Source organism: Hypanus sabinus (genome assembly GCF_030144855.1).
Source record: "Hypanus sabinus isolate sHypSab1 chromosome X1 unlocalized genomic scaffold, sHypSab1.hap1 SUPER_X1_unloc_3, whole genome shotgun sequence".
NCBI classification, from domain to species: domain Eukaryota; kingdom Metazoa; phylum Chordata; class Chondrichthyes; order Myliobatiformes; family Dasyatidae; genus Hypanus; species Hypanus sabinus.
Window position 1 is genome coordinate 546,857 of NW_026778972.1, and position 136,642 is coordinate 683,498.

The window sequence follows — 136,642 nt, forward strand, 5'->3', positions numbered from 1 at the left end:
GATGGCAGAGGGGAAGAAGCTGTTCCTGAATCGTTGAGTGTGTGCCTTCAGGCTCCTGTACCTCCTCCCTGATGGCAGAGGGGAAGAAGCTGTTCCTGAATCGTTGAGTGTGTGTCTTCAGGCTCCTGTACGCCCTCCCTGATGGCAGAGGGGATGTTGCTGTTCCTCAATCGCAGAGTGTGTGTCTTCAGGCTCCTGTACCTCCTCCCTGATGGCAGAGGGGAAGAAACTGTTCCCAAACCACTGAGTGTGTGTCTTCAGGCTCCTGTACTTCCTCCCTGATGGCAGAGGGGAAGAAGCTGTTCCTGAATCGTTGGGTGTGTGTCTTCAGGCTCCTGTACCTCCTCCCTGATGGCAGAGGGGAAGAAGCCGTTCCTGAATCGTTGGGTGTGTGTCTTCAGGCTCCTGTACCTCCTCCCTGATGGCAGAGGGGAAGAAGCTGTTCCTGAATCGCTGAGTGTGTGTCTTCAGGCTCCTGTACCTCCTCCCTGATGGCAGAGGGGAAGAAACTGTTCCCAAATCACTGAGTGTGTGTCTTCAGGCTCCTGTACCTCCTCCTGTACCACCTCGCTGATGGCAGAGGGGAAGAAGCTGTTCCTGGATCAGTGAGTGTGTACCTTCAGGCTCCTGTACCTCCTCCCTGATGGCAGAGGGGAAGGAGCTGTTCCTGAATCTTTGAGTGAGTGTCTTCAGTCTCCTATACCTCTTCCCTGATGGTAGAAGGGAAGAAGCTGTTCCTGAATAGTTGAGTGTGTGTCTTCAGGCTCCTGTGCCTCCTCCCTGATGGCAGAGGGGAAGAAGCTGTTCCTGAATCGCTGAGGGTGTGTCTTCAGGCTGCTGTACCTCCTCCCTGATGGCAGAGGGGAAGAAGCTGTTCCTGAATCATTGAGTGTGTGTCTTCAGGCTCCTGTACCTCCTCCCTGATGGCAGAGGGGAAGAAGCTGTTCCTGAATCGCTGTGTGTGTGTTTTCAGGCTCCTGTGCCTCCTCCCTGATGGCAGAGGGGAAGAAGCTGTTCCCAAATCACTGAGTGTGTGTCTTCAGACTCCTGTACCTCCTCCCTAATGGCAGAGGGGAAGAAGCTGTTCCTGGATCACTGAGTGTGTGTCTTCAGGCTCCTGTACCTCCTCCCTGATGGCAGAGGGGAAGAAACTGTTCCTGGATGACTTAGTGTGTGTTTTCAGGCTCCTGTACCTCCTCCCTGATGGCAGAGGGGAAGAAGGTGTTCCTGAATTATTGAGTGTGTGTCTTCAGGCTCCTGTACCTCCTCCCTGATGGCAGAGGGGAAGAAGCTGTTCCTGAATCTTTGAGTGTGTGTCTTCAGGCTCCTGTACCTCCTCCCTGATGGCAGAGGGGAAGAAGCTGTTCCTGAATCCTTGAGTGTGTGCCTTCAGGCTCCTGTACCTCCTCCTGTACCACCTCCCTAATGACAGAGGGGAAGAATCTGTTTCTGAATCACTGAGTGTGTGTCTTCATGCTCCTGTACCTCCTCCCTGATGGTAGAAGGGAAGAAGCTGTTCCTGAATTGTTGAGAGTGTGTCTTCAGGCTCCTGTACCTCCTCCCTGATGGCAGAGGGGAAGAAGCTGATCCTGAATCGTTGAGAGTGTGTCTTCAGGCTCCTGTACCTCCTCTTGTAGCACCTCGCTGATGGCAGAGGAGAAGAATCTGTTTCTGAATCACTGAGTGTGTGTCTTTAGGCTCCTGTACCTCCTCCCTGATGGCAGAGGGGAAGAAGCTGTTCCTGAATTGCTGAGTGTGTGTCTTCAGGCTCCTGTACCCCCTCCCTGATGGCAGAGGGGAAGAAGCTGTTCCTGAATCGTTGGGTGTGTGTCTTCAGGCTCCTGTACCTCCTCCCTGATGGCAGAGGGGAAGAAGCTGTTCCTGAATCGTTGAGTGTGTGCCTTCAGGCTCCTGTACCTCCTCCCTGATGGCAGAGGGGATGAAGCTGTTCCTGAATCGTTGAGTGTGTGTCTTCAGGCTCCTGTACGCCCTCCCTGATGGCAGAGGGGATGTTGCTGTTCCTCAATCGCAGAGTGTGTGTCTTCAGGCTCCTGTACCTCCTCCCTGATGGCAGAGGGGAAGAAACTGTTCCCAAACCACTGAGTGTGTGTCTTCAGGCTCCTGTACTTCCTCCCTGATGGCAGAGGGGAAGAAGCTGTTCCTGAATCTTTGAGTGTGTGTCCTCAGGCTCCTATACCTCCTCCCTGATAGTAGAAGGGAAGAAGCTGTTCCTGAATCATTGAGTGTGTGTCTTCAGGCTCCTGTACCTCCTCCTGTACCACCTCGCTGATGGCAGAGGGGAAGAAGCTGTTCCTGAATCGTTGGGTTTGTGTCTTCAGGCTCCTGTACCTCCTCCCTGATGGCAGAGGGGAAGAAGCTGTTCCTGAATCGTTGAGTGTGTGTCTTCAGGCTCCTGTACCTCCTCCCTGATGGCAGAGGGGAAGAAGCTGTTCCTGAATCGCTGAGTGTGTGTCTTCAGGCTCCTGTACCTCCTCCCTGATGGCAGAGGGGAAGAAGCTGTTTCTGAATCACTGAGTGTGTGTCTTCAGGCTCCTATACCTCCTCCCTGATAGTAGAAGGGAAGAAGCTGTTCCTGAATCATTGAGTGTGTGTCTTCAGGCTCCTGTACCTCCTCCTATACCTCCTCCCTGATAGTAGAAGGGAAGAAGCTGTTCCTGAATCATTGAGTGTGTGTCTTCAGGCTCCTGTACCTCCTCCTGTACCACCTCGCTGATGGCAGAGGGGAAGAAGCTGTTCCTGAATCGTTGGGTTTGTGTTTTCAGGCTCCTGCACCCCCTCCCTGATGGCAGAGGGGATGAAGCTGTCTCTGAATCGTTGAGTTTGTGTCTTCTGGCTCCTGTAACTCCTCCCTGATGGCAGAGGGTAAGAAGCTGTTCCTGAGTCGTTGAGTGTGTGTCTTCAGGCTCCTGTACCTCCTCCCTGATGGCAGAGGGGAAGAAGCTGTTCCTGAATCGCTGAGTGTGTGTTTTCAGGCTCCTGTGCCTCCTCCCTGATGGCAGAGGGGAAGAAGCTGTTCCTGAATCGCTGAGGGTGTGTCTTCAGGCTGCTGTACCTCCTCCCTGATGGCAGAGGGGAAGAAGCTGTTCCTGAATCGTTGGGTGTGTGTCTTCAGGCTCCTGTACGTCCTCCCTGATGGCAGAGGTGAAGAATCTGTTCCTGAATCATTGAGTGTGTGTCTTCAGGCTCCTGTACCTCCTCCCTGATGGCAGAGGGGAAGAAGCTGTTCCTGAATCTTTGAGTGTGTGTCTTCAGGCTCCTATACCTCTTCCCTGATGGTAGAAGGGAAGATGCTGTTTCTGAATCGTTGAGTGTGTGTCTTGAGGCTCCTGTACCCCCTCCCTGATGGTAGAGGGGATGAAGCTGTTCCTGAATCGCTGAGTGTGTGTTCCTGAATCATTGAGTGTGTGTCTTCAGTCTCCTGTACCTCCTCTCTGATGGCAGAGGGGAAGAAGCTGTTCCCGAATCGCTGAGTGTGTGTCTTCAGGCTCCTGTACCTCCTCCCTGATGGAAGAGGGGAAGAAGCTGTTCCTGAATCGTTGGGTGTGTGTTTTCAGGCTCCTGTACCTCCTCCCTGATGGCAGAGGGGAAGAAGCTGTTTCTGAATCGTTGAGTTTGTGTCTTCAGGCTCCTGTACCTCCTCCCTGATGGCAGAGGGGAAGAAGCTGTTCCTGAATCGCTGAGTGTGTGTCTTCAGGCTCCTGTACCACCTCGCTGATGGCAGAGGGGAAGAAGCTGTTCCTGGATCACTGAGTGTGTACCTTCAGGCTCCTGTACCTCCTCCCTGATGGCAGAGGGGAAGGAGCTGATCCTGAATCTTTGAGTGAGTGTCTTCAGTCTCCTATACCTCTTCCCTGATGGTAGAAGGGAAGAAGCTGTTTCTGAATCGTTGAGTGTGTGTCTTCAGGCTCCTGTAGCTCCTCCTGTACCACCTCCCTGATGGCAGAGGGGTAGAAGCTGTTTCTGAATCATTGATTTTGTGTCTTCAGGCTCCTGTACCCCCTCCCTGATGGCAGAGGGGAAGAAGCTGTTCCTGAATCGCTGAGTGTGTGTCTTCAGGCTCCTGTACCGCCTCCCTGATGGCAGAGGGGAAGAAGCTGTTCCTGAATCGCTGAGTGTGTGTCTTCAGGCTCCTGTACCTCCTTCCTGATGGCAGAGGGGAAGAAGCTGTTCCTGAATCATTGGGTGTGTGTCTTCAGGCACCTGTACCTCCTCCGTGATGGTAGAGGGGAAGAAGCTGTTCCTGAGTCGCTGAGTGTGTGTTCCTGAATCATTGAGTGTGTGTATTCAGTCTCCTGTACCTCCTCCCTGATGGAAGAGGGGAAGAAGCTGTTCCTGAATCGTTGGGTGTGTGTCTTCAGGCTCCTGTACCTCCTCCCTGATGGCAGAGGGGAAGAAGCTGTTTCTGAATCATTGAGTGTGTGTATTCAGTCTCCTGTACCTCCTCCCTGATGGTAGAGGGGAAGAAGCTGTTCCTGAATCGCTGAGTGTGTGTTTTCAGGCTCCTGCACCCCCTCCCTGATGGCAGAGTGTAAGAAGCTGTTCCTGAGTCGTTGAGTGTGTGTCTTCAGGCTCCTGTACCTCCTCCCTGATGGCAGAGGGGAAGAAGCTGTTCCTGAATCGCTGAGTGTGTGTTTTCAGGCTCCTGTGCCTCCTCCCTGATGGCAGAGGGGAAGAAGCTGTCTGTGAATCGTTGAGTTTGTGTCTTCAGGCTCCTGTAACTCCTCCCTGATGGCAGAGGGTAAGAAGCTGTTCCTGAGTCGTTGAGTGTGTGTCTTCAGGCTCCTGTACCTCCTCCCTGATGGCAGAGGGGAAGAAGCTGAGTGTGTGTTTTCAGGCTCCTGTGCCTCCACCCTGATGGCAGAGGGGAAGAATCTGTTCCTGAATCACTGAGTGTGTGTCTTCAGGCTCCTGTACCTCCTCCCTGATGGCAGAGGGGAAGAATCTGTTCCTGAATCATTGAGGGTGTGTCTTCAGGCTCCTGTACCTCCTCCCTGATGGCAGAGGGGAAGAAGCTGTTCCTGAATCTTTGAGTGTGTGTCTTCAGGCTCCTATACCTCTTCCCTGATGGTAGAAGGGAAGATGCTGTTTCTGAATCGTTGAGTGTGTGTCTTGAGGCTCCTGTACCCCCTCCCTGATGGTAGAGGGGATGAAGCTGTTCCTGAATCGCTGAGTGTGTGTTCCTGAATCATTGAGTGTGTGTATTCAGTCTCCTGTACCTCCTCTCTGATGGCAGAGGGGAAGAAGCTGTTCCTGAATCGCTGAGTGTGTGTCTTCAGGCTCCTGTACCTCCTCCCTGATGGAAGAGGGGAAGAAGCTGTTCCTGAATCGTTGGGTGTGTGTTTTCAGGCTCCTGTACCTCCTCCCTGATGGCGGAGGGGAAGAAGCTGTTTCTGAATCGTTGAGTTTGTGTCTTCAGGCTCCTGTACCTCCTCCCTGATGGCATAGGGGAAGAAGCTGTTCCTGAATCGTTGAGTGTGTGTCTTCAGGCTCCTGTACCTCCTCCCTGATGGCAGAGGGGAAGAAGCTGTTCCTGAATCGCTGAGTGTGTGTTTTCTGGCTCCTGTACCTCCTCCCTGATGGCAGAGGGGAAGAAACTGTTCCCAAATCACTGAGTGTGTGTCTTCAGGCTCCTGTACCTCCTCCCAGATGGCAGAGGGGAAGAAGCTGTTCCTGAATCTTTGAGTGTGTGTCTTCAGGCTCCTATACCTCCTCCCTGATAGTAGAAGGGAAGAAGCTGTTCCTGAATCGTTGAGTGTGTGTCTTCAGACTCCTGTACCTCCTCCTGTACCACCTCGCTGATGGCAGAGGGGAAGAAGCTGTTCCTGGATCACTGAGTGTGTACCTTCAGGCTCCGGTACCTCCTCCCTGATGGCAGAGGGGAAGGAGCTGATCCTGAATCTTTGAGTGAGTGTCTTCAGTCTCCTATACCTCTTCCCTGATGGTAGAAGGGAAGAAGCTGTTTCTGAATCGTTGAGTGTGTGTCTTCAGACTCCTGTACCTCCTCCTGTACCACCTCGCTGATGGCAGAGGGGAAGAAGCTGTTCATGAATCGCTGAGTGTGTGTCTTCAGGCTCCTGTACCTCCTCCCTGATGGCAGAGGGGAAGAAACTGTTCCCAAATCACTCAGTGTGTGTCTTCAGGCTCCTGTACCTCCTCCCAGATGGCAGAGGGGAAGAAGCTGTTCCTGAATATTTGAGTGTGTGTCTTCAGGCTCCTATACCTCCTCCCTGATGGCAGAGGGGAAGAAACTGTTCCCAAATCACTGAGTGTGTGTCTTCAGGCTCCTGTACCTCCTCCCTGATGGCAGAGGGGAAGAATCTGTTCCTGAATCGTTGAGTGTGTGTCTTCAGGCTCCTGTACCTCCTCCCTGATGGCAGAGGGGAAGAAGCTGTTCCTGAATCGCTGTGTGTGTGTCTTCAGGCTCCTGTACCTCCTCCCTGATGGCAGAGGGGAAGAAACTGTTCCCAAATCACTGAGTGTGTGTCTTCAGGCTCCTGTACCTCCTCCCTGATGGCAGAGGGGAAGAAGCTGTTCCTGAATCTTTGAGTGTGTGTCTTCAGGCTCCTGTACCTCCTCCCTGATAGTAGAAGGGAAGAAGCTGTTCCTGAATCGTTGAGTGTGTGTCTTCAGGCTCCTGTACCACCTCCCGTACCACCTCGCTGATGGCAGAGGGGAAGAAGCTGTTCCTGGATCACTGAGTGTGTACCTTCAGGCTCCTGTACCTCCTCCCTGATGGCAGAGGGGAAGAAGCTGTTCCTGAATCGTTGGGTGTGTGTCTTCAGGCTCCTGTACCTCCTCCCTGATGGCAGAGGGGAAGAAGCTGTTTCTGAATCACTGAGTGTGTGTCTTTAGGCTCCTGTACCCCCTCCCTGATGGTAGAGGGGAAGAAGCTGTTCCTGAATCGCTGAGTGTATGTCTTCAGGCTCCTGTACCTCCTCCCTCATGGAAGAGGGGAAGAAGCTGTTCCTGAATCATTGAGTGTGTGTATTCAGTCTCCTGTACCTCCTCCCTGATGGTAGAGGGGAAGAAGCTGTTCCTGAATCGCTGAGTGTGTGTTTTCAGGCTCCTGCACCCCCTCCCTGATGGCAGAGGGGAAGAAGCTGTTCCTGAATCGTTGGGTTTGTGTCTTCAGGCTCCTGTACCTCCTCCCTGATGGCAGAGGGGAAGAAGCTGTTCCTGAATCGTTGAGTGTGTGTCTTCAGGCTCCTGTACCTCCTCCCTGATGGCAGAGGGGAAGAAGCTGTTCCTGAATCGCTGAGTGTGTGTCTTCAGGCTCCTGTACCTCCTCCCTGATGGCAGAGGGGAAGAAGCTGTTTCTGAATCACTGAGTGTGTGTCTTCAGGCTCCTATACCTCCTCCCTGATAGTAGAAGGGAAGAAGCTGTTCCTGAATCATTGAGTGTGTGTCTTCAGGCTCCTGTACCTCCTCCTATACCTCCTCCCTGATAGTAGAAGGGAAGAAGCTGTTCCTGAATCATTGAGTGTGTGTCTTCAGGCTCCTGTACCTCCTCCTGTACCACCTCGCTGATGGCAGAGGGGAAGAAGCTGTTCCTGAATCGTTGGGTTTGTGTTTTCAGGCTCCTGCACCCCCTCCCTGATGGCAGAGGGGATGAAGCTGTCTCTGAATCGTTGAGTTTGTGTCTTCTGGCTCCTGTAACTCCTCCCTGATGGCAGAGGGTAAGAAGCTGTTCCTGAGTCGTTGAGTGTGTGTCTTCAGGCTCCTGTACCTCCTCCCTGATGGCAGAGGGGAAGAAGCTGTTCCTGAATCGCTGAGTGTGTGTTTTCAGGCTCCTGTGCCTCCTCCCTGATGGCAGAGGGGAAGAAGCTGTTCCTGAATCGCTGAGGGTGTGTCTTCAGGCTGCTGTACCTCCTCCCTGATGGCAGAGGGGAAGAAGCTGTTCCTGAATCGTTGGGTGTGTGTCTTCAGGCTCCTGTACCTCCTCCCTGATGGCAGAGGTGAAGAATCTGTTCCTGAATCATTGAGTGTGTGTCTTCAGGCTCCTGTACCTCCTCCCTGATGGCAGAGGGGAAGAAGCTGTTCCTGAATCTTTGAGTGTGTGTCTTCAGGCTCCTATACCTCTTCCCTGATGGTAGAAGGGAAGATGCTGTTTCTGAATCGTTGAGTGTGTGTCTTGAGGCTCCTGTACCCCCTCCCTGATGGTAGAGGGGATGAAGCTGTTCCTGAATCGCTGAGTGTGTGTTCCTGAATCATTGAGTGTGTGTCTTCAGTCTCCTGTACCTCCTCTCTGATGGCAGAGGGGAAGAAGCTGTTCCCGAATCGCTGAGTGTGTGTCTTCAGGCTCCTGTACCTCCTCCCTGATGGAAGAGGGGAAGAAGCTGTTCCTGAATCGTTGGGTGTGTGTTTTCAGGCTCCTGTACCTCCTCCCTGATGGCAGAGGGGAAGAAGCTGTTTCTGAATCGTTGAGTTTGTGTCTTCAGGCTCCTGTACCTCCTCCCTGATGGCAGAGGGGAAGAAGCTGTTCCTGAATCGCTGAGTGTGTGTCTTCAGGCTCCTGTACCACCTCGCTGATGGCAGAGGGGAAGAAGCTGTTCCTGGATCACTGAGTGTGTACCTTCAGGCTCCTGTACCTCCTCCCTGATGGCAGAGGGGAAGGAGCTGATCCTGAATCTTTGAGTGAGTGTCTTCAGTCTCCTATACCTCTTCCCTGATGGTAGAAGGGAAGAAGCTGTTTCTGAATCGTTGAGTGTGTGTCTTCAGGCTCCTGTACCTCCTCCTGTACCACCTCCCTGATGGCAGAGGGGTAGAAGCTGTTTCTGAATCATTGATTTTGTCTCTTCAGGCTCCTGTACCCCCTCCCTGATGGCAGAGGGGAAGAAGCTGTTCCTGAATCGCTGAGTGTGTGTCTTCAGGCTCCTGTACCGCCTCCCTGATGGCAGAGGGGAAGAAGCTGTTCCTGAATCGCTGAGTGTGTGTCTTCAGGCTCCTGTACCTCCTTCCTGATGGCAGAGGGGAAGAAGCTGTTCCTGAATCATTGGGTGTGTGTCTTCAGGCACCTGTACCTCCTCCGTGATGGTAGAGGGGAAGAAGCTGTTCCTGAGTCGCTGAGTGTGTGTTCCTGAATCATTGAGTGTGTGTATTCAGTCTCCTGTACCTCCTCCCTGATGGAAGAGGGGAAGAAGCTGTTCCTGAATCGTTGGGTGTGTGTTTTCAGGCTCCTGTACCTCCTCCCTGATGGCAGAGGGGAAGAAGCTGTTCCTGAATCGTTGGGTGTGTGTCTTCAGGCTCCTGTACCTCCTCCCTGATGGCAGAGGGGAAGAAGCTGTTTCTGAATCACTGAGTGTGTGTCTTTAGGCTCCTGTACCTCATCCCTGATGGCAGAGGGGAAGAAGCTGTTCCTGAATCATTGAGTGTGTGTATTCAGTCTCCTGTACCTCCTCCCTGATGGTAGAGGGGAAGAAGCTGTTCCTGAATCGCTGAGTGTGTGTTTTCAGGCTCCTGCACCCCCTCCCTGATGGCAGAGTGTAAGAAGCTGTTCCTGAGTCGTTGAGTGTGTGTCTTCAGGCTCCTGTACCTCCTCCCTGATGGCAGAGGGGAAGAAGCTGTTCCTGAATCGCTGAGTGTGTGTTTTCAGGCTCCTGTGCCTCCTCCCTGATGGCAGAGGGGAAGAAGCTGTCTGTGAATCGTTGAGTTTGTGTCTTCAGGCTCCTGTAACTCCTCCCTGATGGCAGAGGGTAAGAAGCTGTTCCTGAGTCGTTGAGTGTGTGTCTTCAGGCTCCTGTACCTCCTCCCTGATGGCAGAGGGGAAGAAGCTGAGTGTGTGTTTTCAGGCTCCTGTGCCTCCACCCTGATGGCAGAGGGGAAGAATCTGTTCCTGAATCACTGAGTGTGTGTCTTCAGGCTACTGTACCTCCTCCCTGATGGCAGAGGGGAAGAATCTGTTCCTGAATCATTGAGGGTGTGTCTTCAGGCTCCTGTACCTCCTCCCTGATGGCAGAGGGGAAGAAGCTGTTCCTGAATCTTTGAGTGTGTGTCTTCAGGCTCCTATACCTCTTCCCTGATGGTAGAAGGGAAGATGCTGTTTCTGAATCGTTGAGTGTGTGTCTTGAGGCTCCTGTACCCCCTCCCTGATGGTAGAGGGGATGAAGCTGTTCCTGAATCGCTGAGTGTGTGTTCCTGAATCATTGAGTGTGTGTATTCAGTCTCCTGTACCTCCTCTCTGATGGCAGAGGGGAAGAAGCTGTTCCTGAATCGCTGAGTGTGTGTCTTCAGGCTCCTGTACCTCCTCCCTGATGGAAGAGGGGAAGAAGCTGTTCCTGAATCGTTGGGTGTGTGTTTTCAGGCTCCTGTACCTCCTCCCTGATGGCGGAGGGGAAGAAGCTGTTTCTGAATCGTTGAGTTTGTGTCTTCAGGCTCCTGTACCTCCTCCCTGATGGCATATGGGAAGAAGCTGTTCCTGAATCGTTGAGTGTGTGTCTTCAGGCTCCTGTACCTCCTCCCTGATGGCAGAGGGGAAGAAGCTGTTCCTGAATCGCTGAGTGTGTGTTTTCTGGCTCCTGTACCTCCTCCCTGATGGCAGAGGGGAAGAAACTGTTCCCAAATCACTGAGTGTGTGTCTTCAGGCTCCTGTACCTCCTCCCAGATGGCAGAGGGGAAGAAGCTGTTCCTGAATCTTTGAGTGTGTGTCTTCAGGCTCCTATACCTCCTCCCTGATAGTAGAAGGGAAGAAGCTGTTCCTGAATCGTTGAGTGTGTGTCTTCAGACTCCTGTACCTCCTCCTGTACCACCTCGCTGATGGCAGAGGGGAAGAAGCTGTTCCTGGATCACTGAGTGTGTACCTTCAGGCTCCGGTACCTCCTCCCTGATGGCAGAGGGGAAGGAGCTGATCCTGAATCTTTGAGTGAGTGTCTTCAGTCTCCTATACCTCTTCCCTGATGGTAGAAGGGAAGAAGCTGTTTCTGAATCGTTGAGTGTGTGTCTTCAGACTCCTGTACCTCCTCCTGTACCACCTCGCTGATGGCAGAGGGGAAGAAGCTGTTCATGAATCGCTGAGTGTGTGTCTTCAGGCTCCTGTACCTCCTCCCTGATGGCAGAGGGGAAGAAACTGTTCCCAAATCACTCAGTGTGTGTCTTCAGGCTCCTGTACCTCCTCCCAGATGGCAGAGGGGAAGAAGCTGTTCCTGAATATTTGAGTGTGTGTCTTCAGGCTCCTATACCTCCTCCCTGATGGCAGAGGGGAAGAAACTGTTCCCAAATCACTGAGTGTGTGTCTTCAGGCTCCTGTACCTCCTCCCTGATGGCAGAGGGGAAGAATCTGTTCCTGAATCGTTGAGTGTGTGTCTTCAGGCTCCTGTACCTCCTCCCTGATGGCAGAGGGGACGAAGCTGTTCCTGAATCGCTGTGTGTGTGTCTTCAGGCTCCTGTACCTCCTCCCTGATGGCAGAGGGGAAGAAACTGTTCCCAAATCACTGAGTGTGTGTCTTCAGGCTCCTGTACCTCCTCCCTGATGGCAGAGGGGAAGAAGCTGTTCCTGAATCTTTGAGTGTGTGTCTTCAGGCTCCTGTACCTCCTCCCTGATAGTAGAAGGGAAGAAGCTGTTCCTGAATCGTTGAGTGTGTGTCTTCAGGCTCCTGTACCACCTCCCGTACCACCTCGCTGATGGCAGAGGGGAAGAAGCTGTTCCTGGATCACTGAGTGTGTACCTTCAGGCTCCTGTACCTCCTCCCTGATGGCAGAGGGGAAGAAGCTGTTCCTGAATCGTTGGGTGTGTGTCTTCAGGCTCCTGTACCTCCTCCCTGATGGCAGAGGGGAAGAAGCTGTTTCTGAATCACTGAGTGTGTGTCTTTAGGCTCCTGTACCCCCTCCCTGATGGTAGAGGGAAGAAGCTGTTCCTGAATCATTGAGTGTGTGTATTCAGTCTCCTGTACCTCCTCCCTGATGGTAGAGGGGAAGAAGCTGTTCCTGAATCGCTGAGTGTGTGTTTTCAGGCTCCTGCACCCCCTCCCTGATGGCAGAGGGGATGAAGCTGTCTCTGAATCGTTGAGTTTGTGTCTTCAGGCTCCTGTAACTCCTCCCTGATGGCAGAGGGTAAGAAGCTGTTCCTGAGTCGTTGAGTGTGTGTCTTCAGTCTCCTGTACCTCCTCCCTGATGGCAGAGGGGAAGAAGCTGTTTCTGAATCGCTGAGTGTGTGTCTTCAGGCTCCTGTACCTCCTCCCTGATGGCAGAGGGGAAGAAGCTGTTCCTCAATCGCTGAGGGTGTGTCTTCAGGCTGCTGTACCTCCTCCGTGATGGCAGAGGGGAAGAAGCTGTTCCTGAATCGTTGAGTGTGTGTTTTCAGGCTCCTGTGCCTCCACCCTGATGGCAGAGGGGAAGAATCTGTTCCTGAATCACTGAGTGTGTGTCTTCAGGCTCCTGTACCTCCTCCCTGATGGCAGAGGTGAAGAATCTGTTCCTGAATCATTGAGTGTGTGTCTTCAGGCTCCTGTACCTCCTCCCCGATGGCAGAGGGGAAGATGCTGTTTCTGAATCGTTGAGTGTGTGTCTTGAGGCTCCTGTACCCCCTCCCTGATGGTAGAGGGGATGAAGCTGTTCCTGAATCGCTGAGTGTGTGTTCCTGAATCATAGAGAGTGTGTATTCAGGCTCCTGTACCTCCTCCCTGATGGCAGAGGGGAAGAAGCTGTTTCTGAATCGTTGAGTTTGTGTCTTCAGGCTCCTGTACCTCCTCCCTGATGGCATAGGGGAAGAAGCTGTTCCTGAATCGTTGAGTGTGTGTCTTCAGGCTCCTGTACCTCCTCCCTGATGGCAGAGGGGAAGAAGCTGTTCCTTAATCGCTGAGTGTGTGTCTTCAGGCTGCTGTACCTCCTCCCTGATGGCAGAGGGGAAGAAGCTGTTCCTGAATCGTTGGGTGTGTGTCTTCAGGCTCCTGTACCTCCTCCCAGATGGCAGAGGGGAAGAAGCTGTTCCTGAATCTTTGAGTGTGTGTCTTCAGGCTCCTGTACCTCCTCCCTGATGGCAGAGGGGAAGAAGCTGTTCCTGAATCGTTGAGTGTGTGTCTTCAGGCTCCTATACCTCTTCCCTGATGGTAGAAGGGAAGATGCTGTTTCTGAATCGTTGAGTGTGTGTCTTGAGGCTCCTGTACCCCCTCCCTGATGGTAGAGGGGATGAAGCTGTTCCTGAATCGCTGAGTGTGTGTTCCTGAATCATTGAGTGTGTGTATTCAGTCTCCTGTACCTCCTCTCTGATGGCAGAGGGGAAGAAGCTGTTCCTGAATCGCTGAGTGTGTGTCTTCAGGCTCCTGTACCTCCTCCCTGATGGAAGAGGGGAAGAAGCTGTTCCTGAATCGTTGGGTGTGTGTTTTCAGGCTCCTGTACCTCCTCCCTGATGGCGGAGGGGAAGAAGCTGTTTCTGAATCGTTGAGTTTGTGTCTTCAGGCTCCTGTACCTCCTCCCTGATGGCATAGGGGAAGAAGCTGTTCCTGAATCGTTGAGTGTGTGTCTTCAGGCTCCTGTACCTCCTCCCTGACGGCAGAGGGGAAGAAGCTGTTCCTGAATCGCTGAGTGTGTGTTTTCTGGCTCCTGTACCTCCTCCCTGATGGCAGAGGGGAAGAAACTGTTCCCAAATCACTGAGTGTGTGTCTTCAGACTCCTGTACCTCCTCCTGTCCCCACCTCGCTGATGGCAGAGGGGAAGAAGCTGTTCCTGGATCACTGAGTGTGTACCTTCAGGCTCCTGTACCTCCTCCCTGATGGCAGAGGGGAAGGAGCTGATCCTGAATCTTTGAGTGAGTGTCTTCAGTCTCCTATACCTCTTCCCTGATGGTAGAAGGGAAGAAGCTGTTTCTGAATCGTTGAGTGTGTGTCTTCAGACTCCTGTACCTCCTCCTGTACCACCTCGCTGATGGCAGAGGGGAAGAAGCTGTTCATGAATCGCTGAGTGTGTGTCTTCAGGCTCCTGTACCTCCTCCCTGATGGCAGAGGGGAAGAAACTGTTCCCAAATCACTGAGTGTGTGTCTTCAGGCTCCTGTACCTCCTCCCAGATGGCAGAGGGGAAGAAGCTGTTCCTGAATATTTGAGTGTGTGTCTTCAGGCTCCTATACCTCCTCCCTGATGGCAGAGGGGAAGAAACTGTTCCCAAATCACTGAGTGTGTGTCTTCAGGCTCCTGTACCTCCTCCCTGATGGCAGAGGGGAAGAATCTGTTCCTGAATCGTTGAGTGTGTGTCTTCAGGCTCCTGTACCTCCTCCCTGATGGCAGAGGGGAAGAAGCTGTTCCTGAATCGCTGAGTGTGCTGTCTTCAGGCTCCTGTACCTCCTCCCTGATGGCAGAGGGGAAGAAACTGTTCCCAAATCACTGAGTGTGTGTCTTCAGGCTCCTGTACCTCCTCCCTGATGGCAGAGGGGAAGAAGCTGTTCCTGAATCTTTGAGTGTGTGTCTTCAGGCTCCTGTACCTCCTCCCTGATAGTAGAAGGGAAGAAGCTGTTCCTGAATCGTTGAGTGTGTGTCTTCAGACTCCTGTACCTCCTCCTGTACCACCTCGCTGATGGCAGAGGGGAAGAAGCTGTTCCTGGATCACTGAGTGTGTACCTTCAGGCTCCTGTACCTCCTCCCTGATGGCAGAGGGGAAGGAGCTGATCCTGAATCTTTGAGTGAGTGTCTTCAGTCTCCTATACCTCTTCCCTGATGGTAGAAGGGAAGAAGCTGTTTCTGAATCGTTGAGTGTGTGTCTTCAGGCTCCTGTACCTCCTCCTGTACCACCTCCCTGATGGCAGAGGGGAAGAAGCTGTTCCTGAATCTTTGAGTGTGTGTCTTCAGGCTCCTGTACCTCCTCCCAGATGGCAGAGGGGAAGAAGCTGTTCCTGAATATTTGAGTGTGTGTCTTCAGGCTCCTATACCTCCTCCCTGATGGCAGAGGGGAAGAAACTGTTCCCAAATCACTGAGTGTGTGTCTTCAGGCTCCTGTACCTCCTCCCTGATGGCAGAGGGGAAGAATCTGTTCCTGAATCGTTGAGTGTGTGTCTTCAGGCTCCTGTACCACCTCCCGTACCACCTCGCTGATGGCAGAGGGGAAGAAGCTGTTCCTGGATCACTGAGTGTGTACCTTCAGGCTCCTGTACCTCCTCCCTGATGGCAGAGGGGAAGAAGCTGTCCCTGAATCGTTGGGTGTGTGTCTTCAGGCTCCTGTACCTCCTCCCTGATGGCAGAGGGGAAGAAGCTGTTTCTGAATCACTGAGTGTGTGTCTTTAGGCTCCTGTACCCCCTCCCTGATGGTAGAGGGGAAGAAGCTGTTCCTGAATCGCTGAGTATATGTCTTCAGGCTCCTGTACCTCCTCCCTCATGGAAGAGGGGAAGAAGCTGTTCCTGAATCATTGAGTGTGTGTATTCAGTCTCCTGTACCTCCTCCCTGATGGTAGAGGGGAAGAAGCTGTTCCTGAATCGCTGAGTGTGTGTTTTCAGGCTCCTGCACCCCCTCCCTGATGGTAGAGGGGATGAAGCTGTCTCTGAATCGTTGAGTTTGTGTCTTCAGGCTCCTGTAACTCCTCCCTGATGGCAGAGGGTAAGAAGCTGTTCCTGAGTCGTTGAGTGTGTGTCTTCAGGCTCCTGTACCTCCTCCCTGATGGCAGAGGGGAAGAAGCTGTTTCTGAATCGCTGAGTGTGTGTCTTCAGGCTCCTGTACCTCCTCCCTGATGGCAGAGGGGAAGAAGCTGTTCCTCAATCGCTGAGGGTGTGTCTTCAGGCTGCTGTACCTCCTCCCTGATGGCAGAGGGGAAGAAGCTGTTCCTGTATCGTTGAGTGTGTGTTTTCAGGCTCCTGTGCCTCCACCCTGATGGCAGAGGGGAAGAATCTGTTCCTGAATCACTGAGTGTGTGTCTTCAGGCTCCTGTACCTCCTCCCTGATGGCAGAGGTGAAGAATCTGTTCCTGAATCATTGAGTGAGTGTCTTCAGGCTCCTGTACCTCCTCCCCGATGGCAGAGGGGAAGATGCTGTTTCTGAATCGTTGAGTGTGTGTCTTGAGGCTCCTGTACCCCCTCCCTGATGGTAGAGGGGATGAAGCTGTTCCTGAATCGCTGAGTGTGTGTTCCTGAATCATAGAGAGTGTGTATTCAGTCTCCTGTACCTCCTCTCTGATGGCAGAGGGGAAGAAGCTGTTCCTGAATCGTTCGGTGTGTGTTTTCAGGCTCCTGTACCTCCTCCCTGATGGCAGAGGGGAAGAAGCTGTTTCTGAATCGTTGAGTTTGTGTCTTCAGGCTCCTGTACCTCCTCCCTGATGGCATAGGGGAAGAAGCTGTTCCTGAATCGTTGAGTGTGTGTCTTCAGGCTCCTGTACCTCCTCCCTGATGGCAGAGGGGAAGAAGCTGTTCCTGAATCGCTGAGTGTGTGTCTTCAGGCTCCTGTACCACCTCCCTGATGGCAGAGGGGAAGAAACTGTTCCCAAATCACTGAGTGTGTGTCTTCAGGCTCCTGTACCTCCTCCCAGATGGCAGAGGGGAAGAAGCTGTTCCTGAATCTTTGAGTGTGTGTCTTCAGGCTCCTATACCTCCTCCCTGATAGTAGAAGGGAAGAAGCTGTTCCTGAATCGTTGAGTGTGTGTCTTCAGACTCCTGTACCTCCTCCTGTACCACCTCGCTGATGGCAGAGGGGTAGAAGCTGTTTCTGAATCATTGATTTTGTGTCTTCAGGCTCCTGTACCTCCTCCCTGATGGCAGAGGGGAAGAAACTGTTCCCAAATCACTGAGTGTGTGTCTTCAGGCTCCTGTACCTCCTCCCAGATGGCAGAGGGGAAGAAGCTGTTCCTGAATCTTTGAGTGTGTGTCTTCAGGCTCCTATACCTCCTCCCTGATGGCAGAGGGGAAGAAACTGTTCCCAAATCACTGAGTGTGTGTCTTCAGGCTCCTGTACCTCCTCCCAGATGGCAGAGGGGAAGAAGCTGTTCCTGAATCTTTGAGTGTGTGTCTTCAGGCTCCTATACCTCCTCCCTGATAGTAGAAGGGAAGAAGCTGTTCCTGAATCGTTGAGTGTGTGTCTTCAGACTCCTGTACCTCCTCCTGTACCACCTCGCTGATGGCAGAGGGGTAGAAGCTGTTTCTGAATCATTGATTTTGTGTCTTCAGGCTCCTGTACCTCCTCCCTGATGGCAGAGGGGAAGAAACTGTTCCCAAATCACTGAGTGTGTGTCTTCAGGCTCCTGTACCTCCTCCCAGATGGCAGAGGGGAAGAAGCTGTTCCTGAATCTTTGAGTGTGTGTCTTCAGGCTCCTATACCTCCTCCCTGATGGCAGAGGGGAAGAAACTGTTCCCAAATCACTGAGTGTGTGTCTTCAGGCTCCTGTACCTCCTCCCTGATGGCAGAGGGGAAGAAGCTGTTCCTGAATCGTTGAGTGTGTGTCTTCAGGCTCCTGTACCTCCTCCCTGAAGGCAGAGGGGAAGAAGCTGTTCCTGAATCGCTGAGTGTGTGTCTTCAGGCTCCTGTACCTCCTCCCTGATGGCAGAGTTGAAGAAACTGTTCCCAAATCACTGAGTGTGTGTCTTCAGGCTCCTGTACCTCCTCGCTGATGGCAGAGGGGAAGAAGCTGTTCCTGAATCTTTGAGTGTGTGTCTTCAGGCTCCTGTACCTCCTCCCTGATAGTAGAAGGGAAGAAGCTGTTCCTGAATCGTTGAGTGTGTGTCTTCAGGCTGCTGTACCTCCTCCTGTACCACCTCGCTGATGGCAGAGGGGAAGAAGCTGTTCCTGGATCACTGAGTGTGTACCTTCAGACTCCTGTACCTCCTCCCTGATGGGAGAGGGGAAGAAGCTGTTCCTGAATCGTTGAGTGTGTGTCTTCAGGCTCCTGTACCTCCTCCCTGATGGCAGAGGGGAAGAAGCTGTTTCTGAATCACTGAGTGTGTGTCTTTAGGCTGCTGTACCCCCTCCCTGATGGTAGAGGGGAAGAAGCTGTTCCTGAATCGCTGAGTGTATGTCTTCAGGCTCCTGTACCTCCTCCCTCATGGAAGAGGGGAAGAAGCTGTTCCTGAATCATTGACTGTGTGTATTCAGTCTCCTGTACCTCCTCCCTGATGGTAGAGGGGAAGAAGCTGTTCCTGAATCGCTGAGTGTGTGTTTTCAGGCTCCTGCACCCCCTCCCTGATGGCAGAGGGGAAGAAGCTGTTCCTGAATCGCTGAGGGTGTGTCTTCAGGCTCCTGTAACTCCTCCCTGATGGCAGAGGGTAAGAAGTTGTTCCTGAGTCGTTGGGTGTGTGTCTTCAGGCTCCTGTACCTCCTCCCTGATGGCAGAGGGGAAGAAGCTGTTTCTGAATCGCTGAGTGTGTGTTTTCAGGCTCCTGTGCCTCCTCCCTGATGGCAGAGGGGAAGAAGCTGTTCCTGAATCGCTGAGGGTGTGTCTTCAGGCTGCTGTACCTCCTCCCTGATGGCAGAGGGGAAGAAGCTGTTCCAGAATCGTTGGGTGTGTGTCTTCAGGCTCCTGTACCTCCTCCCTGATGGCAGAGGGGAAGAAGCTGTTCCTGAATCGTTGAGTGTGTGTTTTCAGGCTCCTGTGCCTCCACCCTGATGGCAGAGGTGAAGAATCTGTTCCTGAATCACTGAGTGTGTGTCTTCAGGCTCCTGTACCTCCTCCCTGATGGCAGAGGTGAAGAATCTGTTCCTGAATCATTGAGTGTGTGTCTTCAGGCTCCTGTACCTCCTCCCTGATGGCAGAGGGGAAGAAGCTGTTCCTGAATCTTTGAGTGTGTGTCTTCAGGCTCCTATACCTCTTCCCTGATGGTAGAGGGGATGAAGCTGTTCCTGAATCGCTGAGTGTGTGTTCCTGAATCATTGAGAGTGTGTATTCAGTCTCCTGTACCTCCTCTCTGATGGCAGAGGGGAAGAAGCTGTTCCTGAATCGCTGAGTGTGTGTCTTCAGGCTCCTGTACCTCCTCCCTGATGGAAGAGGGGAAGAAGCTGTTCCTGAATCGTTGGGTGTGTGTTTTCAGGCTCCTGTACCTCCTCCCTGATGGCAGAGGGGAAGAAGCTGTTTCTGAATCGTTGAGTTTGTGTCTTCAGGCTCCTGTACCTCCTCCCTGATGGCAGAGGGGAAGAAGCTGTTCCTGAATCATTGAGTGTGTGTATTCAGTCTCCTGTACCTCCTCCCTGATGGTAGAGGGGAAGAAGCTGTTCCTGAATCGCTGAGTGTGTGTTTTCAGGCTCCTGCACCCCCTCCCTGATGGCAGAGGGGAAGAAGCTGTTCCTGAATCGCTGAGGGTGTGTCTTCAGGCTCCTGTACCTCCTCCCTGATGGCAGAGGGGAAGAAGCTGTTTCTGAATCGCTGAGTGTGTGTTTTCAGGCTCCTGTGCCTCCTCCCTGATGGCAGAGGGGAAGAAGCTGTTCCTGAATCGCTGAGGGTGTGTCTTCAGGCTGCTGTACCTCCTCCCTGATGGCAGAGGGGAAGAAGCTGTTCCAGAATCGTTGGGTGTGTGTCTTCAGGCTCCTGTACCTCCTCCCTGATGGCAGAGGGGAAGAAGCTGTTCCTGAATCGTTGAGTGTGTGTTTTCAGGCTCCTGTGCCTCCACCCTGATGGCAGAGGGGAAGAATCTGTTCCTGAATCACTGAGTGTGTGTCTTCAGGCTCCTGTACCTCCTCCCTGATGGCAGAGGTGAAGAATCTGTTCCTGAATCATTGAGTGTGTGTCTTCAGGCTCCTGTACCTCCTCCCTGATGGCAGAGGGGAAGAAGCTGTTCCTGAATCTTTGAGTGTGTGTCTTCAGGCTCCTATACCTCTTCCCTGATGGTAGAGGGGATGAAGCTGTTCCTGAATCGCTGAGTGTGTGTTCCTGAATCATTGAGAGTGTGTATTCAGTCTCCTGTACCTGCTCTCTGATGGCAGAGGGGAAGAAGCTGTTCCTGAATCGCTGAGTGTGTGTCTTCAGGCTCCTGTACCTCCTCCCTGATGGAAGAGGGGAAGAAGCTGTTCCTGAATCGTTGGGTGTGTGTTTTCAGGCTCCTGTACCTCCTCCCTGATGGCAGAGGGGAAGAAGCTGTTTCTGAATCGTTGAGTTTGTGTCTTCAGGCTCCTGTACCTCCTCCCTGATGGCAGAGGGGAAGAAGCTGTTCCTGAATCGCTGAGTGTGTGTCTTCAGGCTCCTGTACCTCCTCCCTGATGGCAGAGGGGAAGAAGCTGTTCCTGAATCGCTGAGTGTGTGTCTTCAGGCTCCTGTACCTCCTCCCTGATGGCAGAGGGGAAGAAACTGTTCCCAAATCACTGAGTGTGTGTCTTCAGGCTCCTGTACCTCCTCCCTGATGGCAGAGGGGAAGAAGCTGTTCCTGAATCTTTGAGTGTGTGTCTTCAGGCTCCTATACCTCCTCCCTGATAGTAGAAGGGAAGAAGCTGTTCCTGAATCGTTGAGTGTGTGTCTTCAGACTCCTGTACCTCCTCCTGTACCACCTCGCTGATGGCAGAGGGGAAGAAGCTGTTCCTGGATCACTGAGTGTGTACCTTCAGGCTCCTGTACCTCCTCCCTGATGGCAGAGGGGAAGGAGCTGATCCTGAATCTTTGAGTGAGTGTCTTCAGTCTCCTATACCTCTTCCCTGATGGTAGAAGGGAAGAAGCTGTTTCTGAATCGTTGAGTGTGTGTCTTCAGGCTGCTGTACCTCCTCCTGTACCACCTCCCTGATGGCAGAGGGGTAGAAGCTGTTTCTGAATCATTGATTTTGTGTCTTCAGGCTCCTGTGCCTCCTCCCTGATGGCAGAGGGGAAGAAGCTGTTCCTGAATCGCTGAGGGTGTGTCTTCAGGCTCCTGTACCTCCTCCCTGATGGCAGAGGGGAAGAAGCTGTTCCTGAATCGTTGAGTGTGTGTTTTCAGGCTCCTGTGCCTCCACCCTGATGGCAGAGGGGAAGAATCTGTTCCTGAATCACTGAGTGTGTGTCTTCAGGCTCCTGTACCTCCTCCCTGATGGCAGAGGTGAAGAATCTGTTCCTGAATCATTGAGTGTGTGTCTTCAGGCTCCTGTACCTCCTCCCTGATGGCAGAGGGGAAGAAGCTGTTCCTGAATCTTTGAGTGTGTGTCTTCAGGCTCCTATACCTCTTCCCTGATGGTAGAGGGGATGAAGCTGTTCCTGAATCGCTGAGTGTGTGTTCCTGAATCATTGAGAGTGTGTATTCAGTCTCCTGTACCTCCTCTCTGATGGCAGAGGGGAAGAAGCTGTTCCTGAATCGCTGAGTGTGTGTCTTCAGGCTCCTGTACCTCCTCCCTGATGGAAGAGGGGAAGAAGCTGTTCCTGAATCGTTGGGTGTGTGTTTTCAGGCTCCTGTACCTCCTCCCTGATGGCAGAGGGGAAGAAGCTGTTTCTGAATCGTTGAGTTTGTGTCTTCAGGCTCCTGTACCTCCTCCCTGATGGCAGAGGGGAAGAAGCTGTTCCTGAATCGCTGAGTGTGTGTCTTCAGGCTCCTGTACCTCCTCCCTGATGGCAGAGGGGAAGAAGCTGTTCCTGAATCGCTGAGTGTGTGTCTTCAGGCTCCTGTACCTCCTCCCTGATGGCAGAGGGGAAGAAACTGTTCCCAAATCACTGAGTGTGTGTCTTCAGGCTCCTGTACCTCCTCCCTGATGGCAGAGGGGAAGAAGCTGTTCCTGAATCTTTGAGTGTGTGTCTTCAGGCTCCTATACCTCCTCCCTGATAGTAGAAGGGAAGAAGCTGTTCCTGAATCGTTGAGTGTGTGTCTTCAGACTCCTGTACCTCCTCCCTAATGGCAGAGGGGAAGAAGCTGTTCCTGAATCGCTGAGTGTGTGTCTTCAGGCTCCTGTACCTCCTCCCTGATGGCAGAGTTGAAGAAACTGTTCCCAAATCACTCAGTGTGTGTCTTCAGGCTCCTGTACCTCCTCGCTGATGGCAGAGGGGAAGAAGCTGTTCCTGAATCTTTGAGTGTGTGTCTTCAGGCTCCTGTACCTCCTCCCTGATAGTAGAAGGGAAGAAGCTGTTCCTGAATCGTTGAGTGTGTGTCTTCAGGCTGCTGTACCTCCTCCTGTACCACCTCGCTGATGGCAGAGGGGAAGAAGCTGTTCCTGGATCACTGAGTGTGTACCTTCAGGCTCCTGTACCTCCTCCCTGATGGGAGAGGGGAAGAAGCTGTTCCTGAATCGTTGAGTGTGTGTCTTCAGGCTCCTGTACCTCCTCCCTGATGGCAGAGGGGAAGAAGCTGTTTCTGAATCACTGAGTGTGTGTCTTTAGGCTGCTGTACCCCCTCCCTGATGGTAGAGGGGAAGAAGCTGTTCCTGAATCGCTGAGTGTATGTCTTCAGGCTCCTGTACCTCCTCCCTCATGGAAGAGGGGAAGAAGCTGTTCCTGAATCATTGAGTGTGTGTATTCAGTCTCCTGTACCTCCTCCCTGATGGTAGAGGGGAAGAAGCTGTTCCTGAATCGCTGAGTGTGTGTTTTCAGGCTCCTGCACCCCCTCCCTGATGGCAGAGGAGAAGAAGCTGTTCCTGAATCGCTGAGGGTGTGTCTTCAGGCTCCTGTAACTCCTCCCTGATGGCAGAGGGTAAGAAGTTGTTCCTGAGTCGTTGGGTGTGTGTCTTCAGGCTCCTGTACCTCCTCCCTGATGGCAGAGGGGAAGAAGCTGTTTCTGAATCGCTGAGTGTGTGTTTTCAGGCTCCTGTGCCTCCTCCCTGACGGCAGAGGGGAAGAAGCTGTTCCTGAATCGCTGAGGGTGTGTCTTCAGGCTGCTGTACCTCCTCCCTGATGGCAGAGGGGAAGAAGCTGTTCCAGAATCGTTGGGTGTGTGTCTTCAGGCTCCTGTACCTCCTCCCTGATGGCAGAGGGGAAGAAGCTGTTCCTGAATCGTTGAGTGTGTGTTTTCAGGCTCCTGTGCCTCCACCCTGATGGCAGAGGGGAAGAATCTGTTCCTGAATCACTGAGTGTGTGTCTTCAGGCTCCTGTAACTCCTCCCTGATGGCAGAGGTGAAGAATCTGTTCCTGAATCATTGAGTGTGTGTCTTCAGGCTCCTGTACCTCCTCCCTGATGGCAGAGGGGAAGAAGCTGTTCCTGAATCTTTGAGTGTGTGTCTTCAGGCTCCTATACCTCTTCCCTGATGGTAGAGGGGATGAAGCTGTTCCTGAATCGCTGAGTGTGTGTTCCTGAATCATTGAGAGTGTGTATTCAGTCTCCTGTACCTCCTCTCTGATGGCAGAGGGGAAGAAGCTGTTCCTGAATCGCTGAGTGTGTGTCTTCAGGCTCCTGTACCTCCTCCCTGATGGAAGAGGGGAAGAAGCTGTTCCTGAATCGTTGGGTGTGTGTTTTCAGGCTCCTGTACCTCCTCCCTGATGGCAGAGGGGAAGAAGCTGTTTCTGAATCGTTGAGTTTGTGTCTTCAGGCTCCTGTACCTCCTCCCTGATGGCAGAGGGGAAGAAGCTGTTCCTGAATCGCTGAGTGTGTGTCTTCAGGCTCCTGTACCTCCTCCCTGATGGCAGAGGGGAAGAAGCTGTTCCTGAATCGCTGAGTGTGTGTCTTCAGGCTCCTGTACCTCCTCCCTGATGGCAGAGGGGAAGAAACTGTTCCCAAATCACTGAGTGTGTGTCTTCAGGCTCCTGTACCTCCTCCCTGATGGCAGAGGGGAAGAAGCTGTTCCGAATCTTTGAGTGTGTGTCTTCAGGCTCCTATACCTCCTCCCTGATAGTAGAAGGGAAGAAGCTGTTCCTGAATCGTTGAGTGTGTGTCTTCAGACTCCTGTACCTCCTCCTGTACCACCTCGCTGATGGCAGAGGGGAAGAAGCTGTTCCTGGATCACTGAGTGTGTACCTTCAGGCTCCTGTACCTCCTCCCTGATGGCAGAGGGGAAGGAGCTGATCCTGAATCTTTGAGTGAGTGTCTTCAGTCTCCTATACCTCTTCCCTGATGGTAGAAGGGAAGAAGCTGTTTCTGAATCGTTGAGTGTGTGTCTTCAGGCTCCTGTACCTCCTCCTGTACCACCTCCCTGATGGCAGAGGGGTAGAAGCTGTTTCTGAATCATTGATTTTGTGTCTTCAGGCTCCTGTGCCTCCTCCCTGATGGCAGAGGGGAAGAAGCTGTTCCTGAATCGCTGAGGGTGTGTCTTCAGGCTCCTGTACCTCCTCCCTGATGGCAGAGGGGAAGAAGCTGTTCCTGAATCGTTGAGTGTGTGTTTTCAGGCTCCTGTGCCTCCACCCTGATGGCAGAGGGGAAGAATCTGTTCCTGAATCACTGAGTGTGTGTCTTCAGGCTCCTGTACCTCCTCCCTGATGGCAGAGGTGAAGAATCTGTTCCTGAATCATTGAGTGTGTGTCTTCAGGCTCCTGTACCTCCTCCCTGATGGCAGAGGGGAAGAAGCTGTTCCTGAATCTTTGAGTGTGTGTCTTCAGGCTCCTATACCTCTTCCCTGATGGTAGAGGGGATGAAGCTGTTCCTGAATCGCTGAGTGTGTGTTCCTGAATCATTGAGAGTGTGTATTCAGTCTCCTGTACCTCCTCTCTGATGGCAGAGGGGAAGAAGCTGTTCCTGAATCGCTGAGTGTGTGTCTTCAGGCTCCTGTACCTCCTCCCTGATGGAAGAGGGGAAGAAGCTGTTCCTGAATCGTTGGGTGTGTGTTTTCAGGCTCCTGTACCTCCTCCCTGATGGCAGAGGGGAAGAAGCTGTTTCTGAATCGTTGAGTTTGTGTCTTCAGGCTCCTGTACCTCCTCCCTGATGGCAGAGGGGAAGAAGCTGTTCCTGAATCGCTGAGTGTGTGTCTTCAGGCTCCTGTACCTCCTCCCTGATGGCAGAGGGGAAGAAGCTGTTCCTGAATCGCTGAGTGTGTGTCTTCAGGCTCCTGTACCTCCTCCCTGATGGCAGAGGGGAAGAAACTGTTCCCAAATCACTGAGTGTGTGTCTTCAGGCTCCTGTACCTCCTCCCTGATGGCAGAGGGGAAGAAGCTGTTCCTGAATCTTTGAGTGTGTGTCTTCAGGCTCCTATACCTCCTCCCTGATAGTAGAAGGGAAGAAGCTGTTCCTGAATCGTTGAGTGTGTGTCTTCAGACTCCTGTACCTCCTCCTGTACCACCTCGCTGATGGCAGAGGGGAAGAAGCTGTTCCTGAGTCGCTGAGTGTGTGTCTTTAGGCTCCAGTACCCCCTCCCTGATGGTTGAGGGGAAGAAGCTGTTCCTGAATCGCTGAGTGTATGTCTTCAGGCTCCTGTACCTCCTCCCTGATGGAAGAGGGGAAGAAGCTGTTCCTGAATCATTGAGTGTGTGTTTTCAGGCTCCTGCACCCCCTCCCTGATGGCAGAGGGGATGAAGCTGTCTCTGAATCGTTGAGTTTGTGTCTTCAGTCTCCTGTACCTCCTCCCTGATGGCAGAGGGTAAGAAGCTGTTCCTGAGTCGTTGAGAGTGTGTCTTCAGGCTCCTGTACCTCCTCCCTGATGGCAGAGGGGAAGAAGCTGTTCCTGAATCGCTGAGTGTGTGTTTTCAGGCTCCTGTGCCTCCTCCCTGATGTCAGAGGGGAAGAAGCTGTTCCTGAATCGCTGAGGGTGTGTCTTCAGGCTGCTGTACCTCCTCCCTGATGGCAGAGGGGAAGAAGCTGTTCCTGAATCGTTGGGTGTGTGTCTTTTGGCTCCTGTACCTCCTCCCTGATGGCAGAGAGGAAGAAGCTGTTCCTGAATCGTTGAGTGTGTGTCTTCAGGCTCCTGTCCCTCCTCCCTGATGGCAGAGGGGAAGAAGCTGTTCCTGAATCGCTGAGTGTGTGTTTTTAGGCTCCTGTACCTCCTCCCTGATGGCAGAGGGGAAGAAACTGTTCCCAAATCACTGAGTGTGTGTCTTCAGTCTCCTGTACCTCCTCCTGTACCACCTCGCTGATGGCAGAGGGGAAGAAGCTGTTCCTGGATCAGTGAGTGTGTACCTTCAGGCTCCTGTACCTCCTCCCTGATGGCAGAGGGGAAGGAGCTGTTCCTGGATCGCTGAGTGTGTACCTTCAGGCTCCTATACCTCCTCCCTGATAGTAGAAGGGAAGAAGCTGTTCCTGAATCGTTGAGTGTGTGTCTTCAGACTCCTGTACCTCCTCCTGTACCACCTCGCTGATGGCAGAGGGGAAGAAGCTGTTCCTGGATCACTGAGTGTGTACCTTCAGGCTCCTGTACCTCCTCCCTGATGGCAGAGGGGAAGGAGCTGATCCTGAATCTTTGAGTGAGTGTCTTCAGTCTCCTATACCTCTTCCCTGATGGTAGAAGGGAAGAAGCTGTTCCTGAATCGCTGAGTGTGTGTCTTCAGGCTCCTGTACCTCCTCCCTGATGGCAGAGGGGAAGGAGCTGATCCTGAATCGTTGGGTGTGTGTCTTCAGGCACCTGTACCTCCTCCCTGATGGCAGAGGGGAAGGAGCTGATCCTGAATCGTTGGGTGTGTGTCTTCATGCTCCTGTACCTCCTCCCTGATGGCAGAGGGGAAGAAGCTGTTTCTGAATCGTTGAGTTTGTGTCTTCAGGCTCCTGTACCTCCTCCCTGATGGAAGAGGGGAAGAAGCTGTTCCTGAATCGTTGGGTGTGTGTTTTCAGGCTCCTGTACCTCCTCCCTGATGGCAGAGGGGAAGAAGCTGCTCCTGAATCGTTGGGTGTGTGTCTTCAGGCTCCTGTACCTCCTCCCTGATGGCAGAGGGGAAGAAGCTGTTCCTGAATCACTGAGTGTGTGTCTTTAGGCTCCAGTACCTCCTCCCTGATGGGAGAGGGGAAGAAGCTGTTCCTGAATCGCTGAGTGTATGTCTTCAGGCTCCTGTACCTGCTCCCTGATGGAAGAGGGGAAGAAGCTGTTCCTGAATCATTGAGTGTGTGTATTCAGTCTCCTGTACCTCCTCCCTGATGGCAGAGGGGAAGAAGCTGTTCCTGAATCGCTGAGTGTGTGTTTTCAGGCTCCTGCACCCCCTCCCTGATGGCAGAGGGGATGAAGCTGTCTCTGAATCGTTGAGTTTGTGTCTTCAGTCTCCTGTACCTCCTCCCTGATGGCAGAGGGTAAGAAGCTGTTCCTGAGTCGTTGAGAGTGTGTCTTCAGGCTCCTGTACCTCCTCCCTGATGGCAGAGGGGAAGAAGCTGTTCCTGAATCGCAGAGTGTGTGTTTTCAGGCTCCTGTGCCTCCTCCCTGATGGCAGAGGGGAAGAAGCTGTTCCTGAATCGCTGAGGGTGTGTCTTCAGGCTGCTGTACCTCCTCCCTGATGGCAGAGGGGAAGAAGCTGTTCCTGAATCGTTGGGTGTGTGTCTTCAGGCTCCTGTACCTCCTCCCTGATGGCAGAGAGGAAGAAGCTGTTCCTGAATCGTTGAGTGTGTGTCTTCAGGCTCCTGTACCTCCTCCCTGATGGCAGAGGGGAAGAAGCTGTTCCTGAATCGCTGAGTGTGTGTCTTCAGGCTCCTGTACCTCCTCCCTGATGGCAGAGGGGAAGAAACTGTTCCCAAATCACTGAGTGTGTGTCTTCAGGCTCCTGTACCTCCTCCTGTACCACCTCGCTGATGGCAGAGGGGAAGAAGCTGTTCCTGGATCAGTGAGTGTGTACCTTCAGGCTCCTGTACCTCCTCCCTGATGGCAGAGGGGAAGGAGCTGTTCCTGAATCTTTGAGTGAGTGTCTTCAGTCTCCTATACCTCTTCCCTGATGGTAGAAGGGAAGAAGCTGTTCCTGAATAGTTGAGTGTGTGTCTTCAGGCTCCTGTGCCTCCTCCCTGATGGCAGAGGGGAAGAAGCTGTTCCTGAATCGCTGAGGGTGTGTCTTCAGGCTGCTGTACCTCCTCCCTGATGGCAGAGGGGAAGAAGCTGTTCCTGAATCATTGAGTGTGTGTCTTCAGACTCCTGTACCTCCTCCTGTACCACCTCGCTGATGGCAGAGGGGAAGAAGCTGTTCCTGGATCACTGAGTGTGTACCTTCCGGCTCCTGTACCTCCTCCCTGATGGCAGAGGGGAAGGAGCTGATCCTGAATCTTTGAGTGAGTGTCTTCAGTCTCCTGTACCTCCTCCCTGATGGTAGAAGGGAAGAAGCTGTTCCTGAATCGCTGTGTGTGTGTTTTCAGGCTCCTGTACCCCCTCCCTGATGGCAGAGGGGAAGAAGCTGTTCCTGTATCGTTGAGTGTGTGTCTTCAGGCTCCTGTACCTCCTCCCTGATGGCAGAGGGGAAGAAGCTGCTCCTGAATCGTTGGGTGTGTGTCTTCAGGCTGCTATACCTCTTCCCTGATGGTAGAAGGGAAGAAGCTGTTCCTGAATCGCTGAGTGTGTGTCTTCAGGCTCCTGTACCGCCTCCCTGATGGCAGAGGGGAAGAAGCTGTTCCTGAATCGCTGAGTGTGTGTTCCTGAATTATTGAGTGTGTGAATTCAGTCTCCTGTACCTCCTCCCTGATGGCAGAGGGGAAGAAGCTGTTTCTGAATCGTTGAGTTTGTGTCTTCAGGCTCCTGTACCTCCTCCCTGATGGCATAGGGGAAGAAGCTGTTCCTGAATCATTGAGTGTGTGTCTTCAGGCTCCTGTACCTCCTCCCTGATGGCAGAGGGGAAGAAGCTGTTCCTGAATCGCTGAGTGTGTGTCTTCAGGCTCCTGTACGTCCTCCCTGATGGCAGAGGGGAAGAAACTGTTCCCAAATCACTGAGTGTGTGTCTTCAGGCTCCTGTACCTCCTCCCTGATGGCAGAGGGGAAGAAGCTGTTCCTGAATCTTTGAGTGTGTGTCTTCAGGCTCCTATACCTCCTCCCTGATAGTAGAAGGGAAGAAGCTGTTCCTGAATCGTTGAGTGTGTGTCTTCAGACTCCTGTACCTCCTGCTGTACCACCTCGCTGATGGCAGAGGGGAAGAAGCTGTTCCTGGATCACTGAGTGTGTACCTTCAGGCTCCTGTACCTCCTCCCTGATGGCAGAGGGGAAGGAGCTGATCCTGAATCTTTGAGTGAGTGTCTTCAGTCTCCTGTACCTCTTCCCTGATGGTAGAAGGGAAGAAGCTGTTCCTGAATCGCTGAGTGTGTGTATTCAGTCTCCTGTACCTCCTCCCTGATGGCAGAGGGGAAGAAGCTGTTTCTGAATCGTTGAGTTTGTGTCTTCAGGCTCCTGTACCTCCTCCCTGATGGAAGAGGGGAAGAAGCTGTTCCTGAATCGTTGGGTGTGTGTTTTCAGGCTCCTGTACCTCCTCCCTGATGGCAGAGGGGAAGAAGCTGCTCCTGAATCGTTGGGTGTGTGTCTTCAGGCTGCTATACCTCCTCCCTGATGGCAGAGGGGAAGAAGCTGTTCCTGAATCGCTGTGTGTGTGTTTTCAGGCTCCTGTGCCTCCTCCCTGATGGCAGAGGGGAAGAAGCTGTTCCTGAATCGCTGAGGGTGTGTCTTCAGGCTGCTGTACCTCCTCCCTGATGGCAGAGGGGAAGAAGCTGTTCCTGAATCGTTGGGTGTGTGTCTTCAGGCTCCTGTACCTCCTCCCTGATGGCAGAGAGGAAGAAGATGTTCCTGAATCGTTGAGTGTGTGTCTTCAGGCTCCTGTACCTCCTCCCTGATGGCAGAGGGGAAGAAGCTGTTCCTGAATCGCTGAGTGTGTGTCTTCAGGCTCCTGTACCTCCTCCCTGATGGCAGAGGGGAAGAAACTGTTCCCAAATCACTGAGTGTGTGTCTTCAGGCTCCTGTACCTCCTCCTGTACCACCTCGCTGATGGCAGAGGGGAAGAAGCTGTTCCTGGATCAGTGAGTGTGTACCTTCAGGCTCCTGTACCTCCTCCCTGATGACAGAGGGGAAGAAGCTGTTCCTGAATCTTTGAGTGTGTGTCTTCAGGCTCCTATACCTCTTCCCTGATGGTAGAAGGGAAGAAGCTGTTCCTGAATCGCTGAGTGTGTGTCTTCAGGCTCCTGTACCGCCTCCCTGATGGCAGAGGGGAAGAAGCTGTTCCTGAATCGCTGAGTGTGTGTTCCTGAATTATTGAGTGTGTGAATTCAGTCTCCTGTACCTCCTCCCTGATGGCAGAGGGGAAGAAGCTGTTTCTGAATCGTTGAGTTTGTGTCTTCAGGCTCCTGTACCTCCTCCCTGATGGCATAGGGGAAGAAGCTGTTCCTGAATCATTGAGTGTGTGTCTTCAGGCTCCTGTACCTCCTCCCTGATGGCAGAGGGGAAGAAGCTGTTCCTGAATCGCTGAGTGTGTGTCTTCAGGCTCCTGTACGTCCTCCCTGATGGCAGAGGGGAAGAAACTGTTCCCAAATCACTGAGTGTGTGTCTTCAGGCTCCTGTACCTCCTCCCTGATGGCAGAGGGGAAGAAGCTGTTCCTGAATCTTTGAGTGTGTGTCTTCAGGCTCCTATACCTCCTCCCTGATAGTAGAAGGGAAGAAGCTGTTCCTGAATCGTTGAGTGTGTGTCTTCAGACTCCTGTACCTCCTGCTGTACCACCTCGCTGATGGCAGAGGGGAAGAAGCTGTTCCTGGATCACTGAGTGTGTACCTTCAGGCTCCTTTACCACCTCCCTGATGGCAGAGGGGAAGAAGCTGTTCCTGAATCGTTGGGTGTGTGTCTTCAGGCTCCTGTACCTCCTCCCTGATGGCAGAGGGGAAGAAGCTGTTTCTGAATCACTGAGTGTGTGTCTTTAGGCTCCAGTACCCCCTCCCTGATGGTAGAGGGGAAGAAGCTGTTCCTGAATCGCTGAGTGTATGTCTTCAGGCTCCTGTACCTCCTCCCTGATGGAAGAGGGGAAGAAGCTGTTCCTGAATCATTGAGTGTGTGTATTCAGTCTCCTGTACCTCCTCCCTGATGGCAGAGGGGAAGAAGCTGTTCCTGAATCGCTGAGTGTGTGTTTTCAGGCTCCTGCACCCCCTCCCTGATGGCAGAGGGGATGAAGCTGTCTCTGAATCGTTGAGTTTGTGTCTTCAGTCTCCTGTACCTCCTCCCTGATGGCAGAGGGTAAGAAGCCGTTCCTGAGTCGTTGAGAGTGTGTCTTCAGGCTCCTGTACCTCCTCCCTGATGGCAGAGGGGAAGAAGCTGTTCCTGAATCGCTGAGTGTGTGTTTTCAGGCTCCTATGCCTTCTCCCTGATGGCAGAGGGGAAGAAGCTGTTCCTGAATCGCTGAGTGTGTGTCTTCAGGCTGCTGTATCTCCTCCCTGATGGCAGAGGGGAAGAAGCTGTTCCTGAATCGTTGGGTGTGTGTCTTCAGGCTCCTGTACCTCCTCCCTGAAGGCAGAGAGGAAGAAGCTGTTCCTGAATCGTTGAGTGTGTGTCTTCAGGCTCCTGTACCTCCTCCCTGATGGCAGAGGGGAAGAAGCTGTTCCTGAATCGCTGAGTGTGTGTCTTCAGGCTCCTGTACCTCCTCCCTGATGGCAGAGGGGAAGAAACTGTTCCCAACTCACTGAGTGTGTGTCTTCAGGCTCCTGTACCTCCTCCTGTACCACCTCGCTGATGGCAGAGGGGAAGAAGCTGTTCCTGGATCAGTGAGTGTGTACCTTCAGGCTCCTGTACCTCCTCCCTGATGGCAGAGGGGAAGGAGCTGTTCCTGAATCTTTGAGTGAGTGTCTTCAGTCTCCTATACCTCTTCCCTGATGGTAGAAGGGAAGAAGCTGTTCCTGAATAGTTGAGTGTGTGTCTTCAGGCTCCTGTGCCTCCTCCCTGATGGCAGAGGGGAAGAAGCTGTTCCTGAATCGCTGAGGGTGTGTCTTCAGGCTGCTGTACCTCCTCCCTGATGGCAGAGGGGAAGAAGCTGTACCTGAATCATTGAGTGTGTGTCTTCAGGCTCCTGTACCTCCTCCCTGATGGCAGAGGGGAAGAAGCTGTTCCTGAATCGCTGAGTGTGTGTTTTCATGCTCCTGTGCCTCCACCCTGATGGCAGAGGGGAAGAACCTGTTCCTGAATCACTGAGTGTGTGTCTTCAGGCTCCTGTACCTCCTCCCTGATGGCAGAGGGGAAGAATCTGTTCCTGAATCATTGAGTGTGTACCTTCAGGCTCCTGTACCTCCTCCCTGATGGCAGAGGGGAAGGAGCTGATCCTGAATCTTTGAGTGAGTGTCTTCAGTCTCCTATACCTCTTCCCTGATGGTAGAAGGGAAGAAGCTGTTCCTGAATCGCTGAGTGTGTGTCTTCAGGCTCCTGTACCTCCTTCCTGATGGCAGAGGGGAAGAAGCTGTTCCTGAATCGTTGGGTGTGTGTCTTCAGGCTCCTGTACCTCCTCATTGATGGCAGAGGGGAAGAAGCTGTTTCTGAATCACTGAGTGTGTGTCTTTAGGCTCCTGTACCCCCTCCCTGATGGTAGAGGGTAAGAAGCTGTTCCTGAATCGCTGAGTGTATGTCTTCAGGCTCCTGTACCTCCTCCCTGATGGAAGAGGGGAAGAAGCTGTTCCTGAATCATTGAGTGTATGTCTTCAGGCTCCTGTACCTCCTCCCTGATGGCAGAGGGGAAGAAGCTGTTCCTGAATCATTGAGTGTGTGTATTCAGGCTCCTGCACCCCCTCCCTGATGGCAGAGGGGATGAAGCTGTCTCTGAATCGTTGAGTTTGTGTCTTCAGTCTCCTGTACCTCCTCCCTGATGGCAGAGGGTAAGAAGCCGTTCCTGAGTCGTTGAGAGTGTGTCTTCAGGCTCCTGTACCTCCTCCCTGATGGCAGAGGGGAAGAAGCTGTTCCTGAATCGCTGAGTGTGTGTTTTCAGGCTCCTGTGCCTCCTCCCTGATGGCAGAGGGGAAGAAGCTGTTCCTGAATCGCTGAGGGTGTGTCTTCAGGCTGCTGTACCTCCTCCCTGATGGCAGAGGGGAAGAAGCTGTTCCTGAATCGTTGGGTGTGTGTCTTCAGGCTCCTGTACCTCCTCCCTGATGGAAGAGGGGAAGAAGCTGTTCCTGAATCGTTGGGTGTGTGTTTTCAGGCTCCTGTACCTCCTCCCTGATGGCGGAGGGGAAGAAGCTGTTTCTGAATCGTTGAGTTTGTGTCTTCAGGCTCCTGTACCTCCTCCCTGATGGCATAGGGGAAGAAGCTGTTCCTGAATCGTTGAGTGTGTGTCTTCAGGCTCCTGTACCTCCTCCCTGACGGCAGAGGGGAAGAAGCTGTTCCTGAATCGCTGAGTGTGTGTTTTCTGGCTCCTGTACCTCCTCCCTGATGGCAGAGGGGAAGAAACTGTTCCCAAATCACTGAGTGTGTGTCTTCAGACTCCTGTACCTCCTCCTGTCCCACCTCGCTGATGGCAGAGGGGAAGAAGCTGTTCCTGGATCACTGAGTGTGTACCTTCAGGCTCCTGTACCTCCTCCCTGATGGCAGAGGGGAAGGAGCTGATCCTGAATCTTTGAGTGAGTGTCTTCAGTCTCCTATACCTCTTCCCTGATGGTAGAAGGGAAGAAGCTGTTTCTGAATCGTTGAGTGTGTGTCTTCAGACTCCTGTACCTCCTCCTGTACCACCTCGCTGATGGCAGAGGGGAAGAAGCTGTTCATGAATCGCTGAGTGTGTGTCTTCAGGCTCCTGTACCTCCTCCCTGATGGCAGAGGGGAAGAAACTGTTCCCAAATCACTGAGTGTGTGTCTTCAGGCTCCTGTACCTCCTCCCAGATGGCAGAGGGGAAGAAGCTGTTCCTGAATATTTGAGTGTGTGTCTTCAGGCTCCTATACCTCCTCCCTGATGGCAGAGGGGAAGAAACTGTTCCCAAATCACTGAGTGTGTGTCTTCAGGCTCCTGTACCTCCTCCCTGATGGCAGAGGGGAAGAATCTGTTCCTGAATCGTTGAGTGTGTGTCTTCAGGCTCCTGTACCTCCTCCCTGATGGCAGAGGGGAAGAAGCTGTTCCTGAATCGCTGAGTGTGTGTCTTCAGGCTCCTGTACCTCCTCCCTGATGGCAGAGGGGAAGAAACTGTTCCCAAATCACTGAGTGTGTGTCTTCAGGCTCCTGTACCTCCTCCCTGATGGCAGAGGGGAAGAAGCTGTTCCTGAATCTTTGAGTGTGTGTCTTCAGGCTCCTGTACCTCCTCCCTGATAGTAGAAGGGAAGAAGCTGTTCCTGAATCGTTGAGTGTGTGTCTTCAGACTCCTGTACCTCCTCCTGTACCACCTCGCTGATGGCAGAGGGGAAGAAGCTGTTCCTGGATCACTGAGTGTGTACCTTCAGGCTCCTGTACCTCCTCCCTGATGGCAGAGGGGAAGGAGCTGATCCTGAATCTTTGAGTGAGTGTCTTCAGTCTCCTATACCTCTTCCCTGATGGTAGAAGGGAAGAAGCTGTTTCTGAATCGTTGAGTGTGTGTCTTCAGGCTCCTGTACCTCCTCCTGTACCACCTCCCTGATGGCAGAGGGGAAGAAGCTGTTCCTGAATCTTTGAGTGTGTGTCTTCAGGCTCCTGTACCTCCTCCCAGATGGCAGAGGGGAAGAAGCTGTTCCTGAATATTTGAGTGTGTGTCTTCAGGCTCCTATACCTCCTCCCTGATGGCAGAGGGGAAGAAACTGTTCCCAAATCACTGAGTGTGTGTCTTCAGGCTCCTGTACCTCCTCCCTGATGGCAGAGGGGAAGAATCTGTTCCTGAATCGTTGAGTGTGTGTCTTCAGGCTCCTGTACCACCTCCCGTACCACCTCGCTGATGGCAGAGGGGAAGAAGCTGTTCCTGGATCACTGAGTGTGTACCTTCAGGCTCCTGTACCTCCTCCCTGATGGCAGAGGGGAAGAAGCTGTCCCTGAATCGTTGGGTGTGTGTCTTCAGGCTCCTGTACCTCCTCCCTGATGGCAGAGGGGAAGAAGCTGTTTCTGAATCACTGAGTGTGTGTCTTTAGGCTCCTGTACCCCCTCCCTGATGGTAGAGGGGAAGAAGCTGTTCCTGAATCGCTGAGTATATGTCTTCAGGCTCCTGTACCTCCTCCCTCATGGAAGAGGGGAAGAAGCTGTTCCTGAATCATTGAGTGTGTGTATTCAGTCTCCTGTACCTCCTCCCTGATGGTAGAGGGGAAGAAGCTGTTCCTGAATCGCTGAGTGTGTGTTTTCAGGCTCCTGCACCCCCTCCCTGATGGTAGAGGGGATGAAGCTGTCTCTGAATCGTTGAGTTTGTGTCTTCAGGCTCCTGTACCTCCTCCCTGATGGCAGAGGGGAAGAAGCTGTTCCTCAATCGCTGAGGGTGTGTCTTCAGGCTGCTGTACCTCCTCCCTGATGGCAGAGGGGAAGAAGCTGTTCCTGAATCGTTGAGTGTGTGTTTTCAGGCTCCTGTGCCTCCACCCTGATGGCAGAGGGGAAGAATCTGTTCCTGAATCACTGAGTGTGTGTCTTCAGGCTCCTGTACCTCCTCCCTGATGGCAGAGGTGAAGAATCTGTTCCTGAATCATTGAGTGTGTGTCTTCAGGCTCCTGTACCTCCTCCCCGATGGCAGAGGGGAAGATGCTGTTTCTGAATCGTTGAGTGTGTGTCTTGAGGCTCCTGTACCCCCTCCCTGATGGTAGAGGGGATGAAGCTGTTCCTGAATCGCTGAGTGTGTGTTCCTGAATCATAGAGAGTGTGTATTCAGTCTCCTGTACCTCCTCTCTGATGGCAGAGGGGAAGAAGCTGTTCCTGAATCGTTCGGTGTGTGTTTTCAGGCTCCTGTACCTCCTCCCTGATGGCAGAGGGGAAGAAGCTGTTTCTGAATCGTTGAGTTTGTGTCTTCAGGCTCCTGTACCTCCTCCCTGATGGCATAGGGGAAGAAGCTGTTCCTGAATCGTTGAGTGTGTGTCTTCAGGCTCCTGTACCTCCTCCCTGATGGCAGAGGGGAAGAAGCTGTTCCTGAATCGCTGAGTGTGTGTCTTCAGGCTCCTGTACCACCTCCCTGATGGCAGAGGGGAAGAAACTGTTCCCAAATCACTGAGTGTGTGTCTTCAGGCTCCTGTACCTCCTCCCAGATGGCAGAGGGGAAGAAGCTGTTCCTGAATCTTTGAGTGTGTGTCTTCAGGCTCCTATACCTCCTCCCTGATAGTAGAAGGGAAGAAGCTGTTCCTGAATCGTTGAGTGTGTGTCTTCAGACTCCTGTACCTCCTCCTGTACCACCTCGCTGATGGCAGAGGGGTAGAAGCTGTTTCTGAATCATTGATTTTGTGTCTTCAGGCTCCTGTACCTCCTCCCTGATGGCAGAGGGGAAGAAACTGTTCCCAAATCACTGAGTGTGTGTCTTCAGGCTCCTGTACCTCCTCCCAGATGGCAGAGGGGAAGAAGCTGTTCCTGAATCTTTGAGTGTGTGTCTTCAGGCTCCTATACCTCCTCCCTGATAGTAGAAGGGAAGAAGCTGTTCCTGAATCGTTGAGTGTGTGTCTTCAGACTCCTGTACCTCCTCCTGTACCACCTCGCTGATGGCAGAGGGGTAGAAGCTGTTTCTGAATCATTGATTTTGTGTCTTCAGGCTCCTGTACCTCCTCCCTGATGGCAGAGGGGAAGAAACTGTTCCCAAATCACTGAGTGTGTGTCTTCAGGCTCCTGTACCTCCTCCCAGATGGCAGAGGGGAAGAAGCTGTTCCTGAATCTTTGAGTGTGTGTCTTCAGGCTCCTATACCTCCTCCCTGATGGCAGAGGGGAAGAAACTGTTCCCAAATCACTGAGTGTGTGTCTTCAGGCTCCTGTACCTCCTCCCTGATGGCAGAGGGGAAGAAGCTGTTCCTGAATCGTTGAGTGTGTGTCTTCAGGCTCCTGTACCTCCTCCCTGAAGGCAGAGGGGAAGAAGCTGTTCCTGAATCGCTGAGTGTGTGTCTTCAGGCTCCTGTACCTCCTCCCTGATGGCAGAGTTGAAGAAACTGTTCCCAAATCACTGAGTGTGTGTCTTCAGGCTCCTGTACCTCCTCGCTGATGGCAGAGGGGAAGAAGCTGTTCCTGAATCTTTGAGTGTGTGTCTTCAGGCTCCTGTACCTCCTCCCTGATAGTAGAAGGGAAGAAGCTGTTCCTGAATCGTTGAGTGTGTGTCTTCAGGCTGCTGTACCTCCTCCTGTACCACCTCGCTGATGGCAGAGGGGAAGAAGCTGTTCCTGGATCACTGAGTGTGTACCTTCAGACTCCTGTACCTCCTCCCTGATGGGAGAGGGGAAGAAGCTGTTCCTGAATCGTTGAGTGTGTGTCTTCAGGCTCCTGTACCTCCTCCCTGATGGCAGAGGGGAAGAAGCTGTTTCTGAATCACTGAGTGTGTGTCTTTAGGCTGCTGTACCCCCTCCCTGATGGTAGAGGGGAAGAAGCTGTTCCTGAATCGCTGAGTGTATGTCTTCAGGCTCCTGTACCTCCTCCCTCATGGAAGAGGGGAAGAAGCTGTTCCTGAATCATTGAGTGTGTGTATTCAGTCTCCTGTACCTCCTCCCTGATGGTAGAGGGGAAGAAGCTGTTCCTGAATCGCTGAGTGTGTGTTTTCAGGCTCCTGCACCCCCTCCCTGATGGCAGAGGGGAAGAAGCTGTTCCTGAATCGCTGAGGGTGTGTCTTCAGGCTCCTGTAACTCCTCCCTGATGGCAGAGGGTAAGAAGTTGTTCCTGAGTCGTTGGGTGTGTGTCTTCAGGCTCCTGTACCTCCTCCCTGATGGCAGAGGGGAAGAAGCTGTTTCTGAATCGCTGAGTGTGTGTTTTCAGGCTCCTGTGCCTCCTCCCTGATGGCAGAGGGGAAGAAGCTGTTCCTGAATCGCTGAGGGTGTGTCTTCAGGCTGCTGTACCTCCTCCCTGATGGCAGAGGGGAAGAAGCTGTTCCAGAATCGTTGGGTGTGTGTCTTCAGGCTCCTGTACCTCCTCCCTGATGGCAGAGGGGAAGAAGCTGTTCCTGAATCGTTGAGTGTGTGTTTTCAGGCTCCTGTGCCTCCACCCTGATGGCAGAGGTGAAGAATCTGTTCCTGAATCACTGAGTGTGTGTCTTCAGGCTCCTGTACCTCCTCCCTGATGGCAGAGGTGAAGAATCTGTTCCTGAATCATTGAGTGTGTGTCTTCAGGCTCCTGTACCTCCTCCCTGATGGCAGAGGGGAAGAAGCTGTTCCTGAATCTTTGAGTGTGTGTCTTCAGGCTCCTATACCTCTTCCCTGATGGTAGAGGGGATGAAGCTGTTCCTGAATCGCTGAGTGTGTGTTCCTGAATCATTGAGAGTGTGTATTCAGTCTCCTGTACCTCCTCTCTGATGGCAGAGGGGAAGAAGCTGTTCCTGAATCGCTGAGTGTGTGTCTTCAGGCTCCTGTACCTCCTCCCTGATGGAAGAGGGGAAGAAGCTGTTCCTGAATCGTTGGGTGTGTGTTTTCAGGCTCCTGTACCTCCTCCCTGATGGCAGAGGGGAAGAAGCTGTTTCTGAATCGTTGAGTTTGTGTCTTCAGGCTCCTGTACCTCCTCCCTGATGGCAGAGGGGAAGAAGCTGTTCCTGAATCATTGAGTGTGTGTATTCAGTCTCCTGTACCTCCTCCCTGATGGTAGAGGGGAAGAAGCTGTTCCTGAATCGCTGAGTGTGTGTTTTCAGGCTCCTGCACCCCCTCCCTGATGGCAGAGGGGAAGAAGCTGTTCCTGAATCGCTGAGGGTGTGTCTTCAGGCTCCTGTACCTCCTCCCTGATGGCAGAGGGGAAGAAGCTGTTTCTGAATCGCTGAGTGTGTGTTTTCAGGCTCCTGTGCCTCCTCCCTGATGGCAGAGGGGAAGAAGCTGTTCCTGAATCGCTGAGGGTGTGTCTTCAGGCTGCTGTACCTCCTCCCTGATGGCAGAGGGGAAGAAGCTGTTCCAGAATCGTTGGGTGTGTGTCTTCAGGCTCCTGTACCTCCTCCCTGATGGCAGAGGGGAAGAAGCTGTTCCTGAATCGTTGAGTGTGTGTTTTCAGGCTCCTGTGCCTCCACCCTGATGGCAGAGGGGAAGAATCTGTTCCTGAATCACTGAGTGTGTGTCTTCAGGCTCCTGTACCGCCTCCCTGATGGCAGAGGTGAAGAATCTGTTCCTGAATCATTGAGTGTGTGTCTTCAGGCTCCTGTACCTCCTCCCTGATGGCAGAGGGGAAGAAGCTGTTCCTGAATCTTTGAGTGTGTGTCTTCAGGCTCCTATACCTCTTCCCTGATGGTAGAGGGGATGAAGCTGTTCCTGAATCGCTGAGTGTGTGTTCCTGAATCATTGAGAGTGTGTATTCAGTCTCCTGTACCTCCTCTCTGATGGCAGAGGGGAAGAAGCTGTTCCTGAATCGCTGAGTGTGTGTCTTCAGGCTCCTGTACCTCCTCCCTGATGGAAGAGGGGAAGAAGCTGTTCCTGAATCGTTGGGTGTGTGTTTTCAGGCTCCTGTACCTCCTCCCTGATGGCAGAGGGGAAGAAGCTGTTTCTGAATCGTTGAGTTTGTGTCTTCAGGCTCCTGTACCTCCTCCCTGATGGCAGAGGGGAAGAAGCTGTTCCTGAATCGCTGAGTGTGTGTCTTCAGGCTCCTGTACCTCCTCCCTGATGGCAGAGGGGAAGAAGCTGTTCCTGAATCGCTGAGTGTGTGTCTTCAGGCTCCTGTACCTCCTCCCTGATGGCAGAGGGGAAGAAACTGTTCCCAAATCACTGAGTGTGTGTCTTCAGGCTCCTGTACCTCCTCCCTGATGGCAGAGGGGAAGAAGCTGTTCCTGAATCTTTGAGTGTGTGTCTTCAGGCTCCTATACCTCCTCCCTGATAGTAGAAGGGAAGAAGCTGTTCCTGAATCGTTGAGTGTGTGTCTTCAGACTCCTGTACCTCCTCCTGTACCACCTCGCTGATGGCAGAGGGGAAGAAGCTGTTCCTGGATCACTGAGTGTGTACCTTCAGGCTCCTGTACCTCCTCCCTGATGGCAGAGGGGAAGGAGCTGATCCTGAATCTTTGAGTGAGTGTCTTCAGTCTCCTATACCTCTTCCCTGATGGTAGAAGGGAAGAAGCTGTTTCTGAATCGTTGAGTGTGTGTCTTCAGGCTGCTGTACCTCCTCCTGTACCACCTCCCTGATGGCAGAGGGGTAGAAGCTGTTTCTGAATCATTGATTTTGTGTCTTCAGGCTCCTGTGCCTCCTCCCTGATGGCAGAGGGGAAGAAGCTGTTCCTGAATCGCTGAGGGTGTGTCTTCAGGCTCCTGTACCTCCTCCCTGATGGCAGAGGGGAAGAAGCTGTTCCTGAATCGTTGAGTGTGTGTTTTCAGGCTCCTGTGCCTCCACCCTGATGGCAGAGGGGAAGAATCTGTTCCTGAATCACTGAGTGTGTGTCTTCAGGCTCCTGTACCTCCTCCCTGATGGCAGAGGTGAAGAATCTGTTCCTGAATCATTGAGTGTGTGTCTTCAGGCTCCTGTACCTCCTCCCTGATGGCAGAGGGGAAGAAGCTGTTCCTGAATCTTTGAGTGTGTGTCTTCAGGCTCCTATACCTCTTCCCTGATGGTAGAGGGGATGAAGCTGTTCCTGAATCGCTGAGTGTGTGTTCCTGAATCATTGAGAGTGTGTATTCAGTCTCCTGTACCTCCTCTCTGATGGCAGAGGGGAAGAAGCTGTTCCTGAATCGCTGAGTGTGTGTCTTCAGGCTCCTGTACCTCCTCCCTGATGGAAGAGGGGAAGAAGCTGTTCCTGAATCGTTGGGTGTGTGTTTTCAGGCTCCTGTACCTCCTCCCTGATGGCAGAGGGGAAGAAGCTGTTTCTGAATCGTTGAGTTTGTGTCTTCAGGCTCCTGTACCTCCTCCCTGATGGCAGAGGGTAAGAAGCTGTTCCTGAATCGCTGAGTGTGTGTCTTCAGGCTCCTGTACCTCCTCCCTGATGGCAGAGGGGAAGAAGCTGTTCCTGAATCGCTGAGTGTGTGTCTTCAGGCTCCTGTACCTCCTCCCTGATGGCAGAGGGGAAGAAACTGTTCCCAAATCACTGAGTGTGTGTCTTCAGGCTCCTGTACCTCCTCCCTGATGGCAGAGGGGAAGAAGCTGTTCCTGAATCTTTGAGTGTGTGTCTTCAGGCTCCTATACCTCCTCCCTGATAGTAGAAGGGAAGAAGCTGTTCCTGAATCGTTGAGTGTGTGTCTTCAGACTCCTGTACCTCCTCCCTAATGGCAGAGGGGAAGAAGCTGTTCCTGAATCGCTGAGTGTGTGTCTTCAGGCTCCTGTACCTCCTCCCTGATGGCAGAGTTGAAGAAACTGTTCCCAAATCACTCAGTGTGTGTCTTCAGGCTCCTGTACCTCCTCGCTGATGGCAGAGGGGAAGAAGCTGTTCCTGAATCTTTGAGTGTGTGTCTTCAGGCTCCTGTACCTCCTCCCTGATAGTAGAAGGGAAGAAGCTGTTCCTGAATCGTTGAGTGTGTGTCTTCAGGCTGCTGTACCTCCTCCTGTACCACCTCGCTGATGGCAGAGGGGAAGAAGCTGTTCCTGGATCACTGAGTGTGTACCTTCAGGCTCCTGTACCTCCTCCCTGATGGGAGAGGGGAAGAAGCTGTTCCTGAATCGTTGAGTGTGTGTCTTCAGGCTCCTGTACCTCCTCCCTGATGGCAGAGGGGAAGAGGCTGTTTCTGAATCACTGAGTGTGTGTCTTTAGGCTGCTGTACCCCCTCCCTGATGGTAGAGGGGAAGAAGCTGTTCCTGAATCGCTGAGTGTATGTCTTCAGGCTCCTGTACCTCCTCCCTCATGGAAGAGGGGAAGAAGCTGTTCCTGAATCATTGAGTGTGTGTATTCAGTCTCCTGTACCTCCTCCCTGATGGTAGAGGGGAAGAAGCTGTTCCTGAATCGCTGAGTGTGTGTTTTCAGGCTCCTGCACCCCCTCCCTGATGGCAGAGGAGAAGAAGCTGTTCCTGAATCGCTGAGGGTGTGTCTTCAGGCTCCTGTAACTCCTCCCTGATGGCAGAGGGTAAGAAGTTGTTCCTGAGTCGTTGGGTGTGTGTCTTCAGGCTCCTGTACCTCCTCCCTGATGGCAGAGGGGAAGAAGCTGTTTCTGAATCGCTGAGTGTGTGTTTTCAGGCTCCTGTGCCTCCTCCCTGACGGCAGAGGGGAAGAAGCTGTTCCTGAATCGCTGAGGGTGTGTCTTCAGGCTGCTGTACCTCCTCCCTGATGGCAGAGGGGAAGAAGCTGTTCCAGAATCGTTGGGTGTGTGTCTTCAGGCTCCTGTACCTCCTCCCTGATGGCAGAGGGGAAGAAGCTGTTCCTGAATCGTTGAGTGTGTGTTTTCAGGCTCCTGTGCCTCCACCCTGATGGCAGAGGGGAAGAATCTGTTCCTGAATCACTGAGTGTGTGTCTTCAGGCTCCTGTAACTCCTCCCTGATGGCAGAGGTGAAGAATCCATTCCTGAATCATTGAGTGTGTGTCTTCAGGCTCCTGTACCTCCTCCCTGATGGCAGAGGGGAAGAAGCTGTTCCTGAATCTTTGAGTGTGTGTCTTCAGGCTCCTATACCTCTTCCCTGATGGTAGAGGGGATGAAGCTGTTCCTGAATCGCTGAGTGTGTGTTCCTGAATCATTGAGAGTGTGTATTCAGTCTCCTGTACCTCCTCTCTGATGGCAGAGGGGAAGAAGCTGTTCCTGAATCGCTGAGTGTGTGTCTTCAGGCTCCTGTACCTCCTCCCTGATGGAAGAGGGGAAGAAGCTGTTCCTGAATCGTTGGGTGTGTGTTTTCAGGCTCCTGTACCTCCTCCCTGATGGCAGAGGGGAAGAAGCTGTTTCTGAATCGTTGAGTTTGTGTCTTCAGGCTCCTGTACCTCCTCCCTGACGGCAGAGGGGAAGAAGCTGTTCCTGAATCGCTGAGTGTGTGTCTTCAGGCTCCTGTACCTCCTCCCTGATGGCAGAGGGGAAGAAGCTGTTCCTGAATCGCTGAGTGTGTGTCTTCAGGCTCCTGTACCTCCTCCCTGATGGCAGAGGGGAAGAAACTGTTCCCAAATCACTGAGTGTGTGTCTTCAGGCTCCTGTACCTCCTCCCTGATGGCAGAGGGGAAGAAGCTGTTCCGAATCTTTGAGTGTGTGTCTTCAGGCTCCTATACCTCCTCCCTGATAGTAGAAGGGAAGAAGCTGTTCCTGAATCGTTGAGTGTGTGTCTTCAGACTCCTGTACCTCCTCCTGTACCACCTCGCTGATGGCAGAGGGGAAGAAGCTGTTCCTGGATCACTGAGTGTGTACCTTCAGGCTCCTGTACCTCCTCCCTGATGGCAGAGGGGAAGGAGCTGATCCTGAATCTTTGAGTGAGTGTCTTCAGTCTCCTATACCTCTTCCCTGATGGTAGAAGGGAAGAAGCTGTTTCTGAATCGTTGAGTGTGTGTCTTCAGGCTCCTGTACCTCCTCCTGTACCACCTCCCTGATGGCAGAGGGGTAGAAGCTGTTTCTGAATCATTGATTTTGTGTCTTCAGGCTCCTGTGCCTCCTCCCTGATGGCAGAGGGGAAGAAGCTGTTCCTGAATCGCTGAGGGTGTGTCTTCAGGCTCCTGTACCTCCTCCCTGATGGCAGAGGGGAAGAAGCTGTTCCTGAATCGTTGAGTGTGTGTTTTCAGGCTCCTGTGCCTCCACCCTGATGGCAGAGGGGAAGAATCTGTTCCTGAATCACTGAGTGTGTGTCTTCAGGCTCCTGTACCTCCTCCCTGATGGCAGAGGTGAAGAATCTGTTCCTGAATCATTGAGTGTGTGTCTTCAGGCTCCTGTACCTCCTCCCTGATGGCAGAGGGGAAGAAGCTGTTCCTGAATCTTTGAGTGTGTGTCTTCAGGCTCCTATACCTCTTCCCTGATGGTAGAGGGGATGAAGCTGTTCCTGAATCGCTGAGTGTGTGTTCCTGAATCATTGAGAGTGTGTATTCAGTCTCCTGTACCTCCTCCCTGATGGAAGAGGGGAAGAAGCTGTTCCTGAATCGTTGGGTGTGTGTTTTCAGGCTCCTGTACCTCCTCCCTGATGGCAGAGGGGAAGAAGCTGTTTCTGAATCGTTGAGTTTGTGTCTTCAGGCTCCTGTACCTCCTCCCTGATGGCAGAGGGGAAGAAGCTGTTCCTGAATCGCTGAGTGTGTGTCTTCAGGCTCCTGTACCTCCTCCCTGATGGCAGAGGGGAAGAAGCTGTTCCTGAATCGCTGAGTGTGTGTCTTCAGGCTCCTGTACCTCCTCCCTGATGGCAGAGGGGAAGAAACTGTTCACAAATCACTGAGTGTGTGTCTTCAGGCTCCTGTACCTCCTCCCTGATGGCAGAGGGGAAGAAGCTGTTCCTGAATCTTTGAGTGTGTGTCTTCAGGCTCCTATACCTCCTCCCTGATAGTAGAAGGGAAGAAGCTGTTCCTGAATCGTTGAGTGTGTGTCTTCAGACTCCTGTACCTCCTCCTGTACCACCTCGCTGATGGCAGAGGGGAAGAAGCTGTTCCTGAGTCGCTGAGTGTGTGTCTTTAGGCTCCAGTACCCCCTCCCTGATGGTTGAGGGGAAGAAGCTGTTCCTGAATCGCTGAGTGTATGTCTTCAGGCTCCTGTACCTCCTCCCTGATGGAAGAGGGGAAGAAGCTGTTCCTGAATCATTGAGTGTGTGTTTTCAGGCTCCTGCACCCCCTCCCTGATGGCAGAGGGGATGAAGCTGTCTCTGAATCGTTGAGTTTGTGTCTTCAGTCTCCTGTACCTCCTCCCTGATGGCAGAGGGTAAGAAGCTGTTCCTGAGTCGTTGAGAGTGTGTCTTCAGGCTCCTGTACCTCCTCCCTGATGGCAGAGGGGAAGAAGCTGTTCCTGAATCGCTGAGTGTGTGTTTTCAGGCTCCTGTGCCTCCTCCCTGATGGCAGAGGGGAAGAAGCTGTTCCTGAATCGCTGAGGGTGTGTCTTCAGGCTGCTGTACCTCCTCCCTGATGGCAGAGGGGAAGAAGCTGTTCCTGAATCGTTGGGTGTGTGTCTTTTGGCTCCTGTACCTCCTCCCTGATGGCAGAGAGGAAGAAGCTGTTCCTGAATCGTTGAGTGTGTGTCTTCAGGCTCCTGTCCCTCCTCCCTGATGGCAGAGGGGAAGAAGCTGTTCCTGAATCGCTGAGTGTGTGTTTTTAGGCTCCTGTACCTCCTCCCTGATGGCAGAGGGGAAGAAACTGTTCCCAAATCACTGAGTGTGTGTCTTCAGTCTCCTGTACCTCCTCCTGTACCACCTCGCTGATGGCAGAGGGGAAGAAGCTGTTCCTGGATCAGTGAGTGTGTGTCTTCAGGCTCCTGTACCTCCTCCCTGATGGCAGAGGGGAAGAAGCTGTTCCTGAATCTTTGAGTGTGTGTCTTCAGGCTCCTATACCTCTTCCCTGATGGTAGAGGGGATGAAGCTGTTCCTGAATCGCTGAGTGTGTGTCTTCAGGCTCCTGTACCTCCTCCCTGATGGAAGAGGGGAAGAAGCTGTTCCTGAATCGTTGGGTGTGTGTTTTCAGGCTCCTGTACCTCCTCCCTGATGGCAGAGGGGAAGAAGCTGTTTCTGAATCGTTGAGTTTGTGTCTTCAGGCTCCTGTACCTCCTCCCTGATGGCAGAGGGGAAGAAGCTGTTCCTGAATCGCTGAGTGTGTGTCTTCAGGCTCCTGTACCTCCTCCCTGATGGCAGAGGGGAAGAAGCTGTTCCTGAATCGCTGAGTGTGTGTCTTCAGGCTCCTGTACCTCCTCCCTGATGGCAGAGGGGAAGAAACTGTTCCCAAATCACTGAGTGTGTGTCTTCAGGCTCCTGTACCTCCTCCCTGATGGCAGAGGGGAAGAAGCTGTTCCGAATCTTTGAGTGTGTGTCTTCAGGCTCCTATACCTCCTCCCTGATAGTAGAAGGGAAGAAGCTGTTCCTGAATCGTTGAGTGTGTGTCTTCAGACTCCTGTACCTCCTCCTGTACCACCTCGCTGATGGCAGAGGGGAAGAAGCTGTTCCTGGATCACTGAGTGTGTACCTTCAGGCTCCTGTACCTCCTCCCTGATGGCAGAGGGGAAGGAGCTGATCCTGAATCTTTGAGTGAGTGTCTTCAGTCTCCTATACCTCTTCCCTGATGGTAGAAGGGAAGAAGCTGTTTCTGAATCGTTGAGTGTGTGTCTTCAGGCTCCTGTACCTCCTCCTGTACCACCTCCCTGATGGCAGAGGGGTAGAAGCTGTTTCTGAATCATTGATTTTGTGTCTTCAGGCTCCTGTGCCTCCTCCCTGATGGCAGAGGGGAAGAAGCTGTTCCTGAATCGCTGAGGGTGTGTCTTCAGGCTCCTGTACCTCCTCCCTGATGGCAGAGGGGAAGAAGCTGTTCCTGAATCGTTGAGTGTGTGTTTTCAGGCTCCTGTGCCTCCACCCTGATGGCAGAGGGGAAGAATCTGTTCCTGAATCACTGAGTGTGTGTCTTCAGGCTCCTGTACCTCCTCCCTGATGGCAGAGGTGAAGAATCTGTTCCTGAATCATTGAGTGTGTGTCTTCAGGCTCCTGTACCTCCTCCCTGATGGCAGAGGGGAAGAAGCTGTTCCTGAATCTTTGAGTGTGTGTCTTCAGGCTCCTATACCTCTTCCCTGATGGTAGAGGGGATGAAGCTGTTCCTGAATCGCTGAGTGTGTGTTCCTGAATCATTGAGAGTGTGTATTCAGTCTCCTGTAGCTCCTCTCTGATGGCAGAGGGGAAGAAGCTGTTCCTGAATCGCTGAGTGTGTGTCTTCAGGCTCCTGTACCTCCTCCCTGATGGAAGAGGGGAAGAAGCTGTTCCTGAATCGTTGGGTGTGTGTTTTCAGGCTCCTGTACCTCCTCCCTGATGGCAGAGGGGAAGAAGCTGTTTCTGAATCGTTGAGTTTGTGTCTTCAGGCTCCTGTACCTCCTCCCTGATGGCAGAGGGGAAGAAGCTGTTCCTGAATCGCTGAGTGTGTGTCTTCAGGCTCCTGTACCTCCTCCCTGATGGCAGAGGGGAAGAAGCTGTTCCTGAATCGCTGAGTGTGTGTCTTCAGGCTCCTGTACCTCCTCCCTGATGGCAGAGGGGAAGAAACTGTTCACAAATCACTGAGTGTGTGTCTTCAGGCTCCTGTACCTCCTCCCTGATGGCAGAGGGGAAGAAGCTGTTCCTGAATCTTTGAGTGTGTGTCTTCAGGCTCCTATACCTCCTCCCTGATAGTAGAAGGGAAGAAGCTGTTCCTGAATCGTTGAGTGTGTGTCTTCAGACTCCTGTACCTCCTCCTGTACCACCTCGCTGATGGCAGAGGGGAAGAAGCTGTTCCTGAGTCGCTGAGTGTGTGTCTTTAGGCTCCAGTACCCCCTCCCTGATGGTTGAGGGGAAGAAGCTGTTCCTGAATCGCTGAGTGTATGTCTTCAGGCTCCTGTACCTCCTCCCTGATGGAAGAGGGGAAGAAGCTGTTCCTGAATCATTGAGTGTGTGTTTTCAGGCTCCTGCACCCCCTCCCTGATGGCAGAGGGGATGAAGCTGTCTCTGAATCGTTGAGTTTGTGTCTTCAGTCTCCTGTACCTCCTCCCTGATGGCAGAGGGTAAGAAGCTGTTCCTGAGTCGTTGAGAGTGTGTCTTCAGGCTCCTGTACCTCCTCCCTGATGGCAGAGGGGAAGAAGCTGTTCCTGAATCGCTGAGTGTGTGTTTTCAGGCTCCTGTGCCTCCTCCCTGATGGCAGAGGGGAAGAAGCTGTTCCTGAATCGCTGAGGGTGTGTCTTCAGGCTGCTGTACCTCCTCCCTGATGGCAGAGGGGAAGAAGCTGTTCCTGAATCGTTGGGTGTGTGTCTTTTGGCTCCTGTACCTCCTCCCTGATGGCAGAGAGGAAGAAGCTGTTCCTGAATCGTTGAGTGTGTGTCTTCAGGCTCCTGTCCCTCCTCCCTGATGGCAGAGGGGAAGAAGCTGTTCCTGAATCGCTGAGTGTGTGTTTTTAGGCTCCTGTACCTCCTCCCTGATGGCAGAGGGGAAGAAACTGTTCCCAAATCACTGAGTGTGTGTCTTCAGTCTCCTGTACCTCCTCCTGTACCACCTCGCTGATGGCAGAGGGGAAGAAGCTGTTCCTGGATCAGTGAGTGTGTACCTTCAGGCTCCTGTACCTCCTCCCTGATGGCAGAGGGGAAGGAGCTGTTCCTGAATCTTTGAGTGAGTGTCTTCAGTCTCCTATACCTCTTCCCTGATGGTAGAAGGGAAGAAGCTGTTCCTGAATAGTTGAGTGTGTGTCTTCAGGCTCCTGTGCCTCCTCCCTGATGGCAGAGGGGAAGAAGCTGTTCCTGAATCGCTGAGGGTGTGTCTTCAGGCTGCTGTACCTCCTCCCTGATGGCAGAGGGGAAGAAGCTGTTCCTGAATCATTGAGTGTGTGTCTTCAGGCTCCTGTACCTCCTCCCTGATGGCAGAGGGGAAGAAGCTGTTCCTGAATCGCTGAGTGTGTGTTTTCATGCTCCTGTACCACCTCGCTGATGGCAGAGGGGAAGAAGCTGTTCCTGGATCACTGAGTGTGTACCTTCAGGCTCCTGTACCTCCTCCCTGATGGCAGAGGGGAAGGAGCTGATCCTGAATCTTTGAGTGAGTGTCTTCAGTCTCCTATACCTCTTCCCTGATGGTAGAAGGGAAGAAGCTGTTTCTGAATCGTTGAGTGTGTGTCTTCAGGCTCCTGTACCTCCTCCTGTACCACCTCCCTGATGGCAGAGGGGTAGAAGCTGTTTCTGAATCATTGATTTTGTGTCTTCAGGCTCCTGTGCCTCCTCCCTGATGGCAGAGGGGAAGAAGCTGTTCCTGAATCGCTGAGGGTGTGTCTTCAGGCTCCTGTACCTCCTCCCTGATGGCAGAGGGGAAGAAGCTGTTCCTGAATCGTTGAGTGTGTGTTTTCAGGCTCCTGTGCCTCCACCCTGATGGCAGAGGGGAAGAATCTGTTCCTGAATCACTGAGTGTGTGTCTTCAGGCTCCTGTACCTCCTCCCTGATGGCAGAGGTGAAGAATCTGTTCCTGAATCATTGAGTGTGTGTCTTCAGGCTCCTGTACCTCCTCCCTGATGGCAGAGGGGAAGAAGCTGTTCCTGAATCTTTGAGTGTGTGTCTTCAGGCTCCTATACCTCTTCCCTGATGGTAGAGGGGATGAAGCTGTTCCTGAATCGCTGAGTGTGTGTTCCTGAATCATTGAGAGTGTGTATTCAGTCTCCTGTACCTCCTCCCTGATGGAAGAGGGGAAGAAGCTGTTCCTGAATCGTTGGGTGTGTGTTTTCAGGCTCCTGTACCTCCTCCCTGATGGCAGAGGGGAAGAAGCTGTTTCTGAATCGTTGAGTTTGTGTCTTCAGGCTCCTGTACCTCCTCCCTGATGGCAGAGGGGAAGAAGCTGTTCCTGAATCGCTGAGTGTGTGTCTTCAGGCTCCTGTACCTCCTCCCTGATGGCAGAGGGGAAGAAGCTGTTCCTGAATCGCTGAGTGTGTGTCTTCAGGCTCCTGTACCTCCTCCCTGATGGCAGAGGGGAAGAAACTGTTCACAAATCACTGAGTGTGTGTCTTCAGGCTCCTGTACCTCCTCCCTGATGGCAGAGGGGAAGAAGCTGTTCCTGAATCTTTGAGTGTGTGTCTTCAGGCTCCTATACCTCCTCCCTGATAGTAGAAGGGAAGAAGCTGTTCCTGAATCGTTGAGTGTGTGTCTTCAGACTCCTGTACCTCCTCCTGTACCACCTCGCTGATGGCAGAGGGGAAGAAGCTGTTCCTGAGTCGCTGAGTGTGTGTCTTTAGGCTCCAGTACCCCCTCCCTGATGGTTGAGGGGAAGAAGCTGTTCCTGAATCGCTGAGTGTATGTCTTCAGGCTCCTGTACCTCCTCCCTGATGGAAGAGGGGAAGAAGCTGTTCCTGAATCATTGAGTGTGTGTTTTCAGGCTCCTGCACCCCCTCCCTGATGGCAGAGGGGATGAAGCTGTCTCTGAATCGTTGAGTTTGTGTCTTCAGTCTCCTGTACCTCCTCCCTGATGGCAGAGGGTAAGAAGCTGTTCCTGAGTCGTTGAGAGTGTGTCTTCAGGCTCCTGTACCTCCTCCCTGATGGCAGAGGGGAAGAAGCTGTTCCTGAATCGCTGAGTGTGTGTTTTCAGGCTCCTGTGCCTCCTCCCTGATGGCAGAGGGGAAGAAGCTGTTCCTGAATCGCTGAGGGTGTGTCTTCAGGCTGCTGTACCTCCTCCCTGATGGCAGAGGGGAAGAAGCTGTTCCTGAATCGTTGGGTGTGTGTCTTTTGGCTCCTGTACCTCCTCCCTGATGGCAGAGAGGAAGAAGCTGTTCCTGAATCGTTGAGTGTGTGTCTTCAGGCTCCTGTCCCTCCTCCCTGATGGCAGAGGGGAAGAAGCTGTTCCTGAATCGCTGAGTGTGTGTTTTTAGGCTCCTGTACCTCCTCCCTGATGGCAGAGGGGAAGAAACTGTTCCCAAATCACTGAGTGTGTGTCTTCAGTCTCCTGTACCTCCTCCCTGATGGAAGAGGGGAAGAAGCTGTTCCTGAATCGTTGGGTGTGTGTTTTCAGGCTCCTGTACCTCCTCCCTGATGGCAGAGGGGAAGAAGCTGTTTCTGAATCGTTGAGTTTGTGTCTTCAGGCTCCTGTACCTCCTCCCTGATGGCAGAGGGGAAGAAGCTGTTCCTGAATCGCTGAGTGTGTGTCTTCAGGCTCCTGTACCTCCTCCCTGATGGCAGAGGGGAAGAAGCTGTTCCTGAATCGCTGAGTGTGTGTCTTCAGGCTCCTGTACCTCCTCCCTGATGGCAGAGGGGAAGAAACTGTTCACAAATCACTGAGTGTGTGTCTTCAGGCTCCTGTACCTCCTCCCTGATGGCAGAGGGGAAGAAGCTGTTCCTGAATCTTTGAGTGTGTGTCTTCAGGCTCCTATACCTCCTCCCTGATAGTAGAAGGGAAGAAGCTGTTCCTGAATCGTTGAGTGTGTGTCTTCAGACTCCTGTACCTCCTCCTGTACCACCTCGCTGATGGCAGAGGGGAAGAAGCTGTTCCTGAATCGCTGAGTGTGTGTCTTCAGGCTCCTGTACCTCCTCCCTGATGGCAGAGGGGAAGAAACTGTTCACAAATCACTGAGTGTGTGTCTTCAGGCTCCTGTACCTCCTCCCTGATGGCAGAGGGGAAGAAGCTGTTCCTGAATCTTTGAGTGTGTGTCTTCAGGCTCCTATACCTCCTCCCTGATAGTAGAAGGGAAGAAGCTGTTCCTGAATCGTTGAGTGTGTGTCTTCAGGCTCCTGTACCTCCTCCCTGATGGAAGAGGGGAAGAAGCTGTTCCTGAATCATTGAGTGTGTGTTTTCAGGCTCCTGCACCCCCTCCCTGATGGCAGAGGGGATGAAGCTGTCTCTGAATCGTTGAGTTTGTGTCTTCAGTCTCCTGTACCTCCTCCCTGATGGCAGAGGGTAAGAAGCTGTTCCTGAGTCGTTGAGAGTGTGTCTTCAGGCTCCTGTACCTCCTCCCTGATGGCAGAGGGGAAGAAGCTGTTCCTGAATCGCTGAGTGTGTGTTTTCAGGCTCCTGTGCCTCCTCCCTGATGGCAGAGGGGAAGAAGCTGTTCCTGAATCGCTGAGGGTGTGTCTTCAGGCTGCTGTACCTCCTCCCTGATGGCAGAGGGGAAGAAGCTGTTCCTGAATCGTTGGGTGTGTGTCTTTTGGCTCCTGTACCTCCTCCCTGATGGCAGAGAGGAAGAAGCTGTTCCTGAATCGTTGAGTGTGTGTCTTCAGGCTCCTGTCCCTCCTCCCTGATGGCAGAGGGGAAGAAGCTGTTCCTGAATCGCTGAGTGTGTGTTTTTAGGCTCCTGTACCTCCTCCCTGATGGCAGAGGGGAAGAAACTGTTCCCAAATCACTGAGTGTGTGTCTTCAGTCTCCTGTACCTCCTCCTGTACCACCTCGCTGATGGCAGAGGGGAAGAAGCTGTTCCTGGATCAGTGAGTGTGTGTCTTCAGGCTCCTGTACCTCCTCCCTGATGGCAGAGGGGAAGAAGCTGTTCCTGAATCTTTGAGTGTGTGTCTTCAGGCTCCTATACCTCTTCCCTGATGGTAGAGGGGATGAAGCTGTTCCTGAATCGCTGAGTGTGTGTCTTCAGGCTCCTGTACCTCCTCCCTGATGGAAGAGGGGAAGAAGCTGTTCCTGAATCGTTGGGTGTGTGTTTTCAGGCTCCTGTACCTCCTCCCTGATGGCAGAGGGGAAGAAGCTGTTTCTGAATCGTTGAGTTTGTGTCTTCAGGCTCCTGTACCTCCTCCCTGATGGCAGAGGGGAAGAAGCTGTTCCTGAATCGCTGAGTGTGTGTCTTCAGGCTCCTGTACCTCCTCCCTGATGGCAGAGGGGAAGAAGCTGTTCCTGAATCGCTGAGTGTGTGTCTTCAGGCTCCTGTACCTCCTCCCTGATGGCAGAGGGGAAGAAACTGTTCCCAAATCACTGAGTGTGTGTCTTCAGGCTCCTGTACCTCCTCCCTGATGGCAGAGGGGAAGAAGCTGTTCCGAATCTTTGAGTGTGTGTCTTCAGGCTCCTATACCTCCTCCCTGATAGTAGAAGGGAAGAAGCTGTTCCTGAATCGTTGAGTGTGTGTCTTCAGACTCCTGTACCTCCTCCTGTACCACCTCGCTGATGGCAGAGGGGAAGAAGCTGTTCCTGGATCACTGAGTGTGTACCTTCAGGCTCCTGTACCTCCTCCCTGATGGCAGAGGGGAAGGAGCTGATCCTGAATCTTTGAGTGAGTGTCTTCAGTCTCCTATACCTCTTCCCTGATGGTAGAAGGGAAGAAGCTGTTTCTGAATCGTTGAGTGTGTGTCTTCAGGCTCCTGTACCTCCTCCTGTACCACCTCCCTGATGGCAGAGGGGTAGAAGCTGTTTCTGAATCATTGATTTTGTGTCTTCAGGCTCCTGTGCCTCCTCCCTGATGGCAGAGGGGAAGAAGCTGTTCCTGAATCGCTGAGGGTGTGTCTTCAGGCTCCTGTACCTCCTCCCTGATGGCAGAGGGGAAGAAGCTGTTCCTGAATCGTTGAGTGTGTGTTTTCAGGCTCCTGTGCCTCCACCCTGATGGCAGAGGGGAAGAATCTGTTCCTGAATCACTGAGTGTGTGTCTTCAGGCTCCTGTACCTCCTCCCTGATGGCAGAGGTGAAGAATCTGTTCCTGAATCATTGAGTGTGTGTCTTCAGGCTCCTGTACCTCCTCCCTGATGGCAGAGGGGAAGAAGCTGTTCCTGAATCTTTGAGTGTGTGTCTTCAGGCTCCTATACCTCTTCCCTGATGGTAGAGGGGATGAAGCTGTTCCTGAATCGCTGAGTGTGTGTTCCTGAATCATTGAGAGTGTGTATTCAGTCTCCTGTACCTCCTCTCTGATGGCAGAGGGGAAGAAGCTGTTCCTGAATCGCTGAGTGTGTGTCTTCAGGCTCCTGTACCTCCTCCCTGATGGAAGAGGGGAAGAAGCTGTTCCTGAATCGTTGGGTGTGTGTTTTCAGGCTCCTGTACCTCCTCCCTGATGGCAGAGGGGAAGAAGCTGTTTCTGAATCGTTGAGTTTGTGTCTTCAGGCTCCTGTACCTCCTCCCTGATGGCAGAGGGGAAGAAGCTGTTCCTGAATCGCTGAGTGTGTGTCTTCAGGCTCCTGTACCTCCTCCCTGATGGCAGAGGGGAAGAAGCTGTTCCTGAATCGCTGAGTGTGTGTCTTCAGGCTCCTGTACCTCCTCCCTGATGGCAGAGGGGAAGAAACTGTTCACAAATCACTGAGTGTGTGTCTTCAGGCTCCTGTACCTCCTCCCTGATGGCAGAGGGGAAGAAGCTGTTCCTGAATCTTTGAGTGTGTGTCTTCAGGCTCCTATACCTCCTCCCTGATAGTAGAAGGGAAGAAGCTGTTCCTGAATCGTTGAGTGTGTGTCTTCAGACTCCTGTACCTCCTCCTGTACCACCTCGCTGATGGCAGAGGGGAAGAAGCTGTTCCTGAGTCGCTGAGTGTGTGTCTTTAGGCTCCAGTACCCCCTCCCTGATGGTTGAGGGGAAGAAGCTGTTCCTGAATCGCTGAGTGTATGTCTTCAGGCTCCTGTACCTCCTCCCTGATGGAAGAGGGGAAGAAGCTGTTCCTGAATCATTGAGTGTGTGTTTTCAGGCTCCTGCACCCCCTCCCTGATGGCAGAGGGGATGAAGCTGTCTCTGAATCGTTGAGTTTGTGTCTTCAGTCTCCTGTACCTCCTCCCTGATGGCAGAGGGTAAGAAGCTGTTCCTGAGTCGTTGAGAGTGTGTCTTCAGGCTCCTGTACCTCCTCCCTGATGGCAGAGGGGAAGAAGCTGTTCCTGAATCGCTGAGTGTGTGTTTTCAGGCTCCTGTGCCTCCTCCCTGATGGCAGAGGGGAAGAAGCTGTTCCTGAATCGCTGAGGGTGTGTCTTCAGGCTGCTGTACCTCCTCCCTGATGGCAGAGGGGAAGAAGCTGTTCCTGAATCGTTGGGTGTGTGTCTTTTGGCTCCTGTACCTCCTCCCTGATGGCAGAGAGGAAGAAGCTGTTCCTGAATCGTTGAGTGTGTGTCTTCAGGCTCCTGTCCCTCCTCCCTGATGGCAGAGGGGAAGAAGCTGTTCCTGAATCGCTGAGTGTGTGTTTTTAGGCTCCTGTACCTCCTCCCTGATGGCAGAGGGGAAGAAACTGTTCCCAAATCACTGAGTGTGTGTCTTCAGTCTCCTGTACCTCCTCCTGTACCACCTCGCTGATGGCAGAGGGGAAGAAGCTGTTCCTGGATCAGTGAGTGTGTACCTTCAGGCTCCTGTACCTCCTCCCTGATGGCAGAGGGGAAGGAGCTGTTCCTGAATCTTTGAGTGAGTGTCTTCAGTCTCCTATACCTCTTCCCTGATGGTAGAAGGGAAGAAGCTGTTCCTGAATAGTTGAGTGTGTGTCTTCAGGCTCCTGTGCCTCCTCCCTGATGGCAGAGGGGAAGAAGCTGTTCCTGAATCGCTGAGGGTGTGTCTTCAGGCTGCTGTACCTCCTCCCTGATGGCAGAGGGGAAGAAGCTGTTCCTGAATCATTGAGTGTGTGTCTTCAGGCTCCTGTACCTCCTCCCTGATGGCAGAGGGGAAGAAGCTGTTCCTGAATCGCTGAGTGTGTGTTTTCATGCTCCTGTACCACCTCGCTGATGGCAGAGGGGAAGAAGCTGTTCCTGGATCGCTGAGTGTGTACCTTCAGGCTCCTATACCTCCTCCCTGATAGTAGAAGGGAAGAAGCTGTTCCTGAATCGTTGAGTGTGTGTCTTCAGACTCCTGTACCTCCTCCTGTACCACCTCGCTGATGGCAGAGGGGAAGAAGCTGTTCCTGGATCACTGAGTGTGTACCTTCAGGCTCCTGTACCTCCTCCCTGATGGCAGAGGGGAAGGAGCTGATCCTGAATCTTTGAGTGAGTGTCTTCAGTCTCCTATACCTCTTCCCTGATGGTAGAAGGGAAGAAGCTGTTCCTGAATCGCTGAGTGTGTGTCTTCAGGCTCCTGTACCTCCTCCTGTACCACCTCGCTGATGGCAGAGGGGAAGAAGCTGTTCCTGGATCACTGAGTGTGTGTCTTCAGGCTCCTGTACCACCTCCCTGATGGCAGAGGGGAAGAAGCTGTTCCTGAATCGTTGGGTGTGTGTCTTCAGGCTCCTGTACCTCCTCCCTGATGGCAGAGGGGAAGAAGCTGTTTCTGAATCACTGAGTGTGTGTCTTTAGGCTCCAGTACCCCCTCCCTGATGGTAGAGGGGAAGAAGCTGTTCCTGAATCGCTGAGTGTATGTCTTCAGGCTCCTGTACCTCCTCCCTGATGGAAGAGGGGAAGAAGCTGTTCCTGAATCATTGAGTGTGTGTATTCAGTCTCCTGTACCTCCTCCCTGATGGCAGAGGGGAAGAAGCTGTTCCTGAATCGCTGAGTGTGTGTTTTCAGGCTCCTGCACCCCCTCCCTGATGGCAGAGGGGATGAAGCTGTCTCTGAATCGTTGAGTTTGTGTCTTCAGTCTCCTGTACCTCCTCCCTGATGGCAGAGGGTAAGAAGCTGTTCCTGAGTCGTTGAGAGTGTGTCTTCAGGCTCCTGTACCTCCTCCCTGATGGCAGAGGGGAAGAAGCTGTTCCTGAATCGCAGAGTGTGTGTTTTCAGGCTCCTGTGCCTCCTCCCTGATGGCAGAGGGGAAGAAGCTGTTCCTGAATCGCTGAGGGTGTGTCTTCAGGCTGCTGTACCTCCTCCCTGATGGCAGAGGGGAAGAAGCTGTTCCTGAATCGTTGGGTGTGTGTCTTCAGGCTCCTGTACCTCCTCCCTGATGGCAGAGAGGAAGAAGCTGTTCCTGAATCGTTGAGTGTGTGTCTTCAGGCTCCTGTACCTCCTCCCTGATGGCAGAGGGGAAGAAGCTGTTCCTGAATCGCTGAGTGTGTGTCTTCAGGCTCCTGTACCTCCTCCCTGATGGCAGAGGGGAAGAAACTGTTCCCAAATCACTGAGTGTGTGTCTTCAGGCTCCTGTACCTCCTCCTGTACCACCTCGCTGATGGCAGAGGGGAAGAAGCTGTTCCTGGATCAGTGAGTGTGTACCTTCAGGCTCCTGTACCTCCTCCCTGATGGCAGAGGGGAAGGAGCTGTTCCTGAATCTTTGAGTGAGTGTCTTCAGTCTCCTATACCTCTTCCCTGATGGTAGAAGGGAAGAAGCTGTTCCTGAATAGTTGAGTGTGTGTCTTCAGGCTCCTGTGCCTCCTCCCTGATGGCAGAGGGGAAGAAGCTGTTCCTGAATCGCTGAGGGTGTGTCTTCAGGCTGCTGTACCTCCTCCCTGATGGCAGAGGGGAAGAAGCTGTTCCTGAATCATTGAGTGTGTGTCTTCAGACTCCTGTACCTCCTCCTGTACCACCTCGCTGATGGCAGAGGGGAAGAAGCTGTTCCTGGATCACTGAGTGTGTACCTTCCGGCTCCTGTACCTCCTCCCTGATGGCAGAGGGGAAGGAGCTGATCCTGAATCTTTGAGTGAGTGTCTTCAGTCTCCTATACCTCTTCCCTGATGGTAGAAGGGAAGAAGCTGTTCCTGAATCGCTGAGTGTGTGTTTTCATGCTCCTGTGCCTCCACCCTGATGGCAGAGGGGAAGAAGTTGTTCCTGGATCACTGAGTGTGTACCTTCAGGCTCCTGTACCTCCTCCCTGATGGCAGAGGGGAAGAAGCTGTTTCTGAATCACTGAGTGTGTGTCTTTAGGCTCCAGTACCCCCTCCCTGATGGTAGAGGGGAAGAAGCTGTTCCTGAATCGCTGAGTGTATGTCTTCAGGCTCCTGTACCTCCTCCCTGATGGAAGAGGGGAAGAAGCTGTTCCTGAATCATTGAGTGTGTGTATTCAGTCTCCTGTACCTCCTCCCTGATGGCAGAGGGGAAGAAGCTGTTCCTGAATCGCTGAGTGTGTGTTTTCAGGCTCCTGCACCCCCTCCCTGATGGCAGAGGGGATGAAGCTGTCTCTGAATCGTTGAGTTTGTGTCTTCAGTCTCCTGTACCTCCTCCCTGATGGCAGAGGGTAAGAAGCTGTTCCTGAGTCGTTGAGAGTGTGTCTTCAGGCTCCTGTACCTCCTCCCTGATGGCAGAGGGGAAGAAGCTGTTACTGAATCGCTGTGTGTGTGTTTTCAGGCTCCTGTGCCTCCTCCCTGATGGCAGAGGGGAAGAAGCTGTTCCTGAATCGCTGAGGGTGTGTCTTCAGGCTGCTGTACCTCCTCCCTGATGGCAGAGGGGAAGAAGCTGTTCCTGAATCGTTGGGTGTGTGTCTTCAGGCTCCTGTACCTCCTCCCTGATGGCAGAGAGGAAGAAGATGTTCCTGAATCGTTGAGTGTGTGTCTTCAGGCTCCTGTACCTCCTCCCTGATGGCAGAGGGGAAGAAGCTGTTCCTGAATCGCTGAGTGTGTGTCTTCAGGCTCCTGTACCTCCTCCCTGATGGCAGAGGGGAAGAAACTGTTCCCAAATCACTGAGTGTGTGTCTTCAGGCTCCTGTACCTCCTCCTGTACCACCTCGCTGATGGCAGAGGGGAAGAAGCTGTTCCTGGATCAGTGAGTGTGTACCTTCAGGCTCCTGTACCTCCTCCCTGATGACAGAGGGGAAGAAGCTGTTCCTGAATCTTTGAGTGTGTGTCTTCAGGCTCCTATACCTCTTCCCTGATGGTAGAAGGGAAGAAGCTGTTCCTGAATCGCTGAGTGTGTGTCTTCAGGCTCCTGTACCGCCTCCCTGATGGCAGAGGGGAAGAAGCTGTTCCTGAATCGCTGAGTGTGTGTTCCTGAATTATTGAGTGTGTGAATTCAGTCTCCTGTACCTCCTCCCTGATGGCAGAGGGGAAGAAGCTGTTTCTGAATCGTTGAGTTTGTGTCTTCAGGCTCCTGTACCTCCTCCCTGATGGCATAGGGGAAGAAGCTGTTCCTGAATCATTGAGTGTGTGTCTTCAGGCTCCTGTACCTCCTCCCTGATGGCAGAGGGGAAGAAGCTGTTCCTGAATCGCTGAGTGTGTGTCTTCAGGCTCCTGTACGTCCTCCCTGATGGCAGAGGGGAAGAAACTGTTCCCAAATCACTGAGTGTGTGTCTTCAGGCTCCTGTACCTCCTCCCTGATGGCAGAGGGGAAGAAGCTGTTCCTGAATCTTTGAGTGTGTGTCTTCAGGCTCCTATACCTCCTCCCTGATAGTAGAAGGGAAGAAGCTGTTCCTGAATCGTTGAGTGTGTGTCTTCAGACTCCTGTACCTCCTGCTGTACCACCTCGCTGATGGCAGAGGGGAAGAAGCTGTTCCTGGATCACTGAGTGTGTACCTTCAGGCTCCTGTACCTCCTCCCTGATGGCAGAGGGGAAGGAGCTGATCCTGAATCTTTGAGTGAGTGTCTTCAGTCTCCTGTACCTCTTCCCTGATGGTAGAAGGGAAGAAGCTGTTCCTGAATCGCTGAGTGTGTGTATTCAGTCTCCTGTACCTCCTCCCTGATGGCAGAGGGGAAGAAGCTGTTTCTGAATCGTTGAGTTTGTGTCTTCAGGCTCCTGTACCTCCTCCCTGATGGAAGAGGGGAAGAAGCTGTTCCTGAATCGTTGGGTGTGTGTTTTCAGGCTCCTGTACCTCCTCCCTGATGGCAGAGGGGAAGAAGCTGCTCCTGAATCGTTGGGTGTGTGTCTTCAGGCTCCTGTACCTCCTCCCTGATGGCAGAGGGGAAGAAGCTGTTTCTGAATCACTGAGTGTGTGTCTTTAGGCTCCAGTACCCCCTCCCTGATGGTAGAGGGGAAGAAGCTGTTCCTGAATCGCTGAGTGTATGTCTTCAGGCTCCTGTACCTCCTCCCTGATGGAAGAGGGGAAGAAGCTGTTCCTGAATCATTGAGTGTGTGTATTCAGTCTCCTGTACCTCCTCCCTGATGGCAGAGGGGAAGAAGCTGTTCCTGAATCGCTGAGTGTGTGTTTTCAGGCTCCTGCACCCCCTCCCTGATGGCAGAGGGGATGAAGCTGTCTCTGAATCGTTGAGTTTGTGTCTTCAGTCTCCTGTACCTCCTCCCTGATGGCAGAGGGTAAGAAGCCGTTCCTGAGTCGTTGAGAGTGTGTCTTCAGGCTCCTGTACCTCCTCCCTGATGGCAGAGGGGAAGAAGCTGTTCCTGAATCGCTGAGTGTGTGTTTTCAGGCTCCTGTGCCTTCTCCCTGATGGCAGAGGGGAAGAAGCTGTTCCTGAATCGCTGAGTGTGTGTCTTCAGGCTGCTGTATCTCCTCCCTGATGGCAGAGGGGAAGAAGCTGTTCCTGAATCGTTGGGTGTGTGTCTTCAGGCTCCTGTACCTCCTCCCTGAAGGCAGAGAGGAAGAAGCTGTTCCTGAATCGTTGAGTGTGTGTCTTCAGGCTCCTGTACCTCCTCCCTGATGGCAGAGGGGAAGAAGCTGTTCCTGAATCGCTGAGTGTGTGTCTTCAGGCTCCTGTACCTCCTCCCTGATGGCAGAGGGGAAGAAACTGTTCCCAACTCACTGAGTGTGTGTCTTCAGGCTCCTGTACCTCCTCCTGTACCACCTCGCTGATGGCAGAGGGGAAGAAGCTGTTCCTGGATCAGTGAGTGTGTACCTTCAGGCTCCTGTACCTCCTCCCTGATGGCAGAGGGGAAGGAGCTGTTCCTGAATCTTTGAGTGAGTGTCTTCAGTCTCCTATACCTCTTCCCTGATGGTAGAAGGGAAGAAGCTGTTCCTGAATAGTTGAGTGTGTGTCTTCAGGCTCCTGTGCCTCCTCCCTGATGGCAGAGGGGAAGAAGCTGTTCCTGAATCGCTGAGGGTGTGTCTTCAGGCTGCTGTACCTCCTCCCTGATGGCAGAGGGGAAGAAGCTCTACCTGAATCATTGAGTGTGTGTCTTCAGGCTCCTGTACCTCCTCCCTGATGGCAGAGGGGAAGAAGCTGTTCCTGAATCGCTGAGTGTGTGTTTTCATGCTCCTGTGCCTCCACCCTGATGGCAGAGGGGAAGAACCTGTTCCTGAATCACTGAGTGTGTGTCTTCAGGCTCCTGTACCTCCTCCCTGATGGCAGAGGGGAAGAATCTGTTCCTGAATCATTGAGTGTGTACCTTCAGGCTCCTGTACCTCCTCCCTGATGGCAGAGGGGAAGGAGCTGATCCTGAATCTTTGAGTGAGTGTCTTCAGTCTCCTATACCTCTTCCCTGATGGTAGAAGGGAAGAAGCTGTTCCTGAATCGCTGAGTGTGTGTCTTCAGGCTCCTGTACCTCCTTCCTGATGGCAGAGGGGAAGAAGCTGTTCCTGAATCGTTGGGTGTGTGTCTTCAGGCTCCTGTACCTCCTCATTGATGGCAGAGGGGAAGAAGCTGTTTCTGAATCACTGAGTGTGTGTCTTTAGGCTCCTGTACCCCCTCCCTGATGGTAGAGGGTAAGAAGCTGTTCCTGAATCGCTGAGTGTATGTCTTCAGGCTCCTGTACCTCCTCCCTGATGGAAGAGGGGAAGAAGCTGTTCCTGAATCATTGAGTGTATGTCTTCAGGCTCCTGTACCTCCTCCCTGATGGCAGAGGGGAAGAAGCTGTTCCTGAATCATTGAGTGTGTGTATTCAGTCTCCTGTACCTCCTCCCTGATGGCAGAGGGGAAGAAGCTGTTCCTGAATCGCTGAGTGTGTGTTTTCAGGCTCCTGCACCTCCTCCCTGATGGCAGAGGGGAAGACGCTGTTCCTGAATCGCTGAGTGTGTGTTTTCAGGCTCCTGCACCCCCTCCCTGATGGCAGAGGGGATGAAGCTGTCTCTGAATCGTTGAGTTTGTGTCTTCAGTCTCCTGTACCTCCTCCCTGATGGCAGAGGGTAAGAAGCCGTTCCTGAGTCGTTGAGAGTGTGTCTTCAGGCTCCTGTACCTCCTCCCTGATGGCAGAGGGGAAGAAGCTGTTCCTGAATCGCTGAGTGTGTGTTTTCAGGCTCCTGTGCCTCCTCCCTGATGGCAGAGGGGAAGAAGCTGTTCCTGAATCGCTGAGGGTGTGTCTTCAGGCTGCTGTACCTCCTCCCTGATGGCAGAGGGGATGAAGCTGTCTCTGAATCGTTGAGTTTGTGTCTTCAGTCTCCTGTACCTCCTCCCTGATGGCAGAGGGTAAGAAGCCGTTCCTGAGTCGTTGAGAGTGTGTCTTCAGGCTCCTGTACCTCCTCCCTGATGGCAGAGGGGAAGAAGCTGTTCCTGAATCGCTGAGTGTGTGTTTTCAGGCTCCTGTGCCTCCTCCCTGATGGCAGAGGGGAAGAAGCTGTTCCTGAATCGCTGAGGGTGTGTCTTCAGGCTGCTGTACCTCCTCCCTGATGGCAGAGGGGAAGAAGCTGTTCCTGAATCGTTGGGTGTGTGTCTTCAGGCTCCTGTACCTCCTCCCTGATGGCAGAGGGGAAGCAGCAGTTCCTGAATCGTTGAGTGTGTGTCTTCAGGCTCCTGTACTTCCTCCCTGATGGCAGAGAGGAAGAAGCTGTTCCTGAATCGTTGAGTGTGTGTCTTCAGGCTCCTGTACCTCCTCCCTGATGGCAGAGGGGAAGAAGCTGTTCCTGAATCGCTGAGTGTGTGTCTTCAGGCTCCTGTACCTCCTCCCTGATGGCAGAGGGGAAGAAACTGTTCCCAAATCACTGAGTGTGTGTCTTCAGGCTCCTGTACCTCCTCCTGTACCACCTCGCTGATGGCAGAGGGGAAGAAGCTGTTCCTGGATCAGTGAGTGTGTACCTTCAGGCTCCTGTACCTCCTCCCTGATGGCAGAGGGGAAGGAGCTGTTCCTGAATCTTTGAGTGAGTGTCTTCAGTCTCCTATACCTCTTCCCTGATGGTAGAAGGGAAGAAACTGTTCCTGAATAGTTGAGTGTGTGTCTTCAGGCTCCTGTGCCTCCTCCCTGATGGCAGAGGGGAAGAAGCTGTTCCTGAATCGCTGAGGGTGTGTCTTCAGGCTGCTGTACCTCCTCCCTGATGGCAGAGGGGAAGAAGCTGTTCCTGAATCATTGAGTGTGTGTCTTCAGGCTCCTGTACCTCCTCCCTGATGGCAGAGGGGAAGAAGCTGTTCCTGAATCGCTGAGTGTGTGTTTTCATGCTCCTGTGCCTCCACCCTGATGGCAGAGGGGAAGAATCTGTTCCTGAATCACTGAGTGTGTGTCTTCAGGCTCCTGTACCTCCTCCCTGATGGCAGAGGGGAAGAATCTGTTCCTGAATCATTGAGTGTGTACCTTCAGGCTCCTGTACCTCCTCCCTGATGGCAGAGGGGAAGGAGCTGATCCTGAATCTTTGAGTGAGTGTCTTCAGTCTCCTATACCTCTTCCCTGACGGTAGAAGGGAAGAAGCTGTTCCTGAATCGCTGAGTGTGTGTCTTCAGGCTCCTGTACCTCCTTCCTGATGGCAGAGGGGAAGAAGCTGTTCCTGAATCGTTGGGTGTGTGTCTTCAGGCTCCTGTACCTCCTCATTGATGGCAGAGGGGAAGAAGCTGTTTCTGAATCACTGAGTGTGTGTCTTTAGGCTCCTGTACCCCCTCCCTGATGGTAGAGGGAAGAAGCTGTTCCTGAATCGCTGAGTGTATGTCTTCAGGCTCCTGTACCTCCTCCCTGATGGAAGAGGGGAAGAAGCTGTTCCTGAATCATTGAGTGTATGTCTTCAGGCTCCTGTACCTCCTCCCTGATGGCAGAGGGGAAGAAGCTGTTCCTGAATCGCTGAGTGTGTGTTTTCAGGCTCCTGCACCTCCTCCCTGATGGCAGAGGGGATGAAGCTGTCTCTGAATCGTTGAGTTTGTGTCTTCAGTCTCCTGTACCTCCTCCCTGATGGCAGAGGGTAAGAAGCCGTTCCTGAGTCGTTGAGAGTGTGTCTTCAGGCTCCTGTACCTCCTCCCTGATGGCAGAGGGGAAGAAGCTGTTCCTGAATCGCTGAGTGTGTGTTTTCAGGCTCCTGTGCCTTCTCCCTGATGGCAGAGGGGAAGAAGCTGTTCCTGAATCGCTGAGTGTGTGTCTTCAGGCTGCTGTATCTCCTCCCTGATGGCAGAGGGGAAGAAGCTGTTCCTGAATCGTTGGGTGTGTGTCTTCAGGCTCCTGTACCTCCTCCCTGAAGGCAGAGAGGAAGAAGCTGTTCCTGAATCGTTGAGTGTGTGTCTTCAGGCTCCTGTACCTCCTCCCTGATGGCAGAGGGGAAGAAGCTGTTCCTGAATCGCTGAGTGTGTGTCTTCAGGCTCCTGTACCTCCTCCCTGATGGCAGAGGGGAAGAAACTGTTCCCAAATCACTGAGTGTGTGTCTTCAGGCTCCTGTACCTCCTCCTGTACCACCTCGCTGATGGCAGAGGGGAAGAAGCTGTTCCTGGATCAGTGAGTGTGTACCTTCAGGCTCCTGTACCTCCTCCCTGATGGCAGAGGGGAAGGAGCTGTTCCTGAATCTTTGAGTGAGTGTCTTCAGTCTCCTATACCTCTTCCCTGATGGTAGAAGGGAAGAAGCTGTTCCTGAATAGTTGAGTGTGTGTCTTCAGGCTCCTGTGCCTCCTCCCTGATGGCAGAGGGGAAGAAGCTGTTCCTGAATCGCTGAGGGTGTGTCTTCAGGCTGCTGTACCTCCTCCCTGATGGCAGAGGGGAAGAAGCTGTACCTGAATCATTGAGTGTGTGTCTTCAGGCTCCTGTACCTCCTCCCTGATGGCAGAGGGGAAGAAGCTGTTCCTGAATCGCTGAGTGTGTGTTTTCATGCTCCTGTGCCTCCACCCTGATGGCAGAGGGGAAGAACCTGTTCCTGAATCACTGAGTGTGTGTCTTCAGGCTCCTGTACCTCCTCCCTGATGGCAGAGGGGAAGAATCTGTTCCTGAATCATTGAGTGTGTACCTTCAGGCTCCTGTACCTCCTCCCTGATGGCAGAGGGGAAGGAGCTGATCCTGAATCTTTGAGTGAGTGTCTTCAGTCTCCTATACCTCTTCCCTGATGGTAGAAGGGAAGAAGCTGTTCCTGAATCGCTGAGTGTGTGTCTTCAGGCTCCTGTACCTCCTTCCTGATGGCAGAGGGGAAGAAGCTGTTCCTGAATCGTTGGGTGTGTGTCTTCAGGCTCCTGTACCTCCTCATTGATGGCAGAGGGGAAGAAGCTGTTTCTGAATCACTGAGTGTGTGTCTTTAGGCTCCTGTACCCCCTCCCTGATGGTAGAGGGTAAGAAGCTGTTCCTGAATCGCTGAGTGTATGTCTTCAGGCTCCTGTACCTCCTCCCTGATGGAAGAGGGGAAGAAGCTGTTCCTGAATCATTGAGTGTATGTCTTCAGGCTCCTGTACCTCCTCCCTGATGGCAGAGGGGAAGAAGCTGTTCCTGAATCATTGAGTGTGTGTATTCAGTCTCCTGTACCTCCTCCCTGATGGCAGAGGGGAAGAAGCTGTTCCTGAATCGCTGAGTGTGTGTTTTCAGGCTCCTGCACCTCCTCCCTGATGGCAGAGGGGAAGACGCTGTTCCTGAATCGCTGAGTGTGTGTTTTCAGGCTCCTGCACCCCCTCCCTGATGGCAGAGGGGATGAAGCTGTCTCTGAATCGTTGAGTTTGTGTCTTCAGTCTCCTGTACCTCCTCCCTGATGGCAGAGGGTAAGAAGCCGTTCCTGAGTCGTTGAGAGTGTGTCTTCAGGCTCCTGTACCTCCTCCCTGATGGCAGAGGGGAAGAAGCTGTTCCTGAATCGCTGAGTGTGTGTTTTCAGGCTCCTGTGCCTCCTCCCTGATGGCAGAGGGGAAGAAGCTGTTCCTGAATCGCTGAGGGTGTGTCTTCAGGCTGCTGTACCTCCTCCCTGATGGCAGAGGGGAAGAAGCTGTTCCTGAATCGTTGGGTGTGTGTCTTCAGGCTCCTGTACCTCCTCCCTGATGGCAGAGAGGAAGAAGCTGTTCCTGAATCGTTGAGTGTGTGTCTTCAGGCTCCTGTACCTCCTCCCTGATGGCAGAGGGGAAGAAGCTGTTCCTGAATCGCTGAGTGTGTGTCTTCAGGCTCCTGTACCTCCTCCCTGATGGCAGAGGGGAAGAAACTGTTCCCAAATCACTGAGTGTGTGTCTTCAGGCTCCTGTACCTCCTCCTGTACCACCTCGCTGATGGCAGAGGGGAAGAAGCTGTTCCTGGATCAGTGAGTGTGTACCTTCAGGCTCCTGTACCTCCTCCCTGATGGCAGAGGGGAAGGAGCTGTTCCTGAATCTTTGAGTGAGTGTCTTCAGTCTCCTATACCTCTTCCCTGATGGTAGAAGGGAAGAAGCTGTTCCTGAATAGTTGAGTGTGTGTCTACAGGCTCCTGTGCCTCCTCCCTGATGGCAGAGGGGAAGAAGCTGTTCCTGAATCGCTGAGGGTGTGTCTTCAGGCTGCTGTACCTCCTCCCTGATGGCAGAGGGGAAGAAGCTGTTCCTGAATCATTGAGTGTGTGTCTTCAGGCTCCTGTACCTCCTCCCTGATGGCAGAGGGGAAGAAGCTGTTCCTGAATCGCTGAGTGTGTGTTTTCATGCTCCTGTGCCTCCACCCTGATGGCAGAGGGGAAGAATCTGTTCCTGAATCACTGAGTGTGTGTCTTCAGGCTCCTGTACCTCCTCCCTGATGGCAGAGGGGAAGAATCTGTTCCTGAATCATTGAGTGTGTACCTTCAGGCTCCTGTACCTCCTCCCTGATGGCAGAGGGGAAGGAGCTGATCCTGAATCTTTGAGTGAGTGTCTTCAGTCTCCTATACCTCTTCCCTGACGGTAGAAGGGAAGAAGCTGTTCCTGAATCGCTGAGTGTGTGTCTTCAGGCTCCTGTACCTCCTTCCTGATGGCAGAGGGGAAGAAGCTGTTCCTGAATCGTTGGGTGTGTGTCTTCAGGCTCCTGTACCTCCTCATTGATGGCAGAGGGGAAGAAGCTGTTTCTGAATCACTGAGTGTGTGTCTTTAGGCTCCTGTACCCCCTCCCTGATGGTAGAGGGTAAGAAGCTGTTCCTGAATCGCTGAGTGTATGTCTTCAGGCTCCTGTACCTCCTCCCTGATGGAAGAGGGGAAGAAGCTGTTCCTGAATCATTGAGTGTATGTCTTCAGGCTCCTGTACCTCCTCCCTGATGGCAGAGGGGAAGAAGCTGTTCCTGAATCATTGAGTGTGTGTATTCAGTCTCCTGTACCTCCTCCCTGATGGCAGAGGGGAAGAAGCTGTTCCTGAATCGCTGAGTGTGTGTTTTCAGGCTCCTGCACCCCCTCCCTGATGGCAGAGGGGATGAAGCTGTCTCTGAATCGTTGAGTTTTTGTCTTCAGTCTCCTGTACCTCCTCCCTGATGGCAGAGGGTAAGAAGCTGTTCCTGAGTCGTTGAGAGTGTGTCTTCAGGCTCCTGTACCTCCTCCCTGATGGCAGAGGGGAAGAAGCTGTTCCTGAATCGCTGAGTGTGTGTTTTCTGGCTCCTGTGCCTCCTCCCTGATGGCAGAGGGGAAGAAGCTGTTCCTGAATCGCTGAGGGTGTGTCTTCAGGCTGCTGTACCTCCTCCCTGATGGCAGAGGGGAAGAAGCTGTTCCTGAATCGTTGGGTGTGTGTCTTCAGGCTCCTGTACCTCCTCCCTGATGGCAGAGAGGAAGAAGCTGTTCCTGAATCGTTGAGTGTGTGTCTTCAGGCTCCTGTACCTCCTCCCTGATGGCAGAGGGGAAGAAACTGTTCCCAGATCACTGAGTGTGTGTCTTCAGGCTCCTGTACCTCCTCCTGTACCACCTCGCTGATGGCAGAGGGGAAGAAGCTGTTCCTGGATCAGTGAGTGTGTACCTTCAGGCTCCTGTACCTCCTCCCTGATGGCAGAGGGGAAGGAGCTGTTCCTGAATCTTTGAGTGAGTGTCTTCAGTCTCCTATACCTCTTCCCTGATGGTAGAAGGGAAGAAGCTGTTCCTGAATAGTTGAGTGTGTGTCTTCAGGCTCCTGTGCCTCCTCCCTGATGGCAGAGGGGAAGAAGCTGTTCCTGAATCACTGAGGGTGTGTCTTCAGGCTGCTGTACCTCCTCCCTGATGGCAGAGGGGAAGAAGCTGTTCCTGAATCATTGAGTGTGTGTCTTCAGGCTCCTGTACCTCCTCCCTGATGGCAGAGGGGAAGAAGCTGTTCCTGAATCGCTGAGTGTGTGTTTTCATGCTCCTGTGCCTCCACCCTGATGGCAGAGGGGAAGAATCTGTTCCTGAATCACTGAGTGTGTGTCTTCAGGCTCCTGTACCTCCTCCCTGATGGCAGAGGGGAAGAATCTGTTCCTGAATCATTGAGTGTGTACCTTCAGGCTCCTGTACCTCCTCCCTGATGGCAGAGGGGAAGGAGCTGATCCTGAATCTTTGAGTGAGTGTCTTCAGTCTCCTATACCTCTTCCCTGATGGTAGAAGGGAAGAAGCTGTTCCTGAATCGCTGAGTGTGTGTCTTCAGGCTCCTGTACCTCGTTCCTGATGGCAGAGGGGAAGAAGCTGTTCCTGAATCGTTGGGTGTGTGTCTTCAGGCACCTGTACCTCCTCCCTGATGGTAGAGGGGAAGAAGCTGTTCCTGAGTCGCTGAGTGTGTGTTCCTGAATCATTGAGTGTGTGTATTCAGTCTCCTGTACCTCCTCCCTGATGGCAGAGGGGAAGAAGCTGTTTCTGAATCGTTGAGTTTGTGTCTTCAGGCTCCTGTACCTCCTCCCTGATGGCAGAGGGGAAGAAGCTGTTCCTGGATCACTGAGTGTGTACCTTCAGGCTCCTGTACCTCCTCCCTGATGGCAGAGGGGAAGAAGCTGTTCCTGAATCGTTGGGTGTGTGTCTTCAGGCTCCTGTACCTCCTCCCTGATGGCAGAGGGGAAGAAGCTGTTTCTGAATCACTGAGTGTGTGTCTTTAGGCTCCTGTACCCCCTCCCTGATGGTAGAGGGTAAGAAGCTGTTCCTGAATCGCTGAGTGTATTTCTTCAGGCTCCTGTACCTCCTCCCTGATGGAAGAGGGGAAGAAGCTGTTCCTGAATCATTGAGTGTATGTCTTCAGGCTCCTGTACCTCCTTCCTGATGGCAGAGGGGAAGAAGCTGTTCCTGAATCATTGAGTGTGTGTATTCAGTCTCCTGTACCTCCCCCCTGATGGCAGAGGGGAAGAAGCTGTTCCTGAATCGCTGAGTGTGTGTTTTCAGGCTCCTGCACCCCCTCCCTGATGGCAGAGGGGATGAAGCTGTTCCTGAGTCGTTGAGAGTGTGTCTTCAGTCTCCTGTACCTCCTCCCTGATGGCAGAGAGTAAGAAGCTGTTCCTGAGTCGTTGAGAGTGTGTCTTCAGGCTCCTGTACCTCCTCCCTGATGGCAGAGGGGAAGAAGCTGTTCCTGAATTGCTGAGTGTGTGTTTTCAGGCTCCTGTGCCTCCTCCCTGATGGCAGAGGGGAAGAAGCTGTCCTGAATCGCTGAGGGTGTGTCTTCAGGCTGCTGTACCTCCTCCCTGATGGCAGAGGGGAAGAAGCTGTTCCTGAATCGTTGAGTGTGTGTCTTCAGGCTCCTGTACCTCCTCCCTCTTGGCAGAGGGGAAGAAACTGTTCCCAAATCACTGAGTGTGTGTCTTCAGGCTCCTGTACCTCCTCCTGTACCACCTCGCTGACGGCAGAGGGGAAGAAGCTGTTCCTGGATCAGTGAGTGAGTAACTTCAGGCTCCTGTACCTCCTCCCTGATGGCAGAGAGGAAGAAGCTGTTCCTGAATCGTTGAGTGTGTGTCTTCAGGCTCCTGTACCTCCTCCCTCTTGGCAGAGGGGAAGAAACTGTTCCCAAATCACTGAGTGTGTGTCTTCAGGCTCCTGTACCTCCTCCTGTACCACCTCGCTGACGGCAGAGGGGAAGAAGCTGTTCCTGGATCAGTGAGTGAGTAACTTCAGGCTCCTGTACCTCCTCCCTGATGGCAGAGGGGAAGGAGCTGTTCCTGAATCTTTGAGTGAGTGTCTTCAGTCTCCTATACCTCTTCCCTGATGGTAGAAGGGAAGAAGCTGTTCCTGAATAGTTGAGTGTGTGTCTTCAGGCTCCTGTGCCTCCTCCCTGATGGCAGAGGGGAAGAAGCTGTTCCTGAATCGCTGAGGGTGTGTCTTCAGGCTGCTGTACCTCCTCCCTGATGGCAGAGGGGAAGAAGCTGTTCCTGAATCATTGAGTGTGTGTCTTCCGGCTCCTGTACCTCCTCCCTGATGGCAGAGGGGAAGAAGCTGTTCCTGAATCGCTGAGTGTGTGTTTTCAGGCTCCTGTGCCTCCACCCTGATGGTAGAGGGGAAGAATCTGTTCCTGAATCACTGAGTGTGTGTCTTCCGGCTCCTGTACCTCCTCCCTGATGGCAGAGGGGAAGAATCTGTTCCTGAATCATTGAGTGTGTGTCTTCAGGCTCCTGTACCTCCTCCCTGATGGCAGAGGGGAAGAATCTGTTCCTGAATCACTGAGTGTGTGTCTTCAGGCTCCTGTACCTCCTCCCTGATGGCAGAGGGGAAGAAGCTGTTCCTGAATCGTTGAGTGTGTGTCTTTAGGCTCCTGTACCTCCTCCCTGATGACAGAGGGGAAGAAGCTGTTCCTGAATCGCTGAGTGTGTGTCTTCAGGCTCCTGTACCTCCTCCTGTACAACCTCCCTGATGGCAGAGGGGTAGAAGCTGTTTCTGAATCATTGATTTTGTGTCTTCAGGCTCCTGTACCCCCTCACTGATGGCAGAGGGGAAGAAGCTGTTCCTGAATCGCTGAGTGTGTGTCTTCAGGCTCCTGTACCTCCTTCCTGATGGCAGAGGGGAAGAAGCTGTTCCTGAATCGTTGGGTGTGTGTCTTCAGGCACCTGTACCTCCTCCCTGATGGTAGAGGGGAAGAAGCTGTTCCTGAGTCGCTGAGTGTGTGTTCCTGAATCATTGAGTGTGTGCATTCAGTCTCCTGTACCTCCTCCCTGATGGCAGAGGGGAAGAAGCTGTTCCTGAATCGCTGAGTGTGTGTTTTCAGGCTCCTGTACCTCCTCCCTGATGGCAGTGGGGATGAAGCTGTTTCTGAATCGTTGAGTTTGTGCTTTTAGGCTCCTGTACCTCCTCCCTGATGGCAGAGGGGAAGGAGCTGTTCCTGAATCATTGAGTGTGTGTCTTCAGGGCTCCTGTACCTCCTCCCTGATGGCAGAGGTGAAGAATCTGTTCCTGAATCATTGAGTGTGTGTATTCAGTCTCCTGTACCTCCTCCCTGATGGCAGAGGGGAAGAAGCTGTTCCTGAATCGCTGAGGGTGTGTCTTCAGGCTGCTGTACCTCCTCCCTGATGGCAGAGGGGAAGAAGCTGTACCTGAATCATTGAGTGTGTGTCTTCAGGCTCCTGTACCTCCTCCCTGATGGCAGAGGGGAAGAAGCTGTTCCTGAATCGCTGAGTGTGTGTTTTCATGCTCCTGTGCCTCCACCCTGATGGCAGAGGGGAAGAACCTGTTCCTGAATCACTGAGTGTGTGTCTTCAGGCTCCTGTACCTCCTCCCTGATGGCAGAGGGGAAGAATCTGTTCCTGAATCATTGAGTGTGTACCTTCAGGCTCCTGTACCTCCTCCCTGATGGCAGAGGGGAAGGAGCTGATCCTGAATCTTTGAGTGAGTGTCTTCAGTCTCCTATACCTCTTCCCTGATGGTAGAAGGGAAGAAGCTGTTCCTGAATCGCTGAGTGTGTGTCTTCAGGCTCCTGTACCTCCTTCCTGATGGCAGAGGGGAAGAAGCTGTTCCTGAATCGTTGGGTGTGTGTCTTCAGGCTCCTGTACCTCCTCATTGATGGCAGAGGGGAAGAAGCTGTTCCTGAATCGTTGAGTGTGTGTCTTCAGGCTCCTGTACCTCCTCCCTCTTGGCAGAGGGGAAGAAACTGTTCCCAAATCACTGAGTGTGTGTCTTCAGGCTCCTGTACCTCCTCCTGTACCACCTCGCTGACGGCAGAGGGGAAGAAGCTGTTCCTGGATCAGTGAGTGAGTAACTTCAGGCTCCTGTACCTCCTCCCTGATGGCAGAGAGGAAGAAGCTGTTCCTGAATCGTTGAGTGTGTGTCTTCAGGCTCCTGTACCTCCTCCCTCTTGGCAGAGGGGAAGAAACTGTTCCCAAATCACTGAGTGTGTGTCTTCAGGCTCCTGTACCTCCTCCTGTACCACCTCGCTGACGGCAGAGGGGAAGAAGCTGTTCCTGGATCAGTGAGTGAGTAACTTCAGGCTCCTGTACCTCCTCCCTGATGGCAGAGGGGAAGGAGCTGTTCCTGAATCTTTGAGTGAGTGTCTTCAGTCTCCTATACCTCTTCCCTGATGGTAGAAGGGAAGAAGCTGTTCCTGAATAGTTGAGTGTGTGTCTTCAGGCTCCTGTGCCTCCTCCCTGATGGCAGAGGGAAGAAGCTGTTCCTGAATCGCTGAGGGTGTGTCTTCAGGCTGCTGTACCTCCTCCCTGATGGCAGAGGGGAAGAAGCTGTTCCTGAATCATTGAGTGTGTGTCTTCCGGCTCCTGTACCTCCTCCCTGATGGCAGAGGGGAAGAAGCTGTTCCTGAATCGCTGAGTGTGTGTTTTCAGGCTCCTGTGCCTCCACCCTGATGGTAGAGGGGAAGAATCTGTTCCTGAATCACTGAGTGTGTGTCTTCCGGCTCCTGTACCTCCTCCCTGATGGCAGAGGGGAAGAATCTGTTCCTGAATCATTGAGTGTGTGTCTTCAGGCTCCTGTACCTCCTCCCTGATGGCAGAGGGGAAGAATCTGTTCCTGAATCACTGAGTGTGTGTCTTCAGGCTCCTGTACCTCCTCCCTGATGGCAGAGGGGAAGAAGCTGTTCCTGAATCGTTGAGTGTGTGTCTTTAGGCTCCTGTACCTCCTCCCTGATGACAGAGGGGAAGAAGCTGTTCCTGAATCGCTGAGTGTGTGTCTTCAGGCTCCTGTACCTCCTCCTGTACAACCTCCCTGATGGCAGAGGGGTAGAAGCTGTTTCTGAATCATTGATTTTGTGTCTTCAGGCTCCTGTACCCCCTCACTGATGGCAGAGGGGAAGAAGCTGTTCCTGAATCGCTGAGTGTGTGTCTTCAGGCTCCTGTACCTCCTTCCTGATGGCAGAGGGAAGAAGCTGTTCCTGAATCGTTGGGTGTGTGTCTTCAGGCACCTGTACCTCCTCCCTGATGGTAGAGGGGAAGAAGCTGTTCCTGAGTCGCTGAGTGTGTGTTCCTGAATCATTGAGTGTGTGCATTCAGTCTCCTGTACCTCCTCCCTGATGGCAGAGGGGAAGAAGCTGTTCCTGAATCGCTGAGTGTGTGTTTTCAGGCTCCTGTACCTCCTCCCTGATGGCAGTGGGGATGAAGCTGTTTCTGAATCGTTGAGTTTGTGCTTTTAGGCTCCTGTACCTCCTCCCTGATGGCAGAGGGGAAGGAGCTGTTCCTGAATCATTGAGTGTGTGTCTTCAGGCTCCTGTACCTCCTCCCTGATGGCAGAGGTGAAGAATCTGTTCCTGAATCATTGAGTGTGTGTATTCAGTCTCCTGTACCTCCTCCCTGATGGCAGAGGGGAAGAAGCTGTTCCTGAATCGCTGAGGGTGTGTCTTCAGGCTGCTGTACCTCCTCCCTGATGGCAGAGGGGAAGAAGCTGTACCTGAATCATTGAGTGTGTGTCTTCAGGCTCCTGTACCTCCTCCCTGATGGCAGAGGGGAAGAAGCTGTTCCTGAATCGCTGAGTGTGTGTTTTTCATGCTCCTGTGCCTCCACCCTGATGGCAGAGGGGAAGAACCTGTTCCTGAATCACTGAGTGTGTGTCTTCAGGCTCCTGTACCTCCTCCCTGATGGCAGAGGGGAAGAATCTGTTCCTGAATCATTGAGTGTGTACCTTCAGGCTCCTGTACCTCCTCCCTGATGGCAGAGGGGAAGGAGCTGATCCTGAATCTTTGAGTGAGTGTCTTCAGTCTCCTATACCTCTTCCCTGATGGTAGAAGGGAAGAAGCTGTTCCTGAATCGCTGAGTGTGTGTCTTCAGGCTCCTGTACCTCCTTCCTGATGGCAGAGGGGAAGAAGCTGTTCCTGAATCGTTGGGTGTGTGTCTTCAGGCTCCTGTACCTCCTCATTGATGGCAGAGGGGAAGAAGCTGTTTCTGAATCACTGAGTGTGTGTCTTTAGGCTCCTGTACCCCCTCCTGATGGTAGAGGGTAAGAAGCTGTTCCTGAATCGCTGAGTGTATGTCTTCAGGCTCCTGTACCTCCTTCCTGATGGAAGAGGGGAAGAAGCTGTTCCTGAATCATGAGTGTATGTCTTCAGGCTCCTGTACCTCCTCCCTGATGGCAGAGGGGAAGAAGCTGTTCCTGAATCATTGAGTGTGTGTATTCAGTCTCCTGTACCTCCTCCCTGATGGCAGAGGGGAAGAAGCTGTTCCTGAATCGCTGAGTGTGTGTTTTCAGGCTCCTGCACCTCCTCCCTGATGGCAGAGGGGAAGACGCTGTTCCTGAATCGCTGAGTGTGTGTTTTCAGGCTCCTGCACCCCCTCCCTGATGGCAGAGGGGATGAAGCTGTCTCTGAATCGTTGAGTTTGTGTCTTCAGTCTCCTGTACCTCCTCCCTGATGGCAGAGGGTAAGAAGCCGTTCCTGAGTCGTTGAGAGTGTTTCTTCAGGCTCCTGTACCTCCTCCCTGATGGCAGAGGGGAAGAAGCTGTTCCTGAATCGCTGAGTGTGTGTTTTCAGGCTCCTGTGCCTCCTCCCTGATGGCAGAGGGGAAGAAGCTGTTCCTGAATCGCTGAGGGTGTGTCTTCAGGCTGCTGTACCTCCTCCCTGATGGCAGAGGGGAAGAAGCTGTTCCTGAATCGTTGGGTGTGTGTCTTCAGGCTCCTGTACCTCCTCCCTGATGGCAGAGAGGAAGAAGCTGTTCCTGAATCGTTGAGTGTGTGTCTTCAGGCTCCTGTACCTCCTCCCTGATGGCAGAGGGGAAGAAGCTGTTCCTGAATCGCTGAGTGTGTGTCTTCAGGCTCCTGTACCTCCTCCCTGATGGCAGAGGGGAAGAAACTGTTCCCAAATCACTGAGTGTGTGTCTTCAGGCTCCTGTACCTCCTCCTGTACCACCTCGCTGATGGCAGAGGGGAAGAAGCTGTTCCTGGATCAGTGAGTGTGTACCTTCAGGCTCCTGTACCTCCTCCCTGATGGCAGAGGGGAAGGAGCTGTTCCTGAATCTTTGAGTGAGTGTCTTCAGTCTCCTATACCTCTTCCCTGATGGTAGAAGGGAAGAAGCTGTTCCTGAATAGTTGAGTGTGTGTCTTCAGGCTCCTGTGCCTCCTCCCTGATGGCAGAGGGGAAGAAGCTGTTCCTGAATCGCTGAGGGGTGTGTCTTCAGGCTGCTGTACCTCCTCCCTGATGGCAGAGGGGAAGAAGCTGTTCCTGAATCATTGAGTGTGTGTCTTCAGGCTCCTGTACCTCCTCCCTGATGGCAGAGGGGAAGAAGCTGTTCCTGAATCGCTGAGTGTGTGTTTTCATGCTCCTGTGCCTCCACCCTGATGGCAGAGGGGAAGAATCTGTTCCTGAATCACTGAGTGTGTGTCTTCAGGCTCCTGTACCTCCTCCCTGATGGCAGAGGGGAAGAATCTGTTCCTGAATCATTGAGTGTGTACCTTCAGGCTCCTGTACCTCCTCCCTGATGGCAGAGGGGAAGGAGCTGATCCTGAATCTTTGAGTGAGTGTCTTCAGTCTCCTATACCTCTTCCCTGACGGTAGAAGGGAAGAAGCTGTTCCTGAATCGCTGAGTGTGTGTCTTCAGGCTCCTGTACCTCCTTCCTGATGGCAGAGGGGAAGAAGCTGTTCCTGAATTGTTGGGTGTGTGTCTTCAGGCTCCTGTACCTCCTCATTGATGGCAGAGGGGAAGAAGCTGTTTCTGAATCACTGAGTGTGTGTCTTTAGGCTCCTGTACCCCCTCCCTGATGGTAGAGGGTAAGAAGCTGTTCCTGAATCGCTGAGTGTATGTCTTCAGGCTCCTGTACCTCCTCCCTGATGGAAGAGGGGAAGAAGCTGTTCCTGAATCATTGAGTGTATGTCTTCAGGCTCCTGTACCTCCTCCCTGATGGCAGAGGGGAAGAAGCTGTCCTGAATCATTGAGTGTGTGTATTCAGTCTCCAGTACCTCCTCCCTGATGGCAGAGGGGAAGAAGCTGTTCCTGAATCGCTGAGTGTGTGTTTTCAGGCTCCTGCACCCCCTCCCTGATGGCAGAGGGGATGAAGCTGTCTCTGAATTGTTGAGTTTTTGTCTTCAGTCTCCTGTACCTCCTCCCTGATGGCAGAGGGTAAGAAGCTGTTCCTGAGTCGTTGAGAGTGTGTCTTCAGGCTCCTGTACCTCCTCCCTGATGGCAGAGGGGAAGAAGCTGTTCCTGAATCGCTGAGTGTGTGTTTTCAGGCTCCTGTGCCTCCTCCCTGATGGCAGAGGGGAAGAAGCTGTTCCTGAATCGCTGAGGGTGTGTCTTCAGGCTGCTGTACCTCCTCCCTGATGGCAGAGGGGAAGAAGCTGTTCCTGAATCGTTGGGTGTGTGTCTTCAGGCTCCTGTACCTCCTCCCTGATGGCAGAGAGGAAGAAGCTGTTCCTGAATCGTTGAGTGTGTGTCTTCAGGCTCCTGTACCTCCTCCCTGATGGCAGAGGGGAAGAAACTGTTCCCAGATCACTGAGTGTGTGTCTTCAGGCTCCTGTACCTCCTCCTGTACCACCTCGCTGATGGCAGAGGGGAAGAAGCTGTTCCTGGATCAGTGAGTGTGTACCTTCAGGCTCCTGTACCTCCTCCCTGATGGCAGAGGGGAAGAGCGAGCTTGAGGAGCTGTTCCTGAATCTTTGAGTGAGTGTCTTCAGTCTCCTATACCTCTTCCCTGATGGTAGAAGGGAAGAAGCTGTTCCTGAATAGTTGAGTGTGTGTCTTCAGGCTCCTGTGCCTCCTCCCTGATGGCAGAGGGGAAGAAGCTGTTCCTGAATCACTGAGGGTGTGTCTTCAGGCTGCTGTACCTCCTCCCTGATGGCAGAGGGGAAGAAGCTGTTCCTGAATCATTGAGTGTGTGTCTTCAGGCTCCTGTACCTCCTCCCTGATGGCAGAGGGGAAGAAGCTGTTCCTGAATCGCTGAGTGTGTGTTTTCATGCTCCTGTGCCTCCACCCTGATGGCAGAGGGGAAGAATCTGTTCCTGAATCACTGAGTGTGTGTCTTCAGGCTCCTGTACCTCCTCCCTGATGGCAGAGGGGAAGAATCTGTTCCTGAATCATTGAGTGTGTACCTTCAGGCTCCTGTACCTCCTCCCTGATGGCAGAGGGGAAGGAGCTGATCCTGAATCTTTGAGTGAGTGTCTTCAGTCTCCTATACCTCTTCCCTGATGGTAGAAGGGAAGAAGCTGTTCCTGAATCGCTGAGTGTGTGTCTTCAGGCTCCTGTACCTCGTTCCTGATGTCAGAGGGGAAGAAGCTGTTCCTGAATCGTTGGGTGTGTGTCTTCAGGCTCCTGTACCTCCTCATTGATGGCAGAGGGGAAGAAGCTGTTTCTGAATCACTGAGTGTGTGTCATTAGGCTCCTGTACCCCCTCCCTGATGGTAGAGGGTAAGAAGCTGTTCCTGAATCGCTGAGTGTATGTCTTCAGGCTCCTGTACCTCCTCCCTGATGGAAGAGGGGAAGAAGCTGTTCCTGAATCATTGAGTGTATGTCTTCAGGCTCCTGTACCTCCTCCCTGATGGCAGAGGGGAAGAAGCTGTTCCTGAATCATTGAGTGTGTGTATTCAGTCTCCTGTACCTCCTCCCTGATGGCAGAGGGGAAGAAGCTGTTCCTGAATCGCTGAGTGTGTGTTTTCAGGCTCCTGCACCTCCTCCCTGATGGCAGAGGGGAAGACGCTGTTCCTGAATCGCTGAGTGTGTGTTTTCAGGCTCCTGCACCCCCTCCCTGATGGCAGAGGGGATGAAGCTGTCTCTGAATCGTTGAGTTTGTGTCTTCAGTCTCCTGTACCTCCTCCCTGATGGCAGAGGGTAAGAAGCCGTTCCTGAGTCGTTGAGAGTGTGTCTTCAGGCTCCTGTACCTCCTCCCTGATGGCAGAGGGGAAGAAGCTGTTCCTGAATCGCTGAGTGTGTGTTTTCAGGCTCCTGTGCCTCCTCCCTGATGGCAGAGGGGAAGAAGCTGTTCCTGAATCGCTGAGGGTGTGTCTTCAGGCTGCTGTACCTCCTCCCTGATGGCAGAGGGGAAGAAGCTGTTCCTGAATCGTTGGGTGTGTGTCTTCAGGCTCCTGTACCTCCTCCCTGATGGCAGAGAGGAAGAAGCTGTTCCTGAATCGTTGAGTGTGTGTCTTCAGGCTCCTGTACCTCCTCCCTGATGGCAGAGGGGAAGAAGCTGTTCCTGAATCGCTGAGTGTGTGTCTTCAGGCTCCTGTACCTCCTCCCTGATGGCAGAGGGGAAGAAACTGTTCCCAAATCACTGAGTGTGTGTCTTCAGGCTCCTGTACCTCCTCCTGTACCACCTCGCTGATGGCAGAGGGGAAGAAGCTGTTCCTGGATCAGTGAGTGTGTACCTTCAGGCTCCTGTACCTCCTCCCTGATGGCAGAGGGGAAGGAGCTGTTCCTGAATCTTTGAGTGAGTGTCTTCAGTCTCCTATACCTCATCCCTGATGGTAGAAGGGAAGAAGCTGTTCCTGAATAGTTGAGTGTGTGTCTTCAGGCTCCTGTGCCTCCTCCCTGATGGCAGAGGGGAAGAAGCTGTTCCTGAATCGCTGAGGGTGTGTCTTCAGGCTGCTGTACCTCCTCCCTGATGGCAGAGGGGAAGAAGCTGTTCCTGAATCATTGAGTGTGTGTCTTCAGGCTCCTGTACCTCCTCCCTGATGGCAGAGGGGAAGAAGCTGTTCCTGAATCGCTGAGTGTGTGTTTTCATGCTCCTGTGCCTCCACCCTGATGGCAGAGGGGAAGAATCTGTTCCTGAATCACTGAGTGTGTGTCTTCAGGCTCCTGTACCTCCTCCCTGATGGCAGAGGGGAAGAATCTGTTCCTGAATCATTGAGTGTGTACCTTCAGGCTCCTGTACCTCCTCCCTGATGGCAGAGGGGAAGGAGCTGATCCTGAATCTTTGAGTGAGTGTCTTCAGTCTCCTATACCTCTTCCCTGACGGTAGAAGGGAAGAAGCTGTTCCTGAATCGCTGAGTGTGTGTCTTCAGGCTCCTGTACCTCCTTCCTGATGGCAGAGGGGAAGAAGCTGTTCCTGAATCGTTGGGTGTGTGTCTTCAGGCTCCTGTACCTCCTCATTGATGGCAGAGGGGAAGAAGCTGTTTCTGAATCACTGAGTGTGTGTCTTTAGGCTCCTGTACCCCCTCCCTGATGGTAGAGGGTAAGAAGCTGTTCCTGAATCGCTGAGTGTATGTCTTCAGGCTCCTGTACCTCCTCCCTGATGGAAGAGGGGAAGAAGCTGTTCCTGAATCATTGAGTGTATGTCTTCAGGCTCCTGTACCTCCTCCCTGATGGCAGAGGGGAAGAAGCTGTTCCTGAATCATTGAGTGTGTGTATTCAGTCTCCTGTACCTCCTCCCTGATGGCAGAGGGGAAGAAGCTGTTCCTGAATCGCTGAGTGTGTGTTTTCAGGCTCCTGCACCCCCTCCCTGATGGCAGAGGGGATGAAGCTGTCTCTGAATCGTTGAGTTTTTGTCTTCAGTCTCCTGTACCTCCTCCCTGATGGCAGAGGGTAAGAAGCTGTTCCTGAGTCGTTGAGAGTGTGTCTTCAGGCTCCTGTACCTCCTCCCTGATGGCAGAGGGGAAGAAGCTGTTCCTGAATCGCTGAGTGTGTGTTTTCAGGCTCCTGTGCCTCCTCCCTGATGGCAGAGGGGAAGAAGCTGTTCCTGAATCGCTGAGGGTGTGTCTTCAGGCTGCTGTACCTCCTCCCTGATGGCAGAGGGGAAGAAGCTGTTCCTGAATCGTTGGGTGTGTGTCTTCAGGCTCCTGTACCTCCTCCCTGATGGCAGAGAGGAAGAAGCTGTTCCTGAATCGTTGAGTGTGTGTCTTCAGGCTCCTGTACCTCCTCCCTGATGGCAGAGGGGAAGAAACTGTTCCCAGATCACTGAGTGTGTGTCTTCAGGCTCCTGTACCTCCTCCTGTACCACCTCGCTGATGGCAGAGGGGAAGAAGCTGTTCCTGGATCAGTGAGTGTGTACCTTCAGGCTCCTGTACCTCCTCCCTGATGGCAGAGGGGAAGGAGCTGTTCCTGAATCTTTGAGTGAGTGTCTTCAGTCTCCTATACCTCTTCCCTGATGGTAGAAGGGAAGAAGCTGTTCCTGAATAGTTGAGTGTGTGTCTTCAGGCTCCTGTGCCTCCTCCCTGATGGCAGAGGGGAAGAAGCTGTTCCTGAATCACTGAGGGTGTGTCTTCAGGCTGCTGTACCTCCTCCCTGATGGCAGAGGGGAAGAAGCTGTTCCTGAATCATTGAGTGTGTGTCTTCAGGCTCCTGTACCTCCTCCCTGATGGCAGAGGGGAAGAAGCTGTTCCTGAATCGCTGAGTGTGTGTTTTCATGCTCCTGTGCCTCCACCCTGATGGCAGAGGGGAAGAATCTGTTCCTGAATCACTGAGTGTGTGTCTTCAGGCTCCTGTACCTCCTCCCTGATGGCAGAGGGGAAGAATCTGTTCCTGAATCATTGAGTGTGTACCTTCAGGCTCCTGTACCTCCTCCCTGATGGCAGAGGGGAAGGAGCTGATCCTGAATCTTTGAGTGAGTGTCTTCAGTCTCCTATACCTCTTCCCTGATGGTAGAAGGGAAGAAGCTGTTCCTGAATCGCTGAGTGTGTGTCTTCAGGCTCCTGTACCTCGTTCCTGATGGCAGAGGGGAAGAAGCTGTTCCTGAATCGTTGGGTGTGTGTCTTCAGGCACCTGTACCTCCTCCCTGATGGTAGAGGGGAAGAAGCTGTTCCTGAGTCGCTGAGTGTGTGTTCCTGAATCATTGAGTGTGTGTATTCAGTCTCCTGTACCTCCTCCCTGATGGCAGAGGGGAAGAAGCTGTTTCTGAATCGTTGAGTTTGTGTCTTCAGGCTCCTGTACCTCCTCCCTGATGGCAGAGGGGAAGAAGCTGTTCCTGGATCACTGAGTGTGTACCTTCAGGCTCCTGTACCTCCTCCCTGATGGCAGAGGGGAAGAAGCTGTTCCTGAATCGTTGGGTGTGTGTCTTCAGGCTCCTGTACCTCCTCCCTGATGGCAGAGGGGAAGAAGCTGTTTCTGAATCACTGAGTGTGTGTCTTTAGGCTCCTGTACCCCCTCCCTGATGGTAGAGGGTAAGAAGCTGTTCCTGAATCGCTGAGTGTATTTCTTCAGGCTCCTGTACCTCCTCCCTGATGGAAGAGGGGAAGAAGCTGTTCCTGAATCATTGAGTGTATGTCTTCAGGCTCCTGTACCTCCTCCCTGATGGCAGAGGGGAAGAAGCTGTTCCTGAATCATTGAGTGTGTGTATTCAGTCTCCTGTACCTCCCCCCTGATGGCAGAGGGGAAGAAGCTGTTCCTGAATCGCTGAGTGTGTGTTTTCAGGCTCCTGCACCCCCTCCCTGATGGCAGAGGGGATGAAGCTGTTCCTGAGTCGTTGAGAGTGTGTCTTCAGTCTCCTGTACCTCCTCCCTGATGGCAGAGAGTAAGAAGCTGTTCCTGAGTCGTTGAGAGTGTGTCTTCAGGCTCCTGTACCTCCTCCCTGATGGCAGAGGGGAAGAAGCTGTTCCTGAATTGCTGAGTGTGTGTTTTCAGGCTCCTGTGCCTCCTCCCTGATGGCAGAGGGGAAGAAGCTGTTCCTGAATCGCTGAGGGTGTGTCTTCAGGCTGCTGTACCTCCTCCCTGATGGCAGAGGGGAAGAAGCTGTTCCTGAATCGTTGGGTGTGTGTCTTCAGGCTCCTGTACCTCCTCCCTGATGGCAGAGAGGAAGAAGCTGTTCCTGAATCGTTGAGTGTGTGTCTTCAGGCTCCTGTACCTCCTCCCTCTTGGCAGAGGGGAAGAAACTGTTCCCAAATCACTGAGTGTGTGTCTTCAGGCTCCTGTACCTCCTCCTGTACCACCTCGCTGACGGCAGAGGGGAAGAAGCTGTTCCTGGATCAGTGAGTGAGTAACTTCAGGCTCCTGTACCTCCTCCCTGATGGCAGAGGGGAAGGAGCTGTTCCTGAATCTTTGAGTGAGTGTCTTCAGTCTCCTATACCTCTTCCCTGATGGTAGAAGGGAAGAAGCTGTTCCTGAATAGTTGAGTGTGTGTCTTCAGGCTCCTGTGCCTCCTCCCTGATGGCAGAGGGGAAGAAGCTGTTCCTGAATCGCTGAGGGTGTGTCTTCAGGCTGCTGTACCTCCTCCCTGATGGCAGAGGGGAAGAAGCTGTTCCTGAATCATTGAGTGTGTGTCTTCCGGCTCCTGTACCTCCTCCCTGATGGCAGAGGGGAAGAAGCTGTTCCTGAATCGCTGAGTGTGTGTTTTCAGGCTCCTGTGCCTCCACCCTGATGGCAGAGGGGAAGAATCTGTTCCTGAATCACTGAGTGTGTGTCTTCCGGCTCCTGTACCTCCTCCCTGATGGCAGAGGGGAAGAATCTGTTCCTGAATCATTGAGTGTGTGTCTTCAGGCTCCTGTACCTCCTCCCTGATGGCAGAGGGGAAGAATCTGTTCCTGAATCACTGAGTGTGTGTCTTCAGGCTCCTGTACCTCCTCCCTGATGGCAGAGGGGAAGAAGCTGTTCCTGAATCGTTGAGTGTGTGTCTTTAGGCTCCTGTACCTCCTCCCTGATGACAGAGGGGAAGAAGCTGTTCCTGAATCGCTGAGTGTGTGTCTTCAGGCTCCTGTACCTCCTCCTGTACAACCTCCCTGATGGCAGAGGGGTAGAAGCTGTTTCTGAATCATTGATTTTGTGTCTTCAGGCTCCTGTACCCCCTCACTGATGGCAGAGGGGAAGAAGCTGTTTCTGAATCGCTGAGTGTGTGTCTTCAGGCTCCTGTACCTCCTTCCTGATGGCAGAGGGGAAGAAGCTGTTCCTGAATCGTTGGGTGTGTGTCTTCAGGCACCTGTACCTCCTCCCTGATGGTAGAGGGGAAGAAGCTGTTCCTGAGTCGCTGAGTGTGTGTTCCTGAATCATTGAGTGTGTGCATTCAGTCTCCTGTACCTCCTCCCTGATGGCAGAGGGGAAGAAGCTGTTCCTGAATCGCTGAGTGTGTGTTTTCAGGCTCCTGTACCTCCTCCCTGATGGCAGTGGGGATGAAGCTGTTTCTGAATCGTTGAGTTTGTGCTTTTAGGCTCCTGTACCTCCTCCCTGATGGCAGAGGGGAAGGAGCTGTTCCTGAATCATTGAGTGTGTGTCTTCAGGCTCCTGTACCTCCTCCCTGATGGCAGAGGGGAAGAATCTGTTCCTGAATCATTGAGTGTGTGTATTCAGTCTCCTGTACCTCCTCCCTGATGGCAGAGGGGAAGAAGCTGTTCCTGAATCGCTGAGGGTGTGTCTTCAGGCTGCTGTACCTCCTCCCTGATGGCAGAGGGGAAGAAGCTGTACCTGAATCATTGAGTGTGTGTCTTCAGGCTCCTGTACCTCCTCCTGTACAACCTCCCTGATGGCAGAGGGGTAGAAGCTGTTTCTGAATCATTGATTTTGTGTCTTCAGGCTCCTGTACCCCCTCACTGATGGCAGAGGGGAAGAAGCTGTTTCTGAATCGCTGAGTGTGTGTCTTCAGGCTCCTGTACCTCCTTCCTGATGGCAGAGGGGAAGAAGCTGTTCCTGAATCGTTGGGTGTGTGTCTTCAGGCACCTGTACCTCCTCCCTGATGGTAGAGGGGAAGAAGCTGTTCCTGAGTCGCTGAGTGTGTGTTCCTGAATCATTGAGTGTGTGCATTCAGTCTCCTGTACCTCCTCCCTGATGGCAGAGGGGAAGAAGCTGTTCCTGAATCGCTGAGTGTGTGTTTTCAGGCTCCTGTACCTCCTCCCTGATGGCAGTGGGGATGAAGCTGTTTCTGAATCGTTGAGTTTGTGCTTTTAGGCTCCTGTACCTCCTCCCTGATGGCAGAGGGGAAGGAGCTGTTCCTGAATCATTGAGTGTGTGTCTTCAGGCTCCTGTACCTCCTCCCTGATGGCAGAGGGGAAGAATCTGTTCCTGAATCATTGAGTGTGTGTATTCAGTCTCCTGTACCTCCTCCCTGATGGCAGAGGGGAAGAAGCTGTTCCTGAATCGCTGAGGGTGTGTCTTCAGGCTGCTGTACCTCCTCCCTGATGGCAGAGGGGAAGAAGCTGTACCTGAATCATTGAGTGTGTGTCTTCAGGCTCCTGTACCTCCTCCCTGATGGCAGAGGGGAAGAAGCTGTTCCTGAATCGCTGAGTGTGTGTTTTCATGCTCCTGTGCCTCCACCCTGATGGCAGAGGGGAAGAACCTGTTCCTGAATCACTGAGTGTGTGTCTTCAGGCTCCTGTACCTCCTCCCTGATGGCAGAGGGGAAGAATCTGTTCCTGAATCATTGAGTGTGTACCTTCAGGCTCCTGTACCTCCTCCCTGATGGCAGAGGGGAAGGAGCTGATCCTGAATCTTTGAGTGAGTGTCTTCAGTCTCCTATACCTCTTCCCTGATGGTAGAAGGGAAGAAGCTGTTCCTGAATCGCTGAGTGTGTGTCTTCAGGCTCCTGTACCTCCTTCCTGATGGCAGAGGGGAAGAAGCTGTTCCTGAATCGTTGGGTGTGTGTCTTCAGGCTCCTGTACCTCCTCATTGATGGCAGAGGGGAAGAAGCTGTTTCTGAATCACTGAGTGTGTGTCTTTAGGCTCCTGTACCCCCTCCCTGATGGTAGAGGGTAAGAAGCTGTTCCTGAATCGCTGAGTGTATGTCTTCAGGCTCCTGTACCTCCTTCCTGATGGAAGAGGGGAAGAAGCTGTTCCTGAATCATTGAGTGTATGTCTTCAGGCTCCTGTACCTCCTCCCTGATGGCAGAGGGGAAGAAGCTGTTCCTGAATCATTGAGTGTGTGTATTCAGTCTCCTGTACCTCCTCCCTGATGGCAGAGGGGAAGAAGCTGTTCCTGAATCGCTGAGTGTGTGTTTTCAGGCTCCTGCACCTCCTCCCTGATGGCAGAGGGGAAGACGCTGTTCCTGAATCGCTGAGTGTGTGTTTTCAGGCTCCTGCACCCCCTCCCTGATGGCAGAGGGGATGAAGCTGTCTCTGAATCGTTGAGTTTGTGTCTTCAGTCTCCTGTACCTCCTCCCTGATGGCAGAGGGTAAGAAGCCGTTCCTGAGTCGTTGAGAGTGTGTCTTCAGGCTCCTGTACCTCCTCCCTGATGGCAGAGGGGAAGAAGCTGTTCCTGAATCGCTGAGTGTGTGTTTTCAGGCTCCTGTGCCTCCTCCCTGATGGCAGAGGGGAAGAAGCTGTTCCTGAATCGCTGAGGGTGTGTCTTCAGGCTGCTGTACCTCCTCCCTGATGGCAGAGGGGAAGAAGCTGTTCCTGAATCGTTGGGTGTGTGTCTTCAGGCTCCTGTACCTCCTCCCTGATGGCAGAGAGGAAGAAGCTGTTCCTGAATCGTTGAGTGTGTGTCTTCAGGCTCCTGTACCTCCTCCCTGATGGCAGAGGGGAAGAAGCTGTTCCTGAATCGCTGAGTGTGTGTCTTCAGGCTCCTGTACCTCCTCCCTGATGGCAGAGGGGAAGAAACTGTTCCCAAATCACTGAGTGTGTGTCTTCAGGCTCCTGTACCTCCTCCTGTACCACCTCGCTGATGGCAGAGGGGAAGAAGCTGTTCCTGGATCAGTGAGTGTGTACCTTCAGGCTCCTGTACCTCCTCCCTGATGGCAGAGGGGAAGGAGCTGTTCCTGAATCTTTGAGTGAGTGTCTTCAGTCTCCTATACCTCTTCCCTGATGGTAGAAGGGAAGAAGCTGTTCCTGAATAGTTGAGTGTGTGTCTTCAGGCTCCTGTGCCTCCTCCCTGATGGCAGAGGGGAAGAAGCTGTTCCTGAATCGCTGAGGGTGTGTCTTCAGGCTGCTGTACCTCCTCCCTGATGGCAGAGGGGAAGAAGCTGTTCCTGAATCATTGAGTGTGTGTCTTCAGGCTCCTGTACCTCCTCCCTGATGGCAGAGGGGAAGAAGCTGTTCCTGAATCGCTGAGTGTGTGTTTTCATGCTCCTGTGCCTCCACCCTGATGGCAGAGGGGAAGAATCTGTTCCTGAATCACTGAGTGTGTGTCTTCAGGCTCCTGTACCTCCTCCCTGATGGCAGAGGGGAAGAATCTGTTCCTGAATCATTGAGTGTGTACCTTCAGGCTCCTGTACCTCCTCCCTGATGGCAGAGGGGAAGGAGCTGATCCTGAATCTTTGAGTGAGTGTCTTCAGTCTCCTATACCTCTTCCCTGACGGTAGAAGGGAAGAAGCTGTTCCTGAATCGCTGAGTGTGTGTCTTCAGGCTCCTGTACCTCCTTCCTGATGGCAGAGGGGAAGAAGCTGTTCCTGAATTGTTGGGTGTGTGTCTTCAGGCTCCTGTACCTCCTCATTGATGGCAGAGGGGAAGAAGCTGTTTCTGAATCACTGAGTGTGTGTCTTTAGGCTCCTGTACCCCCTCCCTGATGGTAGAGGGTAAGAAGCTGTTCCTGAATCGCTGAGTGTATGTCTTCAGGCTCCTGTACCTCCTCCCTGATGGAAGAGGGGAAGAAGCTGTTCCTGAATCATTGAGTGTATGTCTTCAGGCTCCTGTACCTCCTCCCTGATGGCAGAGGGGAAGAAGCTGTTCCTGAATCATTGAGTGTGTGTATTCAGTCTCCTGTACCTCCTCCCTGATGGCAGAGGGGAAGAAGCTGTTCCTGAATCGCTGAGTGTGTGTTTTCAGGCTCCTGCACCCCCTCCCTGATGGCAGAGGGGATGAAGCTGTCTCTGAATTGTTGAGTTTTTGTCTTCAGTCTCCTGTACCTCCTCCCTGATGGCAGAGGGTAAGAAGCTGTTCCTGAGTCATTGAGAGTGTGTCTTCAGGCTCCTGTACCTCCTCCCTGATGGCAGAGGGGAAGAAGCTGTTCCTGAATCGCTGAGTGTGTGTTTTCAGGCTCCTGTGCCTCCTCCCTGATGGCAGAGGGGAAGAAGCTGTTCCTGAATCGCTGAGGGTGTGTCTTCAGGCTGCTGTACCTCCTCCCTGATGGCAGAGGGGAAGAAGCTGTTGCTGAATCGTTGGGTGTGTGTCTTCAGGCTCCTGTACCTCCTCCCTGATGGCAGAGAGGAAGAAGCTGTTCCTGAATCGTTGAGTGTGTGTCTTCAGGCTCCTGTACCTCCTCCCTGATGGCAGAGGGGAAGAAACTGTTCCCAGATCACTGAGTGTGTGTCTTCAGGCTCCTGTACCTCCTCCTGTACCACCTCGCTGATGGCAGAGGGGAAGAAGCTGTTCCTGGATCAGTGAGTGTGTACCTTCAGGCTCCTGTACCTCCTCCCTGATGGCAGAGGGGAAGGAGCTGTTCCTGAATCTTTGAGTGAGTGTCTTCAGTCTCCTATACCTCTTCCCTGATGGTAGAAGGGAAGAAGCTGTTCCTGAATAGTTGAGTGTGTGTCTTCAGGCTCCTGTGCCTCCTCCCTGATGGCAGAGGGGAAGAAGCTGTTCCTGAATCACTGAGGGTGTGTCTTCAGGCTGCTGTACCTCCTCCCTGATGGCAGAGGGGAAGAAGCTGTTCCTGAATCATTGAGTGTGTGTCTTCAGGCTCCTGTACCTCCTCCCTGATGGCAGAGGGGAAGAAGCTGTTCCTGAATCGCTGAGTGTGTGTTTTCATGCTCCTGTGCCTCCACCCTGATGGCAGAGGGGAAGAATCTGTTCCTGAATCACTGAGTGTGTGTCTTCAGGCTCCTGTACCTCCTCCCTGATGGCAGAGGGGAAGAATCTGTTCCTGAATCATTGAGTGTGTACCTTCAGGCTCCTGTACCACCTCGCTGATGGCAGAGGGGAAGAAGCTGTTCCTGGATCAGTGAGTGTGTACCTTCAGGCTCCTGTACCTCCTCCCTGATGGCAGAGGGGAAGGAGCTGTTCCTGAATCTTTGAGTGAGTGTCTTCAGTCTCCTATACCTCTTCCCTGATGGTAGAAGGGAAGAAGCTGTTCCTGAATAGTTGAGTGTGTGTCTTCAGGCTCCTGTGCCTCCTCCCTGATGGCAGAGGGGAAGAAGCTGTTCCTGAATCACTGAGGGTGTGTCTTCAGGCTGCTGTACCTCCTCCCTGATGGCAGAGGGGAAGAAGCTGTTCCTGAATCATTGAGTGTGTGTCTTCAGGCTCCTGTACCTCCTCCCTGATGGCAGAGGGGAAGAAGCTGTTCCTGAATCGCTGAGTGTGTGTTTTCATGCTCCTGTGCCTCCACCCTGATGGCAGAGGGGAAGAATCTGTTCCTGAATCACTGAGTGTGTGTCTTCAGGCTCCTGTACCTCCTCCCTGATGGCAGAGGGGAAGAATCTGTTCCTGAATCATTGAGTGTGTACCTTCAGGCTCCTGTACCTCCTCCCTGATGGCAGAGGGGAAGGAGCTGATCCTGAATCTTTGAGTGAGTGTCTTCAGTCTCCTATACCTCTTCCCTGATGGTAGAAGGGAAGAAGCTGTTCCTGAATCGCTGAGTGTGTGTCTTCAGGCTCCTGTACCTCGTTCCTGATGTCAGAGGGGAAGAAGCTGTTCCTGAATCGTTGGGTGTGTGTCTTCAGGCACCTGTACCTCCTCCCTGATGGCAGAGGGGAAGAAGCTGTTCCTGAATCGTTGGGTGTGTGTCTTCAGGCACCTGTACCTCCTCCCTGATGGTAGAGGGGAAGAAGCTGTTCCTGAGTCGCTGAGTGTGTGTTCCTGAATCATTGAGTGTGTATATTCAGTCTCCTGTACCTCCTCCCTGATGGCAGAGGGGAAGAAGCTGTTCCTGGATCACTGAGTGTGTACCTTCAGGCTCCTGTACCTCCTCCCTGATGGCAGAGGGGAAGAAGCTGTTCCTGAATCGTTGGGTGTGTGTCTTCAGGCTCCTGTACCTCCTCCCTGATGGCAGAGGGGAAGAAGCTGTTTCTGAATCACTGAGTGTGTGCCTTTAGGCTCCTGTACCCCCTCCCTGATGGTAGAGGGTAAGAAGCTGTTCCTGAATCGCTGAGTGTATGTCTTCAGGCTCCTGTACCTCCTCCCTGATGGAAGAGGGGAAGAAGCTGTTCCTGAATCATTGAGTGTATGTCTTCAAGCTCCTGTACCTCCTCCCTGATGGCAGAGGGGAAGAAGCTGTTCCTGAATCATTGAGTGTGTGTATTCAGTCTCCTGTACCTCCCCCCTGATGGCAGAGGGGAAGAAGCTGTTCCTGAATCGCTGAGTGTGTGTTTTCAGGCTCCTGCACCCCCTCCCTGATGGCAGAGGGGATGAAGCTGTTCCTGAGTCGTTGAGAGTGTGTCTTCAGTCTCCTGTACCTCCTCCCTGATGGCAGAGAGTAAGAAGCTGTTCCTGAGTCGTTGAGAGTGTGTCTTCAGGCTCCTGTACCTCCTCCCTGATGGCAGAGGGGAAGAAGCTGTTCCTGAATCGCTGAGTGTTTGTTTTCAGGCTCCTGTGCCTCCTCCCTGATGGCAGAGGGGAAGAAGCTGTTCCTGAATCGTTGGGTGTGTGTCTTCAGGCTCCTGTATCTCCTCCCTGATGGCAGAGGGGAAGAAGCTGTTCCTGAATCGTTGAGTGTGTGTCTTCAGGCTCCTGTACCTCCTCCCTGATGGCAGAGGGGAAGAAGCTGTTCCTGAATCGTTGAGTGTGTGTCTTCAGGCTCCTGTACGCCCTCCCTGATGGCAGAGGGGAAGTTGCTGTTCCTGAATCGCAGAGTGTGTGTCTTCAGGCTCCTGTACCTCCTCCCTGATGGCAGAGGGGAAGAAGCTGTTCCTGAATCGTTGGGTGTGTGTCTTCAGGCTCCTGTACCTCCTCCCTGATGGAAGAGCGGAAGAAGCTGTTCCTGAATCATTGAGTGTGTGTATTCAGTCTCCTGTACCTCCTCCCTGATGGCAGAGGGAAAGAAGCTGTTTCTGAATCACTGAGGGTGTGTCTTCATGCTCCTGTACCTCCTCCCTGATGGTAGAAGGGAAGAAGCTATTCCTGAATTGTTGATTGTGTGTCTGCAGGCTCCTGTACCTCCTCTTGTACCACCTCGCTGATGGCAGAGGAGAAGAATCTGTTTCTGAATCACTGAGTGAGTGTCTTCAGGCTCCTGTACCTCCTCCCTGATGGCAGAGGGGAAGAAGCTGTTCTTGAATCGTTGGGTGTGTGTTTTCAGGCTCCTGTACCTCCTCCCTGATGGCAGAGGGGAAGAAGCTGTTCCTGAATCGCTGAGTGTGTGTCTTCAGGCTCCTATACCTCCTCCCTGATAGTAGAAGGGAAGAAGCTGTTCCTGAATCGTTGAGTGTGTGTCTTCAGGCTCCTGTACCTCCTCCTGTACCACCTCGCTGATGGCAGAGGGGAAGAAGCAGTTCCTGGATCACTGAGTGTGTACCTTCAGGCTCCTGTACCTCCTCCCTGATGGCAGAGGGGAAGAAGCTTTTCCTGGATCACTGAGTGTGTGTCTTCAGGCTCCTGTACCTCCTCCCTGATGGCAGAGGGGAAGAAGCTGTTCCCAAATCACTGAGTGTGTGTTTTCAGGCTCCTGTACCTCCTCCCTAATGGCAGAGGGGAAGAAGGTGTTCCTGGATTATTGAGTGTGTGTCTTCAGGCTCCTGTACCTCCTCCCTGATGGCAGAGGGGAAGTAGCTGTTCCTGAATCTTTGAGTGTGTGTCTTCAGGCTCCTGTACCTCCTCCCTGATGGCAGAGGGGAAGAAGCTGTTCCTGAATCCTTGAGTGTGTGCCTTCAGGCTCCTGTACCTCCTCCTGTACCACCTCCCTAATGACAGAGGGGAAGAATCTGTTTCTGAATCACTGAGTGTGTGTCTTCATGCTCCTGTACCTCCTCCCTGATGGTAGAAGGGAAGAAGCAGTTCCTGAATTGTTGAGTGTGTGTCTTCAGGCTCCTGTACCTCCTCTTGTAGCACCTGGCTGATGGCAGAGGAGAAGAATCTGTTTCTGAATCACTGAGTGTGTGTCTTTAGGCTCCTGTACCCACTCCCTGATGGCAGAGGGGAAGAAGCTGTTCCTGAAACGCTGAGTGTGTGTCTTCAGGCTCCTGTACCCCCTCCCTGATGGCAGAGGGGAAGAAGCTGTTCCTGAATCGTTGGGTGTGTGTCTTCAGGCTCCTGTATCTCCTCCCTGATGGCAGAGGGGAAGAAGCTGTTCCTGAATCGTTGAGTGTGTGTCTTCAGGCTCCTGTACCTCCTCCCTGATGGCAGAGGGGAAGAAGCTGTTCCTGAATCGTTGAGTGTGTGTCTTCAGGCTCCTGTACGCCCTCCCTGATGGCAGAGGGGAAGTTGCTGTTCCTGAATCGCAGAGTGTGTGTCTTCAGGCTCCTGTACCTCCTCCCTGATGGCAGAGGGGAAGAAGCTGTTCCTGAATCGTTGGGTGTGTGTCTTCAGGCTCCTGTACCTCCTCCCTGATGGAAGAGCGGAAGAAGCTGTTCCTGAATCATTGAGTGTGTGTATTCAGTCTCCTGTACCTCCTCCCTGATGGCAGAGGGGAAGAAGCTGTTCCTGAATCGCTGAGTGTGTGTTTTCAGGCTCCTGCACCCCCTCCCTGATGGCAGAGGGGATGAAGCTATCTCTGAATCGTTGAGTTTGTGTCTTCAGGCTCCTGTACCTCCTCCCTGATGGCAGAGGGTAAGAAGCTGTTCCTGAATCGTTGAGTGTGTGTTTTCAGGCTCCTGTACCTCCTCCTGTACCACCTCCCTGATGGCAGAGGGGAAGAATCTGTTTCTGAATCACTGAGTGTGTGTCTTCAGGCTGCTGTACCTCCTCGCTGATGGTAGAAGGGAAGAAGCTATTCCTGAATTGTTGAGTGTGTGTCTTCAGGCTCCTGTACCTGCTCTTGTACCACCTCGCTGATGGCAGAGGAGAAGAATCTGTTTCTGAATCACTGAGTGTGTGTCTTCAGGCTCCTGTACCTCCTCCCTGATGGCAGAGGGGAAGAAGCTGTTCCTGAATCGCAGAGTGTGTGTCTTCAGGCTCCTGTACCTCCTCCCTGATGGCAGAGGGGAAGAAGCTGTTCCTGAATCTTTGGGTGTGTGTCTTCAGGCTGCTATACCTCCTCCCTGATGGCAGAGGGGAAGAAGCTGTTCCTGAATCGTTGAGTGTGTGTCTTCCTGCTCCTGTAGCTCCTCCCTGATGGCAGAGGGGAAGAAGCTGTTCCTGAATCGCTGAGTGTGTGCCTTCAGGCTCCTGTACCCCCTCTTTGATGGTAGAGGGGAAGAAGCTGTTCCTGAATCGCTGAGTGTGTGTCTTTAGGCTCCTGTACCCCCGCCCTGATGGTAGAGGGGAAGAAGCTGTTCCTGAATCGCTGAGTGTGTGTCTTCAGGCTCCTGTACTCACTCCCTGATGGCAGAGGGGAAGAAGCTGTACCTGAATCGCTGAGTGTGTGTTTTCATGCTCCTGTGCCTCCACCCTGATGGCAGAGGGGAAGAATCTGTTCCTGAATCACTGAGTGTGTGTCTTCAGGCTCCTGTACCTCCTCCCTGATGGCAGAGGGGAAGAATCTGTTCCTGAATCATTGAGTGTGTACCTTCAGGCTCCTGTACCTCCTCCCTGATGGCAGAGGGGAAGGAGCTGATCCTGAATCTTTGAGTGAGTGTCTTCAGTCTCCTATACCTCTTCCCTGATGGTAGAAGGGAAGAAGCTGTTCCTGAATCGCTGAGTGTGTGTCTTCAGGCTCCTGTACCTCGTTCCTGATGTCAGAGGGGAAGAAGCTGTTCCTGAATCGTTGGGTGTGTGTCTTCAGGCACCTGTACCTCCTCCCTGATGGCAGAGGGGAAGAAGCTGTTCCTGAATCGTTGGGTGTGTGTCTTCAGGCACCTGTACCTCCTCCCTGATGGTAGAGGGGAAGAAGCTGTTCCTGAGTCGCTGAGTGTGTGTTCCTGAATCATTGAGTGTGTATATTCAGTCTCCTGTACCTCCTCCCTGATGGCAGAGGGGAAGAAGCTGTTCCTGGATCACTGAGTGTGTACCTTCAGGCTCCTGTACCTCCTCCCTGATGGCAGAGGGGAAGAAGCTGTTCCTGAATCGTTGGGTGTGTGTCTTCAGGCTCCTGTACCTCCTCCCTGATGGCAGAGGGGAAGAAGCTGTTTCTGAATCACTGAGTGTGTGCCTTTAGGCTCCTGTACCCCCTCCTTGATGGTAGAGGGTAAGAAGCTGTTCCTGAATCGCTGAGTGTATGTCTTCAGGCTCCTGTACCTCCTCCCTGATGGAAGAGGGGAAGAAGCTGTTCCTGAATCATTGAGTGTATGTCTTCAAGCTCCTGTACCTCCTCCCTGATGGCAGAGGGGAAGAAGCTGTTCCTGAATCATTGAGTGTGTGTATTCAGTCTCCTGTACCTCCCCCCTGATGGCAGAGGGGAAGAAGCTGTTCCTGAATCGCTGAGTGTGTGTTTTCAGGCTCCTGCACCCCCTCCCTGATGGCAGAGGGGATGAAGCTGTTCCTGAGTCGTTGAGAGTGTGTCTTCAGTCTCCTGTACCCCCGCCCTGATGGTAGAGGGGAAGAAGCTGTTCCTGAATCGCTGAGTGTGTGTCTTCAGGCTCCTGTACTCACTCCCTGATGGCAGAGGGGAAGAAGCTGTTCCTGAATCGTTGGGTGTGTGTCTTCAGGCTCCTGCACCCCCTCCCTGATGGCAGAGGGGATGAAGCTGTTCCTGAGTCGTTGAGAGTGTGTCTTCAGTCTCCTGTACCCCCGCCCTGATGGTAGAGGGGAAGTTGCTGTTCCTGAATCGCAGAGTGTGTGTCTTCAGGCTCCTGTACCTCCTCCCTGATGGCAGAGGGGAAGAAGCTGTTCCTGAATCGTTGGGTGTGTGTCTTCAGGCTCCTGTACCTCCTCCCTGATGGAAGAGCGGAAGAAGCTGTTCCTGAATCATTGAGTGTGTGTATTCAGTCTCCTGTACCTCCTCCCTGATGGCAGAGGGGAAGAAGCTGTTCCTGAATCGCTGAGTGTGTGTTTTCAGGCTCCTGCACCCCCTCCCTGATGGCAGAGGGGATGAAGCTATCTCTGAATCGTTGAGTTTGTGTCTTCAGGCTCCTGTACCTCCTCCCTGATGGCAGAGGGTAAGAAGCTGTTCCTGAATCGTTGAGTGTGTGTTTTCAGGCTCCTGTACCTCCTCCTGTACCACCTCCCTGATGGCAGAGGGGAAGAATCTGTTTCTGAATCACTGAGTGTGTGTCTTCAGGCTGCTGTACCTCCTCGCTGATGGTAGAAGGGAAGAAGCTATTCCTGAATTGTTGAGTGTGTGTCTTCAGGCTCCTGTACCTGCTCTTGTACCACCTCGCTGATGGCAGAGGAGAAGAATCTGTTTCTGAATCACTGAGTGTGTGTCTTCAGGCTCCTGTACCTCCTCCCTGATGGCAGAGGGGAAGAAGCTGTTCCTGAATCGCAGAGTGTGTGTCTTCAGGCTCCTGTACCTCCTCCCTGATGGCAGAGGGGAAGAAGCTGTTCCTGAATCTTTGGGTGTGTGTCTTCAGGCTGCTATACCTCCTCCCTGATGGCAGAGGGGAAGAAGCTGTTCCTGAATCGTTGAGTGTGTGTCTTCCTGCTCCTGTAGCTCCTCCCTGATGGCAGAGGGGAAGAAGCTGTTCCTGAATCGCTGAGTGTGTGCCTTCAGGCTCCTGTACCCCCTCTTTGATGGTAGAGGGGAAGAAGCTGTTCCTGAATCGCTGAGTGTGTGTCTTTAGGCTCCTGTACCCCCGCCCTGATGGTAGAGGGGAAGAAGCTGTTCCTGAATCGCTGAGTGTGTGTCTTCAGGCTCCTGTACTCACTCCCTGATGGCAGAGGGGAAGAAGCTGTACCTGAATCGCTGAGTGTGTGTCTTCAGGCTCCTGTACTCACTCCCTGATGGCAGAGGGGAAGAAGCTGTTCCTGAAGCGCTGAGTGTGTGTATTCAGTCTCCTGTACCTCCTCCCTGATGGCAGAGGGGAAGAAGCTGTTCCTGAATCGCTGAGTGTGTGTTTTCAGGCTCCCGTACCTGCTCCCTGATGGCAGAGGGGAAGAAGCTGTTCCTGAATCGCAGAATGTGTGTATTCAGTCTCCTGTACCTCCTCCCTGATGGCAGAGGGGAAGAAGCTGTTCCTGAATCGCTGAGTGTGTGTTTTCAGGATCCCGTACCTGCTCCCTGATGGCAGAGGGGAAGAAGCTGTTCCTGAATCGCAGAATGTGTGTCTTCAGGCTCCTGTACCTCCTCCCTGATGGCAGAGGGAAAGAAGCTGTTTCTGAATCACTGAGTGTGTGTCTTCATGCTCCTGTACCTCCTCCCTGATGGTAGAAGGGATGAAGCTATTCCTGAATTGTTGAGTGTGTGTCTGCAGGCTCCTGTACCTCCTCTTGTACCACCTCCCTGATGGCAGAGGGGAAGAAGCTGTTCCCAAATCACTGAGTGTGTGTTTTCAGGCTCCTGTACCTCCTCCCTAATGGCAGAGGGGAAGAAGGTGTTCCTGGATTATTGAGTGTGTGTCTTCAGGCTCCTGTACCTCCTCCCTGATGGCAGAGGGGAAGTAGCTGTTCCTGAATCTTTGAGTGTGTGTCTTCAGGCTCCTGTACCTCCTCCCTGATGGCAGAGGGGAAGAAGCTGTTCCTGAATCCTTGAGTGTGTGCCTTCAGGCTCCTGTACCTCCTCCTGTACCACCTCCCTAATGACAGAGGGGAAGAATCTGTTTCTGAATCACTGAGTGTGTGTCTTCATGCTCCTGTACCTCCTCCCTGATGGTAGAAGGGAAGAAGCAGTTCCTGAATTGTTGAGTGTGTGTCTTCAGGCTCCTGTACCTCCTCTTGTAGCACCTGGCTGATGGCAGAGGAGAAGAATCTGTTTCTGAATCACTGAGTGTGTGTCTTTAGGCTCCTGTACCCACTCCCTGATGGCAGAGGGGAAGAAGCTGTTCCTGAAACGCTGAGTGTGTGTCTTCAGGCTCCTGTACCCCCTCCCTGATGGCAGAGGGGAAGAAGCTGTTCCTGAATCGTTGGGTGTGTGTCTTCAGGCTCCTGTATCTCCTCCCTGATGGCAGAGGGGAAGAAGCTGTTCCTGAATCGTTGAGTGTGTGTCTTCAGGCTCCTGTACCTCCTCCCTGATGGCAGAGGGGAAGAAGCTGTTCCTGAATCGTTGAGTGTGTGTCTTCAGGCTCCTGTACGCCCTCCCTGATGGCAGAGGGGAAGTTGCTGTTCCTGAATCGCAGAGTGTGTGTCTTCAGGCTCCTGTACCTCCTCCCTGATGGCAGAGGGGAAGAAGCTGTTCCTGAATCGTTGGGTGTGTGTCTTCAGGCTCCTGTACCTCCTCCCTGATGGAAGAGCGGAAGAAGCTGTTCCTGAATCATTGAGTGTGTGTATTCAGTCTCCTGTACCTCCTCCCTGATGGCAGAGGGGAAGAAGCTGTTCCTGAATCGCTGAGTGTGTGTTTTCAGGCTCCTGCACCCCCTCCCTGATGGCAGAGGGGATGAAGCTATCTCTGAATCGTTGAGTTTGTGTCTTCAGGCTCCTGTACCTCCTCCCTGATGGCAGAGGGTAAGAAGCTGTTCCTGAATCGTTGAGTGTGTGTTTTCAGGCTCCTGTACCTCCTCCTGTACCACCTCCCTGATGGCAGAGGGGAAGAATCTGTTTCTGAATCACTGAGTGTGTGTCTTCAGGCTGCTGTACCTCCTCGCTGATGGTAGAAGGGAAGAAGCTATTCCTGAATTGTTGAGTGTGTGTCTTCAGGCTCCTGTACCTGCTCTTGTACCACCTCGCTGATGGCAGAGGAGAAGAATCTGTTTCTGAATCACTGAGTGTGTGTCTTCAGGCTCCTGTACCTCCTCCCTGATGGCAGAGGGGAAGAAGCTGTTCCTGAATCGCAGAGTGTGTGTCTTCAGGCTCCTGTACCTCCTCCCTGATGGCAGAGGGGAAGAAGCTGTTCCTGAATCTTTGGGTGTGTGTCTTCAGGCTGCTATACCTCCTCCCTGATGGCAGAGGGGAAGAAGCTGTTCCTGAATCGTTGAGTGTGTGTCTTCCTGCTCCTGTAGCTCCTCCCTGATGGCAGAGGGGAAGAAGCTGTTCCTGAATCGCTGAGTGTGTGCCTTCAGGCTCCTGTACCCCCTCTTTGATGGTAGAGGGGAAGAAGCTGTTCCTGAATCGCTGAGTGTGTGTCTTTAGGCTCCTGTACCCCCGCCCTGATGGTAGAGGGGAAGAAGCTGTTCCTGAATCGCTGAGTGTGTGTCTTCAGGCTCCTGTACTCACTCCCTGATGGCAGAGGGGAAGAAGCTGTACCTGAATCGCTGAGTGTGTGTCTTCAGGCTCCTGTACTCACTCCCTGATGGCAGAGGGGAAGAAGCTGTTCCTGAAGCGCTGAGTGTGTGTATTCAGTCTCCTGTACCTCCTCCCTGATGGCAGAGGGGAAGAAGCTGTTCCTGAATCGCTGAGTGTGTGTTTTCAGGCTCCCGTACCTGCTCCCTGATGGCAGAGGGGAAGAAGCTGTTCCTGAATCGCAGAATGTGTGTCTTCAGGCTCCTGTACCTCCTCCCTGATGGCAGAGGGAAAGAAGCTGTTCCTGAAGCGCTGAGTGTGTGTATTCAGTCTCCTGTACCTCCTCCCTGATGGCAGAGGGGAAGAAGCTGTTCCTGAATCGCTGAGTGTGTGTTTTCAGGATCCCGTACCTGCTCCCTGATGGCAGAGGGGAAGAAGCTGTTCCTGAATCGCAGAATGTGTGTCTTCAGGCTCCTGTACCTCCTCCCTGATGGCAGAGGGAAAGAAGCTGTTTCTGAATCACTGAGTGTGTGTCTTCATGCTCCTGTACCTCCTCCCTGATGGTAGAAGGGATGAAGCTATTCCTGAATTGTTGAGTGTGTGTCTGCAGGCTCCTGTACCTCCTCTTGTACCACCTCGCTGATGGCAGAGGAGAAGAATCTGTTTCTGAATCACTGAGTGAGTGTCTTCAGGCTCCTGTACCTCCTCCCTGATGGCAGAGGGGAAGAAGCTGTTCTTGAATCGTTGGGTGTGTGTTTTCAGGCTCCTGTACCTCCTCCCTGATGGCAGAGGGGAAGAAGCTGTTCCTGAATCGCTGAGTGTGTGTCTTCAGGCTCCTATACCTCCTCCCTGATAGTAGAAGGGAAGAAGCTGTTCCTGAATCGTTGAGTGTGTGTCTTCAGGCTCCTGTACCTCCTCCTGTACCACCTCGCTGATGGCAGAGGGGAAGAAGCAGTTCCTGGATCACTGAGTGTGTAACTTCAGGCTCCTGGACCTCCTCCCTGATGGCAGAGGGGAAGGAGCTGTTCCTGAATCTTTGAGTGAGTGTCTTCAGGCTCCTGTACCTCCTCCCTGATGGCAGAGGGGAAGAAGCTTTTCCTGGATCACTGAGTGTGTGTCTTCAGGCTCCTGTACCTCCTCCCTGATGGCAGAGGGGAAGAAGCTGTTCCCAAATCACTGAGTGTGTGTTTTCAGGCTCCTGTACCTCCTCCCTAATGGCAGAGGGGAAGAAGCTGTTCCTGTATCACTGAGTGTGTGTCTTCAGGCTCCTGTACCTCCTCCCTGATCGCAGAGTGGAAGAAGCTGTTCCTGGATCACTGAGTGTGTGTCTTCAGGCTCCTGTACCTCCTCCCTGATGGCAGAGGGGAAGAAGCTGTTCCCAAATCACTGAGTGGGTGTCTTCAGGCTCCTGTACCTCCTCCCTGATGGCAGAGGGGAAGAAGGTGTTCCTGAATTATTGAGTGTGTGTCTTCAGGCTCTTGTACCTCCTCCCTGATGGCAGACGGGAAGAAGCTGTTCCTGAATCTTTGAGTGTGTGTCTTCAGGCTCCTGTACCTCCTCCCTGATGGCAGAGGGGAAGAAGCTGTTCCTGAATCCTTGAGTGTGTGCCTTCAGGCTCCTGTACCTCCTCCTGTACCACCTCCCTAATGACAGAGGGGAAGAATCTGTTTCTGAATCACTGAGTGTGTGTCTTCATGCTCCTGTACCTCCTCCCTGATGGTAGAAGGGAAGAAGCAGTTCCTGAATTGTTGAGTGTGTGTCTTCAGGCTCCTGTACCTCCTCTTGTAGCACCTGGCTGATGGCAGAGGAGAAGAATCTGTTTCTGAATCACTGAGTGTGTGTCTTTAGGCTCCTGTACCCACTCCCTGATGGCAGAGGGGAAGAAGCTGTTCCTGAATCGCTGAGTGTGTGTCTTCAGACTCCTGTACCCCCTCCCTGATGGCAGAGGGGAAGAAGCTGTTCCTGAATCGTTGGGTGTGTGTCTTCAGGCTCCGGTACCTCCTCCCTGATGGCAGAGGGGAAGAAGCTGTTCCTGAATCGTTGAGTGCGTGTCTTCAGGCTCCTGTACCTCCTCCCTGATGGCAGAGGGGAAGAAGCTGTTCCTGAATCGTTGAGTGTGTGTCTTCAGGCTCCTGTACGCCCTCCCTGATGGCAGAGGGGAAGTTGCTGTTCCTGAATCGCAGAGTGTGTGTCTTCAGGCTCCTGTACCTCCTCCCTGATGGCAGAGGGGAAGAAGCTGTTCCTGAATCGTTGAGTGTGTGTCTTCAGGCTCCTGTACCTCCTCCCTGATGGAAGAGGGGAAAAAGCTGTTCCTGAATCATTGAGTGTGTGTATTCAGTCTCCTGTACCTCCTCCCTGATGGCAGAGGGGAAGAAGCTGTTCCTGAATCGCTGAGTGTGTGTTTTCAGGCTCCTGCACCCCCTCCCTGATGGCAGAGGGGATGAAGCTGTCTCTGAATCGTTGAGTTTGTGTCTTCAGGCTCCTGTACCTCCTCCCTGATGGCAGAGGGTAAGAAGCTGTTCCTGAATCGTTGAGTGTGTGTTTTCAGGCTCCTGTACCTCCTCCTGTACCACCTCCCTGATGGCAGAGGGGAAGAATCTGTTTCTGAATCACTGAGTGTGTGTCTTCAGGCTCCTGTACCTCCTCCCTGATGGTAGAAGGGAAGAAGCTATTCCTGAATTGTTGAGTGTGTGTCTTCAGGCTCCTGTACCTGCTCTTGTACCACCTCGCTGATGGCAGAGGAGAAGAATCTGTTTCTGAATCACTGAGTGTGTGTCTTCAGGCTCCTGTACCTCCTCCCTGATGGCAGAGGGGAAGAAGCTGTTCCTGAATCGCAGAGTGTGTGTCTTCAGGCTCCTGTACCTCCTCCCTGATGGCAGAGGGGAAGAAGCTGTTCCTGAATCTTTGGGTGTGTGTCTTCAGGCTGCTGTACCTCCTCCCTGATGGCAGAGGGGAAGAAGCTGTTCCTGAATCGTTGAGTGTGTGTCTTCCGGCTCCTGTACCTCCTCCCTGATGGCAGAGGGGAAGAAGCTGTTCCTGAATCGCAGAGTGTGTGTCTTCAGGCTCCTGTACCTCCTCCCTGATGGTAGAGGGGAAGAAGCTGTTCCTGAATCGCTGAGTGTGTGTTTTCAGGCTCTCGTACCTGCTCCCTGATGGCAGAGGGGAGAAGCTGTTCCTGAATCGCAGAATGTGTGTCTTCAGGCTCCTGTACCTCCTCCCTGATGGCAGAGGGAAAGAAGCTGTTCCTGAAGCGCTGAGTGTGTGTCTTCAGGCTCCTGTACCTCCTCCTGTACCACCTCCCTGATGGCAGAGGGGAAGAATCTGTTTCTGAATCACTGAGTGTGTGTCTTCATGCTCCTGTACCTCCTCCCTGATGGTTGAAGGGAAGAAGCTATTCCTGAATTGTTGAGTGTGTGTCTTCAGGCTCCTGTACCTCCTCTTGTACCACCTCGCTGATGGCAGAGGAGAAGAATCTGTTTCTGAATCACTGAGTGAGTGTCTTCAGGCTCCTGTACCTCCTCCCTGATGGAAGAGTGGAAGAAGCTGTTCTTGAATCGTTGGGTGTGTGTTTTCAGGCTCCTGTACCTCCTCCCTGATGGCAGAGGGGAAGAAGCTGTTACTGAATCGCTGAGTGTGTGTCTTCAGGCTCCTATACCTCCTCCCTGATAGTAGAAGGGAAGAAGCTGTTCCTGAATCGTTGAGTGTGTGTCTTCAGGCTCCTGTACCTCCTCCTGTACCACCTCGCTGATGGCAGAGGGGAAGAAGCAGTTCCTGGATCACTGAGTGTGTACCTTCAGGCTCCTGTACCTCCTCCCTGATGGCAGAGTGGAAGGAGCTGTTCCTGAATCTTTGAGTGAGTGTCTTCAGGCTCCTGTACCTCCTCTCTGATGGCAGAGGGGAAGAGGCTGTTCCTGAATCGCTGAGTGTGTACCTTCATGCTCCTGTACCTCCTCCCTGATGGCAGAGGGGAAGAAGCTTTTCCTGGATCACTGAGTGTGTGTCTTCAGGCTCCTGTACCTCCTCCCTGATGGCAGAGGGGAAGAAGCTGTTCCCAAATCACTGAGTGTGTGTTTTCAGGCTCCTGTACCACCTCCCTAATGGCAGAGGGGAAGAAGCTGTTCCTGGATCACTGAGTGTGTGTCTTCAGGCTCCTGTACCTCCTCCCTGATCGCAGAGTGGAAGAAGCTGTTCCTGGATCACTGAGTGTGTGTCTTCAGGCTCCTGTACCTCCTCCCTGATGGCAGAGGGGAAGAAGCTGTTCCTGAATCTTTGAGTGTGTGTCTTCAGGCTCCTGTACCTCCTCCCTGATGGCAGAGGGGAAGAAGCTGTTCCTGAATCCTTGAGTGTGTGCCTTCAGGCTCCTGTACCTCCTCCTGTACCACCTCCCTAATGACAGAGGGGAAGAATCTGTTTCTGAATCACTGAGTGTGTGTCTTCATGCTCCTGTACCTCCTCCCTGATGGTAGAAGGGAAGAAGCAGTTCCTGAATTGTTGAGTGTGTGTCTTCAGGCTCCTGTACCTCCTCTTGTAGCACCTGGCTGATGGCAGAGGAGAAGAATCTGTTTCTGAATCACTGAGTGTGTGTCTTTAGGCTCCTGTACCCACTCCCTGATGGCAGAGGGGAAGAAGCTGTTCCTGAATCGCTGAGTGTGTGTCTTCAGGCTCCTGTACCCCCTCCCTGATGGCAGAGGGGAAGAAGCTGTTCCTGAATCGTTGGGTGTGTGTCTTCAGGCTCCTGTACCTCCTCCCTGATGGCAGAGGGGAAGAAGCTGTTCCTGAATCGTTGAGTGTGTGTCTTCAGGCTCCTGTACCTCCTCCCTGATGGCAGAGGGGAAGAAGCTGTTCCTGAATCGTTGAGTGTGTGTCTTCAGGCTCCTGTACGCCCTCCCTGATGGCAGAGGGGAAGTTGCTGTTCCTGAATCGCAGAGTGTGTGTCTTCAGGCTCCTGTACCTCCTCCCTGATGGCAGAGGGGAAGAAGCTGTTCCTGAATCGTTGGGTGTGTGTCTTCAGGCTCCTGTACCTCCTCCCTGATGGAAGAGGGGAAGAAGCTGTTCCTGAATCATTGAGTGTGTGTATTCAGTCTCCTGTACCTCCTCCCTGATGGCAGAGGGGAAGAAGCTGTTCCTGAATCGCTGAGTGTGTGTTTTCAGGCTCCTGCACCCCCTCCCTGATGGCAGAGGGGATGAAGCTGTCTCTGAATCGTTGAATTTGTGTCTTCAGGCTCCTGTACCTCCTCCCTGATGGCAGAGGGGAAGAAGCTGTTCCTGAATCGCAGAATGTGTGTCTTCAGGCTCCTGTACCTCCTCCCTGATGGCAGAGGGGAAGAAGCTGTTCCTGAATCGCAGAGTGTGTGTCTTCAGGCTCCTGTACCTCCTCCCTGATGGCAGAGGGGAAGAAGCTGTTCCTGAATCTTTGGGTGTGTGTCTTCAGGCTGCTGTACCTCCTCCCTGATGGCAGAGGGGAAGAAGCTGTTCCTGAATCGTTGAGTGTGTGTCTTCCGGCTCCTGTACCTCCTCCCTGATGGCAGAGGGGAAGAAGCTGTTCCTGAATCGCTGAGTGTGTGTCTTCAGGCTCCTGTACCCCCTCTTTGATGGTAGAGGGGAAGAAGCTGTTCCTGAATCGCTGAGTGTGTGTCTTTAGGCTCCTGTACCCCCGCCCTGATGGTAGAGGGGAAGAAGCTGTTCCTGAATCGCTGAGTGTGTGTTTTCAGGCTCTCGTACCTGCTCCCTGATGGCAGAGGGGAGAAGCTGTTCCTGAATCGCAGAATGTGTGTCTTCAGGCTCCTGTACCTCCTCCCTGATGGCAGAGGGAAAGAAGCTGTTCCTGAAGCGCTGAGTGTGTGTCTTCAGGCTCCTGTACCTCCTCCTTAACCACCTCCCTGATGGCAGAGGGGAAGAATCTGTTTCTGAATCACTGAGTGTGTGTCTTCATGCTCCTGTACCTCCTCCCTGATGGTAGAAGGGAAGAAGCTATTCCTGAATTGTTGAGTGTGTGTCTTCAGGCTCCTGTACCTCCTCTTGTACCACCTCGCTGATGGCAGAGGAGAAGAATCTGTTTCTGAATCACTGAGTGAGTGTCTTCAGGCTCCTGTACCTCCTCCCTGATGGAAGAGTGGAAGAAGCTGTTCTTGAATCGTTGGGTGTGTGTTTTCAGGCTCCTGTACCTCCTCCCTGATGGCAGAGGGGAAGAAGCTGTTACTGAATCGCTGAGTGTGTGTCTTCAGGCTCCTATACCTCCTCCCTGATAGTAGAAGGGAAGAAGCTGTTCCTGAATCGTTGAGTGTGTGTCTTCAGGCTCCTGTACCTCCTCCTGTACCACCTCGCTGATGGCAGAGGGGAAGAAGCAGTTCCTGGATCACTGAGTGTGTACCTTCAGGCTCCTGTACCTCCTCCCTGATGGCAGAGGGGAAGGAGCTGTTCCTGAATCTTTGAGTGAGTGTCTTCAGGCTCCTGTACCTCCTCCCTGATGGCAGAGGGGAAGAAGCTGTTCCCAAATCACTGAGTGTGTGTTTTCAGGCTCCTGTACCTCCTCCCTAATGGCAGAGGGGAAGAAGCTGTTCCTGGATCACTGAGTGTGTGTCTTCAGGCTCCTGTACCTCCTCCCTGATCGCAGAGTGGAAGAAGCTGTTCCTGGATCACTGAGTGTGTGTCTTCAGGCTCCTGTACCTCCTCCCTGATGGCAGAGGGGAAGAAGCTGTTCCTGAATCTTTGAGTGTGTGTCTTCAGGCTCCTGTACCTCCTCCCTGATGGCAGAGGGGAAGAAGCTGTTCCTGAATCCTTGAGTGTGTGCCTTCAGGCTCCTGTACCTCCTCCTGTACCACCTCCCTAATGACAGAGGGGAAGAATCTGTTTCTGAATCACTGAGTGTGTGTCTTCATGCTCCTGTACCCACTCCCTGATGGCAGAGGGGAAGAAGCTGTTCCTGAATCGCTGAGTGTGTGTCTTCAGGCTCCTGTACCCCCTCCCTGATGGCAGAGGGGAAGAAGCTGTTCCTGAATCGTTGGGTGTGTGTCTTCAGGCTCCTGTACCTCCTCCCTGATGGCAGAGGGGAAGAAGCTGTTCCTGAATCGTTGAGCGTGTGTCTTCAGGCTCCTGTACCTCCTCCCTGATGGCAGAGGGGAAGAAGCTGTTCCTGAATCGTTGAGTGTGTGTCTTCAGGCTCCTGTACGCCCTCCCTGATGGCAGAGGGGAAGTTGCTGTTCCTGAATCGCAGAGTGTGTGTCTTCAGGCTCCTGTACCTCCTCCCTGATGGCAGAGGGGAAGAAGCTGTTCCTGAATCGTTGGGTGTGTGTCTTCAGGCTCCTGTACCTCCTCCCTGATGGAAGAGGGGAAGAAGCTGTTCCTGAATCATTGAGTGTGTGTATTCAGTCTCCTGTACCTCCTCCCTGATGGCAGAGGGGAAGAAGCTGTTCCTGAATCGCTGAGTGTGTGTTTTCAGGCTCCTGCACCCCCTCCCTGATGGCAGAGGGGATGAAGCTGTCTCTGAATCGTTGAGTTTGTGTCTTCAGGCTCCTGTACCTCCTCCCTGATGGCAGAGGGGAAGAAGCTGTTCCTGAATCGCAGAATGTGTGTCTTCAGGCTCCTGTACCTCCTCCCTGATGGCAGAGGGAAAGAAGCTGTTTCTGAATCACTGAGTGTGTGTCTTCATGCTCCTGTACCTCCTCCCTGATGGTAGAAGGGAAGAAGCTATTCCTGAATTGTTGAGTGTGTGTCTTCAGGCTCCTGTACCTCCTCTTGTACCACCTCGCTGATGGCAGAGGAGAAGAATCTGTTTCTGAATCACTGAGTGAGTGTCTTCAGGCTCCTGTACCTCCTCCCTGATGGAATAGTGGAAGAAGCTGTTCTTGAATCGTTGGGTGTGTGTTTTCAGGCTCCTGTAGCTCCTCCCTGATGGCAGAGGGGAAGAAGCTGTTCTTGAATCGCTGAGTGTGTGTCTTCAGGCTCCTATACCTCCTCCCTGATAGTAGAAGGGAAGAAGCTGTTCCTGAATCGTTGAGTGTGTGTCTTCAGGCTCCTGTACCTCCTCCTGTACCACCTCGCTGATGGCAGAGGGGAAGAAGCAGTTCCTGGATCACTGAGTGTGTACCTGCAGGCTCCTGGACCTCCTCCCTGATGGCAGAGGGGAAGGAGCTGTTCCTGAATCTTTGAGTGAGTGTCTTCAGGCTCCTGTACCTCCTCCCTGATGGCAGAGGGGAAGAAGCTGTTCCTGAATCGCTGAGTGTGTACCTTCAGGCTCCTGTACCTCCTCCCTGATGGCAGAGGGGAAGAAGCTTTTCCTGGATCACTGAGTGTGTGTCTTCAGACTCCAGTACCTCCTCCCTGATGGCAGAGGGGAAGAAGCTGTTCCCAAATCACTGAGTGTGTGTTTTCAGGCTCCTGTACCTCCCCCCTAATGGCAGAGGGGAAGAAGCTGTTCCTGGATCACTGAGTGTGTGTCTTCAGGCTCCTGTACCTCCTCCCTGATCGCAGAGTGGAAGAAGCTGTTCCTGGATCACTGAGTGTGTGTCTTCAGGCTCCTGTACCTCCTCCCTGATGGCAGAGGGGAAGAAGCTGTTCCCAAATCACTGAGTGTGTGTCTTCAGGCTCCTGTACCTCCTCCCTGATGGCAGAGGGGAAGAAGGTGTTCCTGAATTATTGAGTGTGTGTCTTCAGGCTCCTGTACCTCCTCCCTGATGGCAGAGGGGAAGAAGCTGTTCCTGAATCTTTGAGTGTGTGTCTTCAGGCTCCTGTACCTCCTCCCTGATGGCAGAGGGGAAGAAGCTGTTCCTGAATCCTTGAGTGTGTGCCTTCAGGCTCCTGTACCTCCTCCTGTACCACCTCCCTAATGACAGAGGGGAAGAATCTGTTTCTGAATCACTGAGTGTGTGTCTTCATGCTCCTGTACCTCCTCCCTGATGGTAGAAGGGAAGAAGCAGTTCCTGAATTGTTGAGTGTGTGTCTTCAGGCTCCTGTACCTCCTCTTGTAGCACCTGGCTGATGGCAGAGGAGAAGAATCTGTTTCTGAATCACTGAGTGTGTGTCTTTAGGCTCCTGTACCCACTCCCTGATGGCAGAGGGGAAGAAGCTGTTCCTGAATTGCTGAGTGTGTGTCTTCAGGCTCCTGTACCCCCTCCCTGATGGCAGAGGGGAAGAAGCTGTTCCTGAATCGTTGGGTGTGTGTCTTCAGGCTCCTGTACCTCCTCCCTGATGGCAGAGGGGAAGAAGCTGTTCCTGAATCGTTGAGTGTGTGTCTTCAGGCTCCTGTACCTCCTCCCTGATGGCAGAGGGGAAGAAGCTGTTCCTGAATCGTTGAGTGTGTGTCTTCAGGCTCCTGTACGCCCTCCCTGATGGCAGAGGGGAAGTTGCTGTTCCTGAATCGCAGAGTGTGTGTCTTCAGGCTCCTGTACCTCCTCCCTGATGGCAGAGGGGAAGAAGCTGTTCCTGAATCGTTGGGTGTGTGTCTTCAGGCTCCTGTACCTCCTCCCTGATGGAAGAGGGGAAGAAGCTGTTCCTGAATCGTTGAGTTTGTGTCTTCAGGCTCCTGTACCTCCTCCCTGATGGCAGAGGGTAAGAAGCTGTTCCTGAATCGTTGAGTGTGTGTTTTCAGGCTCCTGTACCTCCTCCTGTACCACCTCCCTGATGGCAGAGGGGAAGAATCTGTTTCTGAATCACTGAGTGTCTGTCTTCAGGCTCCTGTACCTCCTCCCTGATGGTAGAAGGGAAGAAGCTATTCCTGAATTGTTGAGTGTGTGTCTTCAGGCTCCTGTACCTGCTCTTGTACCACCTCGCTGATGGCAGAGGAGAAGAATCTGTTTCTGAATCACTGAGTGTGTGTCTTCAGGCTCCTGTACCTCCTCCCTGATGGCAGAGGGGAAGAAGCTGTTCCTGAATCGCAGTGTATGTGTCTTCAGGCTCCTGTACCTCCTCCCTGATGGCAGAGGGGAAGAAGCTGTTCCTGAATCTTTGGGTGTGTGTCTTCAGGCTGCTGTACCTCCTCCCTGATGGCAGAGGGGAAGAAGCTGTTCCTGAATCGTTGAGTGTGTGTCTTCCGGCTCCTGTACCTGCTCCCTGATGGCAGAGGGGAAGAAGCTGTTCCTGAATCGCTGAGTGTGTGTCTTCAGGCTCCTGTACCCCCTCTTTGATGGTAGAGGGGAAGAAGCTGTTCCTGAATCGCTGAGTGTGTGTTTTCAGGCTCTCGTACCTGCTCCCTGATGGCAGAGGGGAGAAGCTGTTCCTGAATCGCAGAATGTGTGTCTTCAGGCTCCTGTACCTCCTCCCTGATGGCAGAGGGAAAGAAGCTGTTCCTGAAGCGCTGAGTGTGTGTCTTCAGGCTCCTGTACCTCATCCCTGATGGCAGCGGGGAAGAAGCTGTTCCTGAATCGTTGAGTGTGTGTCTTCATGCTCCTGTACCTCCTCCCTGATGGTAGAAGGGAAGAAGCTATTCCTGAATTGTTGAGTGTGTGTCTTCAGGCTCCTGTACCTCCTCTTGTACCACCTCGCTGATGGCAGAGGAGAAGAATCTGTTTCTGAATCACTGAGTGAGTGTCTTCAGGCTCCTGTACCTCCTCCCTGATGGAAGAGTGGAAGAAGCTGTTCTTGAATCGTTGGGTGTGTGTTTTCAGGCTCCTGTACCTCCTCCCTGATGGCAGAGGGGAAGAAGCTGTTCTTGAATCGCTGAGTGTGTGTCTTCAGGCTCCTATACCTCCTCCCTGATAGTAGAAGGGAAGAAGCTGTTCCTGAATCGTTGAGTGTGTGTCTTCAGGCTCCTGTACCTCCTCCTGTACCACCTCGCTGATGGCAGAGGGGAAGAAGCAGTTCCTGGATCACTGAGTGTGTACCTTCAGGCTCCTGGACCTCCTCCCTGATGGCAGAGGGGAAGAAGCTGTTCCTGAATCGCTGAGTGTGTACCTTCAGGCTCCTGTACCTCCTCCCTGATGGCAGAGGGGAAGAAGCTTTTCCTGGATCACTGAGTGTGTGTCTTCAGGCTCCAGTACCTCCTCCCTGATGGCAGAGGGGAAGAAGCTGTTCCCAAATCACTGAGTGTGTGTTTTCAGGCTCCTGTACCTCCCCCCTAATGGCAGAGGGGAAGAAGCTGTTCCTGGATCACTGAGTGTGTGTCTTCAGGCTCCTGTACCTCCTCCCTGATCGCAGAGTGGAAGAAGCTGTTCCTGGATCACTGAGTGTGTGTCTTCAGGCTCCTGTACCTCCTCCCTGATGGCAGAGGGGAAGAAGCTGTTCCTGAATCCTTGAGTGTGTGCCTTCAGGCTCCTGTACCTCCTCCTGTACCACCTCCCTAATGACAGAGGGGAAGAATCTGTTTCTGAATCACTGAGTGTGTGTCTTCATGCTCCTGTACCTCCTCCCTGATGGTAGAAGGGAAGAAGCAGTTCCTGAATTGTTGAGTGTGTGTCTTCAGGCTCCTGTACCTCCTCTTGTAGCACCTGGCTGATGGCAGAGGAGAAGAATCTGTTTCTGAATCACTGAGTGTGTGTCTTTAGGCTCCTGTACCCACTCCCTGATGGCAGAGGTTAAGAAGCTGTTCCTGAATCGCTGAGTGTGTGTCTTCAGGCTCCTGTACCCCCTCCCTGATGGCAGAGGGGAAGAAGCTGTTCCTGAATCGTTGGGTGTGTGTCTTCAGGCTCCTGTACCGCCTCCCTGATGGCAGAGGGGAAGAAGCTGTTCCTGAATCGTTGAGTGTGTGTCTTCAGGCTCCTGTACCTCCTCCCTGATGGCAGAGGGGAAGAAGCTGTTCCTGAATCGTTGAGTGTGTGTCTTCAGGCTCCTGTACGCCCTCCCTGATGGCAGAGGGGAAGTTGCTGTTCCTGAATCGCAGAGTGTGTGTCTTCAGGCTCCTGTACCTCCTCCCTGATGGAAGAGGGGAAGAAGCTGTTCCTGAATCATTGAGTGTGTGTATTCAGTCTCCTGTACCACCTCCCTGATGGCAGAGGGGAAGAAGCTGTTCCTGAATCGCTGAGTGTGTGTTTTCAGGCTCCTGCACCCCCTCCCTGATGGCAGAGGGGATGAAGCTGTCTCTGAATCGTTGAGTTTGTGTCTTCAGGCTCCTGTACCTCCTCCCTGATGGCAGAGGGTAAGAAGCTGTTCCTGAATCGTTGAGTGTGTGTTTTCAGGCTCCTGTACCTCCTCCTGTACCACCTCCCTGATGGCAGAGGGGAAGAATCTGTTTCTGAATCACTGAGTGTGTGTCTTCAGGCTCCTGTACCTCCTCCCTGATGGTAGAAGGGAAGAAGCTATTCCTGAATTGTTGAGTGTGTGTCTTCAGGCTCCTGTACCTGCTCTTGTACCACCTCGCTGATGGCAGAGGGGAAGAAGCTGTTCCTGAATCGCAGTGTATGTGTCTTCAGGCTCCTGTACCTCCTCCCTGATGGCAGAGGGGAAGAAGCTGTTCCTGAATCTTTGGGTGTGTGTCTTCAGGCTGCTGTACCTCCTCCCTGATGGCAGAGGGGAAGAAGCTGTTCCTGAATCGTTGAGTGTGTGTCTTCCGGCTCCTGTACCTCCTCCCTGATGGCAGAGGGGAAGAAGCTGTTCCTGAATCGCTGAGTGTGTGTCTTCAGGCTCCTGTACCCCCTCTTTGATGGTAGAGGGGAAGAAGCTGTTCCTGAATCGCTGAGTGTGTGTTTTCAGGCTCTCGTACCTGCTCCCTGATGGCAGAGGGGAGAAGCTGTTCCTGAATCGCAGAATGTGTGTCTTCAGGCTCCTGTACCTCCTCCCTGATGGCAGAGGGAAAGAAGCTGTTCCTGAAGCGCTGAGTGTGTGTCTTCAGGCTCCTGTACCTCCTCCTGTACCACCTCCCTGATGGCAGAGGGGAAGAATCTGTTTCTGAATCACTGAGAGTGTGTCTTCATGCTCCTGTACCTCCTCCCTGATGGTAGAAGGGAAGAAGCTATTCCTGAATTGTTGAGTGTGTGTCTTCAGGCTCCTGTACCTCCTCTTGTACCACCTCGCTGATGGCAGAGGAGAAGAATCTGTTTCTGAATCACTGAGTGAGTGTCTTCAGGCTCCTGTACCTCCTCCCTGATGGAAGAGTGGAAGAAGCTGTTCTTGAATCGTTGGGTGTGTGTTTTCAGGCTCCTGTACCTCCTCCCTGATGGCAGAGGGGAAGAAGCTGTTACTGAATCGCTGAGTGTGTGTCTTCAGGCTCCTATACCTCCTCCCTGATAGTAGAAGGGAAGAAGCTGTTCCTGAATCGTTGAGTGTGTGTCTTCAGGCTCCTGTACCTCCTCCTGTACCACCTCGCTGATGGCAGAGGGGAAGAAGCAGTTCCTGGATCACTGAGTGTGTACCTTCAGGCTCCTGTACCTCCTCCCTGATGGCAGAGGGGAAGGAGCTGTTCCTGAATCTTTGAGTGAGTCTCTTCAGGCTCCTGTACCTCCTCCCTGATGGCAGAGGGGAAGAAGCTGTTCCTGAATCGCTGAGTGTGTACCTTCAGGCTCCTGTACCTCCTCCCTGATGGCAGAGGGGAAGAAGCTTTTCCTGGATCAATGAGTGTGTGTCTTCAGGCTCCTGTACCTCCTCCCTGATGGCAGAGGGGAAGAAGCTGTTCCCAAATCACTGAGTGTGTGTTTTCAGGCTCCTGTACCTCCTCCCTAATGGCAGAGGGGAAGAAGCTGTTCCTGGATCACTGAGTGTGTGTCTTCAGGCTCCTGTACCTCCTCCCTGATCGCAGAGTGGAAGAAGCTGTTCCTGGATCACTGAGTGTGTGTCTTCAGGCTCCTGTACCTCCTCCCTGATGGCAGAGGGGAAGAAGCTGTTCCCAAATCACTGAGTGTGTGTCTTCAGGCTCCTGTACCTCCTCCCTGATGGCAGAGGGGAAGAAGGTGTTCCTGAATTATTGAGTGTGTGTCTTCAGGCTCCTGTACCTCCTCCCTGATGGCAGAGGGGAAGAAGCTGTTCCTGAATCTTTGAGTATGTGTCTTCAGGCTCCTGTACCTCCTCCCTGATGGCAGAGGGGAAGAAGCTGTTCCTGAATCTTTGAGTGTGTGCCTTCAGGCTCCTGTACCTCCCCCTGTACCACCTCTCTAATGACAGAGGGGAAGAATCTGTTTCTGAATCACTGAGTGTGTGTCTTCATGCTCCTGTACCTCCTCCCTGATGGTAGAAGGGAAGAAGCAGTTCCTGAATTGTTGAGTGTGTGTCTTCAGGCTCCTGTACCTCCTCTTGTAGCACCTGGCTGATGGCAGAGGAGAAGAATCTGTTTCTGAATCACTGAGTGTGTGTCATTAGGCTCCTGTACCCACTCCCTGATGGCAGAGGGGAAGAAGCTGTTCCTGAATCGCTGAGTGTGTGTCTTCAGGCTCCTGTACCCCCTCCCTGATGGCAGAGGGGAAGAAGCTGTTCCTGAATCGTTGGGTGTGTGTCTTCAGGCTCCTGTACCTCCTCCCTGATGGCAGAGGGGAAGAAGCTGTTCCTGAATCGTTGAGTGTGTGTCTTCAGGCTCCTGTACGCCCTCCCTGATGGCAGAGGGGAAGTTGCTGTTCCTGAATCGCAGAGTGTGTGTCTTCAGGCTCCTGTACCTCCTCCCTGATGGCAGAGGGGAAGAAGCTGTTCCTGAATCGTTGGGTGTGTGTCTTCAGGCTCCTGTACCTCCTCCCTGATGGAAGAGGGGAAGAAGCTGTTCCTGAATCATTGAGTGTGTGTATTCAGTCTCCTGTACCTCCTCCCTGATGACAGAGGGGAAGAAGCTGTTCCTGAATCGCTGAGTGTGTGTTTTCAGGCTCCTGCACCCCCTCCCTGATGGCAGAGGGGATGAAGCTGTCTCTGAATCGCTAAGTTTGTGTCTTCAGGCTCCTGTACCTCCTCCCTGATGGCAGAGGGGAAGAAGCTGTTCCTGAATCGTTGAGTGTGTGTTTTCAGGCTCCTGTACCTCCTCCTGTACCACCTCCCTGATGGCAGAGGGGAAGAATCTGTTTCTGAATCACTGAGTGTGTGTCTTCAGGCTCCTGTACCTCCTCCCTGATGGTAGAAGGGAAGAAGCTATTCCTGAATTGTTGAGTGTGTGTCTTCAGGCTCCTGTACCTGCTCTTGTACCACCTCGCTGATGGCAGAGGAGAAGAATCTGTTTCTGAATCACTGAGTGTGTGCCTTCAGGCTCCTGTACCTCCTCCCTGATGGCAGAGGGGAAGAAGCTGTTCCTGAATCGCAGAGTGTGTGTCTTCAGGCTCCTGTACCTCCTCCCTGATGGCAGAGGGGAAGAAGCTGTTCCTGAATCTTTGGGTGTGTGTCTTCAGGCTGCTGTACCTCCTCCCTGATGGCAGAGGGGAAGAAGCTGTTCCTGAATCGCTGAGTGTGTGTCTTCAGGCTCCTGTACCTCCTCTTTGATGGTAGAGGGGAAGAAGCTGTTCCTGAATCGCTGAGTGTGTGTCTTTAGGCTCCTGTACCCCCGCCCTGATGGTAGAGGGGAAGAAGCTGTTCCTGAATCGCTGAGTGTGTGTCTTCAGACTCCTGTACTCACTCCCTGATGGCAGAGGGGAAGAAGCTGTTCCTGAATCGCTGAGTGTGTGTCTTCAGGCTCCTGTACTCACTCCCTGATGGCAGAGGGGAAGAAGCTGTTCCTGAAGCGCTGAGTGTGTGTATTCAGTCTCCTGAACCTCCTCCCTGATGGCAGAGGGGAAGAAGCTGTTCCTGAATCGCTGAGTGTGTGTTTTCAGGCTCCCGTACCTGCTCCCTGATGGCAGAGGGGAAGAAGCTGTTCCTGAATCGCAGAATGTGTGTCTTCAGGCTCCTGTACCTCCTCCCTGATGGCAGAGGGAAAGAAGCTGTTCCTGAATCTTTGGGTGTGTGTCTTCAGGCTCCTGTACCTCCTCCTGTACCACCTCCCTGATGGCAGAGGGGAAGAATCTGTTCCTGAAGCGCTGAGTGTGTGTATTCAGTCTCCTGAACCTCCTCCCTGATGGCAGAGGGGAAGAAGCTGTTCCTGAATCGCTGAGTGTGTGTTTTCAGGCTCCCGTACCTGCTCCCTGATGGCAGAGGGGAAGAAGCTGTTCCTGAATCGCAGAATGTGTGTCTTCAGGCTCCTGTACCTCCTCCCTGATGGCAGAGGGGAAGAAGCTGTTCCTGAATCGTTGAGTGTGTGTTTTCAGGCTCCTGTACCTCCTCCTGTACCACCTCCCTGATGGCAGAGGGGAAGAATCTGTTTCTGAATCACTGAGTGTGTGTCTTCAGGCTCCTGTACCTCCTCCCTGATGGTAGAAGGGAAGAAGCTATTCCTGAATTGTTGAGTGTGTGTCTTCAGGCTCCTGTACCTGCTCTTGTACCACCTCGCTGATGGCAGAGGAGAAGAATCTGTTTCTGAATCACTGAGTGTGTGCCTTCAGGCTCCTGTACCTCCTCCCTGATGGCAGAGGGGAAGAAGCTGTTCCTGAATCGCAGAGTGTGTGTCTTCAGGCTCCTGTACCTCCTCCCTGATGGCAGAGGGGAAGAAGCTGTTCCTGAATCTTTGGGTGTGTGTCTTCAGGCTGCTGTACCTCCTCCCTGATGGCAGAGGGGAAGAAGCTGTTCCTGAATCGCTGAGTGTGTGTCTTCAGGCTCCTGTACCTCCTCTTTGATGGTAGAGGGGAAGAAGCTGTTCCTGAATCGCTGAGTGTGTGTCTATAGGCTCCTGTACCCCCGCCCTGATGGTAGAGGGGAAGAAGCTGTTCCTGAATCGCTGAGTGTGTGTCTTCAGACTCCTGTACTCACTCCCTGATGGCAGAGGGGAAGAAGCTGTTCCTGAATCGCTGAGTGTGTGTCTTCAGGCTCCTGTACCTCCTCCCTGATGGCAGAGGGGAAGAAGCTGTTCCTGAATCTTTGGGTGTGTGTCTTCAGGCTGCTGTACCTCCTCCCTGATGGCAGAGGGGAAGAAGCTGTTCCTGAATCGTTGAGTGTGTGTCTTCCGGCTCCTGTACCCCCTCCCTGATGGCAGAGGGGAAGAAGCTGTTCCTGAATCGCTGAGTGTGTGTCTTCAGGCTCCTGTACCTCCTCTTTGATGGTAGAGGGGAAGAAGCTGTTCCTGAATCGCTGAGTGTGTGTCTTTAGGCTCCTGTACCCCCGCCCTGATGGTAGAGGGGAAGAAGCTGTTCCTGAATCGCTGAGTGTGTGTCTTCAGACTCCTGTACTCACTCCCTGATGGCAGAGGGGAAGAAGCTGTTCCTGAATCGCTGAGTGTGTGTCTTCAGGCTCCTGTACTCACTCCCTGATGGCAGAGGGGAAGAAGCTGTTCCTGAAGCGCTGAGTGTGTGTATTCAGTCTCCTGAACCTCCTCCCTGATGGCAGAGGGGAAGAAGCTGTTCCTGAATCGCTGAGTGTGTGTTTTCAGGCTCCCGTACCTGCTCCCTGATGGCAGAGGGGAAGAAGCTGTTCCTGAATCGCAGAATGTGTGTCTTCAGGCTCCTGTACCTCCTCCCTGATGGCAGAGGGAAAGAAGCTGTTCCTGAATCTTTGGGTGTGTGTCTTCAGGCTCCTGTACCTCCTCCTGTACCACCTCCCTGATGGCAGAGGGGAAGAATCTGTTCCTGAAGCGCTGAGTGTGTGTATTCAGTCTCCTGAACCTCCTCCCTGATGGCAGAGGGGAAGAAGCTGTTCCTGAATCGCTGAGTGTGTGTTTTCAGGCTCCCGTACCTGCTCCCTGATGGCAGAGGGGAAGAAGCTGTTCCTGAATCGCAGAATGTGTGTCTTCAGGCTCCTGTACCTCCTCCCTGATGGCAGAGGGGAAGAAGCTGTTCCTGAATCGTTGAGTGTGTGTTTTCAGGCTCCTGTACCTCCTCCTGTACCACCTCCCTGATGGCAGAGGGGAAGAATCTGTTTCTGAATCACTGAGTGTGTGTCTTCAGGCTCCTGTACCTCCTCCCTGATGGTAGAAGGGAAGAAGCTATTCCTGAATTGTTGAGTGTGTGTCTTCAGGCTCCTGTACCTGCTCTTGTACCACCTCGCTGATGGCAGAGGAGAAGAATCTGTTTCTGAATCACTGAGTGTGTGCCTTCAGGCTCCTGTACCTCCTCCCTGATGGCAGAGGGGAAGAAGCTGTTCCTGAATCGCAGAGTGTGTGTCTTCAGGCTCCTGTACCTCCTCCCTGATGGCAGAGGGGAAGAAGCTGTTCCTGAATCTTTGGGTGTGTGTCTTCAGGCTGCTGTACCTCCTCCCTGATGGCAGAGGGGAAGAAGCTGTTCCTGAATCGCTGAGTGTGTGTCTTCAGGCTCCTGTACCTCCTCTTTGATGGTAGAGGGGAAGAAGCTGTTCCTGAATCGCTGAGTGTGTGTCTTTAGGCTCCTGTACCCCCGCCCTGATGGTAGAGGGGAAGAAGCTGTTCCTGAATCGCTGAGTGTGTGTCTTCAGACTCCTGTACTCACTCCCTGATGGCAGAGGGGAAGAAGCTGTTCCTGAATCGCTGAGTGTGTGTCTTCAGGCTCCTGTACCTCCTCCCTGATGGCAGAGGGGAAGAAGCTGTTCCTGAATCTTTGGGTGTGTGTCTTCAGGCTGCTGTACCTCCTCCCTGATGGCAGAGGGGAAGAAGCTGTTCCTGAATCGTTGAGTGTGTGTCTTCCGGCTCCTGTACCCCCTCCCTGATGGCAGAGGGGAAGAAGCTGTTCCTGAATCGCTGAGTGTGTGTCTTCAGGCTCCTGTACCTCCTCTTTGATGGTAGAGGGGAAGAAGCTGTTCCTGAATCGCTGAGTGTGTGTCTTTAGGCTCCTGTACCCCCGCCCTGATGGTAGAGGGGAAGAAGCTGTTCCTGAATCGCTGAGTGTGTGTCTTCAGACTCCTGTACTCACTCCCTGATGGCAGAGGGGAAGAAGCTGTTCCTGAATCGCTGAGTGTGTGTCTTCAGGCTCCTGTACTCACTCCCTGATGGCAGAGGGGAAGAAGCTGTTCCTGAAGCGCTGAGTGTGTGTATTCAGTCTCCTGAACCTCCTCCCTGATGGCAGAGGGGAAGAAGCTGTTCCTGAATCGCTGAGTGTGTGTTTTCAGGCTCCCGTACCTGCTCCCTGATGGCAGAGGGGAAGAAGCTGTTCCTGAATCGCAGAATGTGTGTCTTCAGGCTCCTGTACCTCCTCCCTGATGGCAGAGGGAAAGAAGCTGTTCCTGAATCTTTGGGTGTGTGTCTTCAGGCTCCTGTACCTCCTCCTGTACCACCTCCCTGATGGCAGAGGGGAAGAATCTGTTTCTGAATCACTGAGTGTGTGTCTTCATGCTCCTGTACCTCCTCCCTGATGGTAGAAGGGAAGAAGCAGTTGCTGAATTGTTGAGTGTGTGTCTTCAGGCTCCTGTACCTCCTCTTGTACCACCTCGCTGATGGCAGAGGAGAAGAATCTGTTTCTGAATCACTGAGTGAGTGTCTTCAGGCTCCTGTACCTCCTCCCTGATGGAAGAGTGGAAGAAGCTGTTCTTGAATCGTTGGGTGTGTGTTTTCAGGCTCCTGTACCTCCTTCCTGATGTCAGAGGGGAAGAAGCTGTTCCTGAATCGCTGAGTGTGTGTCTTCAGGCTCCTGTACCTCCTCCCTAATGGCAGAGGGGAAGAAACTGTTCCCAAATCACTGAGTGTGTGTCTTCAGGCTCCTGTACCTCCTCCCTGATGGCAGAGGGGAAGAAGCTGTTCCTGAATCTTTGAGTGTGTGTCTTCAGGCTCCTATACCTCCTCCCTGATAGTAGAAGGGAAGAAGCTGTTCCTGAATCGTTGAGTGTGTGTCTTCAGGCTCCTGTACCTCCTCCTGTACCACCTCGCTGATGGCAGAGGGGAAGAAGCAGTTCCTGGATCACTGAGTGTGTACCTTCAGGCTCCTGTACCTCCTCCCTGATGGCAGAGGGGAAGGAGCTGTTCCTGAATCTTTGAGTGAGTGTCTTCAGGCTCCTGTACCTCCTCCCTGATGGCAGAGGGGAAGAAGCTGTTCCTGAATCGCTGAGTGTGTACCTTCAGGCTCCTGTACCTCCTCCCTGATGGCAGAGGGGAAGAAGCTTTTCCTGGATCACTGAGTGTGTGTCTTCAGGCTCCTGTACCTCCTCCCGGATGGCAGAGGGGAACAAGCTGTTCCCAAATCACTGAGTGTGTGTTTTCAGGCTCCTGTACCTCCTCCCTGATGGCAGAGGGGAAGAAGCTGTTCCTGGATCACTGAGTGTGTGTCTTCAGGCTCCTGTACCTCCTCCCTGATCGCAGAGTGGAAGAAGCTGTTCCTGGATCACTGAGTGTGTGTCTTCAGGCTCCTGTACCTCCTCCCTGATGGCAGAGGGGAAGAAGGTGTTCCTGAATTATTGAGTGTGTGTCTTCAGGCTGCTGTACCTCCTCCCTGATGGCAGAGGGGAAGAAGTTGTTCCTGAATCTTTGAGTGTGTGTCTTCAGGCTCCTGTACCTCCTCCCTGATGGCAGAGGGGAAGAAGCTGTTCCTGAATCCTTGAGTGTGTGCCTTCAGGCTCCTGCACCTCCTCCTGTACCACCTCCCTAATGACAGAGGGGAAGAATCTGTTTCTGAATCACTGAGTGTGTGTCTTCATGCTCCTGTACCTCCTCCCTGATGGTAGAAGGGAAGAAGCAGTTCCTGAATTGTTGAGTGTGTGTCTTCAGGCTCCTGTACCTCCTCTTGTAGCACATGGCTGATGGCAGAGGAGAAGAATCTGTTTCTGAATCACTGAGTGTGTGTCTTTAGGCTCCTGTACCCACTCCCTGATGGCAGAGGGGAAGAAGCTGTTCCTGAATCGCTGAGTGTGTGTCTTCAGGCTCCTGTACCCCCTCCCTGATGGCAGAGGGGAAGAAGCTGTTCCTGAATCGTTGGGTGTGTGTCTTCAGGCTCCTGTACCTCCTCCCTGATGGCAGAGGGGAAGAAGCTGTTCCTGAATCGTTGAGTGTGCGTCTTCAGGCTCCTGTACCTCCTCCCTGATGGCAGAGGGGAAGAAGCTGTTTCTGAATCACTGAGTGTGTGTCTTCAGGCTCCTGTACCTCCTCCCTGATGGTAGAAGGGAAGAAGCTATTCCTGAATTGTTGAGTGTGTGTCTTCAGGCTCCTGTACCTGCTCTTGTACCACCTCGCTGATGGCAGAGGAGAAGAATCTGTTTCTGAATCACTGAGTGTGTGTCTTTAGGCTCCTGTACCCACTCCCTGATGGCAGAGGGGAAGAAGCTGTTCCTGAATCGCTGAGTGTGTGTCTTCAGGCTCCTGTACCCCCTCCCTGATGGCAGAGGGGAAGAAGCTGTTCCTGAATCGCTGAGTGTGTGTCTTCAGGCTCCTGTACCCCCTCCCTGATGGCAGAGGGGAAGAAGCTGTTCCTGAATCGTTGGGTGTGTGTCTTCAGGCTCCTGTACCTCCTCCCTGATGGCAGAGGGGAAGAAGCTGTTCCTGAATCTTTGGGTGTGTGTCTTCAGGCTGCTGTACCTCCTCCCTGATGGCAGAGGGGAAGAAGCTGTTCCTGAATCGCTGAGTGTGTGTCTTCAGGCTCCTGTACCTCCTCTTTGATGGTAGAGGGGAAGAAGCTGTTCCTGAATCGCTGAGTGTGTGTCTATAGGCTCCTGTACCCCCGCCCTGATGGTAGAGGGGAAGAAGCTGTTCCTGAATCGCTGAGTGTGTGTCTTCAGACTCCTGTACTCACTCCCTGATGGCAGAGGGGAAGAAGCTGTTCCTGAATCGCTGAGTGTGTGTCTTCAGGCTCCTGTACCTCCTCCCTGATGGCAGAGGGGAAGAAGCTGTTCCTGAATCTTTGGGTGTGTGTCTTCAGGCTGCTGTACCTCCTCCCTGATGGCAGAGGGGAAGAAGCTGTTCCTGAATCGTTGAGTGTGTGTCTTCCGGCTCCTGTACCCCCTCCCTGATGGCAGAGGGGAAGAAGCTGTTCCTGAATCGCTGAGTGTGTGTCTTCAGGCTCCTGTACCTCCTCTTTGATGGTAGAGGGGAAGAAGCTGTTCCTGAATCGCTGAGTGTGTGTCTTTAGGCTCCTGTACCCCCGCCCTGATGGTAGAGGGGAAGAAGCTGTTCCTGAATCGCTGAGTGTGTGTCTTCAGACTCCTGTACTCACTCCCTGATGGCAGAGGGGAAGAAGCTGTTCCTGAATCGCTGAGTGTGTGTCTTCAGGCTCCTGTACTCACTCCCTGATGGCAGAGGGGAAGAAGCTGTTCCTGAAGCGCTGAGTGTGTGTATTCAGTCTCCTGAACCTCCTCCCTGATGGCAGAGGGGAAGAAGCTGTTCCTGAATCGCTGAGTGTGTGTTTTCAGGCTCCCGTACCTGCTCCCTGATGGCAGAGGGGAAGAAGCTGTTCCTGAATCGCAGAATGTGTGTCTTCAGGCTCCTGTACCTCCTCCCTGATGGCAGAGGGAAAGAAGCTGTTCCTGAATCTTTGGGTGTGTGTCTTCAGGCTCCTGTACCTCCTCCTGTACCACCTCCCTGATGGCAGAGGGGAAGAATCTGTTCCTGAAGCGCTGAGTGTGTGTATTCAGTCTCCTGAACCTCCTCCCTGATGGCAGAGGGGAAGAAGCTGTTCCTGAATCGCTGAGTGTGTGTTTTCAGGCTCCCGTACCTGCTCCCTGATGGCAGAGGGGAAGAAGCTGTTCCTGAATCGCAGAATGTGTGTCTTCAGGCTCCTGTACCTCCTCCCTGATGGCAGAGGGGAAGAAGCTGTTCCTGAATCGTTGAGTGTGTGTTTTCAGGCTCCTGTACCTCCTCCTGTACCACCTCCCTGATGGCAGAGGGGAAGAATCTGTTTCTGAATCACTGAGTGTGTGTCTTCAGGCTCCTGTACCTCCTCCCTGATGGTAGAAGGGAAGAAGCTATTCCTGAATTGTTGAGTGTGTGTCTTCAGGCTCCTGTACCTGCTCTTGTACCACCTCGCTGATGGCAGAGGAGAAGAATCTGTTTCTGAATCACTGAGTGTGTGCCTTCAGGCTCCTGTACCTCCTCCCTGATGGCAGAGGGGAAGAAGCTGTTCCTGAATCGCAGAGTGTGTGTCTTCAGGCTCCTGTACCTCCTCCCTGATGGCAGAGGGGAAGAAGCTGTTCCTGAATCTTTGGGTGTGTGTCTTCAGGCTGCTGTACCTCCTCCCTGATGGCAGAGGGGAAGAAGCTGTTCCTGAATCGCTGAGTGTGTGTCTTCAGGCTCCTGTACCTCCTCTTTGATGGTAGAGGGGAAGAAGCTGTTCCTGAATCGCTGAGTGTGTGTCTTTAGGCTCCTGTACCCCCGCCCTGATGGTAGAGGGGAAGAAGCTGTTCCTGAATCGCTGAGTGTGTGTCTTCAGACTCCTGTACTCACTCCCTGATGGCAGAGGGGAAGAAGCTGTTCCTGAATCGCTGAGTGTGTGTCTTCAGGCTCCTGTACCTCCTCCCTGATGGCAGAGGGGAAGAAGCTGTTCCTGAATCTTTGGGTGTGTGTCTTCAGGCTGCTGTACCTCCTCCCTGATGGCAGAGGGGAAGAAGCTGTTCCTGAATCGTTGAGTGTGTGTCTTCCGGCTCCTGTACCCCCTCCCTGATGGCAGAGGGGAAGAAGCTGTTCCTGAATCGCTGAGTGTGTGTCTTCAGGCTCCTGTACCTCCTCTTTGATGGTAGAGGGGAAGAAGCTGTTCCTGAATCGCTGAGTGTGTGTCTTTAGGCTCCTGTACCCCCGCCCTGATGGTAGAGGGGAAGAAGCTGTTCCTGAATCGCTGAGTGTGTGTCTTCAGACTCCTGTACTCACTCCCTGATGGCAGAGGGGAAGAAGCTGTTCCTGAATCGCTGAGTGTGTGTCTTCAGGCTCCTGTACTCACTCCCTGATGGCAGAGGGGAAGAAGCTGTTCCTGAAGCGCTGAGTGTGTGTATTCAGTCTCCTGAACCTCCTCCCTGATGGCAGAGGGGAAGAAGCTGTTCCTGAATCGCTGAGTGTGTGTTTTCAGGCTCCCGTACCTGCTCCCTGATGGCAGAGGGGAAGAAGCTGTTCCTGAATCGCAGAATGTGTGTCTTCAGGCTCCTGTACCTCCTCCCTGATGGCAGAGGGAAAGAAGCTGTTCCTGAATCTTTGGGTGTGTGTCTTCAGGCTCCTGTACCTCCTCCTGTACCACCTCCCTGATGGCAGAGGGGAAGAATCTGTTTCTGAATCACTGAGTGTGTGTCTTCATGCTCCTGTACCTCCTCCCTGATGGTAGAAGGGAAGAAGCAGTTGCTGAATTGTTGAGTATGTGTCTTCAGGCTCCTGTACCTCCTCTTGTACCACCTCGCTGATGGCAGAGGAGAAGAATCTGTTTCTGAATCACTGAGTGAGTGTCTTCAGGCTCCTGTACCTCCTCCCTGATGGAAGAGTGGAAGAAGCTGTTCTTGAATCGTTGGGTGTGTGTTTTCAGGCTCCTGTACCTCCTTCCTGATGTCAGAGGGGAAGAAGCTGTTCCTGAATCGCTGAGTGTGTGTCTTCAGGCTCCTGTACCTCCTCCCTAATGGCAGAGGGGAAGAAACTGTTCCCAAATCACTGAGTGTGTGTCTTCAGGCTCCTGTACCTCCTCCCTGATGGCAGAGGGGAAGAAGCTGTTCCTGAATCTTTGAGTGTGTGTCTTCAGGCTCCTATACCTCCTCCCTGATAGTAGAAGGGAAGAAGCTGTTCCTGAATCGTTGAGTGTGTGTCTTCAGGCTCCTGTACCTCCTCCTGTACCACCTCGCTGATGGCAGAGGGGAAGAAGCAGTTCCTGGATCACTGAGTGTGTACCTTCAGGCTCCTGTACCTCCTCCCTGATGGCAGAGGGGAAGGAGCTGTTCCTGAATCTTTGAGTGAGTGTCTTCAGGCTCCTGTACCTCCTCCCTGATGGCAGAGGGGAAGAAGCTGTTCCTGAATCGCTGAGTGTGTACCTTCAGGCTCCTGTACCTCCTCCCTGATGGCAGAGGGGAAGAAGCTTTTCCTGGATCACTGAGTGTGTGTCTTCAGGCTCCTGTACCTCCTCCCGGATGGCAGAGGGGAACAAGCTGTTCCCAAATCACTGAGTGTGTGTTTTCAGGCTCCTGTACCTCCTCCCTGATGGCAGAGGGGAAGAAGCTGTTCCTGGATCACTGAGTGTGTGTCTTCAGGCTCCTGTACCTCCTCCCTGATCGCAGAGTGGAAGAAGCTGTTCCTGGATCACTGAGTGTGTGTCTTCAGGCTCCTGTACCTCCTCCCTGATGGCAGAGGGGAAGAAGGTGTTCCTGAATTATTGAGTGTGTGTCTTCAGGCTCCTGTACCTCCTCCCTGATGGCAGAGGGGAAGAAGTTGTTCCTGAATCTTTGAGTGTGTGTCTTCAGGCTCCTGTACCTCCTCCCTGATGGCAGAGGGGAAGAAGCTGTTCCTGAATCCTTGAGTGTGTGCCTTCAGGCTCCTGCACCTCCTCCTGTACCACCTCCCTAATGACAGAGGGGAAGAATCTGTTTCTGAATCACTGAGTGTGTGTCTTCATGCTCCTGTACCTCCTCCCTGATGGTAGAAGGGAAGAAGCAGTTCCTGAATTGTTGAGTGTGTGTCTTCAGGCTCCTGTACCTCCTCTTGTAGCACATGGCTGATGGCAGAGGAGAAGAATCTGTTTCTGAATCACTGAGTGTGTGTCTTTAGGCTCCTGTACCCACTCCCTGATGGCAGAGGGGAAGAAGCTGTTCCTGAATCGCTGAGTGTGTGTCTTCAGGCTCCTGTACCCCCTCCCTGATGGCAGAGGGGAAGAAGCTGTTCCTGAATCGTTGGGTGTGTGTCTTCAGGCTCCTGTACCTCCTCCCTGATGGCAGAGGGGAAGAAGCTGTTCCTGAATCGCAGAGTGTGTGTCTTCAGGCTCCTGTACCTCCTCCCTGATGGCAGAGGGGAAGAAGCTGTTCCTGAATCGTTGGGTGTGTGTCTTCAGGCTCCTGTACCTCCTCCCTGATGGAAGAGGGGAAGAAGCTGTTCCTGAATCGTTGAGTGTGTGTTTTCAGGCTCCTGCACCCCCTCCCTGATGGCAGAGGGGATGAAGCTGTCTCTGAATCGTTGAGTTTGTGTCTTCAGGCTCCTGTACCTCCTCCCTGATGGCAGAGGGTAAGAAGCTGTTCCTGAGTCGTTGAGTGTATGTCTTCAGGCTCCTGTACCTCCTCCCTGATGGCAGAGGGGAAGAAGCTGTTCCTGAATCGCTGAGTGTGTGTTTTCAGGCTCCTGTGCCTCCTCCCTGATGGCAGAGGGGAAGAAGCTGTTCCTGAATCGCTGAGGGTGTGTCTTCAGGCTGCTGTACCTCCTCCCTGATGGCAGAGGGGAAGAAGCTGTTCCTGAATCGTTGGGTGTGTGTCTTCAGGCTCCTGTACCTCCTCCCTGATGGCAGAGGGGAAGAAGCTGTTCCTGAATCGTTGAGTGTGTGTCTTCAGGCTCCTGTACCTCCTCCCTGATGGCAGAGGGTAAGAAGCTGTTCCTGAGTCGTTGAGTGTGTGTCTTCAGGCTCCTGTACCTCCTCCCTGATGGCAGAGGGGAAGAAGCTGTTCCTGAATCGCTGAGTGTGTGTTTTCAGGCTCCTGTGCCTCCTCCCTGATGGCAGAGGGGAAGAAGCTGTTCCTGAATCGCTGAGGGTGTGTCTTCAGGCTGTTGTACCTCCTCCCTGATGGCAGAGGGGAAGAAGCTGTTCCTGAATCGTTGGGTGTGTGTCTTCAGGCTCCTGTACCTCCTCCCTGATGGCAGAGGGGAAGAAGCTGTTCCTGAATCGTTGAGTGTGTGTCTTCAGGCTCCTGTACCTCCTCCCTGATGGCAGAGGGGAATAAGCTGTTCCTGAATCGGTGAGTGTGTGTCTTCAGGCTCCTGTACCTCCTGCCTGCTGGCAGAGGGGAAGAAACTGTTCCCAAATCACTGAGTGTGTGTCTTCAGGCTCCTGTACCTCCTCCTGTACCACCTCGCTGATGGCAGAGGGGAAGAAGCTGTTCCTGGATCACTGAGTGTGTACCTTCAGGCTCCTGTACCTCCTCCCTGATGGCATAGGGGAAGGAGCTGTTCCTGAATCTTTGAGTGAGTGTCTTCAGTCTCCTATACCTCTTCCCTGATGGTAGAAGGGAAGAAGCTGTTCCTGAATAGTTGAGTGTGTGTCTTCAGGCTCCTGTGCCTCCTCCCTGATGGCAGAGGGGAAGAAGCTGTTCCTGAATCGCTGAGGGTGTGTCTTCAGGCTGCTGTACCTCCTCCCTGATGGCAGAGGGGAAGAAGCTGTTCCTGAATCTTTGAGTGTGTGTCTTCAGGCTCCTGTACCTCCTCCCTGATGGCAGAGGGGAAGAAGCTGTTCCTGAATCCTTGAGTGTGTGCCTTCAGGCTCCTGTACCTCCTCCTGTACCACCTCCCTAATGACAGAGGGGAAGAATCTGTTTCTGAATCACTGAGTGTGTGTCTTCATGCTCCTGTACCTCCTCCCTGATTGTACAAGGGAAGAAGCAGTTTCTGAATTGTTGAGTGTGTGTCTTCAGGCTCCTGTACCTCCTCTTGTAGCACCTGGCTGATGGCAGAGGAGAAGAATCTGTTTCTGAATCACTGAGTGTGTGTCTTTAGGGTCCTGTACCCACTCCCTGATGGCAGAGGGGAAGAAGCTGTTCCTGAATCGCTGAGTGTGTGTCTTCAGGCTCCTGTACCCCCTCCCTGATGGCAGAGGGGAAGAAGCTGTTCCTGAATCGTTGGGTGTGTGTTTTCAGGCTCCTGTACCTCCTCCCTAATGGCAGAGGGGAAGAAGCTGTTCCTGGATCACTGAGTGTGTGTCTTCAGGCTCCTGTACCTCCTCCCTGATCGCAGAGTGGAAGAAGCTGTTCCTGGATCACTGAGTGTGTGTCTTCAGGCTCCTGTACCTCCTCCCTGATGGCAGAGGGGAAGAAGGTGTTCCTGAATTATTGAGTGTGTGTCTTCAGGCTCCTGTACCTCCTCCCTGATGGCAGAGGGGAAGAAGCTGTTCCTGAATCTTTGAGTGTGTGTCTTCAGGCTCCTGTACCTCCTCCCTGATGGCAGAGGTGAAGAAGCTGTTCCTGAATCCTTGAGTGTGTGCCTTCAGGCTCCTGTACCTCCTCCTGTACCACCTCCCTAATGACAGAGGGGAAGAATCTGTTTCTGAATCACTGAGTGTGTGTCTTCATGCTCCTGTACCTCCTCCCTGATGGTAGAAGGGAAGAAGCAGTTCCTGTATTGTTGAGTGTGTGTCTTCAGGCTCCTGTACCTCCTCTTGTAGCACCTGGCTGATGGCAGAGGAGAAGAATCTGTTTCTGAATCACTGAGTGTGTGTCTTTAGGCTCCTGTACCCACTCCCTGATGGCAGAGGGGAAGAAGCTGTTCCTGAATCGCTGAGTGTGTGTCTTCAGGCTCCTGTACCCCCTCCCTGATGGCAGAGGGGAAGAAGCTGTTCCTGAATCGTTGGGTGTGTGTCTTCAGGCTCCTGTACCTCCTCCCTGATGGCAGAGGGGAAGAAGCTGTTCCTGAATCGTTGAGTGTGTGTCTTCAGGCTCCTGTACGCCCTCCCTGATGGCAGAGGGGAAGTTGCTGTTCCTGAATCGCAGAGTGTGTGTCTTCAGGCTCCTGTACCTCCTCCCTGCTGGCAGAGGGGAAGAAGCTGTTCCTGAATCGTTGGGTGTGTGTCTTCAGGCTCCTGTACCTCCTCCCTGATGGAAGAGGGGAAGAAGCTGTTCCTGAATCATTGAGTGTGTGTATTCAGTCTCCTGTACCTCCTCCCTGATGGCAGAGGGGAAGAAGCTGTTCCTGAATCGCTGAGTGTGTGTCTTCAGGCTCCTGTACCTCCTCCCTGATGGTAGAGGGGAAGAAGCTGTTCCTGAATCGCAGAGTGTGTGTTCCTGAATCATTGAGTGTGTGTATTCAGTCTCCTGTACCTCCTCCCTGATGGCAGAGGGGAAGAAGCTGTTCCTGAATCGCAGAGTGTGTGTCTTCAGGCTCCTGTACCTCCTCCCTGATGGCAGAGGGGAAGAAGCTGTTCCTGAATCGTTGGGTGTGTGTCTTCAGGCTCCTGTACCTCCTCCCTGATGGCAGAGGGGAAGAAGCTGTTTCTGAATCGTTGAGTGTGTGTCTTGAGGCTCCTGTACCTCCTCCCTGATGGCATAGGGGAAGAAGCTGTTCCTGAATCGTTGAGTGTGTGTCTTCAGGCTCCTGTACCTCCTCCCTGATGGTAGAGGGGAAGAAGCTGTTCCTGAATCGCAGAGTGTGTGTTCCTGAATCGCTGAGTGTGTGTCTTCAGGCTCCTGTACCTCCTCCCTGATGGCAGAGGGGAAGAAACTGTTCCCAAATCACTGAGTGTGTGTCTTCAGGCTCCTGTACCTCCTCCCTGATGGCAGAGGGGAAGAAGCTGTTCCTGAATCTTTGAGTGTGTGTCTTCAGGCTCCTATACCTCCTCCCTGATAGTAGAAGGGAAGAAGCTGTTCCTGAATCGTTGAGTGTGTGTCTTCAGGCTCCTGTACCTCCTCCTGTACCACCTCGCTGATGGCAGAGGGGAAGAAGCTGTTCCTGGATCACTGAGTGTGTACCTTCAGGCTCCTGTACCTCCTCCCTGATGGCAGAGGGGAAGAAGCTGTTCCTGAATCGTTGGGTGTGTGTCTTCAGGCTCCTGTACCTCCACCCTGATGGCAGAGGGGAAGAAGCTGTTTCTGAATCACTGAGTGTGTGTCTTTAGGCTCCTGTACCCCCTCCCTGATGGTAGAGGGGAAGAAGCTGTTCCTGAATCGCTGAGTGTATGTCTTCAGGCTCCTGTACCTCCTCCCTGATGGCAGAGGGGAAGAAGCTGTTCCTGAATCGCTGAGTGTGCGTTTTCAGGCTCCTGTGCCTCCTCCCTGATGGCAGAGGGGAAGAAGCTGTTCCTGAATCGCTGAGGGTGTGTCTTCAGGCTGCTGTACCTCCTCCCTGATGTCAGAGGGGAAGAAACTGTTCCCAAATCACTGAGTGTGTGTCTTCAGGCTCCTGTACCTCCTCCCTGATGGCAGAGGGGAAGAAGCTGTTCCTGAATCTTTGAGTGTGTGTCTTCAGGCTCCTATACCTCCTCCCTGATAGTAGAAGGGAAGAAGCTGTTCCTGAATCGTTGAGTGTGTGTCTTCAGGCTCCTGTACCTCCTCCTGTAACACCTCGCTGATGGCAGAGGGGAAGAAGCTGTTCCTGGATCACTGAGTGTGTACCTTCAGGCTCCTGTACCTCCTCCCTGATGGCAGAGGGGAAGAAGCTGTTCCTGAATCGTTGGGTGTGTGTCTTCAGGCTCCTGTACCTCCTCCCTGATGGCAGAGGGGAAGAAGCTGTTTCTGAATCACTGAGTGTGTGTCTTTAGGCTCCTGTACCCCCTCCCTGATGGTAGAGGGGAAGAAGCTGTTCCTGAATCGCTGAGTGTATGTCTTCAGGCTCCTGTACCTCCTCCCTGATGGAAGAGGGGAAGAAGCTGTTCCTGAATCATTGAGTGTGTGTATTCAGTCTCCTGTACCTCCTCCCTGATGGCAGAGGGGAAGAAGCTGTTCCTGAATCGCTGAGTGTGTGTTTTCAGGCTCCTGCACCACCTCCCTGATGGCAGAGGGGATGAAGCTGTCTCTGAATCATTGAGTTTGTGTCTTCAGGCTCCTGTACCTCCTCCCTGATGGCAGAGGGTAAGAAGCTGTTCCTGAGTCGTTGAGTGTGTGTCTTCAGGCTCCTGTACCTCCTCCCTGATGGCAGAGGGGAAGAAGCTGTTCCTGAATCGCTGAGGGTGTGTCTTCAGGCTTCTGTACCTCCTCCCTGATGGCAGAGGGGAAGAAGCTGTTCCTGAATCGTTGGGTGTGTGTCTTCAGGCTCCTGTACCTCCTCCCTGATGGCAGAGGGGAAGAAGCTCTTCCTGAATCGCTGAGTGTGTGTCTTCAGGCTCCTGTACCTCCTCCCTGATGGCAGAGGGGAAGAAGCTGTTCCTGAATCGTTGAGTGTGTGTCTTCAGGCTCCTGTACCTCCTCCCTGATGGCAGAGGGGAAGAAGCTGTTCCTGAATCGGTGAGTGTGTGTTTTCAGGCTCCTGTACCTCCTGCCTGATGGCAGAGGGGAAGAAACTGTTCCCAAATCACTGAGTGTGTGTCTTCAGGCTCCTGTACCTCCTCCTGTACCACCTCGCTGATGGCATAGGGGAAGGAGCTGTTCCTGAATCTTTGAGTGAGTGTCTTCAGTCTCCTATACCTCTTCCCTGATGGTAGAAGGGAAGAAGCTGTTCCTGAATAGTTGAGTGTGTGTCTTCAGGCTCCTGTGCCTCCTCCCTGATGGCAGAGGGGAAGAAGCTGTTCCTGAATCGTTGGGTGTGTGTCTTCAGGCTCCTGTACCTCCTCCCTGATGGCAGAGGGGAAGAAGCTGTTCCTGAATCGTTGAGTGTGTGTCTTCAGGCTCCTGTACCTCCTCCCTGATGGCAGAGGGGAATAAGCTGTTCCTGAATCGGTGAGTGTGTGTCTTCAGGCTCCTGTACCTCCTGCCTGCTGGCAGAGGGGAAGAAACTGTTCCCAAATCACTGAGTGTGTGTCTTCAGGCTCCTGTACCTCCTCCTGTACCACCTCGCTGATGGCAGAGGGGAAGAAGCTGTTCCTGGATCACTGAGTGTGTACCTTCAGGCTCCTGTACCTCCTCCCTGATGGCATAGGGGAAGGAGCTGTTCCTGAATCTTTGAGTGAGTGTCTTCAGTCTCCTATACCTCTTCCCTGATGGTAGAAGGGAAGAAGCTGTTCCTGAATAGTTGAGTGTGTGTCTTCAGGCTCCTGTGCCTCCTCCCTGATGGCAGAGGGGAAGAAGCTGTTCCTGAATCGCTGAGGGTGTGTCTTCAGGCTGCTGTACCTCCTCCCTGATGGCAGAGGGGAAGAAGCTGTTCCTGAATCTTTGAGTGTGTGTCTTCAGGCTCCTGTACCTCCTCCCTGATGGCAGAGGGGAAGAAGCTGTTCCTGAATCCTTGAGTGTGTGCCTTCAGGCTCCTGTACCTCCTCCTGTACCACCTCCCTAATGACAGAGGGGAAGAATCTGTTTCTGAATCACTGAGTGTGTGTCTTCATGCTCCTGTACCTCCTCCCTGATTGTACAAGGGAAGAAGCAGTTTCTGAATTGTTGAGTGTGTGTCTTCAGGCTCCTGTACCTCCTCTTGTAGCACCTGGCTGATGGCAGAGGAGAAGAATCTGTTTCTGAATCACTGAGTGTGTGTCTTTAGGGTCCTGTACCCACTCCCTGATGGCAGAGGGGAAGAAGCTGTTCCTGAATCGCTGAGTGTGTGTCTTCAGGCTCCTGTACCCCCTCCCTGATGGCAGAGGGGAAGAAGCTGTTCCTGAATCGTTGGGTGTGTGTTTTCAGGCTCCTGTACCTCCTCCCTAATGGCAGAGGGGAAGAAGCTGTTCCTGGATCACTGAGTGTGTGTCTTCAGGCTCCTGTACCTCCTCCCTGATCGCAGAGTGGAAGAAGCTGTTCCTGGATCACTGAGTGTGTGTCTTCAGGCTCCTGTACCTCCTCCCTGATGGCAGAGGGGAAGAAGGTGTTCCTGAATTATGAGTGTGTGTCTTCAGGCTCCTGTACCTCCTCCCTGATGGCAGAGGGGAAGAAGCTGTTCCTGAATCTTTGAGTGTGTGCCTTCAGGCTCCTGTACCTCCTCCTGTACCACCTCCCTAATGACAGAGGGGAAGAAGCTGTTCCTGAATCGTTGGGTGTGTGTCTTCAGGCTCCTGTACCTCCTCCCTGATGGCAGAGGGGAAGAAGCTGTTTCTGAATCGTTGAGTGTGTGTCTTGAGGCTCCTGTACCTCCTCCCTGATGGCATAGGGGAAGAAGCTGTTCCTGAATCGTTGAGTGTGTGTCTTCAGGCTCCTGTACCTCCTCCCTGATGGTAGAGGGGAAGAAGCTGTTCCTGAATCGCAGAGTGTGTGTTCCTGAATCGCTGAGTGTGTGTCTTCAGGCTCCTGTACCTCCTCCCTGATGGCAGAGGGGAAGAAACTGTTCCCAAATCACTGAGTGTGTGTCTTCAGGCTCCTGTACCTCCTCCCTGATGGCAGAGGGGAAGAAGCTGTTCCTGAATCTTTGAGTGTGTGTCTTCAGGCTCCTATACCTCCTCCCTGATAGTAGAAGGGAAGAAGCTGTTCCTGAATCGTTGAGTGTGTGTCTTCAGGCTCCTGTACCTCCTCCTGTACCACCTCGCTGATGGCAGAGGGGAAGAAGCTGTTCCTGGATCACTGAGTGTGTACCTTCAGGCTCCTGTACCTCCTCCCTGATGGCAGAGGGGAAGAAGCTGTTCCTGAATCGTTGGGTGTGTGTCTTCAGGCTCCTGTACCTCCACCCTGATGGCAGAGGGGAAGAAGCTGTTTCTGAATCACTGAGTGTGTGTCTTTAGGCTCCTGTACCCCCTCCCTGATGGTAGAGGGGAAGAAGCTGTTCCTGAATCGCTGAGTGTATGTCTTCAGGCTCCTGTACCTCCTCCCTGATGGCAGAGGGGAAGAAGCTGTTCCTGAATCGCTGAGTGTGCGTTTTCAGGCTCCTGTGCCTCCTCCCTGATGGCAGAGGGGAAGAAGCTGTTCCTGAATCGCTGAGGGTGTGTCTTCAGGCTGCTGTACCTCCTCCCTGATGGCAGAGGGGAAGAAACTGTTCCCAAATCACTGAGTGTGTGTCTTCAGGCTCCTGTACCTCCTCCCTGATGGCAGAGGGGAAGAAGCTGTTCCTGAATCTTTGAGTGTGTGTCTTCAGGCTCCTATACCTCCTCCCTGATAGTAGAAGGGAAGAAGCTGTTCCTGAATCGTTGAGTGTGTGTCTTCAGGCTCCTGTACCTCCTCCTGTAACACCTCGCTGATGGCAGAGGGGAAGAAGCTGTTCCTGGATCACTGAGTGTGTACCTTCAGGCTCCTGTACCTCCTCCCTGATGGCAGAGGGGAAGAAGCTGTTCCTGAATCGTTGGGTGTGTGTCTTCAGGCTCCTGTACCTCCTCCCTGATGGCAGAGGGGAAGAAGCTGTTTCTGAATCACTGAGTGTGTGTCTTTAGGCTCCTGTACCCCCTCCCTGATGGTAGAGGGGAAGAAGCTGTTCCTGAATCGCTGAGTGTATGTCTTCAGGCTCCTGTACCTCCTCCCTGATGGAAGAGGGGAAGAAGCTGTTCCTGAATCATTGAGTGTGTGTATTCAGTCTCCTGTACCTCCTCCCTGATGGCAGAGGGGAAGAAGCTGTTCCTGAATCGCTGAGTGTGTGTTTTCAGGCTCCTGCACCACCTCCCTGATGGCAGAGGGGATGAAGCTGTCTCTGAATCATTGAGTTTGTGTCTTCAGGCTCCTGTACCTCCTCCCTGATGGCAGAGGGTAAGAAGCTGTTCCTGAGTCGTTGAGTGTGTGTCTTCAGGCTCCTGTACCTCCTCCCTGATGGCAGAGGGGAAGAAGCTGTTCCTGAATCGCTGAGGGTGTGTCTTCAGGCTTCTGTACCTCCTCCCTGATGGCAGAGGGGAAGAAGCTGTTCCTGAATCGTTGGGTGTGTGTCTTCAGGCTCCTGTACCTCCTCCCTGATGGCAGAGGGGAAGAAGCTGTTCCTGAATCGTTGAGTGTGTGTCTTCAGGCTCCTGTACCTCCTCCCTGATGGCAGAGGGGAAGAAGCTGTTCCTGAATCGGTGAGTGTGTGTTTTCAGGCTCCTGTACCTCCTGCCTGATGGCAGAGGGGAAGAAACTGTTCCCAAATCACTGAGTGTGTGTCTTCAGGCTCCTGTACCTCCTCCTGTACCACCTCGCTGATGGCATAGGGGAAGGAGCTGTTCCTGAATCTTTGAGTGAGTGTCTTCAGTCTCCTATACCTCTTCCCTGATGGTAGAAGGGAAGAAGCTGTTCCTGAATAGTTGAGTGTGTGTCTTCAGGCTCCTGTGCCTCCTCCCTGATGGCAGAGGGGAAGAAGCTGTTCCTGAATCGCTGAGGGTGTGTCTTCAGGCTGCTGTACCTCCTCCCTGATGGCAGAGGGGAAGAAGCTGTTCCTGAATCTTTGAGTGTGTGTCTTCAGGCTCCTGTACCTCCTCCCTGATGGCAGAGGGGAAGAAGCTGTTCCTGAATCCTTGAGTGTGTGCCTTCAGGCTCCTGTACCTCCTCCTGTACCACCTCCCTAATGACAGAGGGGAAGAATCTGTTTCTGAATCACTGAGTGTGTGTCTTCATGCTCCTGTACCTCCTCCCTGATTGTAGAGGGGAAGAAACTGTTCCCAAATCACTGAGTGTGTGTCTTCAGGCTCCTGTACCTCCTCCCTGATGGCAGAGGGGAAGAAGCTGTTCCTGAATCTTTGAGTGTGTGTCTTCAGGCTCCTATACCTCCTCCCTGATAGTAGAAGGGAAGAAGCTGTTCCTGAATCGTTGAGTGTGTGTCTTCAGGCTCCTGTACCTCCTCCTGTAACACCTCGCTGATGGCAGAGGGGAAGAAGCTGTTCCTGGATCACTGAGTGTGTACCTTCAGGCTCCTGTACCTCCTCCCTGATGGCAGAGGGGAAGAAGCTGTTCCTGAATCGTTGGGTGTGTGTCTTCAGGCTCCTGTACCTCCTCCCTGATGGCAGAGGGGAAGAAGGTGTTCCTGAATTATTGAGTGTGTGTCTTCAGGCTCCTGTACCTCCTCCCTGATGGCAGAGGGGAAGAAGTTGTTCCTGAATCTTTGAGTGTGTGTCTTCAGGCTCCTGTACCTCCTCCCTGATGGCAGAGGGGAAGAAGCTGTTCCTGAATCCTTGAGTGTGTGCCTTCAGGCTCCTGCACCTCCTCCTGTACCACCTCCCTAATGACAGAGGGGAAGAATCTGTTTCTGAATCACTGAGTGTGTGTCTTCATGCTCCTGTACCTCCTCCCTGATGGTAGAAGGGAAGAAGCAGTTCCTGAATTGTTGAGTGTGTGTCTTCAGGCTCCTGTACCTCCTCTTGTAGCACATGGCTGATGGCAGAGGAGAAGAATCTGTTTCTGAATCACTGAGTGTGTGTCTTTAGGCTCCTGTACCCACTCCCTGATGGCAGAGGGGAAGAAGCTGTTCCTGAATCGCTGAGTGTGTGTCTTCAGGCTCCTGTACCCCCTCCCTGATGGCAGAGGGGAAGAAGCTGTTCCTGAATCGTTGGGTGTGTGTCTTCAGGCTCCTGTACCTCCTCCCTGATGGCAGAGGGGAAGAAGCTGTTCCTGAATCGCAGAGTGTGTGTCTTCAGGCTCCTGTACCTCCTCCCTGATGGCAGAGGGGAAGAAGCTGTTCCTGAATCGTTGGGTGTGTGTCTTCAGGCTCCTGTACCTCCTCCCTGATGGAAGAGGGGAAGAAGCTGTTCCTGAATCGTTGAGTGTGTGTTTTCAGGCTCCTGCACCCCCTCCCTGATGGCAGAGGGGATGAAGCTGTCTCTGAATCGTTGAGTTTGTGTCTTCAGGCTCCTGTACCTCCTCCCTGATGGCAGAGGGTAAGAAGCTGTTCCTGAGTCGTTGAGTGTATGTCTTCAGGCTCCTGTACCTCCTCCCTGATGGCAGAGGGGAAGAAGCTGTTCCTGAATCGCTGAGTGTGTGTTTTCAGGCTCCTGTGCCTCCTCCCTGATGGCAGAGGGGAAGAAGCTGTTCCTGAATCGCTGAGGGTGTGTCTTCAGGCTGCTGTACCTCCTCCCTGATGGCAGAGGGGAAGAAGCTGTTCCTGAATCGTTGGGTGTGTGTCTTCAGGCTCCTGTACCTCCTCCCTGATGGCAGAGGGGAAGAAGCTGTTCCTGAATCGTTGAGTGTGTGTCTTCAGGCTCCTGTACCTCCTCCCTGAATGCAGAGGGTAAGAAGCTGTTCCTGAGTCGTTGAGTGTGTGTCTTCAGGCTCCTGTACCTCCTCCCTGATGGCAGAGGGGAAGAAGCTGTTCCTGAATCGCTGAGTGTGTGTTTTCAGGCTCCTGTGCCTCCTCCCTGATGGCAGAGGGGAAGAAGCTGTTCCTGAATCGCTGAGGGTGTGTCTTCAGGCTGTTGTACCTCCTCCCTGATGGCAGAGGGGAAGAAGCTGTTCCTGAATCGTTGGGTGTGTGTCTTCAGGCTCCTGTACCTCCTCCCTGATGGCAGAGGGGAAGAAGCTGTTCCTGAATCGTTGAGTGTGTGTCTTCAGGCTCCTGTACCTCCTCCCTGATGGCAGAGGGGAATAAGCTGTTCCTGAATCGGTGAGTGTGTGTCTTCAGGCTCCTGTACCTCCTGCCTGCTGGCAGAGGGGAAGAAACTGTTCCCAAATCACTGAGTGTGTGTCTTCAGGCTCCTGTACCTCCTCCTGTACCACCTCGCTGATGGCAGAGGGGAAGAAGCTGTTCCTGGATCACTGAGTGTGTACCTTCAGGCTCCTGTACCTCCTCCCTGATGGCATAGGGGAAGGAGCTGTTCCTGAATCTTTGAGTGAGTGTCTTCAGTCTCCTATACCTCTTCCCTGATGGTAGAAGGGAAGAAGCTGTTCCTGAATAGTTGAGTGTGTGTCTTCAGGCTCCTGTGCCTCCTCCCTGATGGCAGAGGGGAAGAAGCTGTTCCTGAATCGCTGAGGGTGTGTCTTCAGGCTGCTGTACCTCCTCCCTGATGGCAGAGGGGAAGAAGCTGTTCCTGAATCTTTGAGTGTGTGTCTTCAGGCTCCTGTACCTCCTCCCTGATGGCAGAGGGGAAGAAGCTGTTCCTGAATCCTTGAGTGTGTGCCTTCAGGCTCCTGTACCTCCTCCTGTACCACCTCCCTAATGACAGAGGGGAAGAATCTGTTTCTGAATCACTGAGTGTGTGTCTTCATGCTCCTGTACCTCCTCCCTGATTGTACAAGGGAAGAAGCAGTTTCTGAATTGTTGAGTGTGTGTCTTCAGGCTCCTGTACCTCCTCTTGTAGCACCTGGCTGATGGCAGAGGAGAAGAATCTGTTTCTGAATCACTGAGTGTGTGTCTTTAGGGTCCTGTACCCACTCCCTGATGGCAGAGGGGAAGAAGCTGTTCCTGAATCGCTGAGTGTGTGTCTTCAGGCTCCTGTACCCCCTCCCTGATGGCAGAGGGGAAGAAGCTGTTCCTGAATCGTTGGGTGTGTGTTTTCAGGCTCCTGTACCTCCTCCCTAATGGCAGAGGGGAAGAAGCTGTTCCTGGATCACTGAGTGTGTGTCTTCAGGCTCCTGTACCTCCTCCCTGATCGCAGAGTGGAAGAAGCTGTTCCTGGATCACTGAGTGTGTGTCTTCAGGCTCCTGTACCTCCTCCCTGATGGCAGAGGGGAAGAAGGTGTTCCTGAATTATTGAGTGTGTGTCTTCAGGCTCCTGTACCTCCTCCCTGATGGCAGAGGGGAAGAAGCTGTTCCTGAATCTTTGAGTGTGTGTCTTCAGGCTCCTGTACCTCCTCCCTGATGGCAGAGGTGAAGAAGCTGTTCCTGAATCCTTGAGTGTGTGCCTTCAGGCTCCTGTACCTCCTCCTGTACCACCTCCCTAATGACAGAGGGGAAGAATCTGTTCCTGAATCGTTGGGTGTGTGTCTTCAGGCTCCTGTACCTCCTCCCTGATGGCAGAGGGGAAGAAGCTGTTCCTGAATCGTTGAGTGTGTGTCTTCAGGCTCCTGTACCTCCTCCCTGATGGCAGAGGGGAATAAGCTGTTCCTGAATCGGTGAGTGTGTGTCTTCAGGCTCCTGTACCTCCTGCCTGCTGGCAGAGGGGAAGAAACTGTTCCCAAATCACTGAGTGTGTGTCTTCAGGCTCCTGTACCTCCTCCTGTACCACCTCGCTGATGGCAGAGGGGAAGAAGCTGTTCCTGGATCACTGAGTGTGTACCTTCAGGCTCCTGTACCTCCTCCCTGATGGCATAGGGGAAGGAGCTGTTCCTGAATCTTTGAGTGAGTGTCTTCAGTCTCCTATACCTCTTCCCTGATGGTAGAAGGGAAGAAGCTGTTCCTGAATAGTTGAGTGTGTGTCTTCAGGCTCCTGTGCCTCCTCCCTGATGGCAGAGGGGAAGAAGCTGTTCCTGAATCGCTGAGGGTGTGTCTTCAGGCTGCTGTACCTCCTCCCTGATGGCAGAGGGGAAGAAGCTGTTCCTGAATCTTTGAGTGTGTGTCTTCAGGCTCCTGTACCTCCTCCCTGATGGCAGAGGGGAAGAAGCTGTTCCTGAATCCTTGAGTGTGTGCCTTCAGGCTCCTGTACCTCCTCCTGTACCACCTCCCTAATGACAGAGGGGAAGAATCTGTTTCTGAATCACTGAGTGTGTGTCTTCATGCTCCTGTACCTCCTCCCTGATTGTACAAGGGAAGAAGCAGTTTCTGAATTGTTGAGTGTGTGTCTTCAGGCTCCTGTACCTCCTCTTGTAGCACCTGGCTGATGGCAGAGGAGAAGAATCTGTTTCTGAATCACTGAGTGTGTGTCTTTAGGGTCCTGTACCCACTCCCTGATGGCAGAGGGGAAGAAGCTGTTCCTGAATCGCTGAGTGTGTGTCTTCAGGCTCCTGTACCCCCTCCCTGATGGCAGAGGGGAAGAAGCTGTTCCTGAATCGTTGGGTGTGTGTTTTCAGGCTCCTGTACCTCCTCCCTAATGGCAGAGGGGAAGAAGCTGTTCCTGGATCACTGAGTGTGTGTCTTCAGGCTCCTGTACCTCCTCCCTGATCGCAGAGTGGAAGAAGCTGTTCCTGGATCACTGAGTGTGTGTCTTCAGGCTCCTGTACCTCCTCCCTGATGGCAGAGGGGAAGAAGGTGTTCCTGAATTATTGAGTGTGTGTCTTCAGGCTCCTGTACCTCCTCCCTGATGGCAGAGGGGAAGAAGCTGTTCCTGAATCTTTGAGTGTGTGTCTTCAGGCTCCTGTACCTCCTCCCTGATGGCAGAGGTGAAGAAGCTGTTCCTGAATCCTTGAGTGTGTGCCTTCAGGCTCCTGTACCTCCTCCTGTACCACCTCCCTAATGACAGAGGGGAAGAATCTGTTTCTGAATCACTGAGTGTGTGTCTTCATGCTCCTGTACCTCCTCCCTGATGGTAGAAGGGAAGAAGCAGTTCCTGTATTGTTGAGTGTGTGTCTTCAGGCTCCTGTACCTCCTCTTGTAGCACCTGGCTGATGGCAGAGGAGAAGAATCTGTTTCTGAATCACTGAGTGTGTGTCTTTAGGCTCCTGTACCCACTCCCTGATGGCAGAGGGGAAGAAGCTGTTCCTGAATCGCTGAGTGTGTGTCTTCAGGCTCCTGTACCCCCTCCCTGATGGCAGAGGGGAAGAAGCTGTTCCTGAATCGTTGGGTGTGTGTCTTCAGGCTCCTGTACCTCCTCCCTGATGGCAGAGGGGAAGAAGCTGTTCCTGAATCGTTGAGTGTGTGTCTTCAGGCTCCTGTACGCCCTCCCTGATGGCAGAGGGGAAGTTGCTGTTCCTGAATCGCAGAGTGTGTGTCTTCAGGCTCCTGTACCTCCTCCCTGCTGGCAGAGGGGAAGAAGCTGTTCCTGAATCGTTGGGTGTGTGTCTTCAGGCTCCTGTACCTCCTCCCTGATGGAAGAGGGGAAGAAGCTGTTCCTGAATCATTGAGTGTGTGTATTCAGTCTCCTGTACCTCCTCCCTGATGGCAGAGGGGAAGAAGCTGTTCCTGAATCGCTGAGTGTGTGTCTTCAGGCTCCTGTACCTCCTCCCTGATGGTAGAGGGGAAGAAGCTGTTCCTGAATCGCAGAGTGTGTGTTCCTGAATCATTGAGTGTGTGTATTCAGTCTCCTGTACCTCCTCCCTGATGGCAGAGGGGAAGAAGCTGTTCCTGAATCGCAGAGTGTG